We start from the raw sequence: 144,179 nt of genomic DNA, 5'->3' as shown, positions 1-144,179 counted from the left end.
CCGGACCATGGGTACAATACCGACGAGGCAGTCGTGCCGCGCCTCGCCGATACCAGTTCGGTCAAGACGTCCGCCACCCCACCTGCAAACCTGCCTCCAGGAGACCTGAGCTTGCTGCGCGAAGTGGAGACCATCGCGGCGCAGAACGTCCCCTTTTGCACCGAGGCGGGCAGAGGTTCCTTAAAGCCAGCGGCAGCCCTGTCTCAGTCGTCAGACTCGCTACCACCCTTGAGCGACAGCGAAGAACAAACGGATAGGGCGAAATGCCGGAAACGTCGAGGGGAGTGCGAGGACGGCATTAACGACGCGGCGCCTGGCAAGCCAACGTTCTTACAACATCAGTTTCAGAGCTCCGCTCGGCGAACTAGTGGCGCTGTGGTCGCGTCTTTTGTCACCTCTATCGCTTCTGGTTTCGTTTCTGCTTTCATTTCTGTTTTCATTTCGGTAGTGCTGCTTGGTCTGTCGCTACAGTGGTCATGTTGTTGGCGTCATGAGATGTCCGGTGGTTCCTTCCGGTGAAAAGTTTCGCGCAGGAGCGTGTCGGCGTCTCACAACAGGAAGAAGTTTCCAGTGCAGTTCTGCTTTGCCCAGGACTGCTCCAACGGTCACGTGTAACATGATGCTGGTGGTCACTATTTTCGCCGCCAGCAGAAACATTTATACACAGAATCACATGCTGCGCCGAAAGACGCAATGTCCCACAGATAAGTCTGACGTGCGTGAGCGTCATGTTGAGGACGACAATGTATATTTTAATTCTTGAGAACAAATATATATTAATTCCCCGCAAGAAACATACACGCTTGTTCACGGCGCGACTCCATGATTTAGTTATTCCTGGTCTTCTCGAACACATATCGAAGTCAACAAATGTGATGCAAAAACGAAGTTCAGCAACAGAAGCAGCTCGAGTGTTGGCAGCTACTTCGGCGGAAGATTGCAGGGATGCACTTCATGCACGTGGCAAACCAATTATACTTGGAATATTGTTGCGCGTGCCTTCAAAATATGAGCTACTGACTGTGACCAACAATCTCACGACCGTGATCTTGCCTTCTGTACTCTGAAAGCTTGAATTTACTGAAGATGACGCCCCGTAGCTGCGATATGTGAATCGTTTTACGTGGAGCAACTCGTAGGTGCAATCTTTTGAGTTATTGAAAGTGTTGTCGCTGAAGAGTATCGCACCTAATTTGCTCCACGAAATGCTACAACGAAAGCGGCTATACTACCCTGAAAAGCAGAATTGAAATCGTCCTCAGAGAAGCAGACTGCTTAACAATTAAGCACGACCAGGTGTGCATAACATCAAGTCAAAGTAAAACGGTGACATACAAGACCATATGTGCAGCACACACAGTGTAGTGCAGTACTTGAAAAAGCTTGTCAGCGTTATCTCTTGCTGTAGAAGGAACTTTGTTCGAGTGAGGCTCCGAACACAACCCCCAAGCGACTACAGAAATTTAATTATGGGCAATACGATGGAGAAAAATGCCCGTGGCTTCAAATGCACGTGATTCTCTACCCACAACCCTCTTTATCCGCAGAGAAATGAGGTCGTCCTATACAATCCTGGCATTTTCGCCATTATTGAACGCGTACAAAATGAAACATTATTTGATCGCACTTTAGTGAATCCTGCTTCCGGCCATTTATTCTCGAACACCTCAGTCACGCTGAAGAAACCATCTGTGAGTGCCTGCATTTGGATGTGAAGACTTGTAATCGTCGACATGACTAATCAGGTTTTATGTGATCCTGCGCATTCACTTGACAAAAAAGAAAAAAAGAACGATATAGAACGACCATTTACAGACCATGTGCACGTGACTCACCAGTAAAAGATTCAAGATCACATTGGAAAAGCTTGCTCAGGTAAATAAAAAACTTCGCAATGTGCGTTGCCAATTTTGTTCGCAGAGGAGCAGAGGAGTAGCATTTGGTGCACCTTACAATCTCCAGCTGCGCGCGATAGGTTCTTAATACCGCTGCAGATTATAAACGGGCGCTCGTCTTTATTTAGAAAAAAAGTACTCAGCAGACCAGTGTGACGCTTCTGAGTAGGAAAAGTTGGTTGGAAAACGAAATCGTCGCATCCGCCCGCCCATTTGCAACGTACTACATTCCGGATGCACCTTCCACAAGTGCATTCCGAGCTTGGCACAGAGAAATATCGTTTTTTCGCATTTACGTTGGCATAAAAATTTGAGCCCAATTCGCTATCGAGCAAGCGGTGCAGGTTAGGTGGGGCAACCGAAGCATCGCAGCAGTCATATTAGACGAAACACCGTGCGTGAAGAGAGACGTGACTCCAAGACGCATTGACGCAGGTACCCCTACAAAGTAAAGTCACTTTTTCTTAAGCGCGGCAGGTTTGTCCCAAAACTGAGAGCGCTTATCTAAACTACAATTACCCGCGGCACAGGCCAGTTCGCAGCAGGAGCAAACAACACACGGCGTGTGACGAAAGACGCGACTGCAACGCCGGTAGTTCCAGTGACAGCCGCTGCAGCCACGTCGGCCAGTGGCCTCGGGTAGGGAGCTGTGAAACTCAAGTATGTCTAAGACCGTTGCTGCAAGCAGCTTCCATGATAGAGTGTGTAAGCGTGACTTAATGAGGACACAGAAAGCAAAAGATACACAACGACAGCGCTACTTTAAACTATAGATTTTATTTTCGCACGCATGGATAAATATATAGTGTACGAGCGGAAACAAACGTGACAGCGAAAAAGAACATTCAGTGGTGCGTGTCGATGAACCGTACACGTGTGCGAGGCATGGTGACATCATATACTGCAATGGTTACGATGATAAACCGCGGAATTGTATCTCCTTTTCAGATAGCGACACCGATGAATTGCTCACGCATCTTTCCTCTAATTTTGCGATTTCATAGGCCTCCACAATCTCCCTTGATACCTGCTATGAGCCCTATACCAAATGTAAGTATTTCAAACATAGGTTTTTAGGAACAATCTCGGCAATGAATACCCAATTGACCCTGAAGGTTGACGAAATGGCTTCACGAGCCTCTCAATTATACATCGCCTTGTTCATCACCACGAATCCACCCTCCTTATCCGCTATTATAAGTGTGAGCGCATTGTCTTTCATGAACTTCACGGTCTTATTCAAGGAGAACCTTTCGCTAAGACGACGGGACCGCGTTAGCACATCGACACCCTCTGATACACACCTTTCCGACTCGGCTTCAGGTACACGCTTTGACACTTGTCGTACCATTGTCAACAAATCGGGAGCAGACTTCTTTGGCTGAGTCGCAAAGTTCGGCCCACATTTGAGTACTTGCTGTACCTTGTCCGGCAGCGCCACGTCACCGACAATGTGTACCTGGCTCGTTGATGCTGAAGGCTTCTACTGTAATCCCTGCCTCAGGCTTGGGAGAACGTGCTGCCATAGGAATTCCGTCGCGCGGTCCATGATCCGGTAAAATGGTCGCCACGAGTTCCCGCTTGTTCCAGGTTCCAGAAGTAGCCGCAAGTTTTCTCTATACATTCGCATTTGTCGCTGCCATTCCCAGCGCATCAGTTTGCAGATTCAAATCCCGTGGTTAGTTGAAAGGCGGCAGCACCCGAACAATGCGTGAATTTCGGGTGGCAGAATCCTGTGTACGATGTAGAAGCCAAGCAAGCGAGCTCTGGAAGCTCCTGCAGCACTCAGTGGGACGATGCGGCACGGTTCAACGAGATACCATGGTGCAATGCCCGAACCAGTTTCGGAGATCAGGCCAAGCGCCTGGCAGATTCTGGTTACCCGATGCATATTCTCACGTCTGTCGCGGAGGGCTTGAGCAGTAAGGGTAAAAACACATCGAAGGGAAGCAGTACCACTGCTAGAGCAAAGAAAATTGCTGTGGTACCATACATTCATTGCATTTCACATAATCTCAGAGGAATAGTGGCAAAGTAGGGGATGGACGTGGTTTTCTATGCCGCTGAGCGTCTACAGAAGCTACGCAAGAGATTAATTCAGAGAATAACAAAAGGCAAGCATGTTATACTTAACATCGCAAACAATTTGTAACCTGCACTCATAACGTTGTCTATGCTATTCCGCTTTCGTGCGGAAGAACGTGTGTTGGTCAAACCGGCAGAGGCCTCAATGAGAGACTAAAAGAGCATCGATATAACGTCACTAGGGTAATCTCGGATGATTTGGGTATTGATTGCCGAGATTCTTCCAGCAAAACCATGTTTGCAATATTTATGTTTTGTATAGGGCTCATAGCAGGATGACAAGGGAGATTGTGGAAGCCTATGAAATTGCAAAATGAGAGAAAAAGTGCGAGAGTGTCGCTATCAGTGTCGCTATCTGAAAAGGAGATACGATTCCTCAGTTTATCGTCGTAACCATTGCAGTATGTTATTTCTCCATGCCTTGCACGTGTACGGTTCATCGACATGCAGCCCTGAATGTTCTTTTTCGCTGTCACATTTGTTTCCGCTCGCACGGTATATATTTATGAATGTGTGCGAAAATAAAACCGATAGTTGAAAGTAGCACCATCTATGTGTATCTGTTTCTTTATACGTCCTCGTTCAGTCGCGCTTACAAGCTCTATCATGGATTCAAGCCAACTAGCGCGCCAATATGTTTTAATGCAAGCAGCTTCCTCCACCTGCTGTTGAGGTCACGACCAACCAGGCAGCTGTTCACGAGCCGCGGCAACGATGTGTCGACGTCGTTCCGTCGAGTGAGCAAGTCGCCGTGACTGCCCAGGTGATGGCGTTCCAATAGGAAAGACTGCAGTGACATTCGTTTGATATCCCTGTCGGCGTGGTTGGTAATTACCTATGGGTTGGCTATAGTTACGTGATGTCACGTGACTCTTTTAACGTGGTCTGTTTCACCTGATTTCACGTAGTATACGCGAGGTCACATGACAGCGTCTCCCACTTGGTTTGACGTTCGCTACGTGTGTGCGATCGCAAAGCTTTTGCGGTTAGTTTGACATCCATCTCACTGTTTTTGCGAGTCACATGTGGGCTCGCGAAAGTTACACAACCTCACTTGACATCATTTACCTCGTGGTCAGGCCCTTCATGGATACTATCACAGAGCTCCTTCGAAGCCCGATCGCTTGATATCCATGTCAATATGGTTGGGAATCAGAAATATGCTGGCGAATGTTCATTTGATATCCAGGTCAACGGGGCTTGTAGAAAACAAAATGATGAGAGGTAACGTCACGCTCTTTACAGCCTGTTTTGGTCAGCTTTAGGAACCAATGGTTTGTTGCTGGATGGCGGTTTGTTTCAATGCACGTCAGAAAAGCCACTAATGGCTACGTTTTGCATGACCAGTTCATGGCAATAATTATGATGTCCATAACAGAGCATTATTTTGATGATGTATTGCGCAGGAAAGATATTTTTGTTGTCACATGACAATTCTCTGCAATAAAGCTCCTCAGTTATTTATTTATTTATTTATTTATTTATTTATTTATTTATTTATTTAGAAAAGACCTCACAGGCCTATGAAGACGCATAGCATGTGGTGGACATATGGTACAGGTTCTCACAACATACAATCGGTAAAAAGATATCGAGGCATAAACATAGAAAGATAAGCATTGGCACAAAACGATGAAATTTACATATGTACAGAAAGACGTCAAAACAAAGAGAAAAAAGAAAAGGAATGAAGAGATAAGCATTGCATAAAGACAGCAAGAAGTATTACATAAAAGCAGCAAGGTACTTTGCGTTGACGCGTTATACACAGCGTAACGCTAAAGAAACAGAAAACAAACATTTGGCATAACGCGTGGCAATACATTGAAATCTAACCGTAATGGGATTGATAAGTACCCGTGCACTAAGTCAACCCTGCGCCCAGTCTGGAGAAAAATGTTTGACCAAATTACTGCAAGACGCATCATGATTTATGAGCGAAGCAATGCTATCCGGAAGGCTGTTCCAGAGACGGATAGCGCGAGGCAGTGGCGAAAAGTTAAATGTTTGTGTCGCTCCATATACGCGGACATAGCTGAAATTATTGTGCAATCTGCGCGATGTGAAGACATGATGCTTCAAGCATCGTAGGGATAATCCGTCAGAATGAATGAATTTATGAAATAATGACAGCAATGCAATATCACGGCGAGTACTTAACGACTGCAACGATAGTTCGGCTTTGATGTGTGTAATGCTGGACTGTATGCTTGGTCGGCGCAAATCTATAGCATTTCGTCGTTACTTTGAAATTCTTATAACACCTCCGCAAATGCATCTTTGGATTAAATTCACTGGCGTTAGGATTAAAATGCGTGGCGCCTAGAATCAATTAGTTGGCGCTGGGATTAAATAGACTGGCGCTTACACTAATATAGCTGGCGCTTGGATTAATTTGAGCAGGAAAACCTGTAGTACAATTTTAGAAGCACAGCAATTCCAACAAATAAATTTAAAAAGAATGAAAGGTGAAGAGTTTTAACAAATAAGATATCGAATTTGCATGAGCGGTTGCAAAAATAACTACAAATCAAATAACAAGAGAGAAAGAGGTAGTTTGGGCAGAAGTACAGATGAACAAATGTAAGGGTATCCGAATATCCGGCTATACGAATATCCGGATACTTTTAACCGAATAACCGATCACTCCGGTTATCCGGTTTTGAAATTCGAATAACCGGCGAATCGTATAACTCGGTAAACGGTTTTTCCGAAAGGACGGTTTGATGTTTTTGCACTAGTAGGCACCATGGCTAACCTCCGGCGGAGCTGTCGCCACCACCCGAAGGTGCTGCTGTGGAACACGCACTCATTGCAGCGGTGCAATGAGTGCGTGTTCTCGGACTGCTTCCTACGGGACGATTACGACGTACGCGCGCTGCTGGATTTTGGTGTGCCGGCTGAGGCATTCCTACTCCCCAGCTATACCGGGTACTCCAGTGTCACGACGTGCTCCCTAGCCTCCTGCTCTGTGGCCCCCTGCCTGGACGCCAACCATGCGTAAGCTGACCCCCGCTGTGTGGTCTACGTGCGCTGCTCCATCTCTCACGCCGAGATGCCCCTTGTTGACCAGACCGGTGGACCAATGGAGTGCTGTGCGGTGACCGTGCGGCTCGCATCTACGGACACTACTGTAGCGAGCGTCTATGTGCGACCCTGCCGGCCCTGGGACGCTCGCTGCCTGTTGCCGCTGTCTGCCCGTGTTGGACAAGAGAGCGTGCTCTGCGGCGACTTCAATGCAGATCTGGGCTAGCCGCAGCTGTAACACCCGAAACAAAGCTTTGGCATCTGCGACACTTCAGGCAGGCCTTGTCATCCTGAACACTGGGAAGGACACTCACATGCACAGGGCCACCCGCAGCTTAAGAACAACCATCGACCTCAGCATCACAACAGAGCGCTGTTATTCCACATGAGTCACGGCTCCTGACACTTAGAGGTCCGATCACTTTCCCATCAGGCTAACGCCCTCGTCCGTTAGATCGCCCAGGTCAAGGAACTGCACGTTGATCCACAGGGACACCTTCCCGAAGATCCTCGCCAACAATTTCAGCGGGAGCATCATGTGGGCTATTCAACACAGTGCAGCGGCGGCCACCGCGCGGGTGACCATACAGCCAGCCCAGCCTCGACCGGACCTGCGGGTGCCTAATCAATGGGCCGCACCACGCAAAGCAGAGCAGCGCGTCCTACGGACCAAGTGGCATGAGCACTGGACAGCCTTCCGGCGAATAGACGCTCGTATGCCGACGCCAGGCAAACCTGGGCGTCGAACAGTTGGCAGAATGTCTGCTCAGCCATCTCGGGTGCTCGTCACGGTTCGAAGGGGTGGAAGCTTCTACGATCGCTCCTGCATGGGCCAGGCACGTACCCAGGATTTTTTTTCGGGGGGGGGGCCCAACCCAAGGTAACTTTCCTGTGCAAATGAGGGGGGGGGTGTACCTTTACTAGTACAATATGAATAGCGTCCAGCATTTGCCATAAAAACGCGTAAACCCACAAAAGAGAAATGAAATAAGGTGTACTTTACAGGTACGCCTGTGCTATACGCCTCTCCCTTACTTGGCAAACAAAGAACCACGTCAAATGGACTCGCGCAGGAAAGAAGCGCAGGAATAACACTGCGAAGAACAAGTACAGAAGTGAACGTGTAACATAATTACTCCTTTAGTAGAATAAAACTTTAAGAAACAGTAGTTGACAACAAAGGCACACGGACTACGCGGAGTTGTGTTACTCCGCCAGCCAATCACAGAAGCAAACAACATCGTCGTCATGCGGCCTTTTCAAAATGGCGTCGTACTTGATACCTCCGGAGCGTCTGCTATTCTTCAAGAGTCTTTTCATCGGCGGAAGCAATGAGGTGTGCAACAAACATGGACAAAATGGATGCCGTTTACAGAACTGCGATATCTGTTCTTGATGCAGAGCTATGGATTTGTGGACTTCTTGCTTCTATTTTTTTCAAACTGTCGAATATTTGAAAATCTTTTTAACAAAATTCAGGCCCTAAATGGAAATTCCGCTTCTGACAGTCACTATAGTTTAGCTCTCTCTCTCAAATCCAACAAACTTTATTAAAATCGGTCCAGGGGCTATCTCAGAAAGACGTTTGAATATAAGCCACGTCGGAGTTGGGCTCGAGCTAAAGCTTCCTCTTAAGTTGTATCCGACTATAGTAGCGCTTTTTGAATTAGCTCTGGAAGAAATATACAAAAATATACATTTGCGGAACAATCACAGTTGTTTTGGATCCCTTGTTCACTGCTGTAACAAGTGCCACAACCGACTCGTATTGTTATTTGGGAAGCTACGTAACGATGCGTGCCAGCGAGCCGCGTACAACCGTGCATGGCGCAGGAAGCTGCGATTCTACACGTACTGCGCCCACCGCGGAAGGTTAGAAAAACATCTACATAAGCACAGGAGAGAAATGGCAACGTTAAGCGGCTCTAATGATAACTGTAGAAGCGTCATTCAGAACACACGGAATTGTCCTCCATTTCCGGCGGTGTTTTCTCTACTTCCTTCTTAAATAAAAAGATGTTGATCCATAAATGTTTTCATAAACAACGGTTACAATTGTTAATTTTCGCTTTTCCTTCCTGTTTGGCTGTTGCCTTGGCTATCTTTCTCTCTTAGGAGATCGCCTAATTTCTCAAATCCTTGCGACTATTGTTTTAACGGGTGACTGTCATATTGCCTAAGAGTTTGAGGGTTATTGCATGGATTGATGATGGATGCTGTCTCGCATCATTTTATTTTCCACCTTATCTAACCCATATCACGGGTATCGTTCCGAGGATCTGTCAGCGTCGCGGCGAGCCGTCACTCGAGGAAATAATGGAACAAAAAGAAAAGTTAAAGGCAATTGGTATTTTCTTTGGCCGCAACTCGCTCCACGTGCACACAGACCAGCTGACCACGAACTGAATCCCTTTCCTGGCCTCTGGATCAGTCTAAACGAGGAAGGTTGAATATACGAAGCAACAACAATGGGCTTGACCTTTGAATAGACGGTGACAACTAAATACATCTCGAGTTATTCGCGCGGGCACCGAATTGATGAGGAAACTGGTCATAACATCCCAGGAGACGCCGATAACTGCCGCCATCCAAAAGGAGTGTGAAAGGCAGCAAAATGTGGACCGCTGAATAGCTGTCAAGCCTCAACACTGATTTGGCGATGCTTTAAGAATGTGTATGAGCAATGGTGGCGTGGGGGGAGGAGGGAGGGGGGGTATGCGTCTTAATTTCGGGGGGGGCCCGGGCCCCCCCGGGCCCCTCCTTGGGTACGTGCCTGGCATGGGCCCAGAATACGCCAACCAATTCTGGCCGTCGCGATCACCTTGGGGATTAGCGAAATCGACCTGGCAGAGCGCCTAGCGGACCTCTTTTCATACCGGTCCCGTCCGACTCTTGTTCTACCAGTGTGCCGTAGCAGGCCCCAAACCTCCTACCTGCTGAGCCACCACTCTTCCTGGACAACGGCGCAGATTGCATCCCTGTGTGATCAACCGATCACGCGCCACGAGCTCTTGGCCAGTCGGGGCCGCACAAAGCGATGCGGTGCACCAAGGTTGGACGGTATCACATTCCAAATGCTACGCATGGCGGCTAGACTACTTCAATGACATCTGGTGGTCTGGCTGCCTTCCAGGGGCATGGTTGATGGTTGTCGTAGCGCCAGTCTTGAAACCGAGAAAGTCTTCCAAGGCACTCACCACTCACCTCCTATAGGCCCGTGTCCCTTACCTCAGCAGCGTACAGGTGAGTCTGCAGCGTTGGTGTGTCTCGAGTGGATCCCACGAACTCTCGACTTCTTCCCGGAACAGCAGACTGGGTTCTGTCGTTCCCGGTGTGCTGCTCACTCCATCGCGGACATCGTATTATCCCTGGCGGACGCAACAGGCTCGCGCTAAGTGGCACCACTTGTACTTCTTGATGTGGAAAGCGCTTTTGATGGCTTGCCTTACCCGGTCATTGAGCCCTCTCTGGACAATCTTGGGGTTACAGAATGTCTCGCGTGCTTTTCATGGCCTTTCTCGCAAGGCGCTCCCTTTGCGTAAGGGTGGGAAAGACTGTGAGCTCCCCACGGGCCACCTGTTCCAGAGTGCTGCAGGAATCCGTCGTAAGCCTCTTCCTTTTCAACTTGGCACTGACTTCTGTTCTGCCATCCCAGCACACATCCGACATCTGTAAAGCCTTGCAGTCGTTCGGTCCTGCTTGCAACGAGCCCTGGACGAATTTGTTTCCTACTTCCAGACAGTAGGCCTGTACGTATCGTCCTCAAGGTATCGTCCTATACGCCGCCACGGCTATGTAAAGGCTTCTTTATGCACTCCCTTTCGTGGCCCTCGCGCAGGTTCGCGTAAACTGCCTGGAGCTCCAGCACCGGAAAGTCATTCGGATGATTTTTATATCGCTGCCATCCTAGCCGAGGCAAAGACTTGGCCCCTGTCTCTGCTGCTCCGTCAGCTTGGCCTGCATCACGTAGAAAGGCTACATCGCGTCCCGGGTAGCGCGGCTCTGCTTTCAAGGTTGCGGAGCTGACCTCCCTCGTGCATGGGCAGCTTGCGTCAGCTGTACGAGGATGATGTCGGCCGTCCGCCCACCCCTATAGCCATCCCGCCGCCTCCTCCGCACCATCAGCCATTGGAGGCCTCTACTACGCTGGACGGCTTCACGAAAACGCGATCCCCGCCCTGCGCCTTGCACCAGGCGTCGGCGTTCCTGTTGAGGGACCGGCTGGACAGACATCTGCACATCTACACGGACGGCTCCATCAATGCAGCATCTGGATCTGTCACTGCCACTGTCACTGCCTTTCGGCTCTCGGGAGCGTGCCGGCTGCCCTTCGCCGCAAGCTCCACCACTGTCGAGAGGCTGGCCTCCATCCGGCTGCAGACATGCTGGCGGAGGACCGCCTGGATTCTCCGGTTGTGATCCTCTGCGTCTCGCGAGTGGTGCTCCTTGCTCTTCATCCACCGGAGACTGCCGGTGTTAACATTCTCCTGCTGGCGAAAAAACTTCGCGCCCTTGTTTAGGGTGGCTTGAAGTTGTCGCTACAGTGGCTCCCTCTCACATCGTTGTCCAGGTCAACGCGAAGGCTGACGCCCGGGCAAAGGCAGCACTCCATGTCACTGTACCAGTCAGCTCTGCTGTAACAGCTTTCGGCTATCCGGGTGGAGTACCTAAGGATGCTCCCCCGGATTGGCGCATCGCCAGCGATCGCCCTACCATTGAACTTTCTGATCGCGACTTTACAAGGTAGGAGCGGTCTCTCCTGCTGCGCCTCCGGATGGGCTACTCCTGGACGGAATCCCGGAGGTACAGCAAAGGCCTGACTTCATCCGCGGCCTGCTCAGCGTGCGGTAAGGTTCAAACAACCGACCATCTACTTTCTTCTTGCCTCGCCTTCTTTAAAAAGAGGGCCTTTCTCGGCGTCTCATTCCGACGCCTCGGACTCCCAGTGGCCTCGGCATCCCAACTGCTGTTTCACGGCCGGCACCAGGGCTCAGCCTTCAGGCACCTTCTTATGTTCCTGAGGACACGGGGTTGTCATGTATATTGCGGATGCACGCATGACTAGCGTGTACAGCAGTACATTATGGTACCGGGCTCTGCAATCGCCTCAACCTTCTCTCTTCTTTATATCCCCCTCTTTCCCCAAGACGCTAAGTCGTGCTCCTTAAAGGGCTGCAGGAAACAGCGCCCCTTCCTCTTTACAATCACACTCTCTATCTGCCTCAATCTCCTCCTCGCCCACCACTCCATACAGAGTGCAGACACCCACGGCGTCTCCTACGGCAGTGGGCACGGAAATGGCGAACGCCTTAGTCGATGCCTTTGGCGAACACCGTAGGGACGTGTTGCCGGCACTTGTGTGTCCTGAAGGCGATCTGCGACGTGGGAAAAGTGAGCACCTGTGCGGGCCTCATTTTCCCATTGATCTGCCATGCTTGCAGAGTGGGCGTATATTCTGGTAGCTTCGTATGCACTGTGCTTTAGACGTTTCGTACGCGTTGAAGCGAGAGGTTCACGAAGGTCAATTCGCTTGCTGCTGTCGCGATTCCTCACACCATTACTTTTACACCGAGTTTCCGCAATCATATAGCGAGATGTGTTCGTGTTTACCGGTGCGCGCATCACACCATGCATGTTCATTTATTTAAAACACGTTGGCGGGCTACTTGGTTGGAATCCATGATAGAATGTGAAAGCGCGAGTGAACAAGGGCGTAGAAAGAAGCAGACAGACCAGGACAGCGCAGTCTCTGTGGGTCTGTTTCTTTGTACGTCCTCGTTTATTGACGCTTACCTATCCTCTCCTTAATTTAGTTAGTAAGCGAATGTTTACAAGCTTATACGGCCAATAAAGCCATTGCTTTGAAAACCGCATGTAACGAAAATATATTTTGTTGTTATCCCTTCTATCTTTGCAACCGCACTAGCCACGCGCCTTAATTCGGTATCGCTGTGTTGAGAAAGTAAGCCATTCCTTTGTCATTCATGTGCTGCATGTACAGATGGTGCCGTTGTCGCGCCATGCATTATCAAATCGGTTGGCACGCTCGAAAAATCACACCAGTGCTCCCCGCGATGCCGCAGTGCAATGATGTTTAGATGAAACGTTTCACAAGGACGGCTCCAGTCGAGAATGCCGGGAGACCAATTCAGCCTCTCGTTCAACTCTCAGAGTATCATATATCTCGGCAGTACGTATGGCAATGCGAGCTGGGGCAGCTTCGTTTGAGAAAGCTCACTCGATCATAACACGTGTGCTACATCAAACTCAAACCTGTGCTCACCAGCGGGACAAGCGCTAGGAGTGAACCATTATTTTGCAGGTATTCCGTGCTTGCTGGGCTTCGGAGCCCCGCTTTTCGACCCGCAGGGTGCAGAATTGGCTTGAAGAAACTCGGGCAGCAAGCCAAAGTGATGCCGACTCGCGCCCACCATATTTGACCACGGTACGCTTACTACAAATAGAAAGTGAGCGAGATTGCAAGATTAGGCAACAGGAACCCCAGTAACTGCATCATAATGTTAGCCATGTAAGCTTTATAACGTGCTAATAAATCTCACTTGTGCATTTGGGTATTTCATTTCTATCCCCTAGTGCCTATGCACCCTAAACAGCACACACGAAACGCTTCATGTACCGCACTGGCTGCGTCACCGATGCCGCCAACCCGATCCTTTGACACCAGCTTTCTAGTGCGTAGAGTTGCACACTGCACGCTTTTCTGCCGATCATCTGTGCCTTCCATTTTTACGCATGGCTGTGGTTTGCAGCCATGCGGTGGTTTGCAGTGGTTTCTTAAGCGCCTTCATATATGCACAAATATTTCACATAGCTTCAGCGGCCATGATTATGCAAACGCCTCAGTACATGAACGTGGATTAATTAAAGCTTGCAAATGTTTAGAGTTTTCTACTGCTATCGACAGCTAATTGAACATCGAACCGCCTAATAGTTCAAAAAAAGATCAAAGGCCTGCGTGGCACACGCGGCCCAGTCACAGCGTAAGCTGGAGAACAGGCACCGCAGGAAGTACATTTTCTGGACTAAGCACTACACGGTCTTCGCGGCGAAGTTGCGTCGCCTCTGCGAGAGGGATTTGAACACCGCCCGACCGGCGTCCATGGCAAGTTGTGGCTTGCGCCGCGACTTTCTGCTCGAGGCACCTTGCGTGTACTTGCGGGCTTCTTTCACTTTCGGAAAAACACTAATGTAGCACCTATCGAGCAACAGAAAGCTGTATCGGGAGTTTCTCATGTTGCTCTATTATTTTAGCATTCACAATTTTCCTCTAATAATATATTTGAGAAATGCATTAATTATTTAAGACTAATTATCTAATTAGGCGGAATGCATATTTTCATTTGCTTCCCGTCGCATTCCTTCGCACGTCGCATTTGCATATCTTTAATGTTTGGCTCAAGTTACGTGGGACACCCTGTATGAACTATGGAAAGACTTTACACAAGCACCAACCAAGATAACCTGACAATAAAGGGCAAGCTCAATGGCAGCAATAAACGAACATAGAGCACTTCGAGCCACAACAATTATGAGATGGTGCGTGGGATCTGGAAAGGAGTACTGGTGCCAGCGCTAACTGGAAAGGAGTACTGGTGCCAGTTGGCTTTCGGGGCCCACGGTAAGACCACGAGTGATGTAGTACAGGGTGACGGGGCTGGGCCTCTTCTGTAGTCAAATAAGAGCTGAGCAAAATTTGTTTCGAAGAAATACACAGGAACATGGATGAAAATAAATGGGCCGCCTTAGTGCACAAGCGTCTGTACTTGGAAAGCGTGGACACAGAATGGAGCAATAGGTCAAGAAAATTGGCAAACGAGCACAGGGTAACTGAAAGTGTAAATAGACAATGAGCAGCCACCAGAAAGGAAGTGATACAAACAGACAGCGAATTGGATGCAAAGAATGGAAACAAGAAAGTCTATGGAGAATTACAAGATTGGGAACAATAAATTATAAGGGAAACAAAGGGCAGTCAGTGCCTTGTTACTCGAGGCTCAAGCTGGTTGCCTAAGGATAATATCATACCGGAGAAAATGTTCGTAACAAGATGAGGTGTGTGTATGCTGCAGCCAAAATGCCGAGACCACCCAGCATATCCTTATGGAATGCGAAGATATTCATCCAGTGAGACCAATATGTAACGTACACTTTCCAGAAGCGCTTGGTTTTAAATTGGACGGAAGCATCAAACGGTCAGCAGTCGAGATAAACAAAAGACGTTTGAGTATTGGTGGGGAAAAAAATCAGGGAGGACTTTGATACGAACAGAACCTTTACAGGCCTAGGTAGAGGTACGAGATAGAGAAGGAGTGAGAAATAAAAATTAAGGAGATGTGTACAAAAATGTTAAAATGAAAAAAAATGTATAGCATACCTGATTAAATCAAGCAGGCTATTTGACTATTTGTCACCACTCCGTTTCAAATGAGATTCCAAGAAATCATCATGATCAAGAAGCCCAAATTTAAATCATAAAGCGGTTTTTACAAAAGGATAGACAGCTGGGCGAGTTGGTACGGTAACCAACTTTGCCAAACCAACGGTTGCCAAACCACGCGGGAAATTATCGAGGCATTCCACATAAAAAGATTAGGAGACACTTGCGTCAGTCATGCTTCGTTGTCTCTGTTAGATTGCGAATTTCAGTACCTTCGCATTACGTGTACTAATCTGAAGTAATTTTTGTTCTTTGACTTCGATACCCCCTGATATGTTAAACTGATGCTTTTGCCTTGTCATCTTCTTTTGCTACGGTTTTTGCAATCACCCATATATATGTTCTTCGTTTTAATAAAAATTTAGTTGAGAGTTAGCGCTCGTCCTGTCTGCTCCTCTCTGTGTCCATGTTTCACTTCGCGCTGGAAGCCAAAATCAGGTTTTTACAACTGCTATTGGAACGGTAATGGTAAAGCGAATATCATTCAGACTGGAAGCGCAGGGTTTTTAAAGGAAGGTGGGAGAATAGAGAGCACATATGCGCGAGTACGCCTTGAGTGTGCGTGCATGTGCACCGGCGTTTGCGTGTGCGCGTCCGTTTGTGTCTCCACAATTCAAGCTGCCTGCGCAGGAGTGCATCTATTCCTGTGTGATCATACGCACGCTTGTATAATCATGCATTTCAGTGGGCGTGCACACAATTTTGTACGTGTTTGCATGCATGGACGTGTGTAAATGTGTATGGGGGTGAACAAATATCCTTGTTTGGCAGCGGCGGTGACAGGCACCGGACGCATCTTTTAAGCATCCGAACTTATTTTTCCATGATTCATCTGCTGGAACATTGCTGTGCCATCAACAGTGTGCATCGCGTGAGAGCTGCAAAGAGGCGTCACTCTCCAGCACGACAGTTTGGCAGCGGCGGTGACAGGCACCGGAGGCATCTTTTAAGCATCCAAACTTATTCTTCCATGATTCATCTCCTGGCACCTTGCTTTGCCATCAACCGTGTGAATCGCGTGAGAGCTGCAAAGACGCGTCACTCTCAAGCACGACAGTTTGGCAGCGGCGGTGACAGGCACCGGACGCATCTTTTAAGCATGCGAACTTATTTTTCCATGATTCATCTCCTGGAACCTTGTTGTGCCATCAACCGTGTGTATCGCGTGAGAGCTGCAAGGACGCGTCACTCTCAAGCACGACAGTTTGGCAGCGGCGGGGACAGGCACCGGGCGCATCTTTTAAGCATCCGAACTTATTTTTCCATGATTCATCTGCTGGAACATTGCTGTGCCATCAACAGTGTGCATCGCGTGGGAGCTGCAAAGACGCGTCACTCTCCAACACGACAGTTTGGCAGCGGCGGTGACAGGCACCGGACGCATCTTTTAAGCATCCGAACTTATTTTTCCATGATTCATCTCCTGGAACCTTGCTGTGCTATCAACCGTGTAAATCGCGTGAGAGCTGCAAGGACGCGTCACTCTCAAGCACGACAGTTTGGCAGCGGTGGTGACAGGCACCGGACGCATCTTTTAAGCATGCGAACTTATTTTTCCATGATTCATCTCCTGGAACCTTGTTGTGCCATCAACCGTGTGTATCGCGTGAGAGCTGCAAGGACGCGTCACTCTCAAGCACGACAGTTTGGCAGCGGCGGTGACAGGCACCGGACGCATCTTTTAAGCATGCGAACTTATTTTTCCATGATTCATCTCCTGGAACCTTGTTTTGCCATCAACCGTGTGTATCGCGTGAGAGCTGCAAGGACGCGTCACTCTCAAGCACGACAGTTTGGCAGCGGCGGGGACAGGCACCGGGCGCATCTTTTAAGCATCCGAACTTATTTTTCCATGATTCATCTGCTGGAACATTGCTGTGCCATCAACAGTGTGCATCGCGTGGGAGCTGCAAAGACGCGTCACTCTCCAACACGACAGTTTGGCAGCGGCGGTGACAGGCACCGGACGCATCTTTTAAGCATCCGAACTTATTTTTCCATGATTCATCTCCTGGAACCTTGCTGTGCTATCAACCGTGTAAATCGCGTGAGAGCTGCAAGGACGCGTCACTCTCAAGCACGACAGTTTGGCAGCGGTGGTGACAGGCACCGGACGCATCTTTTAAGCATGCGAACTTATTTTTCCATGATTCATCTCCTGGAACCTTGTTGTGCCATCAACCGTGTGCATCGCGTGAGAGCTGCAAAGACGCGTCACTCTCCAGCACGACAGTTTCAAGATTAATTCAAGTACACGAGATTCGTCACTGTGACGTTGAAGCATGTGACAGTTGGAATCCATTACCAGTTGGAATCCAGTAGACCCTGTGTGCTATACACATACCAGTGGTGAAGGTCCTGAAGAACCACGTGCTCCGCGTGAGGCTGGCGGAGAGGCGAAACCCGCTTTTTAAAGGGAATCTGAAAGGTTTTCCAGAAAAAATGAGTGAAGAGCAGTACGCCGTGGTTTTCAACCCTCTGAATTCGAATATCGCATCGAAATTGAGTGAAAGAAAGCGCAAACATATCTTATTTCGACGAAAAGTGCAGCAGCAGACACGCTCAGCTCGCGCGCCTCGTTTCCGCCTGTGATTGGTCGGGCGCCTCGTGACGTCAACAATGGTGTTCGTCCGGACCGACTGCTGCCGCTACACACGAAGCACGGTGCAAAGTAGTTTGGTGGTGTTTTGCTGAGACGGTCATGGAAATTTTCGAGAGCTTGCGTTTCCCTGAGGAGTTCGGCGTTAAGTCCAAACTCTACGAGAGCGATTTTGCGCGCGACGGTGACGGGCGACGGCTTCGAGCGACAAAACGGGCCGTCGCTTGAACAAATCGCTCGGTGTTGTCGCTCGATCACTCGTTTCTAGAAATCTAGAACTCGTTGCTCGTCGCCCGGAAATGCTATGAGCGACTAGCCAATTGTGCGAAGCCGAAATTGGATGTACATAACTCAAATACTGCTGTTTGTCGCACGGAACGAGCAAACTATTCAATTTTACACGTGCAAGAATAAGAACCTAGTGCAAGACCTTCAGAAATATTTTATACTCCTTCTTCAGTAAAATACATCAACTTAAATTGATAAAGCATGCGTCACGCTAGTTCCGGCGCGTATATTGCTGCCCTCATTCCGGGAAGTCGTCGCTCAAAGCCGTCGCTCGCGTGGAGTTCGGCTTGCAGACGACGAGTGAACGCGACAGCCATCGCCTCGCTTGTAGCGCTGTCGCTGTCGCGTGCAAGATCACTTGTAAGGGGTTTATACTTGTACATACTACACGTACGTACATACTTGTACATACTATATGTACGAGCCGATTGCGAAGAGCCGGCCTCTCCAAGAAGCAAAGAATGCTGGTGCAAGCACTGCTTTCCACGCGAACGAAGGCGAAGTGTTAGCATCTCCTTGTGTTGGAAGTGTTCTTTGGCGAGTATATTTTTTGCTAAGCTGCATTCAGCGTTCCAGTGAGTACGTTTCCGGGCAAACAACTGTAGTGTTATGTTCCTGCATGCCTCCTCGTAGAACGTAAGCGGTGATGCGATCTTCAGCATTTGCGCGCTGCCCCAAAGCTGTCGGCAATCTACACAGACGGTTTAAACGCGGTAAAAGTTTACCCGCTGTTGTAGCACATGTAGTATAGAACCTTCATCAGCGCGCCATCCGCACGCTACTCGTTACCGGCGAATTCCGTCGGCTACGTGAGATGGTCGGTTTCGTATGTGTGCGAGAGAAGGGGGAGTGCAGCGTCTTGGCGTGAGCAGGCTTTCCAACACATGCAAACTTTACGCTTGCACTGCGTTATGGTAGCTGCATGCAGGCTGTTTCATAACACACGTGCGAATAGAAAATTCGCGGCGCTTGGCGATGAAACCTGCGTCAAGGGTGGGCGATAAACATGCACCTTCCGTTCAGCGTGCTAATTATTTTTTTTAAGAGAACCCAAAGCACGCATTATTGATCAACTACGGTAGTAATCGCCACGGAAGTGGTTAGAGCAGAACACTTGTTCTTGAGCGCTTGAAGTTGTTTCGCCTCACAGCAGCCTCCCACTAAGCTGAAAGCTTCTTGTCTTGCAGGAACTAATGGAACATCAGAACATCGTCGCAGCCGCTGGTGTTCGTGCAAGCGTAGGCTGCACAGAACGCCGGCATGATCGGCCTTCAAGTTCAATTGATGCTGCGCACGTCAACTACCACTCCTATATACACACAAATAAAGGAATGTAGGGTCGAGCGAAGCAGATTATGACGGCACGCACGCAGAAATAAGCCCGGTCAGGCACGGTCGCCGAGGCTGCGAAGGAGCGGAACACCAGTGTTGACGTCACTACGCCGCCGTTTCCGGTCTCCGCTCGCATCGTCAGCGTCAGCAGCAGCGCGCGGCGCTCGACGGGGGGCGGAGCTACAGCGCAATTTTAACCGACGATTGCGTCGCTCCTAAGTGAAAAATCCCCCCCCCCCAAAATTTTACCTCCATGATTTATAAGGTTCCCGCATCCGTATATGAGCGTCTTATTGAATTCGACAGACTTTTCAGCTTCCCTTTAAGGGCTTCTAGCGGGTTTCCCTAGACTAGAAAGATCTTGGTCAGGACTCCAGGCGCCGTACTTCCGGTTCTGAAAAGTGGGAGGGGGATAAATGGCCTACTTTACTCCTTCCCCCGCCCTTCTGATAGTGTGTGTGGGGGGGGGGGGGGGGGGAGGGGCAGGTGCCCCTTGCTACTCTCCGGGCATATGCGCCTATGATTGCGGAGGTATATTTGTGCAGCATCTCTAACCCTAATTCTGTCTTTCTGTGGCGTGGACCCTTCACACCAAGAAAGCACTATGAGCAGTATACTCATTCTTCTTGTAAAGCCACAAAAGCTAATTTACCTCATCGAGCCGTTTCTGTCAGAACGCTTCTGCGATAGTTTAGTTAGGAAAATTCACAATTTAAAACAGACTCACACAACACAGGCGAGTTATTCTTTCATTCTCGCGCTGCGAGTGCGGAGTTTAACGACTAAATATTTTCGCACCACACGTAACTGCGAATTATATGTTTCATTCCGAAATCCTGATACCTCTATCTAGAACCTTTACAACTACTTCGCATAATTTCGCGTACAAGACCGTCGATCAGCACTTCTGACTTCTAGCACTTCTGCCAGTGGGCTTGTCGGCTGGTCCCCAGTCAACATGACCAACCCGTTGCTTTTATACATGCAGTTTTTTCTGTTCAGCACGACAGCCGTCAGCGCAGTGCAAGATTCAACGTCCTTGCTCATCACCACGGCAGCTTCCTACGGAGACTGCGCGTACGCACCGCCACACCATGACGATCGCTGGGCGTCAGCGCGTCCAGGCCTATCGACATAATCAAGAGTGCATATAAGAAGCCAGCCGCCACCAGAACCTTCCAGTGGGCTCGTCGGCTGGCCGCCAGTCAACATGGCCAACCCGTTGCTTTTTTACCTGCAGGTCAGTAACAAAGTTTCTACTGTTCAAACCAGCGATAGATGTTTCATCCAGCTGACGTGCCCGCGCAGCCTTTGTACGCTCTGGTTGGTTGTTCAGGATTTTGTCTTCTCTCTTCTAATGCTTTCTGGGGACGTAGAGCCCAATCCTGGACCTGGGCCTACGACTGATGAACTGTTAGTCGAACTACTTAATGGTCAGAAAAAAATAGAAAAACGGTTAGATGAAATTGAGATGAAACTAAAGGTGGTTGAGGAGTCGGCATTGGCTATTAAAGAAGTAAGCAAAAAAGTCTCTGGCCTCGAGAAAAGTGTTCAGAGGTTGCAGGACAAATTTGTCGACCTAGAAGATCGACAAATTCGACAAACAGCTACCGAAACTCATCATGATCTGAAGCAAGCTGTGTTAGGGGGCGTGTTTAAGAGCGTTTTCGGTGTGCAAGTTTCTTCGGCTGAACGACTTCATAGGATCGGGCGCAGACACGGGACTAGACCACGCCCAGTCATAATCAAGCTTTTCGACCACCGCGAAAAAATGGCCGTACTACAGAATTGTTTCAAACTGAAAAATATCTCGGTCTCGGAAAACTTCTCAGCGCCCACAAGACTTAAAAGAAACTCTGGGATAGCGCCTCCGAAATTAGAGCTGCTGGGGGGAAAGTCCAACTAGTGTACGACAAAATTAGGATTAATGGCGAGCTATTCCGATGGGATTGCACAAGTGACAGAAGGATTAACAGAGGCAGACAAACTGAAGAAGGACACCAGTCACAATGAATCCAAACAGATGCCCAAAAGCCCCTCCGTTTCATCAACCTTAATGCACGTAGCATCGTTAATAAATCTGATGATATTAAAAGCATCATTTTAACACACAAGCCACATATTCTTATAATCACGAAAACTTGGTTTCACCCCGATATCTCCGACGAGGAAGTAACACCACCAGGTTACGGAATTCATCGTAAAGATAGAAGTTCGCGCTGCGGTGGTGTTGCAATTATTTATCAACAGCCACTACTGGTGTCTAGGTTACCTGATATACCTTCAATTGAGTTTGTGCTCATTAAAGTATATTTCGATGGGCACACTGTAATTGTATGAGGCTTCTACCGTCCCCCTACTCAAGATAACTTCTTTCTCGAGCTTAATGAATTCCTTTGTTCTAGCAAAGGCTATTCTTGTAATGTCCTCTTGGGTGGCGACTTCAATATGCCTTCAATCGACTGGAGTACAGATTTTCCTGAGCCCCTTTCTAGTGCTACTGAACCTTTTGTTGACCTCGTAGTATTCCATGATTTAGGTCAGTTAGTAAAAGAACCCACGCGCATTCACAATGATACAGTTTCAATTTTAGATATATTCCTTGTAAGCAATGCAATGCTCAGTCGTGATCCCGAAGTACATATTTTTGACGGAATATCTGATCCCAAAATGATATCTTTAACAGTTCAACTTGGCCGTCCAACTGAAACCAAGAAAAAAAAGTGCCTCGTTCCAAACTTTTGCCGCGCTAAGGACGTTGACATATTGGACGCCATTGATAGGTCGCTGGATGATTTCATACTTCTTTCTGAATCGGGCACGTGCTACGTGAACGAGCTGTGGTGCTTCTCTAGGAACCTAGTCTTAAGATGTGTCGGGGACATTGTTGCGATGAGACTAAGCATTCAACAGGGAACACGCCCATGGATTACATAGGAAATAGTGCGGCTGGAACGGAAGGCTGAACGAATGAGAAAGCAGCACGGTCATGTGTAGCATAGAGGGCAATGCCAGTAAACTTTCTAACATACATCTGCAACTAAAGGCAAGCATTAAAAAAGCAAAGGAATACTATCAAAGTGTATCGTTGAAGAATTTTCTGCTGTCTTCCCCGGCAAAGTTCTTTCGTCATTTTTCTTCGAAAAAGCAACCCTTGTCCAGTTTCTGCATCGACGGGGATACCGTAATTGACAAAAGTTTGATAGCAAAATCCTTCGATCAATTTTTCTGTTCGGTATTTACGGATGACGACGGTCGTAAACCAAGCCACCTTCCAGTTGATTGCCCGCCAATTGCATATACCTCAGTGACCGAAGAAGGCATTTTATCTCTCTTGTTAAGTTTGAATACAAAGAAATCGCCTAGAATGGACGACATACCTACTGCTCTTCTCGTGAGATATGCCGAGTGGTGCTCAATATATCTGTGCATCATATTTAGCAAGTCTTTATCGTGTGCAGAAGTTCCGGATGACTGGAAGTACGCAAAGGTTACCCCGATACCCAAATAAAAAAACACATCGCTTATCACTTCGTACAGACCAATTTCATTGTTACCACCATGTGCAAAAACTATTGAGCATATTATATTTAACCACATTTCAGTCTTTCTCAATGACAACAATATCATTGATACCAGGCAGCATGGGTTTCGGAAGGGACTGTCTACAACAACACAGCTACTGGAAACTGTCCACGAACTCGCAGCAGTTCTAGATATACAGGGGCAAACGAATTTAATATTCATAGATTTCGAAAAAGCATTTGACCATGTGTCTCACACTAAACTGCTCTTAAAGCTAGAAACAATACTTACCAATGATTATTTGATTTCATGGATTTCTGCATATCTGTCGTTAAGGCGGCAAAGTGTGTTTATCGACGGCGCGCGATCTGGATCAGCACCGGTTCGGTCGGGCATTCCACAGGGGTCCGTGCTTGGGCCTCTTTTCTTTCTAATCTTTGTCAATGACTTAATAAAAGAAGTAAACGTTAAAATACGCTTATTTGCAGACGACTGTATACTATATCAATTAAAAAAATTATGCGGATTTACGTGCCAAAACCACTTTCTGGTTATGAGGCACGCTGTAGTGGATGACTCCGGAAATTTCGACCACCTGGGGTTCCTTAACGTGCACCTAAATCTAAGTACACGGGTGTTTTCGCATTTCGCCCCCATCATAATGCGGCCGCCGTGGCCGGAATTCGATCCCGCGACCTCGTGCTCAGCAGCCCAACACCATAGCCACTGAGTAACCACGGCGGGTTACTATATCAAGAAGTTAATAGCGTAAATGATCAGGTCCGCTTGAATTCTTCACTAGCCAAGGTAGAAGCGTGGTGTGCCACATGGCAAATGAATATTAATGCAAGGAAACCGGTTGCTATATCAGTAACACGAAAACTCCACCCCTTAAAATTTTCTTACAGTTTCAGTGGTAATAATATATCTACGGTTAGTAGCTACAAATACTTAGGCCTCGTAATTTCATCCGACCTTAGATGGAACGATCACATATCTCATATTTCAAAAAAGGCAATGCGCCAACTTGGTTACTTGAGAAGGTCGCTTCGACAGACCACACAAGAAATCCGTCTTTTAGCGTACAAATCGTATATTAGGCCAATTCTTGAGTACGCCTCGGTAGTATGGGACCCGTACACCTTGAAGAACATTACTCAATTGGAAAACATTCACAGAAAATCTGTTAGATTCGTATTTAACTGTTATAGCTGGCACGCATCTCCGAATTATCTTATTAACAAAACTAACCTGGAAACATTAAAATTAAGGCGATATAGGGACCGACTGAAATACATGTATTTACTTTACCATGATATGCTGGGGATAGATAAGGATATGTATATTACTTTAGTTACTAGGCGTGCAAAACGATCTAATCATCCGAAAAAAATAAAGCAATTTTCTTGCAGAACAAACGTATTTAAAAACACGTTTTTTCCTCGGACGATAAGTGAGTAGAATGCGCTCTCTGCCAGTACAGTGGAATGCCCGACCGTGCAGTCATTCTGCAGCCTGCTGAATAGCATTTAGACTTGATGTTATCTGTATATGTATGTATGTATAAATGTAATTATTTTTCTTTTTCCTTTTTGATTTACAATATACGCAAGTGCTATTTTCGCTTGCTTGTCATTACTATTTGTAGATTTTTTGTTGCTCAACCTACCGATCATGCGCGATGTCGTTCAGCATACCAGTATGAATGCGACTCCTTGTTATCACTATCGCGTTGTTATCAATATGCTCTGTACAGCTTTTGCGGTTCAGCGAATATCCGTATCCTAAAATATATTGAAATTTTGTGATGCTTTTTTTTTTTTTTTTGGAATGCTCTGTACGGCTCGTGCGGATCAGGGAATATCTCTATTGCAATGTATTGAATTCTTGTAATGATCTTTGCTGTTAATTTTTTTTTTGTTCATCTGTATATCGCACTGTCCACTCCTGCTCAAGGCCTAAGACTAAGGCAGGCAGTATCCTGTAAATAAATAAATAAGGAAAGAAAGAAGACAAAATAAGAAAACATTGCAAAAGAAACCGTTAAATGGGCAGCTTTGTTTTTATTGTAATCATTGTTCGCGCTACAGAACTATGATTGAAGGATAGTAAAGGAAATATCTACAGCGGAGACGGGGCAATGTACGAGCCAGGATAATAGGTGGAAAAATAGTGCCGGCAAACTTTCCTTTTGCAGCAGTCTGGGTAAGGCTTGTGTGGATTTTTGACTTCCAGTGTACAGCCTCGCTCAATGCCTCGGTCGTATTTCTCGCATCTGTGTCTCGTTAAAAGGTAGAAAGAGAAATTCGCATTGAAAGGTTAGTACGCCTGGGCTGAACTCTTACTTACTTCGGAACATCATGACTGGACATCGACAACACACGCCTAATCATGTCGCCATTATTCAGAAATTCGGCTGGCTGAATGATTGGCAGCAGCATCAGTGTCCTGGTAATTTTCATTTTCACGCTTTGAGCGCGTTTAAAAATTCTAGCCATTGTTAGTACAGCCACCGAGCCTTTATAGAATATGTATAGTTCAAAACGGAGTCTACATAGCTCACCAGAGCTGTGCACACGACCTTCTGTTACATCTTAAGTGATTTCAATATCTGGAGTTTGAAAAGCTTTGTTGCTTCCCACCACGTACATTTCAATCACCAGCTGTACCGCAGAGGCACCATTACACCTTGCGCAACCTCAGCACGCCTGCTTGCCTGAGTGCTGGCTACACGAATTTTGATGAAAAGTGTACATTGTGCACTTGAGAAACTGCACTCAAGAAGTAAAAATAAATGTATTTGCTACCGCCCTTCCACTACCGCTAATGTGTTGCGTGCCTCGAAAATCACGCGACACGCTTAGCACGCAGTGTCTCCATCCCTGTGGATTACATCAGCGGCGGATATTCAGGCTATGGTACGCTACATTGGATATTCTCTACAGATTGATAGTGTTTTTTTTATGATTAATAAAGCATTATCACCGAATGTCATCATCTGGACACTGAATACGCTGCAGAAATTGCAAGCCAAAGAGGCCCCTAGACTTCTCCGGAAAAGCATCTTTGAAAAACTTCTACACAGCTGTCATATTGGTCATCTCCTGTATCTTACGTAGGTTTCGTTTCCAAGAGGGCACGATTTGTGTATTTGCCTGCCGATGCCTTTTTCAGCGCCGCGGTAGCTCAATTGGTAGAGCATCGCGCGCGAAATGCGAAGGTTGTGGATTCGGTTCTCACCTGCGGCAAGTTGTTTTTTCATCCACTTTAATTTCCATAAATTTATCGTTTCTTTATTTCATTTATTAAGCACAAATAATTTCGCCTATGTTGTCCTTGGTGTCAGTGTTTGTTGGCTTCTTATGATATGACTAATAAAAATCGGGACCCTCGGTTAACCCCCTCTCTTCTCGTCTTTTGGTTTTAAGGTTTCTCAGTGCCACCCTTCACTTCGTTTATGCAGCTGTAACTAAAGTCTTCTTCATACAAGCTTCATACAATACGATCATACATGAGTAGTCATTGAGCTTTTATAACCCTTCAGGCCCATTTGTTGGCAATCTTTTGCTTATCCCATTGCTCTCAGACGCTGCTAAAATATTGCGAAGAGGACGAGGATTTACCAAGCAGCTCATCACCCTAGGGATGACCAGGAAGCATTATTGAAGCAGTGTTGTGTTTTGTCAGAATTCGAGGCGAACACTTTTCCTAGGCCATGTAACTCGGCCTTGCGTACCCTACCCCCACTTCCGGGCAGATTTTGGTCTCCATAAGCACTTGCAGAGCAACGCTAGCGAGAGCTCCTTTGAAAAAATTCTACACAGCCGTCATATTTGGCATCTCCGATATCTGGCGCAGGTTTGGTTTCTAACAGGGCAAGATAGTAAAGATAGTAAAGTATTTGCCGTGCAGGTATCTTTTTGTTTTTATTTTTAGGTTTCTCCGTGCCGCCCATCATTTCCTTTATGCAGGGGTAACTAAAACTCCTTCAGCTTAAGTCGCACTCACTCTGCGAGAAAAAGCTACGGTATAAACAAAAGAAAACGAAACAAGCGCTATGTTACACTGTACTGATAAACATAGTAGCACTTCTCGCCAGTACGAACGTAAAGAAATTCACGTATATAATTCTCAAAAGATCTGACTTTACCAACAGCGCCTGCACTTTAATTTGGTAAGTGGACGTCATACAAAGTAAAGTCATTGCAACTGTATACTACCTCGAACCTGATTGACTGTATTATAAGGAAAGTGTAAGGAAATGGAACAATAAGCAGTGATGTGCTTTTTGCACTGCTTCTGTGCCATTTGCAGTTCGCGCACTTCTTGATGGCGTCTGTATGCTTTGCCCACTCAGAGTGAGCTTACTTCACAGTCGTCACACATGCCCAGTGGACCCAACCGTTTATATAGCAATAATACAAAACAAACAAGGCAATGACTATTCTATCGGCGTGCTCTCAATACACTTGAGCGCTTTCTCGATCAGGCAGACGATAAGTGCATACTCATAAATACATTCCTTCCATCAGGAATCTCTTTTTGTACAAGATTGTCTCATGCATTACATTATGCGATGTGCGAACGCAATTACGCACTGATCATATCCGGGGAGCAACTGCAACCTTAGCCGTTTATAAGTTTATATCTGACGCGAAGCCAATGAAATGGCTTATAGCCCACTGTAGATTGCAGGTGTACTGTGCTAGATGTCACTCATAAATAGCACGTTTTCTGTGTTCTAGACATGAGCGTCGTCGTCTCGTGCGTGAGAAATTTGAAGCAATTAAGGTGAGCAGGTCGTGTTTGTCAGTAACGTCTTCCTTAGACCTCACAATAAAAGCACTAGAATTGCTTAGAACACCCCCACACATTTTAAAGCGAAAGCTTTACTGGCCGTGAACTTGCGATTTCGCCGTGGCGGTGCTCCGAGGAGCCACATGACGTCACAACGCGCACCTCACCGCGGATACTTCTCTCTCTCTCTCTCTCTCGCTCCCTAGTCACTACTGCGCATGCGCCACTAGTAGCACCGAGCCACAGGTGTCCCGCCGCTGTGCAGCGCCGTTTGGTATGACGTCACACCGCGTTCCTCGTCGTTGTGCTCGCCTCCGCTCGCTTCGCCACCTGCGTCGCATGCGTAATAACATGTCGGAGGATTGAAAAGGAGAGCTCGCGTGCGCCGCAACCACAGTTGAGGCGGCAGTATGGACGGCGACAATTCTGATAAGCAGAATGAGGCTTGGAATCGACATCGGAACGAGATGAAGAAAAACGAATCGCCCAGGAACCAGACGAACAGCGCACCGAAGGACTGGCTAAACGCCGCAACATAGCTAGACAACCAGACAAACCTGGACTTGTAATCAAGGTTAATCAAGGCTAACCATGTTATGCCTTAGCTTTCGCTAAGTATATCCTGGCATAGCCGAGCTAAGCCACTGACAATTTTTTTCCTAATTTATAATTTTAAAGAATATTTATTGCACTATTAGGCGTCTCCCCTGCGTATGTGTACGTTGTAGTCTGATAGCGAACTGTACCTCAAGTTCACGATGCCTTCATCTTTTTAACAAGGAGCCTCATTTGATCGTTTTGTCCTCAAGTAGTTGAAATTGTAGTTCGGGAGATTCAGTACCAACAAGACAAACCCGAACTTCCGCTATTGCAAAAACGTTCGTGTGGGTGTTAAGCTATGTCATATATGATATTTTATTACGACAAATACACGAATTCGTATCACAATAGAAGAACTAAACGGGACACATGAAATAGGTCTGCCGCATCGGAAATTGCGCAGAAAACCTAAAGCGCTGTACCGTAAAAAAGTCAGTGTGTTGAATTCACCTCTCTCTATAATTTCACGGGACCCACCGAGTGGCTGTGAACCTTGGTTCGCCGTTTCTATTCTTGTTTGAGCAGCTAAATTATTAACACCGGCCTTTCTCACGGTTTCGTTACTTCGCTCTGAAGTGTGCAGCCGTGCACATGGTACCAGAAACCACGGGTCTTTTAAAACCCACTTCTTCTACCCTTCCCTCCCCTCCAAAAAAATATTAGCACTATACTGGCTTTTACTCTGAGACCCGCTGAAACGTTGGTAAGCAAATGAGCTCGAGAATATATGCCGCCATTTTTGCTCACATAGAAGCAGCAGTTCCCACTTTACAGCGACATTTCCATCCATGTCCAAAGCTACGGCACAACCATTTCCGCAAACGTCGAAGCGCCCTTGCTGCATTGTAGACGTTTTCACGGTGAAGACCATGCCAGCGCGTTACAAAGCTATAGAGGGGTATCCGACAAAGTGTTTACTTACATGCGTGTTTACTTACCCGTACACTTTAACTTCAGCCTTCTTAACATTGCAAGTCCAAAGCTCGCATGAATCTGAAGTTGATAGGTTCGTCCTAAAATATCTTCCTCTAAATATGCAAACATCTGTGTTAAAAAAAATGCTTATTCAACTGAAGAATACGGTGAACACTCTCTTAACGAACCCATCTTTTATGTGCATTAGATTAACATGCTAAATACTAGATTACAAATTGCAGAGGAACACAATCAACAGTGCATTCGGGGCTTTTAGCCTTGACTAGAGGTTACTTTCACTTCTTGACGCTATCTTTTACGTTACCTCAAACGTGCTAGCGAGTCACTTTATGTCAGGGTGGTATTTTGCAATTATTATAATGCGAAAGTATCAAATGGTTCATTGAGAAAAAAAAGTTCCTGCGTGTGTAGCGTCGAAACGGCACCTAAATTCCAGTTGACTGTGACGCCAGGCCACGAGCGCTCCTCGACGGAGCAAAGCGTGCGTATCGGAACACCTGCTGCAGCGCTAGCGCTCCATGTGTTGCGTGAGGCCAGAGAGCGCTGCCGCCACGCCACATCACCAGTGGGCCTCGGCGATACGGCGACGCGACGCCATTGTTGGCATGCAGCATTTGTGCCACAGACTGCTGCTGTCTACTGTCTTGGGCAACATTTACCGCTATGGTAAATTACTCGCAGTGCAAAAATCGAGTGACCGCTCAGCGGCGTGTTATTGAACATTAATACTTCCGCATTCACAACTTATTATGAGTGCTTACGCGTCCTGGTATTTTTTTTTCGCATCCATGATTTAATTTGAATGAATCCTTTCAATTTGTTTTAAAGAAAAAAGACGTTTTCTCTTCCGCAATTTTCAACAGTGATGAAAAGATAGCGGTTTTTTAGGAAGGTTTGCACTTGAGATTTGTAATAAGCTTCCGTGCCATGTTCCCTTCGATGTGTCTGAATGATCTCTATTAAACTGCAGTTCAGCGTCCAATCTGAAGAGAATGCCCACCTTTCAGACAAGTTAACCATGCAAATTGGGACCTTGGCCAAAAGATTGCTGAACTGATATACCTGTATTTATGGCAGTTCCCTGTATTTCAATGTTTTCCGGCCTACTAGTTTGCAACACTCAATGTAGATCGTAAATGTTTACGCCTTGTTTCATGTAGAAGGCGCTTTCGAACTTGCCTTTCTGAGGCAAATGGACTATATAATGGTATACCCTGTTGAGCCACGAAAACGCGTTCGCCAATAATCAGCAATTGTAACGACCAACATGGCAGCTTGCTTTGAAACATGCTTCGCACTTAGGCTTTTTGTCGTATTAACATCACGTCACTGCTAGCAGTAGCGACGCAGTTTTACTTTTTTAGAAGAGCGCTTGGAATTTTTGTGTTGTTCTTTATGCATTATATGGTACGCCCAAAGGCACGTCATAGCATTTGTTCTTGTGTGCCTTAGCGCTATGCACAGTGAGTCAACTCTTGCCAACAAGGCAGTACTTTTCATCTGCTAACGTAGAATTTATAGCATAAAGTGTCGCAGAACTGAAATCACAGCAACATTTTGCGATAGCCAATCTGACTAGCTGCTTGTCAGTATGCGATCGAACCAAGGGCGAGCGATGTCCTATTTTTATTTTCCACAGCGGGACTGACTGCGCAGAGAAAGATATCTCGAAGACATGTGCACAGAGCAAAAGCGTCCCCCAATAGTTTTTAAGATGAACCGCAAACTCCCTTCTAAGCTTATTCAACACTCCCCACCAATATTTATGTCTGTATAAATATTTTAAGTAACGTAGTATATGTACAATTAGAGAAAATAGTGAATTCTGCTTTTGAAAACAGACCAAAAAGCCCAACAAATTATTTTAGTAAGGGCAGTCCTAGAGCTATTACAATGTTTGCAATCTACGCGTAAACCAAGAACTTCTTCTTCGTTACCCATCGAAGTTTCGAAAGATGAAGGAGTTCACTCAGAGACATAAGGAATAGCTTCGTTTTCATCTGGCCATGTTGTTGCACTCTTAATCGTCACAATGCGATGTCAATATTTTTAGTTCATAAACTAGGGCTCTCTTTGTTGAAACCATTCATGTACACGAATTTTTCATTCCGCTATCACGTTCAGCTTTGAAAGGAGGGACGGCCGAACCATGTTCGAAGCTTACCTAGTTTATAATCTGTTTTAAATGTCCTCGGCTGAGGCAGTCTATCGACTGGAAATAAAAAGGCAAGAAATAAATAAACATCTCTGCTTGAGGAGTAGCGTTGTTCGAGCTCGATCAGAAGTTTCTCTGTCAATCGATTTGCTTAGATGCGAAATACAGGCTGAATAAAGGACTTCACACGCTCCTTTTTATTGTTTGCTTTACACTGACTTTTTTCTCAATGAAATTGTTCAGCATCGTATCATAATAAACAGATATGAATGCAAAAGGGTACATTCTGAGTGCGACACACTCTTTAGTAGTTGTGAGTCACAGTTTTTCACCATAACAGAAGTCATACTTTTTCGAAAGCTAAGAGAGCAGCATTTTCTTTTTTAATCAAAATTTTTGTCAAACATACAGCTGTTCGTAAGAAAAGGTGCCGGCCGCTCGCAAAAGTGAAAAACGTTTGCGAAAGCTGTCACGCATTCACGAACAGCCCTTATGTACCAAAAGCTCTTTCGCATGCCTATCCCACAGTGATTCTACCCGCGCACGTCATGAATCCGCTCCCGGTATACGCACCCTATTGCGATGTTGGGTTAAGTTAATAAAGCACATTAGAAAATTGTTGAAGCCCGAAAGCAACACAGCACGCTACATAGTGTCACAGTATAACATTATTCTTCGGTTAATTTTGTAAGGTCATCATCGATAGTTTTTAGCCGAGCGTTTTCCCTTGGGATTGTTTTTGTGATTCTTTAACATAATTTTACAGCGCATCCTTGTGTCCAAGCGCACTTGGGCGACGCCGAGATACGCCCTATCACTTAAATTCAGTCGAGCGTTATTGAATCGAAGTTATTAATGTAGCTATCCACAACGTATGCGACTTTTCATTTGATAGGCATTGCAGAATAAAAAAAGACGCAAAACGTAATCAAGAACACTGCCCTTATCGTAGAAAAAATTATCGTGGCCGAAATTCCGTGCCGGGAATTTGGTACATTACGGGCACCGGACCTCGTCCAGCTGCTTCAAGGTAGCTTTTTGTCCCGGGCCTTCTTCTCTTGGAGAAATAAATGGATCTTAAGTCTTGAAAGTATTATAACATAAGCGCGAATCAGTAAGGAACTAGCGTGGGACTTCCCGGTCGCTTATTCGGTTCCAGTAGGTCATCTTATGAGCTTCGTTCTTCATAATAGTTTTTCGTGCGTGTTGGGTAATATGGTGGAATGCGAAACTATGCATCTATCCCTTGGATATCTGTGGTGAAAGTTTCTCTTCGGTGCACCGTACAGGCATATTGGACTCATGTTGCCACAAGCACCAGCCACGCCTCCGCATAGTCGCTGTATGCCGTGAACAAAAAAAAAGTAAGTAATACAATAAGCCTTGGATTCCTATCGCCTGAAGCTGAAGACAAAGTATCAGCGTTGTTTTGTCATTAATATTCAGATCAGTTTCTTTTAACCTTGTTAGGCCTCAGGCACCACTGATAGCCGCCATAGTTTTGCTCGACGGATGGCGGCCAGGGAATTTCATGCTGCAGTATGGAACGGATTCGCATTGGCGATTACAGCATAATAAAGCTAGATGTAACAAACCTTTATTAGAACATTGGCTTAGGGGTATGGTTGCGATTTCTTTAAGGCAGCATGGTTGTATTTATCTGTATAATAATGCGAATTTGTCGCTACCTTTTTTCTTTCGCGTTGTTCCGTCCATGTGATTGCCGCGACGCGACATCGTGAAAGGGCGTGTCTGTCACTTCGCTTGCCCCTGTCACCCAACTATCGCGTGCATGTGGCTGCCGCTTAACATAGCAGCTTCGTGCGCTTCAAAAACGAATTTGTTTGATTAGTGATTACTGCTCGAAGGCACACAGTTTCTTAATGCATAGTTCGTAATCTAATGCATCCTATCGAGCAGTATTTTCTATTGATAGAAGAGTTTCAGTTAGATTGGCTTTAATGCCAGCTATGTCCTCGGTTTGCCAGTTTACAGCGCTGTAAACGACTCCAAAGCAGGAAATATTTGGACTCTTTCATTTATAGCTATCCAAAGCACAGCAGCCCCTGAACGAATAGCCTCCTTTCGAAAAAGACATCACATTGCCTGATAAGCGAAGGATGTGCCACTCTACAATGTGTAACTCTACTACAAGACATAAGCTAACACGTTTGACTTTTTCTCGAGATTACCTTTCATATCTGGGCACATGTAGTCCGGGCAACATAGAGGATGGTTTCCATACCGCCGTTTCACTGGGCTCACTGCTTTGCACCTTGTCCACTTCAGGTCCTCATTGTCTAAGCACCTGCAATTTGAACCAATTAGCCCGAAGGGCAAAGCACTGACAGAAAGCAAGGTTTGGCGCTGTGCTCGAGTTCCTCGGATGATGTTCCCAGGATATCCAGGGTGGGAATATCAAAGAACTGAATACGAAAAAGTGTACTGGAGGCGTTAACATAGAACACGTTGCTCAATGTAGGAGAAAGATCTGTGGCTTCCGGGATAATGAGCAAGTAATCGCACTAGATGCCAGTCGAAGTAGCAACGAAGAGCACGCTGTGCGCAAGCAGTGGTTCACGGGAAAAGGGGGCACCGTGCCCAGAAAGTTGCTACATCAGCTTCTGCTACCAAGCACTGTAACATTGCCAACCATTTCTTTAGGTGAATTTCTTGAACTGCGTTTAGGAAAGCATGTCCGGTTTAGAAATTTGACTTGCAGATAGAAGGTAGTAGAAACTAGCACCGCAGCCTGTCGAAAAAAAATTTCTGGTATTTCTGCAGTGCGTTCCACTATCTCATTGATGATCTTCAGCATTAAAGGGGGTAGCTATTAGTGATCATCTGTCTTTCGAATTAAGTTAGGTAACTAACTACAACTGGTTTATTAGTGTCTCGCTTTATACGAGAGAGGTCTTGTTATATGCAATGTGTGTGTAGACTCTTGTGTGTTTTGTGAGCTTGGACAAATAACTTCGAAAGCTACCCCAAGGCTTTTTGTACAAAACACCGTCCGTATAGACTGCGGTTTCGTAGACATTCGTAACCACGATACTGAGCCTAGCGACGATGAAAGGGGTTGTGACATTCGGTGTTGTTTATTTTTCGTTATTTTTGCATTTTTCGTGCAGGTTTGGACTGTTGTGACAGTCTTTATTTTGCTTGAATCTTAGTGTGGAAACACTTAACCGTGCTGTGTACATCCGTTGCTCAGACTCTAAGTCGTGTCCAGCATCTGTTAGTTTTCGTCACTGTGGTGTGGTGTTTAGATAAAGCTGTTTTTTACCGGAACAACTTTCTTGTGTCTGTGTGTGTGGGGGGGGGGGGGGGGTTGATTTTGATGAGGGAACGAAAACGACTCCGACGACGACGAAGCATGCACGGGTTCTTCCCTCATTCCACCACGCATGTGCCACATCTCACCAAATCAGCGATGTTATCCCGAAGATGCGCCGTGCCACGATTGGGTCAAGTCAGGCGAACGCGTGGCGTAACGCTTCGTGGCAAGACCAGATGCTGAAGAGTCGGACGCCGGCGATTGACGCTCCACGGAACGTGGCCGTTCGTGGAGCTGACACCCGACCGTTTCCCTTGGCCAAGGCGTTGGCCAGCACGTGTACTGCAGCTCGCAGCGTGGCTTGGCCTGCTGTGCAACCCCTTGCCGCGAGCATTGTAGATCGCGGGCAAGGCGTCTCCCCAGTCAGCTCGTCAGCGGAGCCCCGTTCATGGCCTGGCTAAAGGCCGCACATGCGCCGAGCACGGCGGCTCGCGCGCAAGCTGTCCGCTAGGCTGGCTGTAAAGGATGTTGACAAACGGCATAGAGGCTGGGAGGTAATTTCGCCCGAGAATTGTGAGAGGTCGCCGTTTTCGGGCTTCGCCGAGAGTAAAACCAGCCGGGCACTTCGGTAATGAGTCGGAAGGCGCTCTTTGGCGGCAGATAGCCCACGCCGACACCTCGGGACATCTTAACCTGTCGCGCGTGCGGTCTTGATACGTAGGAAAGGGTGCGACGTTGGGGGCCCTTTGGCCCGGAGGCGCGGACGGAGGCGCCCTGCCTGGGACGGACCACGGGCAAAGCGTCGTTAGGGCGTCAATGGCCATGCCCGGGGTACAAAGGGGCAGCTTAAAGCCAGAGGGATCGGTGACCCGATGCGCGGTCTCTTGAAAGGTAGGCTGGCACCCGAGACAAATCCATCTGTGCACTTAGCTTTATAGGCCCGCCGGAGGAGATGAATCATGCACAAGACAGCATGGTGAATCGGTGGGTGCACTCCGGCAGGGGTGCCCTTTGCGGCACGCAGTGCGCGATGGTTTTAATTAAGGTGCGAGGATGGGGCGACGCAGATGGTCGTTTCCCGTAAGTGTTCGTCAAAGTGTCGGGAGGCTTTTCCATATATGTCGCGGAGACGAAACGGTTGGGATGTTATTTGTTTATTTGTTGTTTTGTGGTTCCTTTCTCTCCCTCTATCTCTCTGAATGTTCCGAGGAACGCAGAGAGAGGGTGAGAGAAAGAGAGTGTCCAATGAGTGACAGCCCAGTTGACCCAATCAGGTCATTGGGGTGTCGTGATTTGCCGTGAGGGGATTCGGGAGGAGCAACTGAAGGGTTAAAACATGGCTCCCGACCTCTCACGGTGGTTCCGGGCGCAGGAAAGGTGCTCTGCACTTTCGGCTCTGCCGAGTTAAGGCGCCGGTCCCAGTGTAACCCAAGGGTCTTGACGTACGAACGGTGCTATGCACTATCGGCTATGTCGAATCGATACGTCAGACCCACTGTAAATAGCTGTCAATGTAAATATTGTGTACATAAAGTCCATTCTCCAAGTGCAACGTCTATGGCGTCCCATCTCTGATGGAAGGGGAGAAACGACGACAGCTGAAGAAAAGTTTTCTACCAAGTAAGCTGGTTACGCCAGCTTGGAGCACTCGGTGCTCACGAGTGTAAGAAGGAAGAAGGTAGAAAATTTACTGGCGGATTCGGGAGGAGCAACTGAAGGGTTAAAACCTGGCTCCCGACCTCTCACGGTGGTTCCGGGCGCTGGAAAGGTGCTCTGCACTTTCGGCTCTGCAGAGTTAAGGCGCCGGTCCCAGTGTAACCCAAGGGTCTTGGCGTACGAACGGTGCTATGCACTATCGGCTATGTCGAATTGATACGTCAGACCCACTGTAAATAGCTGTCAATGTAAATATTGTCTACATAAAGTTCATTCTCCAAGTGCAACGTCTATGGCGTCGCATCTCTGATGGCAGGGGAGAAACGACGACAGCTGAAGAAAAGTTTTCTACCAAGTCAGCTGGTTACGCCAGCTTGGAGCACTCGGTGCTCACGTGTGTAAGAAGGAAGAAGGTATAAAATTCACTGGCGCAGTCGACAGGATCGAAACAGTCGACGACAAGGAACACTCTGCATTCCGATTGAGGCGTCGCAGATAGCGGGGAAGTTCGCCGAAGACTGCAAGAAGCAACTCGGCAACGACATCAAACTGCGGCGTGGGCAAGAATATCCGCAGCTGAGGCGAAGCAAGCCGTCAATTCAAAGGCATCGACGGTTCCTGGCCGTCTCCACTTCAAGCAAGGTCCCGTGAGCACGTTGGAACTTTGGTGCGACCGACGGTGCCGACCCTGCATCGGGCAAGGCGTAGCAGCTGCGACCAGCAGCATCTCAGCAAGTGGTGAGTCCTCTCGTTCTTACACCTCGGGGGTACCACTGCCTAGTCGTACAGTATTGTATGAATACGAGGTTTGCTCACTTGAACCCTGACAGGAGAAGTCATCCCACGATGAGTGAGCGGGGAGACGAGAATGTCGAGGACAACTCAGCTAGGGATGTAGCATCAGAGAGCCAGAGGGAAATGGACCTCAGAAGCCTCGCGGATCGGCGCCGATTGCTTGAGTTGGAGGTGGAGCTTGCGAGATTTAGGCAGAACGGAAGCGGGAGCTCACGGGAAAGCGGGCACGCGTTCGGTGTGCAGGATTGCTGCAGTGAGCTGAGACGTTATGCTAAGTGTCTCGCTGAGGTGCTTCCCAAATTTCCATCAGAGGCCGAGGCTCCAGTATGGTTTGAGTCGGTTGAGAGCGCCCTGCAAGCATATGAAGTGCCGAGGGAGTTTTGGGGACCGATTGTTTTCCCGTTGGTGGCGGAGAAGGTTCCGTTTTTGTCCACAAGACTTAGCCCGGCAGAACACAAGGAGTATTCGAAAGTCAAGGAAACAGTACTTGACGAGCTCAAACTTTCCGCAGGGGAGTACCTCAAAAGGTTCTTGGGGTCAGGAAAGCGCATGAACGAAGGATGGAGACCTTATGCAACTCGCCTTCAAAGCTACCTGCACTTCTACCTTGACTCGAGAGGCGTGTCGACGTTCGAGGAGCTGGTTAAACTATTGGTCGCGGACCAATTGAAGAAAAACCTGTCAGATGGCGCACTTCGGTACGTCACGCTGCAGGAAGGAAAAACGTGGCTAAAAGCACCAGAACTAGCCGCGCTACTGCGGACATTCGAGGAGGCGCAAGGCAAGAACAGTGCTGGGAAGCAGCTGAAACAAAAGACGGCAGAGTCACAAGGCCCGAGAGTTAAGCCTGGCGCACCGCAAAGTAGTCGCGGCGGTGGGAAAGGTCGAGGCGCGGAGACAGAACCCAAGTTTAGAGGCTGCTTCTCGTGCCGCTCTAGTGGGCATATGAAGTGGAATTGCCCCCTAGGCCCGGGGCAACAAACATCGAACGTTCCGAGTGCTAAGAGTGATAACTTGTCAGCGCACGTTGCGATAGGAGATCCAGCAGCTGGGCATAGCGACCTCATTCCCGTGGTTCTGGACTGTAAGGATAGGCATATCGACGCAATTTTAGGCACGGAAGCGCAAATTACAGTGTTGCGCGAGAGCGTAGTGCCGCCAGAGATTGTATAGTCGCATGGAACGATCAGCCTAACCTCCGCCTTCGGAGAAAAGGTGAGGGCGAAACTCGCCGTGGTTCCGCTGACCATGTCCCGCGATTGTGGCGTTTTCGCAAACGTAAAAGAGGCGGTGCCGGTGTTGTGTGCTTTAACGGACAAGCTCACAGAACGGACCGATTGCCTGCTGTCAGAGGAAGCATGGCAGTTGCTTAAGGACGAGCGCGTTTTCGAGGGGGGAGTGAAAATCAGAGAGCAAAAGGCAGACGGCGCCCAGCCAGAGCTCGAAGGCGTTCCACCGGACACAGGAGCTGTGAGGGCAAACGAGAAGTGTGCGTCCGACGTAGTCCACGAGAAACCAGTGGCGTGCCTTTCTGGGGAGTGCGGCGCTGCCGCACAGACCACCGTTTCAGCTTCGCTTGCGGAGACGCAGCGGCGACAGTCGGTTGCGGTGGATTTGGCTAAAGAGGGTGACGGGGTTAATCCTGAAGTGTCGCTAAGCGGCCCACCCGATGACAAGAAATCCGGTCAGCAGATCGTGGAGGGAAAGCCAGGTGGATCGAGTGTCTCCGAATGCGGGGCTGATGGCTGCGCTGATAGAGAGTGCGGCGGCACTGTGGTTGCTATACAATCATGCACTGAGGTTGCAGAAAAGCAGCAACCGGCAGCTACGGCGTCCGTTGGCTCATCGGTGGCCGATGAGAGTCAAGAAATGGCCGACGTCACTTTGGTGAAACTGCCAGATGTCCCGAAAGAAGGGAAGACCCCGGGTGACGTGGCTTTCGCTGATGGCGGCGTTCTGGAGCGTCGTTCTGAGGCGCTTGTTGGCCTCCAACGCGATGAGAGCATGGCGAGCTCTCGGGGAGTAGAGCTAAATGTAGTCCCGTTCAAAGTTCCTCAATTCATAACTGAAGCAAGCGAGGGTTGTGCTCCCAGTCACGAGACACAAGTGGCGGCCGTGCTGAAATCAAGCACCGACGTCAGTGTTCCCGGGGCGACAACTTCCGTGTTGAGAAAAGCAGACGAAGACGCCATGTGCGAACCAACCGAGGTCTGGGCTCGATTCTTGATGCCTCCGAACGGGCGAGCGTGCAGGGCTGGTCTTGCGGTTTCGATTGTAGCAATGAATCCATGGGCGCTCAGGCCGAAGGGGAGCATGAGTTTTTCGAAGCGGTCGTGGCGCGAAGGAAACGTCGCTTCTGAACAGACGGTTTATCCCAGAGAGCGCTGCGAGATCACCCGTACGTGCTGCGGGAAGCACCCATTCGACCCCGGCGGCTAAGTAGGAGCTATGGGGGGGTTTCCGCTCCACCGATGTTTCACCTTTGTGTGAGGTGTAGGATGCTTATGGCATAGTTGAAGGCATGCTTGGGTAAAGGCAGCGGTGTTTCCGAGGGAGATAAGATACGGGAGGACTTTGCGGTGAACACTGGCACGGAAAATAGTGACGTGCGGAACTATTGAACTATAGAACAGAACTGTGCGATGAAGTGTGTTCTTCAGTGAAATAAGCGTTTTCCTGTCGTATTATTGCATGCGTTCAAAAAGTTCTCGTTGTTATGTTGTGTTTTTTTTTTGTGCGGTCATTAATGTGACACTGTAACTCGCGATGCTGTTCATGAGCCCTGTTCGGTGTTTGATTGCTTTATTCTTTTTCAGTCGTCAGTGCTTGTGCATTGTATATGCATGTACGACATTTCGTTCGGGTAGTGTTTCTGTATCACCATTGTGTGTTTGCATTCAGTGTTAGCGCAGAGGGGCTTGGTTGTTAAGGAGCGATGCTAGTTCAGGCCGCCCCGGGCAAGGACACATAAATCCTAGTGCCGAAAGCGCGACATTGCTTAACTTTCTTTGCACCATCCTTTTTGTTTTGTTGGTATTCAGGTACTCGCATTTGAGCGCGTACATGAATCTTAGGGAGGGCGTGTAAAGGATGTTGACAAACGGCATGGAGGCTGGGAGGTAATTTCGCCCGAGAATTGTGAGAGGTCGCCGTTTTCGGGCTTCGCCGAGAGTAAAACTAGCCGGGCGCTTGGGTAATGAGTCGGAAGGCGCTCTTTGGTGGCAGATAGCCCACGCTGACACCTCGGGACATCTTAACCTGTCGCGCGTGCGGTCTTGAAACGTAGGAAAGGGTGCGACGTTGGGGGCCCTTTGGCCCGGAGGCGCGGACGGAGGCGCCCTGCCTGGGACGGACCACGGGCAAAGCGTCGTTAGGGCGTCAATGGCCATGCCCGGGGTACAAAGGGGCAGCTTAAAGCCAGAGGGATCGGTGACCCGATGCGCGGTCTCTTGAAAGGTAGGCTGGCACCCGAGACAAATCCATCTGTGCACTTAGCTTTATGGGCCCGCCGGAGGAGATGAACCATGCACAAGACAGCATGGTGAATCGGTGGGTGCACTCCGGCAGGGGTGCCCTTTGCGGCACGCAGTGCGCGATGGTTTTAATTAAGGTGCGAGGATGGGGTGACGCAGATGGTCGTTTCCCGTAAGTGTTCGTTAAAGTGTCGGGAGGCTTTTCCATATATGTCGCGGAGACGAAACGGTTGGGATGTTATTTGTTTATTTGTTGTTTTGTGGTTCCTTTCTCTCCTTCTATCTCTCTGAATGTTCCGAGGAACGCAGAGAGAGGGTGAGAGAAAGAGATTGCCCAATGAGTGACAGCCCAGTTAACCCAATCAGGTCATTGGGGTGTCGTGATTTGCCGTGAGGTGATTCGGGAGGAGCAACTGAAGGGTTAAAACCTGGCTCCCGACCTCTCACGGTGGTTCCGGGTGCAGGAAAGGTGCTCTGCACTTTCGGCTCTGCCGAGTTAAGGCGCCGGTCCCAGTGTAACCCAAGGGTCTTGACGTACGAACGGTGCTATGCACTATCGGCTATGTCGAATTGTTACGTCAGACCCACTGTAAATAGCTGTCAATGTAAATATTGTGTACATAAAGTCCATTCTCCAAGTGCAACGTCTATGGCGTCCCATCTCTGATGGAAGGGGAGAAACGACGACAGCTGAAGAAAAGTTTTCTACCAAGTAAGCTGGTTACGCCAGCTTGGAGCACTCGGTGCTCACGAGTGTAAGAAGGAAGAAGGTAGAAAATTTACTCTGGGTGACCATTCCTGCAACGTGCATTGCGACTCAGATGCAGGCTGACTGCTCAGCGGTCGTCCCTGGCCTGTGAAGAGCCATCTTCTTCTTCCTGTCCAACATCGAGGTGTCCTCTACGTTGTCACCTCGTCGCCCCTCGCTACGGAAAACTCACTCCGGCAACCTCTCGTCTCCTGTCTACCGTATTGCGAGCTGCTTTCAACGGTTTGTTTCGCGGACTCACTGCTGCCTTCGTACTTCTAGCTTATTCATGTCATGTGCCTTAACGTCCTGTGTGGTGGTGCTTTGGTCTTTGGAGTTTTCACATATGTCGTTTCTTCTTAGTTTTCATAAATGTAGCTAGTGTTTTCAACATGTGTTCAACTACTTTTCTTGCGTCCTTTCCTCATAGCGCGGCACGACAACCAAGTGTGACGAAAGTCCCGTAATTTCTTAAAGAGTGTCTATTGTGGTTTTATTTACCATAACGAATTTTTTTCCCAGTCCGTTTGGATACTTCTCAAGATTAAACGCAGCTGGAGCATACCCGGCGATACGCTTTTACTTTATGCTTTAGTTCTTTTAGCTCTGGGATGGCCGCCATCTTTTTTTGCCTGCGCACACAAACCGCCAGAACCTAGCGTATGACAGCTAGCTCCGCTGTAAAAAGTTCGTTTCGTCATTCACAGTGTTGCTACTGTGTTTTTCACTATCACTTAATGTGAGAATATTATAACGAATGCAAGACGATGACTTTATGGCGATGACGCAATGACAATATCATGACAACAGCGGCATCTTCACGATTGAATGACGACAGCGTGCATATGGGCGAGGTAATGACGACGGGATAGCCCAAGCGAGTTGACAGTTTGGCTCAATGAATCAGTCTAAGACAGACTCAAAGAGCTTAAATTAGGCAAGAAATGTTGATTGCACTAAAACGCAACCGATGACGGCTCATTAGATGAATTGATGAACTTAGTCAATTCGCGAGCTGAGTAAGCTTTTGTAGAGCCAGAGTGCCTGCATATCATTGTATGATACCATCCTCCTGCAGTGGACTTAAAATACACTGCTATTAAACAGGATCATTGTATAGGACATTAAAAAATTAAATTATGGGGTTTAACGTGCCAAAACCACTTTCTGACTATGAGGCACGCCGTAGTGGAGGACTCCGGAAATTTCGACCACCTGGGGTTCTTCAACGGGCACCTAAATCTAAGTACACGGGTGTTTTCGCATTTCGCCCCCATCGAAATGCGGCCGCCGTGGCCGGGATTCGATCCCGCGACCTCGTGCTTAGCAGCCCAACACCATAGCCACTGAGCAACCACGGCGGGTTAGGACATTGAAGCTATATTCTATAACAGACTGGTAGAAAACTTCCTCTAGCGACTGATCATCTGAACATAGAAACAGGAGGTGGCTGTCAATGGCGCAATTTATGCTGGTATGTTCAATTGGCTTGCGTTTCCTAAAACTCTTGCTTTTCCATTTTTTTTACACTTGTGTTGTGGCACAAGTGTCACGTCCAGAAAATATTTCCGCCAAAAGTAGTTGGTGTTAAATATTGTGACAAGAAACGTAGCCACAACTTAAACTGTACTATTTAGCTATTATTATTGCGAATAGTGACATTTCACACTCACTTTCCCATGAATATGTTACGCCAATAACTTTTTTCGCAGCCGCACTCTGACTTCTTGCATCACGTTTTCTATGCAACGGTAGATTTACTGCGAAGTTCAAGGAGCTCACGTTATTACTATCACCCAACGGCGCCGTAGGTCACATATTGCGGTGCGACAAGGTTCCACGGTAGAAAAATCGTATGTGAATGCACTGCCACCATATTTACACCTCCCTGAAAAAAATGAAAGCGTATGAATTTAAAAAAAATATATTATTGATCATTAAAAAGTACATCGACTGCTATACTCAAATCGACGACAAAAGGCCGGACAGAAGCGTGACAAGTAGCTCAAGTTTTTTCTTACACGCATTCGTGTTATTTTCCCAAGCATTTATGGTAAGCACATAAAGACTAATAGTGAAGCTTAAACCTGAATTGTTCCTCGACGATTTAGTATCACATAGGTATTCCAAGAAGAAGCAGGCAAAATTCAAGTATGACCTGATGACGTATATGGCCATTTATTTCTGGAGCAGAATATACATATCTGAGGAAAGCGTGGTTTTTCAGAAGACTATTGCTTGTCCGAATGATTAAAAACTTCGAGGTCACCTAAGCACTTCTTATGAATTTGATTGCGAAAACATTATTGTCTTATTCAACACCACTGAGCGGTCTTTTATGTTATGATCTCGTGGGCAAGCGAGCGCGTTGAGACGATTGGCGCATTTTGATTTAGCCTTACCGAGGCGCAGCTAGAACGCAGGCGAGAGCATGCGCGTACAAAACACGCTCGGATATCGCAGGCTTCCGAGAGCGAGAGCGAAGCTGGCGTGGCATGGCGGCGATATTCTATCCCCTCACGCAATAACGCGGCAGTAGCTGTACCCTTTCACCCGCGCTGCTCCGTCAAGGCCCGAGCCAGCAAGCGCGAGCCCACTCGAAGCGAGCTTGTGACGTGGCATTGCAACCATCAGGAATGCGCTTGGGACGTCGCGTCGCAGCCAATGGGAACTTTCGCTGCTACAGATGCCACCGTTTTTTTTTTTTCTCTCAATGGGCCGTTTGACGCTTTCGCATAAAAACACTATGTGAACCAACATTAAAGGGTAGTGCTTGTAGTAAACAAGGTTTAGTCATGCTCGATGCAAAAAAAAAAAAAAATATGGCTCTCTTGTAATCCAGAGTATACGTAAGCATGACATGGTTAGCGGCACAGCAAATTGGTTGGAGATGATACTAGCCACAATCATAAAATGGGTATAGTGCATGTTCACAAAGGAACACCCCACCACACCACATGAACCGGTTTTGAAATGAACCTCATTGCAAGCGTCGTCTCGACCAAACAACCATCCGCAGCTCGCCGGACGCTGCCGGCTTGATCCCGCATCGTGGCGCCATCACTCGAGCCGCGGAATTCACGAACCGCTGATGCTTAACAAGCAGCCTTGTCTCAGCGCCAAAAGATGACAATCAAGTGTATGGTTTTAAAACAGCAAGCTGGGTGAGTTTGTGATTGAACATATTCCTAGGGGTGGGTAGCGCAACCCGGACAAAGGACAAAAAGGAAGTGGACAGTACGAGCGCAGACTAACTGGTTTATTTTTTCAAACAAGTGATTATAGGCACAGAATGGGATCATCTGATGAAGTGATGCGTAGAACTGGTTAAAGGGTGTTAGCCTATCTTGCCGTTCAAAAACTTCGTTTGTTTACGAAAAAGTAGTTTCGGCAGACGGGACGCTGCCTTAACATCCGCCTTAGGGAGTACCAATCTGGCCAGGCATTGTCGAAATTGCCCATGCAAACCTTTGTTTGATAAAAACCAAAATATTGTGTAAAAATGGAAATCAAATCAACCGCGGGATTGTGGAAGCTTACTTCATGGATGTCATGCGTCAGCCAGACTTATCTCTGCATAATAAAGAAAGGAAGTTTTTGAATGGCGATATAGGCTGACACCCTCTCACCACTTGTGCGCGTCACTTCATCACATGATCCGATGCTCTGTATATTTAATTGCCACTTCGAAAAAATAAACCAGTTGTTAGTCTGCGCCCGCATCTTTCACTTGTATAACATTGTGTCAATGTGCCAACAAACAATGACACAATGGACAGCATGGGGGAAATTGTCTGTGCTGTCTGTGGAAATGAAAGTGCATGAAAAAGCAACTGAGCGCACGTGGGATATCAACCCGCGTCTTCGCATTATGCATGTGATGTACTGAATAACTGAGCTACCGTGGCGCCGTTTTTCCATGCACTTTCTGGTGTATTGATGCTTATGTAGTAGAAATGACCGAGGGAGTGTTAGCCAGCGCGACCATTCATGGCCTTGGCCCTTTCATCCACATAAGTTCACAGCATAATTAGCGGAATTGCGCTAGAGAAGAAAGCGTCTGTAAAATTTACTTTATTTAAAAATATGCAAGTTATAGTTTCATTTATGTTCCCAGAATAAACTACAAGTCGACGAACATCGACTTAAGCTGGTCCGCACGAACTGTCGTTTGTGAGGACGGTGTATAACTTTATTTAAACACTAAATAGGTGAGGAAAGTGGATATTAAAAAAACTGTCTACATTCTTACGAGTAATTAGCTTCTTAGATAAAGTGAAAAAAAATATCCAATTCCGTAGTCTGATAAGGTTAACAGCGTATACAGACGGGGACAGAGTGAGGAACAACAGTACAGCGCTCAATTGCAACTGGCGCTTTATTGGAAGAGGCAACAAATACGTAGGCTGAAACAGCTCTGTCACCGTCTGTGTAAGCTGTTAACCCTTTAAAATGCTTCATCAACTAGCCCACCAAGCCATCCTTGTGAAATGAGCAATCTGAACGCGACAGAATTCCATCAGTGTTGCAATCGCAGAGTTCCGTTATATTTTATCCTAGCTAACTCTGTACTGAACGAATTGTAGCCACTTGATTTTCGTTGGTCAATACCAAGTTTTATAGATGAGACAGCCACTGTATTTACACATAATAAATAACACCCTTTCAATTACTACTATATGCATATTTTTTTAGTTCTCTCGTATAGAGTAATTTTGTACTGTGATTGTGTCACAAATTTCATTTCACACAAGCAGCACACTGATTTTCAAGACATTTTGGATCTAGGCTTGGCGCAAGTGGGAATATGCAAGCTTAAGAATTTGCTAGCTGTTTTCAGTATCACACAGCCTGATAAACGTAGTGACGTACGTAGCGAGTACGATTGAGAGGTATGAAGGTTTCAAATGCTAAAAACGTAACAATTATCTTCTTTACGATATTTGCATCGCCGATTGGCGAGAACATTATCAATGGTTATCTTACCCTTGTACATCACCGCCTTTTCTATATGTGTCGTGTTCCTTTGCTCACCTAAGTGACAAATGAAAAAGAAGGTAGAATTAAAACTGAGAGTACGAAAACGTTAGGAATGATCTGATAATTTGTGATTTGGTCATGACAAAAGTAAGAAAAACAGGCAGATGCAACCCAATTTCAGAATCTAAATAACGTGGAGCTTGTTTGAGCTGCAGAGGTAGCAGCAGTAGCAGAAGATACGAGTGCAGCCTTGTCGATTGTAGCTGTAAGCTGCCTTCGTCACGAGGAAGAAGGCGATGTATGATGCTTATCGAGAAAAGAAGGTTGTAAGAGGTGTTTGTGCAGGAAGGTACCACATACATATAAAAAATATTACGGCAGAACTCATCTCATGGCGACCACTGATGTTAATGCGATAAGCATTCAAAGTTACGTTTATCTAACATCTGTAGTGGTCATTCTGAGGCTTTCATGCTTCGGCTATATGAGACATACTCCTGTATCGTCGCATTTTGCCATGAGGCTTGCTTGCCAAGGTCACCCATAGTGACAAAGCTTGAATGCCAAACATGGGACGACCATGACGGCATCATGACCGACTAGATATTCCATTCAGTTGACATAGTAGGCGTGACGACAACATGACGAGAGTCAGAAGACGAACACAAAATAACGACGACGCAACGACCCCGACGGCATACCTTCCACGAACCCATACCTAGTGCCTCAAATTGGCAGACAACTTGAACAGCAAGGTCGGATTAAGTGGTTAGACAGACAGACAGACAGACAGACAGACAGACAGACAGACAGACAGACAGACAGACAGACAGACAGACAGACAGACAGACAGACAGACAGACACAGACAGACACAGACACAGACAGACAGACAGACAGACAGACAGACAGACAGACAGACAGACAGACAGACAGACAGACAGACAGACAGACAGATAGACAGATAGACAGATAGATAGATAGATAGATAGATAGATAGATAGATAGATAGATAGATAGATAGATAGATAGATAGATAGATAGATAGATAGATAGATAGATAGATAGATAGATAGATAGAGAGATAGATAGATAGATAGATAGGAAATGGCCTGGAGATGGATGTGAAGCAGCCAAAGAATGCTAATCGCATTTACTTTTAGGGCTTCATATTCCTTGTGCCACAGTGGCCGTTGTGTTCTGGAGAATTATCCAAGCTTGGGCACATGCGCAGTGGCCCAAGTTGCCTACATATCTCGATAAAAATATCCGGAGAGATAACCAAGACGAGCGCCAATCCCTGGGGATGAGAAAATAAAGCTTTACTTCAAGAAAAGGAGTTGCCGAACCCATCTCACGACTATCGACGGTAATGCGTTTGGCACTGAATCAAAATAGCGGCACAAGGTATTGCCACCGTCGAAATGACTTATGCATAAGGCCATGTAAAGCAGTCGGATTCAAGCACGATCACCACGAAGCCTGCGCGTGAGCTCCTAAATGCGTGGCACGCGGGTGCGTGCAAACGCCGAGAAACAGGTCATACGACAACCAAGGCCCTATATGCCGCTTCTTTCTGGCCAAGCAGCGCCATCTGGCGGCACTGCCGAGAACTCCTCGCATGGTCTCCGAGAGGAGAAGCGTGGCGAGCCGGTGCCTAAAAAAGCTGAAAAGTGTTCCCTCGCTTGGCGCACGCTCACTCTCACATGCTCAGTTACCCATGTAATCAAGAGGTTCAATGAAGAGCGCGACATGCCCAGTGCATTCAAGGCGCAGCTCGCTAAAGCGTTGGCGTGAAAGGCGTCATTCATCGTCATCATCATCTTCTTCTTCCTCATCATCAGCCAGGTTATGCCCACTGCAGGGCAAAGGCCTCTCCCACACTTCTCCAACTACCCCGGTCATGTACTAATTGTGGCCATGTTGTCCCTGCAAACTTCTTAATCTCATCCGCCCACCTAACTTCCTGCCGCCCCTGCTACGCTTCCCTTCCCTTGGAATCCAGTCCGTAATCCTTAATGACCATCGGTTATCTTCCATCCTCATTACATGTCCTGCCCATGCCCATTTCTCTTTCTTGATTTCAACTAAGATGTCATTAACTCGCGTTTGTTCCCTCACCCAATCTGCTCTTTTCTTATCCCTTAACACACCCATCATTGTCCTTTCCATAGCTCGTTGCGTCGTCCTCAATTTAAGTAGAGCCCTTTTCGTAAGCCTCCAGGCTTCTGCCCCGTACGTGAGTACTAGTAATACACAGCTGTTATACACTTTTCTCTTGAGGGATAATGGCAACCTGCTGTTCATGATCTGAAAATGTCTGCTAAACGCACCCCAGCCCATTCTTATTCTTCTGATTATTTCAGTCTCATGACCCGGATCCGCGGTCACTACCTGCCCTAAGTAGATGAAATTCATTTACCACTTCCAGTGCCTCGCTACCTATTCTAAACTGCTGTTCTCTTGCGAGACTGCTAAACATTACTTTAGTTTTCCACAGATTGATTTTTAAACCCACCATTCTGCTTTGACTCTCCAGGTGAGTGAGCATGCATTGCAATTGGTCCCCTGAGTTACTAAGAAAGGTAATATCATCAGCGAATCGCAAGTTACTAAGGGGCCATTAAATGTAGCAAATTCCTGGTGCATTTGTGGAGTAGTCTGCCAATGCGTCGGGTTGCTCTCCTTGAGGAACCCTTGTGTCGTGGGCTTTAATGCCGCGTAACATCCAAGAAATTTAGGAACCGTTCTCTTTATTGTAGAGCGGTACATTATCAGCGGCTACCTAGTAGCACAACTTAGCATAAAGGACGTTCGTTAAAGACCAGCACAGCCCAAGTTAGCGTCAACGAGTTTCGTCGCGCAGCAGTACCTACACAATACGGCGTCTACAGTGACACATGTCGGCGAGAAAGAGCTTCATTGTACGTATTACCACATAGTGACCCAGGGCTGGCCCATGGTTGGCTTCGAGCCCTGTTCCTTTAGCACAGCTGCCCGATGTAGATTTTTGTCAAAAACGCGCCAGTGACCAGGCCGGTTGGTGACCCAGCCAACCGAGCCCCGTAATGCCAGCGTCAACCCACTGAATCTACCAAGCCGAGAATGACGTGGCCTCACACGCTCTGGCGAATGTCCCGTGGTGGTAAGGTGCCTGGAGTTCTACATCGACATGCCTGACGTCTGGTTCATCCAGCTGGACAGCAACTTCCGTAACAGCAAGGTTTCATGCTTTAGATGCGTTCCTGGCTCTGGCTGTGACCTTCCCGCCCCGACTTCTGCGAGGACTTGTGGGCAGCTATCCTTGCTCGCTAGGAGAAAGTGAGTGTGATTGTGAGGAGAAAGGGGCGCTATTTTCTGAACTCACTAGGCCACCTTGTGCTCTCAGTCACACCAGCCTTTCGCCATTTCAACCGTCACGTCATATCGCGTCTTGTCGTCCCTAATTGCCTGTGTCCAACCGTGGCGTTCGTCAGCGCGCGCCGGCCCCTGCTTCAAACCTCTACTCGGTCCGTGAGCCTCCTACCTTCGCAAAGGCAGCTGCGCCACGACTCCTCTCAAGATTTTCACTGGGCCCAACGCGAGCTTTTTCCGCTATGATATGTCTCGTCACTCATCTTTCTTGAACGTGCCCGCAAGCTGTCTGCTTACCATTCGGGGGCACCTCACTCATCAATGATGAGCGAGGTGCCGGTGGGAGAGACTCTGAATCGGGGATGAGTCATCACCGATTCAGAGGCTCTCCCACCGGCTCCACTAGGCGCAAATTTCATTCTCGCAGGCACGGCGACGTTACAAGCACAACCTTCGCGACGCCCTCAGCAACCATGTCTGCATGCCTGATGCTATCGGCATTCGAGATTTCACCGCAAGCAGCAGCAGCAGGCGAGCTATCCAACTTTTTCTGCGCTCACAGCTTCCGCGGATGCATGGCCTACTGAAGTTTTACAGGAGTAGCTCTGCTATAAGGTTTCTTCAGTTCGAGCATCACTTCTATGTCTGCATCGTGAGTGACTGAAACTTGCGCTATCTCCACGCAAGTCCCGGGCTGCCATACGGTGTACTTCTGGAGCTCCGACTTCTTCAGGCCTGGGCATCTATGAGAACCTGCAGTAGGTCACGAATCCGCACTACGGCTTCACTGTGGCTGCGCCTCGCTCACAACCTTCGCTACCGGTGTCGCCTGATACATCTCTCCCGGACTGCGTGAACCCTGCACTACCAACGATGACACCATCTGCACACTCTACCTGGACTCCTTTACCTGAACTTTATCATTAGACTTTATTTCAATCGTGTTTAACACTAGGAGCGCTGCGCTGTAGCGGTGTTACTGTCGACTACAGCGCCAGCGAAGAAGAAGCCGGCTCGCGTGCTGCGTGGTGAGGCTTCGCCACACAGTTTTATATATTTAAACATTCTCACTCGAATTTTTTGGATCATATTCTTTCTGCACGAGAAGTGAATGTCTGCCAATTTATCACTTCAGTAAGCTGACAGGAGACATCATTAATATTCCTTACTGTGTAGCAGAACATGTTCTCCGGCTATTTGTTTTATACCTAATGCTAAAACCAAAGCGTTAGAAGGATGGACGCAAAAAAAAAACATCAGTTTCGTCCGAAAGTCGAAGCACTGACAGCGATAGCCAGGTTGAGCGCTGCGTTTGAGCACATCGGACGGTGTTGTAAACTATACGCGCGTCTGACTAGAAAGGACTCGACTTTCGCGAGTGCGCTGAAATTCCTTGCACCCTGAAAGTTTTAACATGTCATGTAGGGCCTGTAATGGCATCGCACAGGCGCCCCTACGTAGTCCGTAAAAACAGGCACTCCGTATGTAATAGCAGGTAGTGACGACTGTCGGTTCTTTATTCAGCCCGGAAGTGCAGCCAACTCTCCTGTAAGCCTAGACGTGTCTCTAATATTCGATAGTTTCGTCAAACAACTTTTAAGTCAGATTGACAGCATCGAACTGTATTGGTTTTTTTACGAACTTGTTTGTACTTACGACCTCTTGGAGGACACATATACTCCGGGCAGCAATGCGGGTATCTATCCTTTGGGTTGCCATCATTCAATTTTACGCAATTACGATTCTCTTCAGGAAATGTCGGGCACCTGTAAAGTAGGTACATGAAAGAAGGTTCGCTGCTGTGTTATCGCGCTTTATGGCAGTGGAACTTAAGACATTAGAGCGTGTGTAGCCTGTGCTATGCCTCTTTAACCTAGGGCTCTTTTAGTTGCTACAGCATTAAGATAAAAAAAGCAAAAGAAATTCTGACACTCAACGGTCAAGCAAGATGCAAGACAGAAAAGCCAGATGTTTAGCAAGGGAGCTAAGATAATGTGACCACAATAATCAAATTGAATAATTTTAAGCTAGCTGACGGTTTATTACCGGAAATCATGTGTTTGTTTTACTAATGATCATCAGGTATATTTTGATTAGCTAAGAGCTGTTTTAGAAGGTGATTAGAAGTACAACTAGTAACTGCAAAATTTTTGCCCAGTCGCAGTGTAATTTCGTGGTACATTTCAAAAGTTTCTTGACGCAGCTTGTAATAGCCCATACTCTGTGTGTGTAATGAGCGTTAATAAAATAATTTGTATAACTGGTCTTTGCTTCTTTCCCTACTTGTTGAATAATGGATCAATGAGACTTACATGAATACATCAGCATACATGAATACGTCAGCATACATGAATACATCATTAAAAAAGATCATATAATATACATACAATATACATCATTGAAAATGATCCCTTCCAGACCACCTATCTCTCCTGATTAATTTGTAGACACTCGCGGCAGTTTCAGGGAAAATAAACGTTTCTTACTCTTCAACTCCTATGTAGTCTCTTCCTTTATAAGTTCTTGCCCTTACACACGGTGTGGTCAGCTTAGTATCATAAACAATTCTTTGCTTTTTGTACCTACACACCTCTGAAAATAAAAAAGTCGGCATTTTACAGTGAATGACGGAATCAATGCAAGAATTTTGTGAGCATTGTTCTGTATATATCGTGCGCAAGCTGGCCCAATCATTAGACAATACTGTAACAAACTTGGGAGCTTTCTTGAATCGTCAATAAGGACCAATAAGTATTTCACGACTTAAGTTATCTCTCTGTTTACCCATACGTTGAAATAACCAAAGTTTAATATTACTAAGACTTCAAATAATTCTTTGTTAGAAAATCGTTTACGCTTTCCGCAATAGTTTTCTTACTTCAATATATGTCTGTATTGAATGCTTTTGATGTGCATAGCAACACATTATTTTACACATTTCCCAACTCTGCTTTCCAATTTGCTTCCAATTTCCTAATTGCTTCCTACAACACCCCAAGGATGTCTATCACACGTACTTTGTACAATATCATTTTATGCAGTGTGGAAATGGATGCCTTCAGGTGGTCATATGTAACGCTTTCTTACTGTATTTTGTTTTGTTTGCCTTTACTGTGCGTTACAGGCTTAGCATGCATAAATATATGTGTTATGTATTTTATATAAAAAATGAATGGCCTTAATTGTAAACGGTGTCTTCCGCTAGGTCACATTAATACAGCACATCGTTACATTTGTCTACTGCTCTCAGCAAACAAACAACAATTTATGATGATCTAGTCACTTGAGTTCGGTTTAGTCCTGCAGTTGTCCTCATCTTTTAAGTTTGGCACAGTTAGAAGCGTTACTGTAACACTATTCAGCGCATTGCAATAGAATTCGAAAGCATATATCTCAAATGCGTGACTTATATATAAAATAATAGTCGCTGTGTCAACTACTCCCTAACGGATGTCACACGTGTGTTGTGACAAACATTAGAGGCATCGGGTGACATTATAGTTTAAATCCTAGGTTCATGCATGTCTTAGGTAATAAATTAACGACATAGGAGGACGCAGAGCAGCCACTGCTGTATGTGACCGCAGCTCCAACGCAACGTAACTGACACTAGCGCAAGCGCAAAAACTGGCTGCCGCTCCAGTTTTCACATGAACTCTAATGCGACACCTGGCGCACTCGAATTTTCGGACCGAGTGTTTAAAGCATTTGGGCAGGTGCAGACTTCATACCGGACGGCGAGTCATGGTTATGCAAGCCAAGTTGCAGGCTCGTGTCGTGCGACTGCATGCGCACATGACGTGCAGTTGGGAAAAAAGTTGAGCTGCGGTATTTATCGCGTGTTCGCGCACTATATCTGTCTGGCAGACAGCCAACTGTCCTTTGAGACATCGCAGTCCAGGTCGCAGATCATAATCATTATCAGCCTACTAATGCCTACTGAAGGATTATCCAACATTATCTAGTAACGCCTGTCTTGCAGCAGTGGAGCACTTAATATGACTGCGAATTTCCTAATTTAATCGCATCAACTAGTTCTGGCCTTCCGTAGCACCCAATCTTACAATAATATATACGCGGGGTTAGCGGCCTGCGCATAGCATGGTATGCCTATTTCCGTGTCAGTATGCTCGAGGTCAATATTAGCCGTAAAACTGGCAGAATTATATGGGCGAGAAGCATAGGCCGATGAAAGACGAAACTAAGTGAAAGTCTTGTAATATCATTTAATCGCCGGAACTTATAGGATGGCGAGATATCAACCACGAAGTTGGCGGTTATTGCTTCAAAATAGTGCAGCCAGTTTTGGAGTCTCTCGAGGCACGCCATTATTTTTCGGCAATCGCTGACCCAAACCCAAAGTAAGCACAATGAAGAGGCACTATTTGTTAAGTGTGCATACGCTTTTGTAACCTTATTTTAAATATTCATAATAGTTGACGCTGTATATTCGCTGCTGCGGTGAGTGTTGTTCAGCGCTCACCTCAACCAGCTTATATGGTGATGCGGCCTCCTGTTATTCTGATGATTGTTCTGAACCGTTTAAAGAAGGTGATCAATGCGCTGTAGTGTCGTTGGCCCGAGAGCTCACACGGTATGTTTTGATGCCAGATGCAAAATCTTGCGCATCAACCCCCCCCCCCCCCCCCAAGGTAATATCTTTATTGCGTAAGCGATTATGTGCGTATTTGTTACATTATGTACCTCGTTTTGTTTACATCATATCCTTCCTTGCATTAGATGTCTGAAAATAACTGGGATTACGCCAAAATATCACTTAAAAAGTTGTGCCATACATGTTGCGGTTGATTACTTCCTCATAAAAAATTTATTTAAATCTCCGTATATTTACTCAATTTTACAGCACATTCATTCCTCTAAATTCTTCAAGCTTCGCGCAGAATATACTCAAAAGGCCCGTTTGCTTACCATTTTTACAAGCGCCAAGCATATATTTTATAGGAGCAGTCCAACTCCCGGTTGGTTCCACATAACGAACATGATCTGAAAATGCTAAAGAAAGGTGAAAATTGTGACGACGGTGCTTGCGTATATTGTTTTTACACACGCGGAGCGATGTTGTTCACTAAAACTGGAGTCAGACGTTCAGGCTATCTTTAACAACCTTGTGAATATTTAAGTACGACTAGGTGACATGTTACAAATACCGGTTGAAATTGTGTGTCCCAGTCATGAGTTCTTTGTATAGAGTGTTGCAGGAAGTAAAAGCACCCCACCTTGTGGGAATCTAGAATCGCAGTACATGTGCAGAAGCAAACAGACATGCTCCAACACTAATTCGAATTACTTTGCAGCTAGCAGTGCTCAGCTAGATTAGGGTCTGCGTCCACGAAAAAGAACGGTCACGCTTACAACTTACGCAAGAACTCGCAATCATCTAGATGCAATGGCAGCGAAGCGTTTCTCGCGTGTAAAGCAGAGAAGTACTTCTTGTGGGGAAAGGAGGAAAGGCTAGCACTATCTTCTGCAACCCATGCGGGAGCACGGCCCAGCGCAAGCCGGGTGGCCGAGTTGGGAGTAAAGGAGGAAGAGGGTATAGGAGAGAGAAAGGTAGAGGTTCGCGGTGGGATGGCCGTTAGGCTATCCGTCTTTGTATAAATGTCCTATAGTCTCGCCGAGAGCCCCGACGAATCGAGGTACTCGTGTAAAGCATATGCAAGCGTCAAGTGTACGCACTATGGTGATTACCGCAAGTGCGGAATAACGCCTTAAAGGATTTTGTGCCGGAGTGCGTGTCTCCGCTGCAAAAAACGCAGCGATTAGTGCGCGAATGTGGCTGTTTTATTTTAAGCATCTTTACTCAAGAGCAACACTGCAATGCAAATACGCTTATAGCACACGCTAAAGAAATTTTTAATCGGCTTTGCGTTGAAAATGGTTCAAACATTGTGTTCACAGCCCTGTTTCAGATGTTCCCATGTCACGGCGCTCTCTCCACCGCAACTACCACTGCAGCGCACTCGGCACGGCAGAATTTGTAGCCCACGACGATCTACAGAGGTGCTCAAAGGAATACAATGACTTCGAAGATGCTATAGCAAACCGTTAAACTCTGTCTCACCATACGGCAGTTTAAAAGAGAGTTCTGCAATTGAAGTTACTTCTAACAGTCTCGACGAAATTTACGATGACTAATTATTATTTCATCATCGTCATCATCAGCCAACTGTATGTTCACTGAGGAACGAAGGCTTCTCGCTGCGGTCTTCAATTACCCCTCTCCTGCACCAGCCAATTCCAACTAGCGCCGGCGAATTTCCTAATTCCATTGCCCCGCCTAGTCTAACTGCCATCCTCGACTGCGCTTCCCTTTTCTTGGCACCCTCTCTGTAACACTGAAGGTCTACCGGTTATCTAACCTACGCATTATATGGCTTGCCCAGCTCGATTTTTTTCTCTTTATGTCAATTACCATATCGAGTATCCCCGTTTGCTCTCTGATCCGCACCACTCTATTTCTGTGTCTTAACCCTACACCTAAGACACTTCGTTTCGTGGCTCTTTGCGCAGTCAATAACTTCTTCTCAAGCTTCTTTTTTATTCTCGAAGTTTCTACCTCATATGTTAGCATCGGTAAAGTGCACTGATTGTATGCCTTTCTTTTCAATGATGATGGTAAGCTTCCCGTCAGGATCTCACAATGTCTGCCGTATGCGCTGAAACCCATTTTCATCCTTCCGTAAGTTTTGTTCTCAAGATCAGGCTCCTCTGTGGGTAATTCATCTGGGTAAAAGCCCTTCACCACAAACCACGTCTGTGGACTGCTGCTATTACCACCGAAGCTTGGTGGTGGCCTTCGTTGCCACCACGATCAATAAGCAAGGTCAAGTCACAAACGCTCTCACAGTCAAGACCCAGAAGTCCGAGATAGCAGAACAGGTCGCCATCGCACTCGCATTCACAGACCCGACCACCACCCACGTCTACAGCGATTCACGCTCGGCCGTTAAAGCCTTTCAGAAAGGAGCAGTTGCAAGCCCAGCACTACAAACACTCAATAGATCCGCACCGCTGCAGCATCACACCATCTGCTGGTTCCCGGCACACCTCGGAGAGATCGAGGACGCCCCTCGCAATCTGAATGAGATGGCTCACAGGAGCGCGCGAGACCTAACCCTCCGCGACGCCACCTACTCTGGTCGTGACCATCCCAGCGAGAATCGGGACCCTCCCTCCACATACAACGAGATCACAAAGCACTTCTATCTAGACCGCAGAATATACAGCACACCTCACAATAAGCTCACCAGGCCTCAAGCCCTAACGTTCAGAATGCTTCAAACAAACACGTACCCCACGCAGAACAGACTACATCACTACATGCCTGACCTATACAAAACATCATATCGCGAAAATTGCCATAGCACACTAGACGTACGTCACTTGCTCTACCCGCCGTGGTTGCTCAGTGGCTATGGTGTTAGGCTGCTGAGCGCGAGGTCGCGGGATCAAATCCCGGCCACGGCGGCCGCATTTCGATGGGGGCGAAATGCGAAAACACCCGTGTACTTAGATTTAGGTGCACGTTAAAGAACCCCAGGTGGTCAAAATTTTCGGAGTCCTCCACTACGGCGTGCCTCATAATCAGGAAGTGGTTTTGGCACGTAAAACCCAATAATCTAATCTAATCACTTGCTCTGGCCGTGTGGTCGGACCCACGCAAACAAGGATCAAGACTCCGCCAGGCTACAAGAAGAATTACGCAGCACGGACCAGGCGGAGCAGCTCTGGGCTGTCCAGCGAGCCCACGATGCGGCCAGGGAGTTACAACGTGGGAGTAGCCCGCTCTATGGGACCTTGCGCCCGTAGCTCGCAGGACCTTTCATTAAAGTTATTCCATCCATCCATCCAAAACCCTTCACAGACTCTGGAGGCTGACTGGCGATCGTTAACTTTTGTTCTCTTGGCCGGCTATTGATCATTATCTTTGTTTCCTGCATGTTAATCTTAAAACCCCACTCTTTCACTCTCTCTGGTAAGGTCCTCAGTCATTTGCTGTAACTCGCCTCCATGTTCCTGAAGAGGACAATGTCATCTGCAAACCGAAAGTTACTGACATATTCGCCGTTGCTCCTCACTCCTAAGCTTTCCCAGCTTAATACCTTGAATACTTCTTCCAAGCGCGCAGTGAAGAGCATTGGAAAGATTGTGTGTCCTTGTCTGACCCCTTTCTTTATGGGTGCCTTCCTACTTTGCTTGTGAAGAATTAAGGTAGCTTTGGAATCTCTGTAGATATTTTCCGAGATATCTACGTAAGCGTCCTGTAATCCTTGATTACGTAGTACCTCTATGACTGTTGGTATCTCTACGGAATCAAATCCCTTTTCGTAATCCATGAAAGCCACATAGAGACGCTGATTGTGCTGTACAGATTTATCGATAACCTGACCGATGACATGGATGTGATCCATTGTAGAGCATCCCTTTCTGAATCCAGCTTGTTCCCTCGGTTGACTGAAGTCCGGTGTTCTCCTTATTCTATTGAACATTGTCTTGCTGAAAATTTTATATATTTCTGGAAGTAAGCTAAGGGACCTATAATTTTTCAATTCTTTAATGTTTCTCTTCTTGTGGATTAGTATATTGCTGGCAATCTTCCAGTTCGCTGGGACCACTGAAGTCGTGAGGGATTGCGTATAAAGGGCCGCTAGTTTTTCAAGCATTATGTCTCCTCCATCTTTGATTAAATCGACTGCTAGTTTATCTTCTACTGCCGCTTTTCTCCCTTTCATGTCTTGCAAGACCCTTCTAACTTCGCTAGTTATAGGAGAAGCCTCTATAACCTGTTCATTACTACTTAAATTGGAAGTACCATCGCTGCTCTGGATACTCTACAGGTCAGTATAGAATTTTTCCGCTGCTTTTACTATATCTTCTAAATTACTAATGATATTACCCTGCTTAGCTTTCGTGCATGCATCTGGGTTTGTCCTATGTGATGTTTTCTTATCACTGATTTTATACTGCGTCAATTTCTTACTGCTTCCTTAGTCTTCCTCACGCTATAATTTCGAATATCCCTTACTTGCTCCTTGTTGATCAATTTCGACAGTTCCGCGAATTCTATTTGATCTCTTGAGTTGGACACTTCAATTCTTTGTCGTTTCTCTAATAGGTCCTTTGTTTATTGGGAGAGCTTACCTACTGGTAGCATTGGTGCCTTACCTCCCACTTCAATTCTTGCTTCCGAAACCAGACTAGTTAAACTTTCATTCATTAGCTCTATGTCATCATCATCTCTCTGCTCTAGCGCTGCATATTTTTTGGCAAATACTAGCCTGAATTGGTATGCTTTTAACTTTAGTGCGCCTAGGTGCTCTTTCTTCCTGACCAATTTTACTCTTTCTCTATTCAGATTGACGCAAATGCTAAAGCTTACTAACCTATAACCAGTGCACTTTGCCTAACACTTCTACATCCTGGACTATGCTGCGATCAGCAGAAAGTGTGAAGTGAATTTCATTTCTTGTTTCACCATCAGAGCTTTTCCAGGTCCACTTTCTGTTGCAGCGTTTCCTGAAAAAATGCGTTTATTATTCGCAGCATATTCCTTTCCATGAATTCTACCAGCATCTCTCTTCTAGCGTTCCTAGAATCGACGCCGTAGTTGTCAATTTCTTGTTCACCAGCCAGCTTTTTACCCTACTTTTGCATCGCAGGCGCCCATTACTACAGTATACTGAGTTCGCACTTTTCTCATCCCTATTTCAACATCTTCATAAAACTTATCTATTTCATCATCGTCGTGACTAGATGTTGGAGCGTAGGCATGGACTACCTTTGTTCTATATCTCTTATCAAGTTTTATTACGACTACTGCTACCCTCTCATCAATGCTGTAGACTTTGACAATGCTGCCCGCTATGTCCTTGTGGATTATGAATCATACCCCGCATTGCTTCTTATATGGAAGTCCTCCATAGCAGAGGACGTGGCCGTTAGTCGGCACTGTATAAGCGTCACCAGTTCTTCTAACTTCGCTAAGGCCAATGATATCCCAAACAATGCCTGATAGTTCCTCAAAGAGTCTTGCTAAGCTAGCTTCCCTCGACAGAGTTCCAGTGTTATATGTTGCCAGGGTCAATTTCCATTGGCGGCCTGCCGGGGTACAGATATTATTATTACACAAAGCTAGATGTTGAGTACTTAGCACTAGTGATGAATTTCCATAATATGTGCTTCGCTTTTGTTTTAATATAACGTGACGTTCAGTGTGTCAGAAAAAAACATTATTATTGAAAGTCATTATCAGGCATCCGATAATTACAGAAAGCTTAAGAAATTATCCATTACATCCACAGCCCACAATTTCACTTTCTTGAAGGCCTGTAAACGCGCCGACGCATTCAATTCCAGTCACTGTCGTATTTCGGTTTCGTTCAAGCTATTTCTTTTTACTCTGAATAGAATGTTAATTTTCTTTATTATTTTGTTATTTTGCAGCGGTAGCTTTTACATGCGTTTTCTCCTTGCCACTATCATTGACCATGCCACAAAGTTCGATAATATTTTAGCTCTTTGTGGTATGTATGTGGGCATGACCTCAATTTTGCTTCCTATCTCAGTGCAGTTGAAAAGTACTAGCACTTCCAATAAGTAATCGAGTACGAACTCATTACTGCAGCAACTGTATATGCGGCGTTGAGCCCTTGCTGTTTGGTGCTTGCCGATGACTGTTGCCCTACTGTTCATAAAGAACAAAAATGTGCTTCGATTGTAACTCACGTGTCACGTGTTGGTGCTTTACTGGACATTGGCGACTAATAAGAAGGAACTATAAACATGTACTGTCATCTTTTGTGTCAAGTGTAAATAGGTACAGATGAGCTATGACTCGCAAGTGCTTGATGCGGCATGTGAATCTTTTTTCTGGATTGTAAAGAATACCGTGTTAATAAGAGTGACCCGGAACGAGCACCAGTGCTATCAGCAGTGAGGAACAGTGTACACGTTCATCATATGGAAAATGGGGGTTTTATGGCCGTAGACTACAATGGGATGCTAACTACACCGCATAGCTGTGTATATACTACAGAACAATGGTATATTTAAGGGCACATCAAGAATGCTGGTGAAGCTCCACCCATAAAATTCTGCGACACTTCCTCTGCATACTTCCAAGCATCAAGAGAATTGTTTTCTTAGAAATTCTGCTGAAGTTCATGTTATCTTACTGAATCTTCCAGCAACAAAGAACCCGCCACTATCACACACCGCACGCATTAAAAGTCAACATAGCCAACTATGGGCCTAAATAGACTGATAACACAAACGCAAAGAAATTATTCCGACTAACTGAGGAAAATGAATAATTTGGGTGGCATACGCGTTTGACCTCGCCTTGCTTCTACCAGCGCTTGTGCACAGCTTCTGGGATGCACAGACAGGTGGAACTAATTATTTCATAGAGAGTCGTATTGTTTTCATCACACAAATACCATGATCACACGGAAGTTGCCTACTTAACAATCACTGAGCAAGGCGGAAGGACTGGGAGGGGACGTGAATACAAAGAAGTAGAAAATTAAATCAATTACTAGAAAAAAGAATCCGTCATTCCCTGTAAAGGCAGATGACCCTCAAAGCTGTTTGCACACGGCACAGAGGCGGTACAAAAAGTTGAACAATGGCACGAAATTGTAGCAACCATCCGTCACTTCGTTGTCCCTACTGCGGGGATCATTGCCCCTTGCTCTCGAAATCCAGTTTGCCTCGCCGTGGGGGTCATTGCCCCCTGATCGAACCGAAGCGGCTGCTCCAACACTGTCACTCAGTAAACCTGCTTTTACTTTGAAATAAAACTAGTCGACTCTCCGTTTTCAATCTGTCAAAACATGTATTCCTTGCCTCCACTAAACCGAGCTCCAACATGTGGTGACAATGGACATTTACGTTTTTTTTAACACTAGCCATGGACGATGCTACTCCTACTCGAGCTGACAGAGACGACGCCATGATTACGTTTCCTGTCATTGCCGCAGAGCTTCAGCTTCCCAGCTTTTGGCTCAAGAATCCCCGAGTTTGGTTTATGCAAGAAGAGGCCTGTTTTCAACACCAGGCGCGTCACTTCACAGACAGCAAAGTGCCTGCGCGTCGTCGCCGCGCTACCCTCCGGCATTGCCGGTGCCACAGACGACTTGTTAGCGGGTACACTTTCGACCACCGCATACGACAACCTGGAACGCACGGTCATGCAGCGCCTCCAGTCATGGCGGCAGAGTAGGCTCCAACAGCTCCTCTCCGAGGAATTTGGCGACCAACGACCGTCACAACTGCTGCCCCGGTTGCGTCAGTTACGGGGTGAGCACACCGCTAATGAGAGTCAGCTTCCAAATGCTATGTGAGCTGTTTTTCTGGTGCCTGCCACAGTCCGCACGCATGGTGCTGGCGGGTTCCGACGAGACAAGCCTCGATCGGCTAACTACACTCGATTATCGCCTATGCGACTGCTCGTCTGCGGCACAGCTACTTATCGCCGCTGCGAGATTCTCAGAGCGAAGAGACCGACACTCGCGCCTGGAGGAAACAGTCGACTGCCTTAACAGTGAACTGGAGAAGTTGACGACGGGTGGCAACATTGGCGAGTAAGGAGCTGTCGGGAAGCGTCATGGTGAATTATCACTGCATCGAAAATGAAGTCAGCGACGTCGGTTGCAGAACTAGTAGGGAGAGCCCGAGTGATCGCGTACCAGGTGGTGTAGTCCGCAGCAACTGCTATCCACTTGTTCCCACTAAGCGATAGAGGAAAAAGGCCAAGGAAATCAAGGCCAACCCGAAAGAATGGCGAAGATGGCATTTCAACGGGCTGAAGACGGCCAGCTGGCAGGGCTGCTCGTTTTTTGCGCTGCTGACAAGATTTACAGAAGGTGACGTAAAGGCAAACGGAACGGTAAATATAGGCGAAAAGAAACGACGCCGAACACGGCCATATGCCTTTTAGTTTCCCAGATGACCAGCGGTGGGACATTGTGCAACTGTGCAAGCGCAGTCTCCTGCATATGGTTGGGAACGATCAGGGGCAGTTCCGAGCCATCCTTGTGCATGTTGTAACGTTACAATATGCCAAACATACGCGAAGAAGCTGAAGTTGGCAGGTCCATCAGGCTGAGAATGATGTCTCTCAGGTAAGGGTCGAGTCGTTGCTCATCGGCGATGTCACCAAACGCGGTAAGTGCGAGGACGCAAGTTGACTCGCCGGTATCAGGCTGGTCTGTTTGGTCTACTGTATGATGCGACAAGCAATCAGCGTCCTCATGCTATCGGCCTGTCTTATACACCACTGTGTAAGAGTACTCTTGGAGCCGTAGAGTCTACCAACCGAGACGTCCAGCTGGATCTTTTAAAAATGAAAGCCAGCATAGGGCGTGGTGATCGGTGATAACCGTTAAAGACCATCCGTAGAGGTAGGGGCGAAATTTACCTACTGCCCAACGAGGGCGAGGCATTCACATTCGGTAACGGAGTAATTGCGTTCGGCTGGTGACAGAAGACGGCTAGCGTACGCGGTAACACAGTCGCAACCGTGCTGTCGTTATGCCGAAACAGCGCCGATACCGTGGCCGCTGGCGTCTGTGCGAACCTTCGTAGGGGTGGATGCGTCAAAGTGGCCGAGAAGCGGTGGCGACGTGAGTCGCGTCGTCAGCTCAGCAAATCCACTAGCGTGGTCGGGAACCCAGACAAAATTTGCGTCTTTCTTAAGAAATTTCGTTCGAGTGCGTGCGATGTAACCAAAATTTCGTACGAATCTGAAGAAGTAGGAGAGGAGGCCTATAAACCTTTGAATGTAGGTTGCGCAGGTGGGCACAGGGAAATCCTTGACAGCGCAAACATTCTTCGGATCGGAACGACGAGGTGTTCGGGCACACTAAGTTGCCGGCGGCCGAAGTGACATTTCGTGGAATTGAGCTGAAGTCTCGCCTTACGTAACACTGAAAGCACTGTCGAGAGGCAGTCGAGGTGTTTGTGAAAAGTCGGCAAGAAGACAACGACATCATCGAAGTACCATAAGCAGATTTACTTCTTTAAGCCGTGAAGGAGGGTGTCCATCATTTGTTCGAATATGGCGGGAGCATTGCATGGCCCGAATGGCATCACCCTGAAATGATAGAGTCCATCAAGTGTAATGAACGCCGTCTCTTCACCATCTATGTCGTCAACTGCATTCTGCCGATACCCGGAATGAAGGTCTATCTAAGAAATATACTTGGAACCACTGAGACAGTCAATGGCGTCATCCATCTGAGGTAAGGGGTACACGTCCTTTTTGGTTACTTGGTAAAATTCCCGTAGTCGATACAGAAGCGCCAGATGTTGCCCTTCTTTCTAATGAGCACTACAGGAGCTGCCCATGGGCTCGAATATGGTTCGATGGTATCACGGACAAGCATTTCGTCAACTTCCGTTTGTATAACTTGGCGCTTAGCGGAGGAGACACGAATGGGTTTGGCGTCGCCGGTGTGAATCCGATGCTTGAAAACTGTTGTTTGGGCCAATGGTTGGTCACTGAGATCAAAGTGTCCTGCTACGACATGAGCAGGCCCCAAAGGCCGTGCACGTGTCCAGCCGGAAGGTCAGTATCGATCATCTTCGTTATGTTATCTAACATCGTGGGGTTCGAATCAATAGCAGCAGCAGACGGTGCAGCAGGCTCAGGCAGGATCTAGGGTTGCAGGAGAGATACCCTGGCGTATCACTTGACGGCATATTCCAAAATTCACAATAGGGAGACATGCCGCATTGCCCTTTATAGTGATGGCCGAGTGCGGGAACATGACATTCTGCGAGCAGAAGACGGAAGCATTGGGCGACACGATGTAATCACCATCGCCTACAGGGGGATCAGGAGAGCCGTCGATGTACGTCATGGCTAGATGTGGTAGACAGCTGTAATCGGCGGAATACAGCCGATTAGGGGCAGGATGAGAAGGCTCAACGGCATGAGGTAAGACGAGCTGGATAACCCCTGCAGAGCAGTCAATACGAGCCCAATGTGCCGAGAGAAAGTCAAATCCTAAGATGATTGCATATGGGCACTGATCGAAAACGTAAAACAAAACTGAAGTGTGGCGTCCGGAAACAGTGACACGGGCGCTACACAACCTAGCAACAGCCAGAGCCGCACCAGCGGCTACGCGGACTACAGCGATCGGAGCAGGGGTAAGAATCTTCTTCAGATGAGTACGGAGGCTTGAGTTCATGACCGATATGTGGGCGCCGATGTCAATGATTGCGATGACAGGTGTAACGTCCAAGTCTACGTTGATGAGGTTGTGATGTTCAGGTAGAGTGAGCAGAGGAATTTCGTGTCGGGTCTTCGTGGCAGGCTCACCTCTTGGAGCTGCGCCAGTCAGTTTTCCGGTGAGCGGCGGGAGCATGAGGCAGAAGGAAAGCGACGACGCAGAGGTGAGAGGGGCAGGTGTCGGGATGGCGAAGCGGAGCAGTTTGATTATGCTGGCCATGATGACAGAGCGCTGTCGTTGTCATTGTGTACCGGCACTCGGGAACTAACAACTCGAGGTCTGATGTTTCCTAGCTCGGCCGAGGCTGCGAGTTGCAAGCACTGCGACGATGGCGGGAAATGTGTCCAACGCGTCCACAGCAGGAGCAGATGGGCCTGTCATCAGAAGTGCGCCAATCACAGGAAATCGACAGGACCCTTCGCCAAGGGAAGCGTAAGAAATATAAGAACCATCCTGCAATAGCGAAGTTTTCTTCTACTAAACCAAACAGCGGTGCTCTGAAGGCTCGTAAAACTTCAAGGCAGTTCCTTCAGTATCGGACAAGACTATTGCAAGCTGCTCATTCCAAGCAAAAAGAGTTGCTTTGGTTTGCTCGTACGCACCACACAGGGTTCAAACTTCGCTACAAACAACTTTCCATCACGAGCAATACCTACTTCTATGACAGTGCAAGTAGGCAGGTAAAGAAAATGAGCAAAATAGGTAGCTAAAAATGTTTCAAGACGGCATGCAAGGTCTATCTAAATAGGTCACGAAGCTTGGAACGAAAGGCGTGCCAAAAGTGGTGGCCCATGGTTGAAGCGCGACTAGGTGAAGTGGGGACAATCACTGAAACTAGAGAACCTACGTGAAAAAAAATTTTCGCAAATTGTTAATCAGAATACTGTCGCACAAGTAAATTTTCTGTTTCAAATGTGTTTGCTATATTAAAACAACAAATGTTAATCTTTACTATATCACGATTTATTAGTGCCATCTTGGTGACCCTTACCAAGCAGTGATTCTGGCGCAAGACTTGGCATGAGTGTGCAAACCAGCTATCATGTCGTGCGGAATGGCGTTGCTCAATAGAACGCGGCGGTTTCATAAATTTTTTTTTTTATTTGCTTGCGCGTTAGTTCGAAATGTGGCGTGCGCATCACTTCAAACTTTTCCTGACCTAGCGCACGGCATTCATTGGCGAAAGCTTTGAGTGCAGGTATTCACAGCGAAGCTGTTCATGCGGTCCCTCTGCCGTTGTAGTCGTCGTTCGCTAAAACTATCATCATCAGCAATGGCTCGAGCGTCGTCGTCTTCTTCTACAGCGCGAACGCGCTCGTACGACTGCTCCCGCTTTGTCGTCGTTGTCGTCTTCTTCCACAGCTGGCTACATTGCCGCTCGTCATTCCAGCGTTGAATTTCACTTCTGTTGTCGTAATAGGGAGGCCGGGTTTACGGGGGTATGAGCCCCGTAAACCCGGCCTCCCTATTGTCTTACGTGACAGACAGATTTAATTTTGACGCAATTTAATTTCGAAGTATCGCAAGCGGCAATGCCAGGCGAATGCTGCTAACCAGGCCGCCGAGCAAACTCGAGGCATCGAACGCAAGCGACAACGGCAGACAGCGGGCACGGAGCTGACGTCGTTCTCTACGTCGCAGCCGAATGTGCGTGTAACTTGAGAGACACAAAGACGTAAATCGTCAAACCAATCGAACCAATAGTCAAAACGATTGCAGCGCCTGCATCTCCTACGGTGGGCCTTGCGCCCAGTATATGGAGCTTTGGATTAGTGGTTCCGCATATTTCATTCCAGCTACAACTATGGGGAGGCTACGAGTAGTGTGTACTCCTGAGGAAGAAGTTGCCTATCGCGAGAGTGAGTGAAAGTTGGCTCGTGAATGGGCCCGTCGTCGTAGGCCCAACACGAGCTGCGCGCCACAGAAATCTCACACGCAAAAAAAAAAAAAAAGCACTGGGGAAACTGCAAAAAAAAGAAGCTTTCCTAAAGCATGCTTACCACACGAAGCACGCAAAAGCGAAAATGAGGTGAAAGAATGGTAAAAGAAAAGATTTACAATATAGACTGCTTGAAAAGTTTCACTTGCATGGTGTAACGCCCACTGTAAATAACACAAAGATGTAAATAAATTATGAGGTCTTACGTGCCAAAAGCACGATCTCATTATGACGCATGCCGTAGTGGGGGGACTCTAGAAATTTGAACCACCTGGGGCTCTTCAACATGCTCCTAAATGTAAGTACACGGGTGTTTTCGCCCCCATCGAAGTGCGACTTTCGTGGCCGAGATTTGATCCCGTGACCTCATGCTTAGCAACCCAACACCATCGACAATAAGCAACAGTGGCATGTGTAACTAAAGCTTCGCTGTTCGACCATCTTCATGGACTGGAAGGGGTGGTGATTATTTGTTATCGTGCGAGTTCACGCTGCGGCATCCGACGCGCTGTGTCTCGTCGTGACGATTAATGTGGGACGCTCAATAAACGTTACGCTATGTTCATTCAGTCTCCATAACACAGGCTCTGAGTATCCGACGGGCAGCAAAATTTTATGTCTTCTATTTCTCTCTCTCTCTCTCTCTCTCTCTCTCTCTCTCTCTCCCTCCCAACGGCAGCCAAATTTGTAAGTCTAATGTTTTGTAAATGATAATGTGGGACAAAGTTGCCTTCTCTGATAACTGTTTTATGATGTATACATGTTGCCCCAAGGAATTGCGAATGATTCTATGGTAATTTTTCGCATATGTTGCTGTACATTACGACTGTGTGCGGGCCATAGTACTTTTCATGCATTTGACCGTGTTTTGTTTGGTCAATTAGTTGCATTATTCTAGACGAACAAAAGTCAACTTGCTTTTAAAACGTATGTGTCACTTTCATTTATTTATATCCTATTCGCTCACCTTCCAAAGGAACCTACTGGAGCAGCTGCCGTTAATAACAGCCTAATTATGTTCACGTTAAGACATACGGCACTCTTATTGTTTGATGGTACGCTGGCGCTTCAACTTAGGCGAATCGCAAGCTCGCCTCAGCCTCAAAGGAAAAATAATTGCTGGAGTAGCGGTATAAATGTAAAGAATGTCAAACATTCGCGCAATGCACCATAAGATCTTGAAGTCACTGCCATTTCCTGTTGTGACGTCACTTTTTATTTTTTATTTTTTGCTTGCTCTTAGTTGTCCCCCCGGTATACATTGATGGCGACGGTTGCAACGAGCCGCCATCTTTCTTGACACATAGGCTTCTATGAGCGCATCGCTGCCAGTTTACATATACCATGCTGCATGTCCACCACTGCAACACCCACGTTATGCATCTTATAACAGCTCAGGCCAAGCGAGCCCGTTCTTATGTTCAATCCTTTACGTGAACATCAGCAGTATAATGCCAAAGCGTGACAAATTAGGCGCACTGGTACAATCATCTGAACATGGTGTTGTCCTTCCAGAACTAACGTCGTTTTCATTTCACCAGAAGTTGTGCCTCGCAAGTGACTCGGATATTGTACATAGTTTACCGCGCCGTCGACGAGACCGACTATTAGAAGAAAGCGGAGGCGTATTGTTCGACATAAACTATGCCATTCGCCATGCTAAAATAGAAATGAGCGACCGCCTAGATATATTGTGGATAGCGTGCGAACGTCAAAGCGGAGCATTCGTAATAGGAACATGTCTACCGGCTCCCGCACTGTGATTCCCATTTTCGTGCGCATTTCAACGACGTTCTAAACGATCTGCACGACATCCATCCGAAGGGGAGCTCCAGCCTGATTGGCGACTTCAATTATGCTACAATGGAATGGTCTTACCCGTCAGCGCCTTCTTCTGAGGAACACAGTGAGTTTGTAAACTGTCTGCTGAATTACCAGTTGACGCACGAAGTCACACAAGCCACTGTAGAAACGGAACCCTGAGCCAGCATCGTATTAGATGGTTCATGGGTCGAAAAACTGACCGTGCAGCCTTATGGCTCCACAAGTCAAGCGCATGCGCCAGTATTTCTTTACCAATAAAAAAAAAGAGATCGAATATCTCTGTTTGCGCTTAACGGGCGCCCTTCTACATAATCAGTGTGACCACAATAGTGTCTGCGTGTAGTTTTCCCAGTTCTTTGCCAAGCAATGTATACGTGTCTTATGACGTTTTTAGGAGTATAAGTACGCCTCCGAGAACTGGAAATAAATCTGTTGAAAGTTTTACGCGCTGTGTATTTGTCTAATTTGCCTTTCCATGTCCTTCTCATTCGGACTGTGCTACAAGAAATGCACCATATGTACAAGCTCATGTAGCTACCCTCGTCGATTAAAGCGTGAAAAGAAATCATTCAGTGAAGATGCGTTTGTGTCTGAATGACCTTCATAGACTTGTCACGACTGTTCTAACTTGTCGTTAACCACTCGAAGCCAGTGGCGATGTCTAGGGAAACGACAGAGAGCAAGTAAGAGAAAAACAAGTAAAGAGAAAATAAGCAATGGGAAATAACAACGCATTCGAATGATAACATCAAAGTAATTTAATGAATACCTCGTGAACACGCAATCTTTCGCCTTCATCGTCCTTGGCTTATGCTAAAGTGACCGTCAACTTTGTCTTCCCTCTTACCCCCGAAGCCAAGTACAATCTATTCAGTACTTGTGAGTATTAAGCAATCACAAAACAATACCAGCGTTCTGGACTCAACCTATTCGTTCTGACAAACCAAGCTGCAAGCAAATCAGCCCATATGATCAACGGGATTCAAGTGCTAACAATACTGAGCTTGCTGAATATTACACGAAAGACAAAGAAGGTTTTACCAGCAGCTTAGCTGGAGCACTTTGGCAGAGATTTCGCAATGAACTACAGCAATTAACAAAAGAATTTACCTTTAGGATTAGAAATATACATCTGCCCCGCAGTTTACTGATGCCACATAAAGCTGATTGAAAAAAAGATGGCTGCTTTTTAAGCCTGCTGAAGTACGAAACTTACAGACATTGTAGTAGGCTTATTCTAACTCGGCAAAGCTAGTCACTAGGACCATCCGTACAGTGAAGAACAACATTTTTTTTTATATCACCTTGTCTAATATATTTAAAAGACATGCAAAGATGCATTGAAAGATGGTAAACCTTGAAAACCGCTCCGGCTAGATTCTCTACTAAGGAATCATCGTAACTCACCAATCAGCGCTTAACACATCATTATCAGTCATGGCGCTCTTTGGCCACACCTGGCCCTTGCGCCATTAAACACACATACATACATACATACATACATACATACATACATACATACATACATACATACATACATACATACATACATACATACTCTACTAAGGACTCTGATGTCTTGCTAGTGATAATTACTGCGCTAGTGTGTTTAACAGATCATTTCGTTTACTTTATTTAGATGGAAGAACGCAGTATAGATTTCCCCATCAGACCAGATGCAATGATACCCGAAGCTGTGCCACACCTTGCAATTACTGCCGATGACATACTGAACATCATCAGCATCAATATGTAAAATAAATTACATGAAACTGTCTTCTGCACGAGTACCCAGCTGCATTAAGTATAAAGTACTTGAGAACACATGTTATGTATCTAGTGCTATTCTGGGATTATATTTTTACACTAGATCGCAACGTGCTGCGTGCCTTCAAATTGGAAACTTGGGTATGCCTATTCTCAAACACGCAACACGAACATAACCACCAAATAATCTGCTAATATCACCTACGAGCGCGCCATCAAAAATTATTGAACACATAATTTTAGCGAGCCTAATTAATCTCCTCGAAAATAATAACTTACACCATTGAATAGAAGGCTTAGCGTATAGCAATGGTTAATCAGGAAATTGAAGACCATTGTCGGGTACTGTGCAAGCAGCAATGGGATGAAGTATGCAATTCTATTGATGGTTGCATTAAGAGGGGAGGCGCCTGGAGTCTGCTCAGACATTTACTAGATGAGACAAACACTAAGTCTAATCAGAGGACTGCGATAGGTAAGCTGGTCCATCAGGCGTGTCGGGACTCCACGGAGCAGGAGTTGCTGAAGGATTTGGCTGAGAGATACCTTCCGTTGGAGACCTGGCACGATACACCTGACGTGATTTTGGAATATAGTGGGGACGAAAATGCAGCTATGGATGAGGAATTTACTGAAAGTGATATCAGGATGGCGCTGCAGAATCTTAATGGTCGATCGGCATCAGGGCCGGATGGCATTACGAATAAAATGTTACGGAATTTAGACGACGGGTCAATTGAGTTCCTTACGCGGGAGATCAATTGCCGATGGAAGGAAGGCGATTTCTCGGAAGAGTGGAAACTTGCAACTACTGTTCTGATACCCAAACAGGGGAAGGCCATGGGGTTTCGAAATCTCAGACCCATTTCCCTGACATCGTGTTTGGGGAAAGTCGCTGAGCATGTCATTTTAAATAGGCTAACGCGTTATGCTGAGGGCAATGGGGTCTTTCCCCACTCGATGATAGGATTTCGGCCCGGCCTCTCGACTCAGGATGCTATGATCAGGATTAAGCATCAGCTCCTTGACCGGCGGACTAGGGATACTAAGGCACTAATCGGACTTGATGTGGAAAAAGCTTTCGATAAAATCCGTCATTCTTTCCTTCTACAGGCGCTATCGGACTTGAATATGGGGCAGCGGTTTTCCATTTTGTCAAGGCTTTCCTCATGGATAGAAGGACATGTCTCAAGTTTGGGGAGATAAAGTCCGAAGTCTTTAAATTGGGTTGCTGTGGTGCTCCGCAGGGATCCGTACTCTCGCCTATGTTATTCAATCTGGCGATGTCGAAGTTGGCTAATACACTGGACACTGTCCAGGATATTGGCTATTCTATCTACGCGGATGACATTACTATATGGAGTGTCGGTGGTAGTGATGGAGAGCTTGAGGCTAGGCTGCAGAAGGTGGTAACGCTTGCGGAGGAGTATCTGTGTCTCGTGGGGCTCAAGTGCTCCACTAAAAAGTCGGAGTTGTTGATCTTAAAATCTAAGAAGCTAGGCCGTAGGCCGAAGGGTTGGGTACCGGAAGTTGAGCATTGCATTAGAATTCATACTAGGGCAGGGTCGGTGATACCCAAAGTTGACGTAATCAGGGTCCTGGGTTTTGTACTTGGAGCGAACGGATCGAACATTAGAACCATTCAGCGGATTACCAAGAAGACGGAGGAGGCGATAAGACTTATAAGAAGGATCTCTAATAGGCATAGGGGTTTAGGAGAAGAAGGTGCAATGCGCTTAGTTTACGCATTTATTATGTGTCATTTCTCGTATGTGCCAGCTATGCTAAATTGGAATAGGGGGGAGAAAAATAAACTGGAAGCATTAATCAGAAAAGCCGTCAAGGCTGCGCTTGGTCTGCCTATGACTACGTCAAACGATATGTTGTTACGACTCGGGTTGCATAATACTTTAGATGAAATTGCCGAGGCTCAGCGTACTGCACAGAGAGAGCGGTTGCTAGGTGCACCAGTGGGTAGGTATATTTTAGAGTCAATTGAAGAATCGGTGGCTGTGTCGCACAATAGGGCGCCCCTACACGAGTTGAACGTGAACCTTAGGGCAAATATCATGGTTCGTCCGTTTCCGTGGAATGTGCACCCCGTGCACAATGTAGGGAGGCGGGTCGCGAGAGCTAGGGCTTTGTAGCGAGAGGCAAAGGATCAGGAGGAGGAGTCTGCTTTTGTTGACGCCGTATGGATTAATGGCAAAAATGCTTATTCGGTGGTGGTGGTAGATGGCAAAGGGAGCGTTAGAAATGCTGCTTCCATTTATACCAAAGATCCGGGGGTTGCCGAACAGGTGGCTATTGCTCTAGCACTAATTGATTCGAGAAGAGTTTTGGTGTTTAGTGACTCGCGATCTGCGATTAAAGCCTTCTCGAGAGGACTTGTTGCGGAACCGGCTAACAGACTGCTGCAGGGTAGGGATATCACTTCGCATAGAGTTACTTGGTTCCCGGCACCCCGGGTAACCTCAACGAGGTGGCGCACAGGGAGGCACGAGGATTAGTGTGCCGTGTACTCCCTGAAGGGGCTGGATCTCCCGCTCCTGAGTACAGGGACCAGCTATTAACCTACAACGAAATCACCAAGCACTATTACCTAGGGCGCAAGGCATTCCCCCTGCCACATTCTAAATTAAATAGGCCACAGGCGGTTACATTAAGGCTTCTGCAGACACGTACGTACCTTAACCCGGTCATCATGAACAAAATTAATCCGGACTGCGGGGTTTCACTCTATTGTAGTAAGTGTGGGGGTTTGCTCGATTTAGAACGCATGCTTTGGCGCTGCTTGGCGTTGGCCGGTGATGGTTCTCGAGCTGAACAGTGGTGGCAGCGGATGCTGCACAGTGAAGTGCTGGCGGACCAACTCAGGGCTGTCCAGAGGACCCGTGTGACGGCAGAGGGGCTCGGCCTCTCTGTACCGACGTGGGTGCGGCCCGCATCAGTCCCAGACTGATCCCTCAGGACCTAAATAAAGTTATTCATACCATACCATACCATTCTTCCCAACCTGGCATCCGCAAAAGGACTCTCGTGCAAAACGCTATTTGTTGCTTCTGTTCACAAATTACAGAGCTCTGTCGATGTCAATATTCAAGCGGACGCAATTTTCCTCGAATTCGAAAAGGCGTTGAACAAAGTTCCTCACTCATCCATCATCCCTTAAACTTGACTTTTGTACACTGTCCTAGACAAACGATTTCCCTTAAGGCATACAACAATGCGTCGCTCTAAATGGCGCTTCCGCACATACCGGTGCCGTCCTCATTAGTGTTACAAAGGACACAGCGCTGGAAATGCATTCCTTCATAATATTTTTAATCAATTTCCAGATTAAGTAACAAATAGGATTCCCCTGTTTACCGACGACTGTGTCCTGTATTAAGAAATAACTGGCTTCCAATATCTAAGTAAACTGTAGGAAGGACTTTCCAGAATAAAAGTATGGTGTCACTGGTAGTTAGTGTTCCTCAGTGTATATTATTGCAAATGTGTTTCCTTTCTCAGATTCAGGAATTCTCTCAATTACAATTATTGTTAAGGCAGTGCCATATTGCAGTAAAGCAGTAAATGGAAATATTTAGGCATACAGATAAGAGAATACCTTCGTTGGACATCACACATTGATGGTGTCGTCTTTGCAGCAAGTTTACCTGCAGCGGACGCTAAGACAATGACTGCGATTTGCACCTACAAATCTAATGCTGCGCGCTTATACGACACTCATAATTACTAAATTGCGATGCCCTGGCGCCCTCTAGGCAGCTCATCAAAGAGAAGCTATTCACGCATTGATGTCGTAAAACATCGTCCCTTTTTATTAGCATATTTAGAGGAGTCATTACCTCATGATCTAAAAATTCGTGCTGCCATTGCTCCTTTGAGTCACCGCCGGAGGCCCACCAGGCTTTCACTTTTTCATAAGTGCGTAGAAACTTTAGCATCAAATCATTACGGAATACTGCGCTCTCACTCTTCTAGCCGCAGCAGCAATACAATACAGACTTCTTACCCTCACCCCAGGGCTGTCGCGCTTGCGGAATCTTTTTTATTTGCTTTGGCAAAGACTGGAATGCTTTCATCGACAGTATCGCACGCATACGTTTCCTTAAACGAGAAGAAAGCAGGTTAACCGCGGGGCCCGGTTTGGAGATACGCGTCCTTGCCTCTTTCAGACTTTTATCCGCTTCTGAAGATGTGTTGAGCAAATTTTACCACTGCTAGCTCTCGCCCCCCCCCCCCCTTTTCTTTTCTCTTTTTTTTTTCATTTTCATGGCACTGGTGCGCGGCCGATTTTTTCCTCATATACGGCCACACGGCACAAACGATGCTTTCTCTCCTGCTTGTGCATTTTCGACGCTGTTTCGCCATTCGACCGTGTGTCCATTTGGTGCGCATATAAGCCTCAATGGGTCAAGTAATTTTGAATGCTGGTTGTACACACGCATTCTGTCTTCCTGTACAATGAAATGTTCCTTCCATCAGAGTTATCTTTTCGTTTAGCACCCCCCCCCCTCACTGAGGCACAGCGTGTGGAAAGGGGCTCTGCTAGGACTGCTCAACTGAAACGAGTAAAAAATGACAATTTCATTGTCTCATGAATGCATAAGTAGTATTTACTTTGTCTGCCGGATCAAAATTTTGCTTCTACTTCTGCCAATAAAACCCAAATCGTTCCTAAATGGTTCCACCATGGTGTACTTAACTATCAGTGCATCTTCCTTTGGGTCACAAACACACCTACACATTCGGCGGTCTGCTCACAAATACTTTAGATAATTATTTTTTGTCGCCATTCATGATTCTACTTACACGCGACCTTTTCAACGAGACGAAATTACCGAGGGTGCACGGAAGACACTGTTCTTGAGTATCTTTAAGACAACTGATTTCCCATTTTTACAATGCTTTAAGATTAGGTTTAATACATTGGGGTATCATATAAGCGGCTATTACTTTTTCGAATCATTAGGTCAAAGTATCATGTTGACGCCACAACACACTAGATACGAATAAAAAAGGAGTTAAGAGCAGCTGTTTTATGTATTATGGCACTAAAACATGAAATTTAATGTTACATGCCAACTATCCCAGCAAGAAACTCTCCTAGGCTATATTTACGCTTAATAGGCGCTTTTATGGTACTGCAAGACTTCTACATAGCTACGCTTCTGAAAGAGAAAGAGAGCGAGAAATAAACTTTATTGCTAGACCAGGATTCTTGAGCCCAAAGGTGGGCGGCCTCCTCAGTCCAGGTAGCCATGGCTCGCTTCCATGGCTTCTGAAAGAAACTGTTTCATATTTGTAAATTGTCCAACGACGCTGTGTGCTGTCTTTTAACTTTCCCCTCCGTTATACACTTGCTGCTGTGAAATCAGTGTTTCAATGAACACATATTAGTAAACAAGAAAAGAGGCGCCAAATTACAATCATTGTTTGCGTGCCCTATTGCACCTGGTCATTGATTTCACGCATTAGTTCATTTATTCATTCTTACAAGTTAGGAGCTTTCTTGTAATTGAGTTATAAATATTATCTAACAAGTATTAACAGATAATTTATGGACGAAGCTTACCTGCAGCTCCTTCTGTGCCGTAGTGCGTAATAATTCCGTTGATGACAGCTGGAAATATATATGTAATTTTATTGCGAAAAACTCTACTTTCTTTAAGAAGGCAGCTTCGAAATGCTCACTTTTTAGGACGGTGTGTGGCGCACTTAGTTAAGCTGGCGTATTTAACTGCCCTTTCTACATTTGTCAAACCTGCCAGAATAAAACGGTTTTGTTGACTTCTTAATTCACAAGTATCAAATAGGCCTAAGATTAGTCTAAAAACACTTTCAATTAAGTTCTTAATAGCAGAATGTAAGAAATGCCGCTGGTTCGCTGGTTCAAGGACAAAAGGTTGAAAGTTTTTGTTTGGTGTCAGCGAATTCGATAATTTGTGTCTGCCTATTGATAAATGGCGCAGAAATTGGAAAACTATACAAATGCATTTAACCTTTGTCACTATTGTTTAAATCATTTTCGCTCTCTTAATGCCAAATGTAGCGATTTGTGAATGATGGAGGTTCGAGCTAGTTGTTGGATTCAGAGGAAACCTTAGCTCGGATGCTCCTATCTAAACACATGTAAAAGGAGAATTAGTTTTTCTGAGCAAGCACAGCACCAACTTTGGCAAGGTTTGTTGCATTTAAAAGAAAACCTTAAAATCTAGTGACTGTTTCGAATTTTTTATTTATGTCGTCAATATTTTATTAAAGATTTGCGAAAATCGAAAATGTCAGAAAACGAAGCTATCAAGTTTACAACTCTGTAACTCGGCAATGAAAAATGATATCACAGTTATGTGAATTGCATCTAATAGTAGATCTAAAGCGGACAAGATTCATATGTTACACATGAATCTAAAATATTCAGTAATATAGAAATACAGCTCTTGCAGAAACCTTGTACACAACGTAACGGGCATATCAAATTTGTCCGCTTTGAATGATCTAATGGATGCCGTTTACAGAACCGCGATATCTGTTCTTGATGCAGAGCTATTAATTTATAAACTTCGTGCGTCTATTGTTTCTTCGAACTTTTGAAGTTCTGAAAATTCTTTTTACAAAATTCAAGCCCTAAATAAAAATTCCGCTTCCAACAGTCACTATAATTTAGTTTTCTCTCCCAAATGCGACAAAGTTAATTAAAATCGGTCCAGGAGTTATCTCAGAAATGCGTTTTTTGCGTTTTACAGGTATCTGAATAGGCCGCGTCAGAGTTGGGCCCCAGCTAAAGCTTGCTCTTATACCAACAGCGGGAAAGTAATACTTGGGCACAAGGGGAGCAAAGGGACAAAGCACGGTACTGACTTCGAAATTGTTTAATGGTCTCTAAACCTACTTTTGTTTTTGTTTTAAATTTGAATTACCGTGTCGAGAGTGGACGATGTGTCAGTGATGAGTTGGGTGAGCATTGTCCTAATGTGAAGCCAGGCCTGGAAAGACATCTGGCCGCGCACTGCAATGAGTTTAGGTTTACACGGAAGTTTGAGTGGTGCACAGCTAGTAAGAACAGAGCACAAATAGGCGAAACTATCAATAAACAAGAAAAAAAGTCAGTGCCCTTCAACTCTGTGGAGACGGATGACCCGTGAAGTTGTGTATGTGGGCCCCTTAACCCTTCTGGCCCTGGTACCCTATAAAAAGGACACAAAGAGAAATTGTTCTAAATCGTAACGCAAATTGTTAGCAAACTCAAGATAAATTAGAGCCATTTTCCATACACTTCCGCCAGCATAGGCGACAGTTGCTTCGTCCTTGTCTTTCTCAGAAAGCCCTAATGGTGAAGGCAAAATGGCGGAAAGCAAGAAAGACGACTGCAACAGTATCCACTTCTTTTGATATTTGGCTGAATACCTACTGTCTCTAGAGCGATTGTAATTTTTTTCTGATATCCTTCGGGGTCTATTTATATCAGGAAGTTTTACCTCTCATTCGCACGTAGCCCACAGCTCGCCATGATCTACGTGTCCTAAATATAGAACACCAGTGCTCAGTGGTTGTCAAGGGCCCTGCATGTGTTAAATGTTTAGTGAGGGCACTGTTGCTTGTGACAGCTTCCCATTTCTTGTTTTATTATTCCAGAGGCGAAAAGTCAGCCTGAGCTGCTGTACTCAGGGGTAAGAGGGCTCCTACAGCGAAAAGATCGTTGATGAAGGACACAAATTTGTTTGCCGCACTACAGTATGCGTGCGCGTTGGAGGTAGGCGACGATGACGATGAAAAGAAACATACAGTTTGCTTTCACAGGCTTGGGGAGCAAGTAATTGCTGCACAGTAGACGAAGAATTTGCCATCTATGACGAAACTACACACGACAAAGCGACTATCAAGCAGATGGAGGTCATTCAAGGGTAATAATGAAGCAACTTGTGTGTTGGAGGTAAAAGACGATGACTATGAAGAGCTGAGTGTACAATTTGCGACTATAACCATCTATAACGAAAACAGATCCATCAATGCGACTATCAACTATCTGGAGGCTATTCGAGTGCAATAATGAGCCATATATAACGACCCCGAAGAATATTCTGAAGGCTTTTCGCACACGAGAACCACTGTCAAATTGACAGCATGCAAGTTTTTCTACATTTAAATATGTGACACTGTCGAGAATAACACACAATTTCGCAGTACTTCATATCGCTCTTTACAACCACTAAACCCTGGTGTACTATATGTAGGACATGATACCATATCTTGGATTTTTTGCAATATATCTCCAATTTTGCACCATCATCTCCAGCATGTTATCCTGACGCTTCCTATATTCGCCTTCAAGGTGGGAACTGCTTTTTCACCGCTTTATTGGACTATTTCCGCGGAGCCGCCAAGCTAAGCTTACTGGTAAGCTTAGTGCTAAGGCTGCTACGTGAGCCGCAGGTACGGCGGCGCGCCGACTTTCTTCAAGGCACCATGGAAGTTCAAGTTGGAGGAACTAATATCTCAACCACCGAGATTTTCGAAGGAGCAGGATGGTGCACTATTGGCCCGCGCGAACGACTTTCTCCTGGGGGCAAAAGCGCGAACCCTAACGTCGCATCAGCCTTCAAAGCCAGCGTTGGAGGCACGAACAAGGCGCAGCCAGGCCCACGCGCTCACAAGCAGCAAGTTTTGAAGGCAGGGGAAATGCCCATCCTTCCATGTGATCACGACAAAGTTGTTATCAGGCCACGGGGTGGCTTGAACGTTGCAACAGTCGGGATCGTCCGCCTCACTTCGGCCCTATATAGGGCAGCAAGCGTATCTCCACAAGACGCCACGGAAGACATTGTCTGCCCAAATATGCCGCAAAACATCATCCTTGTGAGTACCAATCACTCTCCTAATGCAGAACGGTACCGCCGGCTCGACAGCTTTGAGGTCGACGGGCACCAGTTCGAGATTCGGACTTATGAAACTGCACCCGACTTTACAGTCAAGGGAGTCGTCCGAGGCATTCCTCTCGAAGAAGACGACAAGGCCATTCACCTCAATATCGTCAACAAGAGGAACCCGAATGCATTAGCGGCCAAAAGACTCAGCAAGACCACGTCGGTCATCATCGCCTTCGGTGGTGGCCAGGTCCCAACGTGGGTATACTACGGGGGTGCGATGCTCAGGTGCACCTTGTACAGAAAGCAGATTGACGTATGCCACCAGTGCGGACGCGTCGGCCATCGCATAGACGTCTGTCCAAACCCCCCAGACCATGTGTGTGGAGGCTGCGGAGCCTCGAACCCAAACCCCAATCACACATGCACGCCAAGGTGTCACCTTTGTAGGGGAGCGCATCCCACTGCGGACAGGACTTGCAAGGCTCGATTCAAGATCCCCTATTTCGTTAAGAAACGACGCGGGGACCGACAGAGGGCAGCAGCGGAGGTCACCCTCGAGCTACAGCACCATAACTACGACGAACACTCCCCACCTGCCCCCCGCTCACGTTGTCGATGCCGGGCGCGGTCTCGCTCGGCAACGGGGCCTCCATCCCGCCAGCAGAGCAGGTCTCGGATCCGGGCGCGGAGCAAAACCCCCGGACCTAGCCGTGGCCGTTCGAGCTCGCGACGTCCGAAGCAAGCCGGCCGGCAAGACCCTGACCTGCCTGACAAGGTGAGCTGGGCCGATGCGGTTAAGGGCTTGCTGAGACGCGGGGCTCCGGGAGCTAGTGCCTCAGAACCCAGCAATAAGAGGGACCCTAGTGACGTGGCATTAGAAGCAGTACAGCGCCAAAACGCACAGTTACGCACGGTCGTTCTGCAGTTAACCAAGAAATTTGCGATATTAAACAGTCGATGGCGCAGCCATCTATACCTAAGCCTGCTTTAGTCCAGACTCACATCACGAACGGTAACGACATTGTGGCGCCGCCCGCAAGGAAACGCGCGGCAGCCATTTCCGAGTCTCAACACCTCGACAACCTCGACAAGCTCGAATCAGCAGTAAGTGATTGGCGCAAAGCACATGTGACGATAAATTACTGGTAGGAAAAAGCAAGAAGAAGTGAGGAAGCTGCTTTCTGAAATTCAAACTGGGATCCGCAACATCGGTGTTGCGATCAATAGCCTCACTGCTCGAACAGACAGCGTTGAAACTCATATGGACAAAATGGAGACTCACGTAGGCCTTCGCCCAGGCATGGAAAGGATGCCCACAATAGGCTCTACATTCATTCACACTAGCCCTAGCTCAGGTAACGCACAAGTACAGCACTACGATGGCCAGCCCCACTAACAAGCTCGTGGTGTGGCAGTGGAGCTGTCGGGGCTTCACTAAGAAGCAACCACTACTGCAACAATACGTCCGACACGCGCAACCCAAGCCCGACGTCATAATGATACAGGAAACAGTCTGTGCCATACCAAAGCTTCCAGGTGATACTGCGCATGCCTCGCCGATTCCCGTTGATCGCGGACTCGCAATTTTAATTCGGAAAGAGATAATAATGCAAGAACACGGCGTACGCGGCACACATGCAGAACACATGCTTGTAGAGCTCCTTCGAGCGAAGTGGCGGGGAGGGAGGGGAGCACCGAGACCCGCTGCTCACCTACAACGAAACAACAAAGCACTATCAGCTTTCGAGAAGGACCTTCCCGCTCCCCCAAGCTAAACTCACTAGACCACAGTCATCTATATTCAGAATGCTTCAGACAGGGTCGTTCCCCTCGAGAGGCAGACTGAGCCTTTATTCACCAAAAGTAGAGCCGCAATATCCGGATTGTTGCGAGTCGTACTGCTCGCTAGCCCACATGCTCTGGCAATGCTCCGCGTTAAGCGGCACCGTGTTCAGCAAAGAAGAAGACTGGGTGGACGCCCTGCGAAGCGACGGCCACCAGACCCAGCTCCGGGCCGTCCAGAGGGCTCACGGAAGGGCGGAGGCTCACGGGCTTCCCGTCCCAACGTGGGTGCGGCCCGTGACCCCTGCTGACCACTAAACCAAGAGTGGGTGGGGAGAGGTTCCTCAGGACTCAATAAAGTTATTTCCTCCTCCTCCTAATAGGACACGCAAACACAGTGCATTTTTCCTCAGCGTATATAGTAATCCGGCTCACTCGCGGGGTCGTTTCCTCTCTGTGTATCGAGGGGCGCTTGCCTTGGCGGGCGCAAGCCCGTTTCTGGTGGCGGAGACTTTAACGCCCCGAACCAGGCCTGGGCCTATGGCTACACTACAGCCAAAGGTCAACGCCTGTGGCAGGACCTTCATGATGCCGAATTAACTCTTATTACCGATCCCACGGCGCCGACCCACACGGCCACATCAACGACACGTGACACGACACCGTACCTGGCGGCGGTCCGAAACATCCCTCAAGCAACGTGGTGTAATACCTTTGAAGATCTCGGTAGTGACCACGTGATCATAGAAACACGAGTTCCTCAGGCGGGTACACCCCCTCATCCTAAGCTATTCAAATGGACGGAGTGGGACAAGTTCCGAAAGCAGCGAGTGGAACAGAGAGGTGAGGAGAACATCGACGTCATCGATGCATGGATGGAGACGCTCAATGACGATATGAACAAGGCGACACAGGCGGTCGCACCCGAAGTACAGGTTGACAAGATCGACAGCCGTATAGCCGACCTCTGGGAAGCCAAGACATCACTACACGCACGATGGAAGAAGTAAAGGCACAACCGAAAGCTTCGTAAGAAGATCGCACACGTCAATCGCCAGCTAGAAGAACATTGCCGAATCTTAAGCCGCCAACAGTGGTATGACATCTGCAACGCAGTCGATGGGCAGCTCCACAATGGCAGCACGTGGCGTCTCCTTCGTCACCTCTTGGGCGAAACGCAGAGCACGTCTGCTCAGCGAGCAAACCTGCAACGCCTTTTGCACAAGGAACGGGCTACCACGAGTCATCAACAGCTTGTGACCCGCCTGCTAGACAAGTACTTCCCTCAACGCCCCGATGTTCAACACGGAGATTACACTGTAGAGGCAAATGTGACACTCGATGAAGAATTTCACGAGTCAGAGATCCGCGCAGCTCTCCACGACCTTAATGGCAAATCAGCACCTGGTCCCGACAAGGTTACGAACAAGACTCTACGAAACCTTGATGAGGCATCGATAACCGCTCTTACGGCATACGTCAACAAATCCTGGCGAGCAGGTCGCATCCCAGAGGCGTGGAAACGCTCTAAGGCAGTCCAGATACCGAAGCCAGGCAAGTTGTCCAGCCTCGATCACTTGCGGCCAATTTCACTCACATCTTGTGTTGGCAAGGTGATGGAGCATGCGTTCCTCTCCCGCATCAACCGCTACCTCGAGGACACTGGAGCCTACCCACCCACTATGGTGGGCTTCCGGTCACACCTCTCCACTCAAGACGTCATGCTCCAGCTCTACCACCAGATTATCAACGACCCAACTAGTGGCAACCGGGCCATCCTCGGTCTAGATCTGGAAAACGCATTTGACAATGTAGCACATGCAGCAATCCTGAGCCGAATAAACAAGTTCAACATGGGCGAGCGAAGCTACAACTACATCAGAGACCCTGTCGCGCCGCAAAGTCACCCTCGCGGTCGACAGCATGACATCCGACGAACATGCACTAGGAAGCACCGGCACTCCTTAAGGGTCGGTCATATCCCCACTCCTTTTCAGCCTCGTGATGCTGGGTCTCCCGGCCTACCTCGACAAGATTGACGGCCTCCATCACGCCTTGTATGCATATGACATCACCCTGTGGGTCGACAAGGGCAGTGACGGTCATATCTGACCCACCGCGCAGAATTGGAGACCGCTTCTTCGACTTCGGAACACCTGGTTCAAAACAAGCGAAAACGCTTGGTCAGATACAGTGACATCACCAAGGACTACCAGTTAGGCAGGCGGTTATGGCCTCCCCCCCCCCCTCACTGAAACGTCGTCAGGCAGGCAGTCGTCTGGCGACAACTGCAGACACAAACCTTCCCCAGTGCGGTGCGATTGCGGCACATTTTCTCCGCGCAATACCCGAGTGCTCTTTGCAAATTATGTCTGCCAACTAGAGCGACGCTCTCACACATGTTGTCGGAGTGTCGTGTTATATCAGCTACAATGGCAGTAGCTCCGGAGGCTCTTGAGTCGAAGTGGGCCGCCGCTCTGCGCAGCTCCAACCTCAAGACGCAAGAGTGGGCTGTCCAGCAGGCCCGAGAGGCGGCGACGAGGCAAGGCCTCGTATTCCCCTCATGGGAGACCTGAGCCCGGGTCGGTAAACTTTGCCGAATTTAAAATAAAGTTGTTTCCATCATCCATCCATACCACATTTTGCACTAAGGAGGTAATCCTAATATAATAATTATTTTGGTGTTTCTTTGGCGATATAAAATCCATACAGAATGACGAAAAAAATAACGCACGTTTGAAAAATTCAGGACTGAAAAGGTTAATGGCGAACTGCACCTCCACCGTGGGTCGGCCCAACATTGTACTATTTTGGGATTTCTTTCTACACGCCCACACAATAGTGGGGAAAGTATCCTTTAACTTCTTCGCTGTAAAATCATAGAAGTATCACAAAGACACATTGCAACACCAAATTCGCCAGCGTACCTTCTCTGGCTATGAGAGAGAGAGAGAGTAAACTTTAATGAACACCAGCAGTTCTGTCGGCTGGGCCTAGGCCTCCCACGATGGGACGTCGAGGTCTTGCCTCTTCGCCGCTTCGTAGGCCTGCTGGGTCGCCCAGAGTTGGTCGTCGAGATGGGAGCTGCGCAGGGCGGCGTGCCATCTCGACGAGAGGGTCACGGGATTAAGCTCTTGGTATTGATCTTTGCACTCCCATAGCATGTGGGGGAGTGTTGCCGATTCAGTTTTACAGACCTTGCACGTCTGGCTCGGGTAGATGTCGGGGTATATAGTGTGATAGCGTGTGAGGGAGGGGTATGTATTCGTCTGTAGCAGGCGAAGGGTGGTTGCCTGTGCCCTGTTTAACTTGCGGTGAGGGGTGGGGAAGGTTCTTCTTGCGAGGTAAAACGACTTTACAAGGTCGTTGTATCTTGTAAGGCGGTCGCGCCCTGCGGGTGCACCTGCACCGTCTCCGGCACGGTTGACTAGTCCTCGTGCTACGGAGTGTGTAACCTCGTTGAGGTTGGTGAGGTGCGGGTGGACAACGCCGGCGTGTGCTGGGATCCAGACGAGGGTGATTTGATTTTCAGACGAATGCGGGGCTTGTCGTAAGATACGGAGTGATTGATGAGAAATACGACCTTTGATGTAGTTGTTGACTGCTGCGCGAGAATCGCTCAGTATGGTGTGACAGGATGGGTCAAGAGTGGCCAGGGCAATGGCCACTTCCTCGGCCGTCTCGGCATTTTTTGTAATGATGCTGGCAGCATGTCGGAGCAAGCCGCCTGCTGTGGTAACCGCCGCAAAGCGCCGTCCATCTTGGTACTCAGCTGCGTCGACGAAGGTGACACCCGCTGTGTTGGCGTAAGCTTTGATGAGGGAAGTAGCTCGTGCCTTCCTGCGTTCTTTGTTGTAGTCAGGGTGCATATTTTTCGGAATAGGGTCGGCGTGTATCCATTGCTGAATTTCGCGTGGTATTGGGTGTTTGTCTCCATGTTGACGGTGGTAGGTGATATTAAGCTTGTTTAGAATGCTGCGGCCCGTTTCCGTGAGAGTAAGCCGCTCTAGTTGAGATCGACGTTGGGCCTCGATTAACTCGTCTAGCGTGTTGTGGACACCTAATTGTAGTAGAAGATCAGTGCTGGTGCGGTTGGGTAGTCCTAAGGCCTGCTTATAGGCTCCTCTAATGATGATGTCCAGTTTAGTCTTTTCAGCTTTGTACCAGTTGAGAAAGGGCGCAACATAAGTGATGTGACAGACGATAAAAGATTGGACAAGGCGGATGAGGCTGTCTTCCTTCATACCCCCTCGCCGGTTGGTCACTCGTTTCAGCAGTCTGGATGTATTGGCGGTCTGTCGAATGATCTTTGAGATAGCCGTAGAGTTAGCTCCGTTGGCTTCTATGGTCATACCAAGAACGCGGATGCAAGGGACCACGGGTATAGGTCTGCCATCCCTCAGGTTGAGCTCTATTTCCTCGTATCGGCGTTTAGTCGTGGAGCCCCGCGGGGGGCGTCCACGGAGAAATAATTTTTTTAGGCTGAGAACGTGGAACCTTCATTACATCGCAGGCTATTGTACGGGCGTTGCTGTCGTGTTCATGCTTCTTGCATAAATTTCGCTCGTAAAGCTACCGTTCCTTTTAGTGTTTTCGTATGTTATATGTCATTCTGTAGTTGTCCGTGAGTTGTGTTCGTTTGTAAAAAGTCAGTGCTATGTTTAGTCCCTTCTCCTCTTTAGTGCCCACGTTTTGCTTATGTGCTCTTATTTAATTTGAAAGCAAAATACCAAAACACATTTTTAACAGACTGCTGTCACGCCGTGGCTCTTTTAGAAAACTTTAATGACTGAAATGCACAAAACATCTATGAAAAGAAATGAGCATCGGCAAACTTTTTACAGAAGTATTTACGTGGCATGAAACTGGTACGCACAGCAGTGTATAGTCAACCTGGAGGATTTGAAAATGCTTTCAAATACTTAAAGAAATGCGAATATTTTTATAGCCTTAAAATCATAACATGGCTCCACACCTATCTACGACATTTTCCGGAACATTCAGAATGTATTGTTCAAAGCTATCTAGCCAGTTGTAGATAGCAGCGTATATGGGTAGAATAAAAATTAGGAGGAGACATCAGAAACAACATTTTTTTAAAGCATCGAACACAAGAAAAAGCTGGATATGTTTAAGCTTAACATGTTCGCGAAGTGAACATAGATGTTTAAAGGGACATTAGAGGAAAATATTAGGCCGAGTTAGACTCATAGACTTTCTTGCTATACCATTGGTCTAGATGCCTGAAACCGTTTTCAATGTGCCGATATACGACTTTGTTGCGTAGAAGATTGCCACTCAGGATCTCGCTGCTGATCCTCAATTTGAATGGCCCCCACAAAATGGGACGAGTTCACTATGTGCCCATATGGCATTCCACTCTACCGCTCTCCGTGAATCAGTCAATGCTAATGTTACATGAAAGATTCCATAGTCTAAGATATGTTGCGCCACTTCAATTCTTCTTCTTCATTTTCTCGCTTTTAAAGTTCTGTTCTTGCTATGAATCAAGAATTTCTTGTCACAAAATTCTAATGTTTCAACCTAGCATGATGCGATCTTATCTTTAGTCTGCCTTTAACGATGCCCAACGAGTTGACCTTTCAAATTACAAGCCCAAAATATTCCCGCTAATATAGTCGTCACAAATGAGTAACAACATACGTGAAGGAAAATATCCTCTGTTGTTGCCGTCCGTAATGTTATGATATTGATATGCATTAGGAAGCCTGCGATTTAGGTTGTGTATATACATTGCAGTGTTACAGCCGATCGTTTTTCAGGTATGTAGCATTTTATTACCTTTTTAAGCAGAGCTGTTCCCTACTGTGAAATTTACGTGCATAAACACTTCGACCGGCTTGGAAGCCTTGTGTTGTTACTTTATATAAATTAGTTCTGTTTTCCGACCACCAAGCTTGGCTATCGAGTGTTGCACGGTGATTTACCAGGATGGCGTGCCTTCCATGATTACGTCCGATCGTGTATTTAGTAGAACGGTCTTGGCGTGCCTAGGCTACCTCACACAGCGCAAAGGCCACGAACAAGCGATCTATGTGGCCCCCAACATCCGGGAGCACATCAAGGTAGCCCCATGACCAGAAGCATGCACGCGGAACATCATGCCGGTCGTAGCCAAGCTCGCACAATGACCCTCCAGACAAGTTATGGCAGCCTCCCCACCACACTACACACAGATGCCACGCAGTACCCCCAAAAAGCAGCCATGACGGCGAACGTTGTCGACCATAACCTACAAGAGGTGGTATAGATGACGGTCCGCACTGCCAACGCCCTCGAAGCGGAGGAGACAGCCATCGCCTTGACCATGACCTCTAGTCTCACCAACGAGCACGTCACAATCATTACTGACTGCCAGGCAGCTTGCCGTAGCTACGCGAAAGGCAGAATATTTTCCGTCGCCTACCGACTCCTTAAACAAGCCTTCTACTTCCAGAATGTTGAAGTAGTATGGACTCCAGGACACGAGTCCCTCCGTGGAAATCAGCGTGCGCACGCTCTCCCGGGCGCCACGAGAGAGGGATACGGCCGCATCTATGGAGCCCGTACCTTTATAATACAACGTCATACTACAAAACCACAGATTTAACAGACGACAATACCCACCTCCACACAAGACCCTCTCACGCGAAGACACCGCACCATCGCGACAGTTACAAACCAAAACATGCCCTCATTTAAGCAGCCTGCACGCAATACACCCTACTCTATACTCGCGCAAATGTCCCCTCTATAACGACGACGCCTCCCTATATCACACCACATGGGCGTGTCCCAACATAAAGGAAGCCCCGAAAATACCCAAACCGACACCCGAGCAGTGGGCGGCCGTGCTCACTAGCTCGGACTCTCGTGACCAGCAGCAACTGGTACGGCGGGCCCGGGAGACAGCAATAGTGGCAGGAGCCCTGGACTGAGGGCGCATCCCCGCACAAGCAGAAGGACACGTGCTTGTTTTTGTTTTTAATCAATGTTATTCCTCCTTCTTCTCCTCCTCCTCCTCCTAGGTATATGTATTTATGCAGATGTTGCCTGTGAGAAGCAGGAGGTCGACACCAATCAAGCGCAATACTGCATAAAAAATCTGGCTGTCAGGCGCAGTCGACCGTGCTAATGGCAGAAGCTGGCATTACGGCTTAGCGGCTCAACCTGTTGAGCATCTTCCAAGTGCCTTTTCAGCGAGCCCAGCCTTAACGCCCTAGCTGTACAATCATAAAGACAGCTTTCGTAGGTGGCCCGTAGGACTGGGAATACGAGCAACAATCCGTAAAAACCTATTTTACGGCCAATAAACTATGTATCATTCTTTGGTGATCTTACAGTAGGTCATGGGATGTCGTATCGCACTACCGTGCAAAATTCGCGCAATTTAAAATCGTCAGGAATAAGGGCATCACCAACATACATGACAGTCTGTCAATATGGCTGTTCCAGTGGGTATGGCGACACGCTAAATTTCATAAAAACGGCAGAGCCGGCTATTGACCGATACCGGCGCTGGTAGCAGGCAAGGTGGGACACTAGAATGGCCACGAAGGGCAGAGACGGTCACCTACCTGTACTGGCACTGCCACTCGCTGGCCGAAATAGGCCCTTTGATCGCATGTCAGCACTGGGCCACTGCTGTCGCCAGTAGCAGCGCTGCCGGTTTCGATACAATACGTGTGTCGGTGTTTGCCGCGATATCTCCGCGCTGTGACCAGCCGGTTGTGACTGGGAACGCTTCCCAACCCAGTACCTTACTATTGCGCCAGGGCGAGTGCGGTTGTATAAGTGAATTTTGACTATGTCAAGAGTAAAAATCTGTCTACGCTGGTATTTACATTTATACGTTGATAGTCAAGATGCGCTTTCACTCCGCCACGTGAACGGGCACCATTCTAGAAAAGCGAAATTGTTACTAACGACGAGGACTCCGTGAAGTGCTACAACATTGATTTTGCTTTACGATGTCTATATCAGTTAAGAAATTCAGAAATGGACAATGGTGACCGGGGACATTTAAGGGGATGCGGCTAATTTCGACAGCTAGCTCTCGCTCTTTTCACTTCTGAGCACGTATATAACTTGTTTGTTCAGTGCAAACTAGCTGCATGAACATTGGTGGTTAAGTGCTCATTTAGGCAGCGTACCGGTTTCTCATGGTAGCGCTTGTGCCAGAATATTGGCACCCGACCCAGACAGATTCTCATGCAGCTTTGTGGAACAACTAAAAACTTCTTTACCGCTCGGCAAAAAGCTTGTGCAATATTTCTGGGAAATTAAATAAAGTATCCGCATAAGAATACGGGCGAGTCCACTGGCCGGCGTGTCACATCTTACAAAATAAAACAAAATATATACGCATTCGTTGCGCAGATGCGATGACTTCGACCAGCGGCCGATTTCGAGGAGTCCGCTACGGTGATTGTGTGCATCGTTTCGTCACGGCACCATTACGACAATTAGTCACGTCGACTTTAATACCGGTAACGGTGCTATCAGCATTGCCGGGTTCAGAGAGTGCACATTTTAATAGCACGTAAGAGAAATGTACAGCGTGTACCACCAATGCGAAAACAGAAATTTTAAAAGCGTCGCATAAGAAAGCGCTTTTGTCACGACGTCAGAACTTTCGTCGCTGAAACTGAGTCTCACATTTCGAACGCAGCGGCAAAAAGCATCTGTCGTCGCGACAGAGAGTTATATGACGTAACATCGGAATCGTTGTCGCGAAAGAAAGTTTTTCTTGTGACTTCAGAACTCTTGGTCGTCGAGACATGAATGTTTCTGTCGCGACGTCAGAAATAAATGTCTGTCGCAACTACAGAAACGTCAGAAACTCCTGTCATACAACAGAAATTTCTGTAGTTGCAATAGAAATTTCGATTGGCTTTTTCAACCAGGTCACGCTTCTCTGTTGTTGAATCTGACTGAGTCTAGACTACGCTTTCTTTCTTGTCGACATTATCTATAATAACATCACCCATATACCGCAGCGCATCGTTCCATTCGAAGAGGTTACAATCTTCATCCCTTTTAAACCTTTGCAAATCTTTGTTGCTCCTCCTTGTGCCTTTCTATGGTTCCAGAATCTCTTTGGTGCACCTATATCATTCTCGCGAATGATCCCCAGTCATCTGCTTACGCTCTTCTATAGCTTGCTTTACTTCCTTGTTCCACCACTTGCGTGGTATTCCCTTCCCACTCCAACAATATTTAGTTGTGTTTGTCTTATCTCCTGCTTATTGAGAACTACAAGTTTCTTGTAATCCCAGGCTGCCATAGGAAAGGCCTCCATTTCCTTCTCTACGCTCGTTACTATTTCGGCTATTTGCTGTTCCTTTAGTTTTAAGTAATCTCCTGCTGTTGTTTTCTTCCTTGCGTCGGTGTCTCTCCCAAGTCATAAGGTTACACGCTCATCATCGCTAGTCAGGCTATCTGTTCCTTGTTAAGCTATTGTCATTTAGTCTAACCATTCTCAAACTAAGACGTAGTTGATGCATGACTGTCTATTTCCGCATCGTCGTGGTAACTGCGGGTGGCATTTTCACTTTCAACTACTATTTTCGTTTTTTTTTATGTATGCGTACGCTAGCACTAATGCCTTAGGGTTGTTCCTGGGCACGATATGGCGAACCTCCTCGTCTTTCCGCCTATTCCTGCTTCCTTCTCCTGCGCACGGTTAGTACCAAATTCCTTTGATTATTATTGTTATTATTATTATTATTATTATTATTATTATTATTATTATTATTATTATTATTATTACCTTTTTACGACAAACATCACTTTCGTCGCTGTAATACATCCGGAAAACGGTCGACGAAGGCCCCGGCGCGATCTTCTGGAGTCCGGTGAGAGTACTTTCACGTGTAACCTGGGCGAGAACGCCGACATTCCAGCGGTCAGTCTTAGCGATGCCAACGCGTCCACTGCTTTCCCATCGGCAACCCCTTCACAGGACGTTCCTTTCGTCGGGACCGGTTACGAGGCGGTCGGGGACATGGCCGCACTCCGCGGCCTTCTCCTTCAGGAGCTCGAGGGAATGAATATCCTTTCTCAGCAATGAAGTGGCGCGGCCGCAAGGGTAACGCGCCTCCACGCGAACAGCAGGCTGAGGTTATACGTGCGCTACGCGTAAGGGTGTGCTCGCTCCGTGATGAGCTTGGCACTGAACAAAAGCCATTTTCGCTTACTTCGTCTATTTCTCCTGTTCTGCGGCTGGTCGACCCGTCCAAGGAAACGTATGCTGCGACCGCCCGTACTGCTTCGCCGAGGGCTGTTGCCGTTGACCAGCTCTAGGAGGCAACACGGAGAGAACGTCAAATATCTCTCTTTGCCAACTACATTGCTCATAAAGGAGCCATTCTCCTTGAACTTATTTCTTTTAACAGCATTTTACAGTTGAACCATGCACCGAACACGCATGGTAGCATGGTAAACTTATGCTTGTTGAACATGGAAAGCGTGCGTGTCTCCCGTGATGCAGGAAATTAGATCCAGCAAACTATTATCGCCCTTGTCTTTCCATTGTGGCAACACTCAGACGAGGCTTCAGAGAAAGCACAAAAAGGGTCGACTCTCTGCAGTATAGTTTCTCCGTCGGGGATTCCGTCAGTCCTTATCACCATCGTTCCAAGGCAGACTGGTCCGCTATATTGAAGTCAAATAACTCAAATTATCAAGTTCAACCGCTCACTGGCAGTCTATAGGGGAGAATGCGTATGTACGTCGCTCTAAACTGAAGTCCCTCTTTAGGCTCCCTGTTTTGGTTTTCGACTGAGCTTCGAAAATCACTGAAATGCAAAGAGCACACCCAGAAAAGTGTGAAGAGGGGATCTGAAAAATGGAAAGCCGAATTAAAGGACTAGCGATATCTCAGAAAGATATTGCTCAGGGCCCCAAATGAATGCAGCGTCTTTCTTGAGGAGCTGATTGAGAGGGCGCGCAACGTTCGCAAAATTTTGGGCACACCGACTAAAGTAGGAGCAAAGGCCCAAGAAGCTGTGAACATCCTTGGCACATGTTGGCACGGGAAACTCTTTGACTGCCCGTATTTTATCGTGATCAGGGCGTACACCAGAAGAATCGACGAGATGCCCGAGCTCAAACATCTCACGACGACCGAAGTGGCACTTGGACGAATATAGTTGTAGCCCCGCCTGGCGGAAAACGGATAGGACCGTGGACAGGCGTTCGAGGTGTGTCGCAAAAGACGGAGAAAAAACTATCACGTCGTCCAGGTAACAGAGGCAGATGGACCACTTGAAACCGTGTAGGAGGGCGTCCATCATTCGTTCAAATGTGGCCGGGGCATTACATAAACCGAAAGACATCACTTTGAACTGATACAGGCCATCGGGAGTAATAAAAGCTGTCTTCTCGCGGTCCATGTCATCGACGGCAATATGCCAATAGCCGGAGCGAACGTCGATGGACGAAAAATATCGTGCTCCATGCAGGCAATCCAGGGCATCGTCAATGCGTGATAGCGGATAGACGTCTTTATTTGTTACCTTATTGAGGTGTCCATAATCGACGCAAAATCGCCAACTGTTGTCCTTCTTTTTAACTAGTACAAGAGGGGATGCCCATGGGCTGCAAGAAGGTTCGATGATGTCTCGTGAAAGCATCTTGTCAACTTCGTGCTGGATGATATGTCGCTCAGTAGGCTGGACGCGGTATGGTCACCGATGGATCGGGCTCGCATCACCGGTGTTTATTCGATGTTTTACGAGAGATGTTCGCCCTAGAGGGCGTTCTCCCAGGTCGAACATGTCACAGTATGAGGCAAGGAGGCAACGTAGTTCTTGAGCACGCTGGAGAGGAAGGTCGGGAGCAATCATTTTTCTTAGGGCATTCAAATCTGAAGAGACAGGGGCGAAGCAAGCGTTGAACACGAGGAGCTGTCACAAGTTATAAAGGCGAAATAAAGCCTCTGGCTGGCGTTATTTGCGCCAGGGATATTCCGAGCGGGAGTACTTGTGTACAGAGTCCAAAGTTCACAAGCGAAAGGCAGGACGTGTTGTCCGAAATGGTAATGAGGGTGTAAGGGAAAGCGACGTTATGCGAGAGCAGGACATCCGGATTAGGAGATACGATGTAGTCACCGTCTGGGACTGGTGGAAAGGGGGAGACAGCTATGTAGGTAACGGCACGGTGAGGGAGGCGAATATGCTCTGTGGAACATAGCCGTATCGGAGCACTATCGGGAGGGTCAATAGCAGCAGGTAGAGCGAATTGCACAACACCAGCAGAACAGTCTATCAAAGCGGAATGTGTAGACAGAAAGTCAAGGCCCAGGATGAGGTCGTGGGGGCAGTGTTCTAGTGCATGAAATAAAACAGAAGTATGATGTCCGGCGACACTCACGCGAGCCAGACACATGCCAATAACGGCTGGTGTTCCACCGTCGGCGACTTGGACCACAGGCGAAAGGGCACAAGTGAGGACTTTCTTGAGACCATTCCGAAGCTGAGCATTCATCACAGATACGTGAGCGCCAGTGTCAATCAGAGCTGTAACAGGTACACCATCCACGTTAACGTTAATGAGGTTCCGATGTGTGGGCAAGGTCAAAAGAGGATTTTTGCGTCGGGTCGGTTTGGCAGCATCACCTCCACGTGCTGCACCCGTTAGTTTTCCGGAAAGGTGCGCCGGAAGGAATTAGGGGACGGTGATCGGCGAGATGGGGGCGATCGGGAGAAGCGGCGACGTGGCGAAGGAGAGCGGCTAGAGCGGGTAGGACGAGAACTGTCGGCAGAATTTGCTGGCAGCGTTTGCGGGGCGAACCGAGGAGCAGCATCAGGGCCGTGGGATGGGCGGTAGGACCACGGGGTCGAATTCCACGAAGACCGGCAGTGACGTGAAATATGGCCGATACGGCCACAAGTGAAGCATATAGGCTTGTCGTCTGGAGTGCGCCATTCGGCCGGGTTGCGATACCGCGTTGGGGCATTCAGGCTGCGAGTGCGTATGACAGTGCTGGACGGAGTGTAGTCAGGCCGATTAACTGAGCAGACGTTGATCAAGCCAATGTTGGCCAATTCTTGGCGCACGACGGACTGTATCAATGAGATGGTCGCCTGGCAATTGTCGGGGCCATGGGTTGGGGTCGTGACAGGAGATGCGGCTTCTATTTCACGTCGGATGACATAGAGGATGTCATCAGAGCGATTAGGTGTGGCCGGACTGCGGAGGTCTTCGCAGGTGGACGTAGCAGCCGTGTTGGGAAGGCGGGGAAATGGCTGGGCAATGCGGCGACTCTTGGCTTCTTCAAACCGCCGGCATTCGGTAATGATGGCTTGCACAGTGGAATAATTCTTGAACACAAGGAGATGGAAGGCATCATCTGCTATGCCCTTAATGACATGTGCAACCTTATCTGGTTCGGATATCTTCGGATCCATTTGGCGGCACAGAGCGAGCACGTCCTGGATGTAAGTGAGATAGGATTCTGTACACGTCTGTACACGCGAAGCGAGGTCTTTTTGGGTGGCGCGCTGACGTCCACCTGGCTTGCCAAACAAATCTTTGAGTTTCTGTTTACAGATGTCCCATCTGGTAAGTTCCTCCTCGTGGATCTGAAACCAGGCGCGTGGCGTGCCCACGAGGTAAAATATCAGATTCGCGAGCATGATGGTCTGGTCCCAGTGGTTGCTGGCGCTCACCCGCTCATATAGTTGAAGCCAGTCTTCAACATCAGTGTCGTCGGTGCCAGAAAAGGTTCCTGGGTCGCGGGGTTGTGCTATAATGACGGTGGGCTTGGGTGCCGACGGGCCCGAAGCATCCTCGCCTTGAGCTGGCATTGTAGATGCAGCTAAGGAGCGCCCGCTGCGTAAATTCGTCTTGAGAATGATCCCGCAACCTCCACCAAAAATGTCACAGGTTTAAAAACAGGTAGACGTGTATTTACAGAATATTTACAATAATTATATCAGCTGACAAGATGGTAGCGAGCGCACGAAACCCAGAACATCGTCTTCTTCCGACTATGATTAAAACATCTTCGTCAGCGTGTCACAATATTATGCCAACATGATCACAAGAACTATATTAGCTCAGTCGAAAATGATCTTTCTAAAAACCCAGAGGTTTCTGGATATATCTGCAACTCAGGTCGGCACCAAGTAAAGCAGACGCTTTCTATTAACAAGTATCATGAAACTATCGAGGACGTCTTAGGTGTTTTTGCATAGCACTTTCAATCAGGTTTCAGCAGGAGTGGTGGCTCCATTTCATTCTACCTTCCGCACAATGCTGATGCGGCTAGCACTGCGTCTAATAGCGCAGAACGTATCGCCTAAAGCATTCGCAACGCAAGGACGTCACTGTCTTGTGGCCCAGAATCATTACTGTGGTTTCAGTTAAATCATTATGTGATGTGCTTTGTCCAATCTTAACTCGCATATTCAACACTTGCCTGAAATACGAACATTTCCAATACCATCAGGCTCGAAAACAGACCCACAAAACTACAGGCCGATGACTCACCTACACACTGCGTCAAAGAATGTCTGAGTCGGTCCTGCACACATTATTCACACGCAGTGTACAAAACAGCCTAATGCCTAATCAACATGGGTTTATACCGGGTCATTCAGCAATGCTGGTGCCTAGTGTCCGCAAATTATATCTTAGCAGAGCCCGCTCATTCAGGCCGATTCCACCGATTCCACTGCTCGCGCACCGTCAGCGTGCCGGGCGCGTCGTCTTCGTCTTTTGTGTTCGAACCACTGCGGCGCGTAGTAGTGTGCTACGGGGCCCCCTCTTCTAGCGAGGAAGCCGTGAGCTGGACGAATGGCAAAGAGCGAAGGGTGGGTGGTGCGAAAAGCACGCGCCGGATATGACTGGCTTGGTCGGGAGGGAATGTGACAGCGGAAGTGGCTAAAGCATCAGAGTCCAAGTAGGCAGGTTCCGGGCGTCGACGGATCGGTCGTTGATGAGCAATAGAAAGTGTTTAGGTGCACGCTTGAGTACTTTCTATGGACCATCATACCGGGGGCCGTAAGGTAGGACGCACAGCCTCGTGGCGCACAAAGACGTGCGTGCGGTTGTCAAGGCCAGGGTTGATGTATACACGCCGGGAAGAACGTCGTTGTCAAGGGGAACGACAGTACGCATAGCGCTGCGTAGACGGTAGGCGTAGTCAAAAACGTCAGCAGGTACGGTGGGCGAGTCGTCGAAAAATTCGCCATGCGGTCGGCAACTGCTCCATTACTTGGATGGCGGCGCGAGAAAGTGCGTTGGCAACGGCGTTCCATTTTCCGCTGACGTGACAAACAAACTGCCAGGCACAGCTGCGCAGGGCCATGGAACACGTTATTGAAACACAGTTCATTCCGATTGGGTGGTATGAAAGCAGGATGAACCTTACCTATAAGGGCAAAGGCGATAAGATCAAGACGTGCTCATAGAGGCCAGTTACAGTAACGTGGGTGATCACGCATCAGAAGCGGTCGAGAACAGAAGTCAACGTGACACTGTTTACTGTGACCTAAGCAAGGCGCTCGATGTTGTCAGTCATTTCTTGTTGTTCCCATAACTCTAAGAAACCGGTGTTTCTGCACCTTCAATTACACGTCAGACCGACAATGCTCTATCACCTCCAACGGAGAGTCCTCAAAGACGTACGTAGCTACCAGTGGTGTGCTGCAGGGCTCTGTCCCTGGAACACTTTTGTTCTGTCTTTTTGTTAACGTTGTACCTTAAGTTATAGAGCACTCGCCTTTCTTGCTTTATGCGGATGCCATAAAGATAATCAAAGAACTTCATAGCCTTCGTGACTGCACTTTCCTTCAACAAGGCGTATCCAACCTTTGCCGATTGGTGCGTGCAAAACAAACTACTACTAAACGGCCGAAAGACGAAACTAATGTCATATACACGCAAGACAGATGAGTTTCGTCTCCCTTACCACCTGGTAAAAGCCACGCTCTCTCGGGAGTGCGAAGGTGCTGACCTTCGAATCATCTTTGATTCTAAGTTCCGATTCTAGCCGCGCATAGAATGCATCACAAAGCGCGACCTGCACACCTTGGGCACAACAAGTGGAATCTCGAGACAGTTCGGAAATGCAAGTGTATTAATCTGTGCACATCCCTCAGCTGACCTCTGCTGGAATATGCCGCTGTCGTTAGAAACAGCACTTGCCTGCGTAATAAATAACTAGTAGACGAGTACAGAAGAAATTTATCTCTATACATCTTTATCGGTGCTCCAGGCAGGTCGGTCGTGAACAACGTACTCGCTCTCTGTCCTCGCTCGGTCTAGAAGACTTGGGCTACGGACGCACGAAAGCTGAATGAACTTTCTTAATCAAGTTCTTAAAAGGTATCATTGATTGTACCAAAATATTGGATAACGTTAGTATAAAGATTTCGCAAAAAATAATAACTAGAGTGTCCAGGCTTTTATGTATCTACTTCTGGCTCCTCAAAGAATCCCTCGGCCAGGATTCTCCAGGCCTACAACGAACACTCACTAAGTTGACACCTTCTATGGACATTTGCCCACTTTCCGGGCATCACTCGAGTCCATCTGATCACTCGTTTACAGAAATGACGATGTTCATTTTGTATGTTGTATGGTGAACCGTTGGTGTACGGCATGTCTACTCTTTGTTGTTTGTTGGTGTGTATGTGCCTGCCTAGTTCAATGTGAAGGGTACCATGTGTCTAGCATGCAGATTTCCAGAAATTGCAGTCATTGCTTTTTCCTCTACGTTATGTTTTTGTTTTGTTGTTTTGATGCTATGTGGGCGTTTTGTTCTTGTTTGTTAATGTACATACATATATAGTATAAATACCACGAGGTTGTTTCTGGGCGCGTTAATAGAACTGATAGATTCATTCATTCATTCATTACTATTTACGAAATGGGAAAGAGAGACAGCTCGCTGAAGAGCATATAGGTAGCTAAAGGCATGGCAGCTAGAGTTGACATTTGTTTTGCGGTGGTCTCTGACTGCTGTGCACCACTATGAGCTAAGAAAGGGGCCCTTGGCAACACCGGCTAGCCTAGAGCTGTTTTTTTCCCAATAGTGAGAATAACAAAATGCGTGAATAAAAAGTTAATTTTCATAGGCACAGTCGCAGAACTGATAGTTGCGCGAGTTGGTACGAATTCATAGTGAAATATTTAGCGCGCACAATAGACAAGGACACAGTGAAGGGGGACACACGAGCGCTCGTGTGTCCCCCTTCACTGTGTTCTTTTCGATTGTGCGCGGTAAATATTTCACTATGCATAGCCATAGAGCCCACGCTATCAACGTTGCGCACCGGCTACCGTTGGGAGCTCCTAAATGTAGCATTTAACTTCCTATGTCGTTTTCCCGTGTATGTTTGCATGCTTTGAGGTGTACCTAGACTCTTCCTTCCCTCTCAAAAAAGCAAATCTTGCAGTAATACGTTTCACCTCGTTAGTTTCACTTCAATTTACGCTCAAAGGCAGAAGACGTTTTCGCACAAAGTAGTACTTGAGGAATGTTTTTTTGTCACTCCAAGACAGCGAGTGCCCTTTTATTTATATTTGTGTGTGTGTGTGTGTGTGTGTGTGTGTGTGTGTGTGTGTGTGTGTGTGTGTGTGTGTGTGTGTGTGTGTGTGTGTGTGTGTGTGTGTGTGTGCGTGTGCGTGTGTGTGTGTGTGTGTTTTGAAGCACTACTCTCTTAAAATCAACAACACAGTTTGAGATTTCTCTTGGTTTTTCAATAAAAATGACTATCTGCAATTTTTAAATCTTCGAAGCATATATATTAAAGGTGAAATAAAAACAAAACACGTCGCAACTTTCTCCGGCAGGTATTTGATTATATTTTAATTTGTTTATGTTTTTCAAGCCGGGTACATGCAAATAAGTATCTGGAAGAGAAGCGATGCTCAGAGACCCTCCATTTTCGGTTGTGACAAAGCACAGCCTGCTCTGACTCGTACACATCAAACGTTTACTATTGCAATTTATTCACTCACAGGATATAGCACCTCAGCAAAGTTCATCGAATGGAATTTTGCCCATCGCCTTTCCCGCTTGGTCACGCTGGTGTCAGTCGTAGCACTGCCTTGCGACAGTCGATAGGTAGAATTCACATTTGCGGGAAGTCTCTAGCTCGGAGTCCGTACAGCACGTAATTGCGGCCTGGCTGCACAAACGACGCATTTGTGTAGATGGTATTAGGCAAACAAGCAATAGCTTGCCTCGGCCTTCCTAGGCGCATATTTAAAGTTCACCAAATCAACCAGTAATGTTTATTACAAGCGCACCAAGCTTATAATCTTGCGCCGGCCACAATTACAGCGACTTCAAATCCGCTACGGAAGTAATGCCGAGGACTAAACAGCAGTGACGTGTACGCTGTTCTTGCTGACACTTTCCCAAGACATACACTGCAAGCATTTAACTTCTCCCTAAATTTAATTAAGCATTAGTTGTAAAGCAGCGAAATAATTTCCTAGAAAGCCCAGTCATGGGTTTCATTGTGGCACATCTAAGATTACACATAACCGGTAGTCCTGCACATAAAAGAGAAAATTGAGATGCGCTTACTCCTTTTCCCTTGACAAATGCGCGATTTGCAACAAAACGGGAATGGCAGTTTCTGGAAGTCACTGCTTGCACTGCATGAGCTGTTATCCGAGGCGGCAACCGCGCACCTGTGCAAGGGGGAATATGAAACAGCTATGTTACTTTCTCAGTGTGAGCATAAATTGAACTGCTTCCCAGAGCGACAAATAAACAATGCAATCGCAGTTACCACTAAAACACAATACAATTATTTGTTCTACGTGTAGCGTATGCATATATGCTCGTGATCGTTTGCCATGTGGCAGTCAATTGGCAATACCTAAAATGTGCGTGCGTTCCTCTTCCCTCTTCACTAAATCGCCTTCTCCACTTTCACTTACATGTGATCGGGGGCGGTCGTAACTATAGTGTGGTGCTGGGTGAGGGCCGTACCACGTACGACTCAGCAAGACCACCCCCGTGTGTCCGCATGCATGTTCGTATAACCTAGCGTTAATGACCCCGGCCGTATTATCCACTCTCCCGGTGCTTTTTTCAGTCATTCACTCGTTTAAGCTGCAAGTTTCCTTAGTGTAAGCGCGCCACAGGTTACAGCATTTCCCGGATGTGCGCGTTACCGTGGCTTTTTGGTTTTCGGCTCAGGAATTGCGAAGCCTTCTCTCAGTAGCGTCCTTTGTAAAACAAAGGATTGTTTTTATCCTCCACCCACTTTGCGGGTGTTGACTGCTGCAGTCTTGCAGATTATACAACTAAGGCCACTGCATATTTCCCGCTGGGTGTCTGCCCCAATAAAGAACTTGGGTAAGAGTTTGCACGTTATTGGGCATGATCCACTGGGTATATAGACAATTTGGTCCATTATTCATGTACTACAACTGGCTATCAGGCTCTGGCTATGTGAACATATTTACAATTAATTCCCCGAGAATGGATGAGTGCTACTTGGTAGCTAGCTGCATCGAGAGCGCACTGATCGACAGATTTAAGCTAAACGGAACTTTAAAAGAGGAGGCAACAAAAACTGAAGTTGGCAACAAAAGCATCTCAGTGTGGAGAAAACACCAGCAGAACCCATCTCGCGATGACTGTCGACCGTAATGCGATTAGTATTGAATGAATATGGCGAAACAACGTATCGACGCCGACGAAACGAGTTATACACGAGGCCTGCACTGCAGCTATCAAACATTTCTTAACGGACCGCTTGGCCTATATACGCCTACAAGAGACCGAGTACGGCCCATTTCTGATGGGAACACGGGGCACACCACAAGGCGCTGTGTTGTCCCCGCTTCTTTTTAATATTGCCATGGCACACCTCCCGGCACAGCTGGCGGGTGTCGATGGTGTTCAGCATGCGCTGTACGCCGACGACATCACCATCTGGGCCACTACGGGAAACATAGGAGAGATGGAAGAATGCCTGCAAGCAGCGGCGAGCATAGTAGACCACTATGCCTCGTACTGCGGCCTCCAATGCTCCCCGTCCAAGTCTTAATTTGTACATATTCGAACTTCCCCGAAATGCAAAATCTCAGTTCAGATTTCTCTCGCCAGTGGCCCCATCCGAGAAGTGGAGGAGATTAGAATAATCGGTCTCTTCATTAATCAACACCGCATGGCAGGCACAACTCTTGCCAAACTCCGCAAGATCGGCGACGAGGTGGGTCGGATGGTTCGCCGCGTTTCCAACAAGCGAGGAGGGTTGCGAAGTAAGGATGCGTTGCGGCTCGCACATGCCTTCGTAACTAGTAGAGTACTGTACTCGACCCCATACCTACGCTTACGGAAACATGACGAAGATTGCTTGAAGGTAGTACTCCGCAAAATGTTCAAGAGAGCCCTCGACCTCCCGATCTCCACTTCCAACGCGCGTCTTCTGGCGTTGGGGATGGTAAACACCTATCGGGAACTTCGCGAGGCGCATCTCGTTAACCAATACACGCGTCTCGCCCAGACCGTGTCCGGTCGCCGCCTCTTAGACCGGTTTCATATTAAACATGACCACCATATGATGGAAAGGGTTCGACTGCCCGATCTGTGGAGAAGCGCCCTCTACGTTCGACCTCTTCCAACTAAGATGGACAAGGAGGACCATAATGGCCGGCGCCAGGCGCGGGCGGATGCCCTGCACCGCCACTATGGCGCTAAGAAACGCGTCTTCTACATCGATATTGCAGGCCCCAACCACTCCAGGGGGGGATGGTACACGGCTGCAATCATACACGAGGGAAGACAAGTGGACGGCCTCTCGTTCAAAGCACCCAGCTCAACGCATGCGGAGGAGGTGGCGATCGCCCTCGATCGCACTCTAAATTCATCCTGACAGATTCCCGTGGAGCCTGTCGCAACTTTCAATTGGGATGGATCACTCCTCTCGCCGACAAAATTCTTCGCCGCTGTATTCGCGACTGCAATCCAACTCATCGCTCAATAATATGGGTACCCGGCCACCAAGGCATGCCAGGTAACGAAGCCGCCCATGAGGCAGCCCGCGCACTCACTTACCGGGCACCAGGCATCACTTGGGAGGACCTTGACCCAGATCACAGCCCTCTTCTTTCTTTTAAAGACATTACTGAGCACTATCGTGCCGAACACCGCCGTTACCCGGTTCTATGAAGGGACTGGGTAAAGCTGGCGAACGAACTCTCCTTAGGCTCTTTACAAACACCCTGCTGTGCCCGGCGGTTCTCAAGCACTTTGACCCTTCTTTTGACGGCCGCTGCTCTTTCTTTGGGGAGGTGGCCGACAACTTCCACATGGTTTGGGCATGCAGGCAAAATCCTTCTCTCCCCCCCATCACCCCTTCCCCTTCCCGAGAGGACTGGGAGGCGGCCCTACTCGGCTGCCAGGAACTATCGGCCCAACAAGCCCTAGTTCGGCGGACCTGCGTAGCGGTCAATACCAACGGGGTCCCGGAATGAGACTCCGCCCAGTATTGCAAGGGCCGCGACCAACTCGAGGTCTCTCCCCGAGCACCTCTCTGTATATATAGCCTAATAAATGCTTTTCACCACCACCACTGCAGCAACACTCCTGCTTTCGAGTTTCCCTAAGAACGCCTTGTGACGTCAAACGGCCCCGCCTCGAAGCCTGCACGTGGCCGCCGGAATACATGGCGTGGCAGTGCGGGCGAAACGCACTTTTTTTGACACGCTGCGCCATCTTGAGGCATTTCGAAGAAGTTCACACGTGGCCTCGGAGACGAAAAGAGCGGCGCGCCGGTGATTCAAAACGCTCACAAGTGTGACCACGCTTGCCGCACGCCCAACGTCACATGCCCAGTGGCCCAAGCTAGCGAGACACCCATGTAAGAGCGGCACATACCCAGTGCTTTCATCGTGGAGCTTTAAAGCGTTGGCCTGAAAGATCTTCACTGACAAACGGCCCATACGCAATGCATTTGTGGCGCAGGAATCCTTCGTCGGCTCTCGTGCGCGTCAGACGCTGGGATCATGTGCGCTCTCCGACCGGTGTGAGCGGCCGCAGCATAGAGTCGCAGGCCGTAGTTCTACTGTATCTGCTGAGGACCACAAGGTTATTCTGCCCTAACTGCCAACTGCCCACTGGAAACGCTTCCCTCAACACAGTTTTTTTTTTCATTGTGATGTGTCTTCCAGGCCATACCGAATCAACGATTTCGATGAAGAAATTGAGCGCCTACAAGTAAAGGATGTGGCGTCGATTGGTGCCTACCAGATGAATCATGTCTGGGCGCTAACGACATATTCCATGGCTGCAAAGCTAGTGCTCCTAGAAGCAAAAGAACTGCGCATCAAAGGTAAAAAATGCCTTGTCATCGATCCCAACGACAGCCAGGTAAGAGTCAAACTTCATTGGCTTCCTTACCATATCAGTGACGACGCCGTAGAGAAGCGTTGGAACCATATGGGAAAATTGAAAAAATGAGTAGGAAAACGTGGCTGACCGGAAAATTCACGGGAGTGCAAACCTCATCTAGGTCGGTAATTCTGAGACTGAAACACGGACTTACTGTCGAATCGCTCCCGCATCAGATTCGTATTCAGGGCAGCAATACTGTTGTAACTGTGCTTGGACGACCAACCCTGTGTCTGAGATGTAAGAAATCGGGCTATATAAGAAAGGACTGTCGTATCCCGCAGTGTTCTGCATGCCGCCAATTTGGTCACGAAGCTGACGACTGCAGGAAAACTTACGCTACCATGACACGCGAAGGTGGCGAGAAAGACGACACAGATGCGCTCATGGACGAGGATGAAGCTGTAGAAACGTTGCAGCCTCGCAACAATAATATTTCCTCGTCGGTGCCTGAGCCTGAAACACCAACCACGCAAAAAGAAACTAAGGAGGCCAACTCTCCAGTAAACGCTGTGGTAGTTGTATCGCCTGTTGTCTCTGTAACAACGGATGAAATCTTGGGGGAGCCGGAAGAAGATTGCAGTGTACTGTTTCATGTCCCGTGCCCTTTAGTGCCGGTGGAGTCGCCGACGGCGTCCGAAGTGATCTACTCAGGAGAACTGGAACGCCCGGAGACGGTGGTGGTGGTGGAGGTGAAAAGCATTTATTGGGCTATATATATACAGAGAGGTGCTCGGGGAGAGACCTCTAGTTGGTCGCGCCCCTTGCAATACTGGGCGGAGTCTCCCATTCCGGGACCCCGTTGGTCTTCACCGCTACGTAGGTCCGCCGAACTAGGGCTTGTTGGGCCGATAGTTCCTGGCAGCCGAGTAGGGCCGCCTCCCAGTCCTCTCGGGAAGGGGAAGGGGCGATGGGGGGGAGAGAAGGATTTTGCCTGCATGCCCAAACCCTGTGGAAGGTGTCGGCCACCTCCCCACAGAAAGAGCAGCGGCCGTCAAAGGAAGGGTCAAAGTGCTTGAGAACCGCCGGGCATAGCAGGGTGTTTGTAAAGAGCCTAAGGAGAGTTATTTCGCCAGCATTACCCAGTCCCTTCATAGGAACCAGGTAACGGTGGTGTTCGGCACGATAGTGCTCAGTAATGTCTTTAAAAGAAATAAGAGGGCTGTGATCTGGGTCAAGGTCCCCCCAAGTGATGCCTGGTGCCCGGTGAGTGCGCGGGCTGCCTCATGGGCGGCTTCGTTACCTGGCATGCCTTGGTGGCCGGGGACCCATATTATTGAGCGATGAGTTGAATCGCAGTCGTGAATACAGCGGCGAAGAATTTTGTCGGCGAGAGGAGTGATCCATCCCAATTGAAAGTTGCGACAGGCTCCACGGGAATCTGTGAGGATGAATTTAGAGTCGGGATTGGAGGCTGCGAGGGCGATCGTCACCTCCTCCGCATGCGTTGAGCTGGGTGCTTTGAACGAGAGGCCGTCCACTTGTCTTTCCTCGTGTATGATTGCAGCCGTGTACCATCCCCCCTGGAGTGGTTGGGGCCTGCAATATCGACGTAGAAGACGTGTTTCTTAGCGCCATAGTGGCGGTGCAGGGCATCCGCTCGCGCCTGGCGCCGGCCATTATGGTCCTCCTTGTTCATCTTAGTTGGAAGGGGTCGAACGTAGAGGGCGCTTCTCCACAGTTCGGGCACTCGAACCCTTTCCATCATATGGTGGTCATGTTTAATATGTAACCGGTCTAAGAGGCGGCGACCGGACACGGTCTGGGCGAGACGCGTGTATTGGTTAACGAGATGCGCCTCGCGAAGTTCCCGATAGGTGTTTACCATTCCCAACGCGAGAAGACACGCGTTGGAAGTGGAGATCGGGAGGTCGAGGGCTCTCTTGAACATTTTGCGGAGTACTACCTCCAAGCAATCTTCGTCATGTTTCCGTAAGCGTAGGTATGGGGTCGAGTACAGTACTCTACTAGTTACGAAGGCATGTGCGAGCCGCAACGCATCCTTACTTCGCAACCCTCCTCGCTTGTTGGAAACGCGGCGAACCATCCGGCCGACCTGGTCGCCGACCTTGTGGAGTTTGGCAAGAGTTGTGCCTGCCTTGCGGTGTTGATTAATGAAGAGACCGAGTATTCGAATCTCCTCCACTTCTCGGATGGGACCACTGGCGAGAGAAAGCTGAACTGAGATTTTGCATTTCGGGGAAGTTCGAATATGTACAAATTGAGACTTGGACGGGGAGCATTGGAGGCCGCAGTACGTGGCATAGTGGTCTACTATGCTCGCCGCTGCTTGCAGGTATTCCTCCATCTCTCCTATGTTTCCCGTAGTGGCCCAGATGGTGATGTCGTCGGCGTACAGCGCATGCTGAACACCATCGACACCCGCCAGCTGTGCTGGGAGGTGTGCCATGGCAATGTTAAAAAGAAGCGGGGACAACACAGCGCCTTGTGGTGTGCCCCGTGTTCCCATCACAAATGGGCCGTACTCGGTCTCTTGTAGGCGTATATAGGCCAAGCGGTCCGTTAAAAATGTTTGATATAATTGAATGTACGAGCGCCGCAGTTGGTCTCGCTAAGGTGCTTTAGTATGATGGCGTGCCTAACATTATCAAAGGCACCCTTGAGATCGAGTGCCAGGACTATCTTGTCGTTATGTGAGTGTTCTGTGGGTTCGACGATCTCGTGGTGAAGCTGTAAAAGGATGTCTTGTGCCGACTTATGAGGTCGGAAGCCGAACATGGTGTCGGCGAAGGTGTCCTTGCTCTCGAGATATTCCGAGAGGCGGTCACGGACCATCGTTTCCATGAGTTTCCCTACACATGAAGTGAGGGAGATGGGCCGGAGGTTGTCTATGTTTACCGATTTCCCCGCCTTCGGGATAAAGGTTACCAACGATGTCTTCCAATCGGCTGGCAACGAAGTGTCCCCCGTCCAAATGGCGTTGATGTATTCTAGTAGGGTTTCATATGCCCGATCTGGAAGGTTTGCCAATAGTTTGACGGTTACCTTATCCCTCCCGGGCGCCGTCCTTCTGCGCATTCGTGCAAGAGCCGCGCGCAGGTCGTGAAGCTGGAAAGGCTGATCCATTTCCGGATTATCGCAGCCTACATACGAATAATCCATCCCTCGCGGGTCTCGATCCTGATTGAGGTATTGTGAGCGCAAAGCGTTCGCTAGCTGCTCCGTGTTTCCTTGAAAGTGAGGTGTTTCTTGATTTCCGATCGTGTTTGTGTAAGGTCTATGAGACTCCTGAAGAGCCGCGAAGTGTTGCGGCTCGACATCTGTTTTGCTGCGCTGTTACATCTATCTACCCAGTTAGTGTCGGCGAGCTGGGCAGCGTACTCGGCTGCTTGCTGAGTAAGGTCAGAGATACGAGCGCGGAGTTTACGATTGCGTTTCTGCCGCCGCCATCGTTTGGTTAAGCTGCGGCGAGCTTCCCAGAGGTGCATCAGGTGGTTATCCACGTCCGGTGCACGTTCCGTAAGCTGTATCTGCTTTTCGTGTGAACGGAGTGTTTGCATGAGTCCTTGCGCCCAAGTGGAGTAGCCTTGTTCCAAGAGAGAAGTTACTGGGAGGGCCTGGCGGAAAGCATTCCAGTCGGGGAGTTTGGCTTGTGCAAGGGGGCGATGTAAGGGTCGAGTGTAAATAGTAGTGTTCAGTATGCAGTGGTCACTACCGAGGGTCTCCTCGGTGTTGATCCAGTCTGCGTGTCGGATTTGTTTCGTGAGGGTAAGGTCGGGGCAGGTGTCCCGAGTGACAGAATTCCCTACACGTGTTGGGTGGACCGGGTCGGTTAGAAGAGTGATGCCCAGCGTAGATATAAGTCCCGTGTTGGGGTCTCGGTGCTGACGCCCGTTATTGCAAATGGGTCGCAAGCCCCAAGGGTAGCGTTGGCCTGGCGGCCTGGGGCACTGGAAGCATCCGAAGGTCCCGGCGAAGCAAGAGTAGACTGGTAACAGAACAACTTGTTTATTCTAACATTGCAAAAGAGCGGCCGGTCAGGTCGACCGAAGTGGAGAGACGGGAGAGCACGTAACTCAACAGAAGAAATCGGAGCCTCTCTCTCGGCGTCCGGGGGCAGCTGCTCTTATACTCTCGGCGTCGCGGGCCAGAAGGAAGGTCACGGGATGAGCCCACGCGACGGCGGAGCACGGAGCCCACGCGACGGCGGAGCACGGAGGAGCTGAGAGACATGTTGAGACGAGTGTAGTGACGCATCGCCAACCCGCCGACGGACAGACCTCCTGGCTCCTCACTTGGGGAGCTCCGCTCCCCGGCTGCCGCGCTTTGACAAGCGTGGGCACACACACACACACGCACACACGAAGACACGTGGCACTGAAACACGCCTGGACACGCTTGGCGGGGAGGCGTTGCGGCGGCGTCGAACGGGCCAAAATGTCCGCCGCTTTGAACGAAGCCCCGGCGTCCGTTGCATCCGCGCCGGCATTACCGCGCGTTGTAGGCGAAACGTAACAGACCGCCCCGCCGGGGGAAGGAGATCCCGATGGTCAGGGGACTGCATCCGCTGTCCGGAGGGATGTCGCTCGATGATGCTCATAACCGAAGTCGGGCGTCCTTTGGCGTTTCTCGAGCGCAGCGCACAGAGAAGGCCTCGTTCTCACGTTCAGGTTCACACAGGACACTGCAAAGTGACTTCGGGAGAGTTGACATTTTTGTTCTCGTTTCCGGCAAGCGTTAGAACTACGCCGAAAGTCAACCGCTCAGTCAGCAAGCACGGCACAACCCTCACTAAGCCCTGCCAGGCTCTTTCCCCTTTTATACTGCTGCCTAGTTCCTTACAGTAGTTTAGCAGCACTCAGAACGCGTCCACAAATCGGAAAATTGCACTAGAAAGCACATCATCACTTTGAAACACTACACGAAAGCAAATAGGTTAAAAATCCTGCCTCAGGAAGAAAAACATCAGTAACAAGCAATTTTGAGGCTGATTCCCACGTTAGGGGCTTCGACTTAAGCCATCGGCGTTACCGTTGAGACTCCCCTTTTTGTAACGCACCTCAAAGGAATATTGTTGCAAAGCGAGGCTCCAGCGCAGGAGGCGGCCATTTTTGGGAGAGATGGTCTGCAGCCATTGGAGAGGGCAGTGATCCGTCTCAATGATAAACCTCGAGCCAGCTAGGTAACATGACAATTTCTGAACGGCCCACACGATACACGCACACTCTTTCTCGGTGGCGCTATACGCCTGCTCACGACTCGTCAGCTTACGACTAGCATACAGGACGGGGTGTTCTACTTCTCCATTTTCCCGTTGGCACAGTACAACGCCCATGCCTCGCTCACTAGCATCGCACTGAACAACTAACAATTTTGTGTAGTCGGGCGATCGTAGCACAGGCTGGCTTGTTAGGGCGCTCTTTAGGGCGCTAAAAGCTCTTTCCTTTGTCTCGTCCCAGACGACTGTTTGCGGCTCTGTCTTTCTTAGAGCATCCGTTAGGGGAGCCGCGATATCAGAGTACCTGGGGATGTACCTCTGATAGTAGCCGGCGACACCTAAGAACGACCGAATATCGGTCTTCGTGCGCGGTTGCGGGAAGTCTCGCACAGCGGCCACCTTTATTTCAGAGGGGCGGCGACGACCCCGACCAATCACGTGTCCGAGGTAGACAACCTCGGCCTGTGCTAACTGGCACTTGGGAGCCTTGACTGTCAAGCCCGCATCGCGCAGGCGGGTTAGCACTGCCCGCAAGTGCGCCATATGCTCAGGCCAGGATGCGGAGAATATCGCTACGTCGTCTAGATACGGTAAAGCGAATTCTTGCTGTCCCCGCAACACTTTATCCATGAGGCTTGAAAAGCAGTATGGCGCGTTCTTCAAACCAAAACTCAAAACTTTAGGACGGAATGTCCCCATTGGTGAAATGAACGCCGCATACCTACTAGCCTCTTCTGTAAGTGGAACCTGCCAATAACCCCTGACAAGATCTAGGGTGGAAATAAACTGAGCGCTACTCACTCTCTCAAGGCGCTCCTCGATGTTAGGGATCGGATAAATTTGATCCTTAGTGATGGAATTAAGCCTGCGGTAGTCGACGCAAGGACGAGGTTCCTTGCCCGGTACCTCAACTAAAATCAAAGGGGAGGTATAATCACTCTCACCCGCCTCAATAACACCGAGCTGTAGCATTTTCTTTACCTCAGCCTCCATAATATCGCTCTGGCGGGGTGACACCCGGTACGCCTTGGATCGTACTGGCTCTGGGGAGGTAAGTTCTATGTCATGAGTAAGGACAGAAGTCCTACCAGGCCTCTCAGAGAACAGACCTTGAAACTCTTGTAAGAGCTGGTGTAGTTCGGTTTTCTGCTCAGGCGACAGCGATGCTTTACTTATTAAGTCACTAATGACTTGATCGGTGTCTTTCCGGTTCGTCACGGAGCCTAGTCCCGGAAGCTCGACCGGAAGCTCTTCGGGAACGTTTACCATCATGCACACCACTGCTTCCCGTTGCTTATAGGGTTTGAGCAGATTACAGTGGTAAACTTGCTGTGCTTTCCGCTTTCCTGGCAGACTCACCACGTAGTTAACGTCCGACAGTTTTTGAACAATCCGTGCTGGGCCCTCCCACTGCACGTCGAGTTTGTTCTTTAGCGATGTGCGCAATATCATGACCTCATCGCCCACCTCAAAACGACGGGCCCTGGCTGTCCGATCATAATAAACCTTGGCCCTCTGTTGGGCCTTTGCCATTGCTTCACCTGACAACTCCTGTGCCCTTCTTAAGCGTTCGAGGAGCTTAAGCACGTACTCTACCACGACTGGGTCGTCGCCCCTGCCCTCCCATGATTCTCGAAGCATGCGAAGCGGAGATCGCAGCGAGCGACCGTACACCAGCTCAGCTGGCGAAAACCCCGTAGCCGCATGCGGCGCGGTCCTTAATGCAAACATCACTCCAGGCAGACACAGCTCCCAGTCAGTTTGATGTTCAAAACACAATGCTCTCAACACGCGCTTCATGACGGAGTGGAGCTTCTCAACGGAATTCGATTGGGGGTGGTGCACTGAGCTGTGTAACAGCCTTACCCCGCACCTTTCGAGAAAGGCTGTCGTCAAAGCGCTAGTAAACACTGTGCCCTGATCTGACTGGATTTCTGCAGGAAAACCAACTCGCGCAAATATGGACAGTAGTGCATTGACTATCTCAACTGAGCTGAGTTCTTTAAGCGGCACTGCTTCAGGGAACTTTGTCGCTGGGCAGATCACAGTCAAAATGTGTCGGTACCCCGTGGCTGTTACCGGCAGAGGTCCCACTGTATCAATAACGAGCCGTCTAAAAGGCTCCGTAATGATAGGTACCAACTTCAACGGCGCCCTCGATTTGTCCCCTGGCTTGCCCACCCGCTGACAGGTGTCGCATGTCTTCACAAAGTGGTCTGCGTCCCGAAAACACCCTGGCCAATAGTACTCTTGCAAGAGACGGTCCTTAGTTTTCTTAACTCCTAGGTGTCCGGACCACGAACCCCCATGCGACAAGCGCAACAGATCCTGACGATAGCATTGAGGCACGATCAGCTGATCGAACTCCACTCCCCTGCGGTCTAGATACTTCCGGTACAGGACCCCACCTCTTTCCACAAAGCGAGCATTTTTCTTGGCGATACCTTCCTTGATAACGCAGCGTATGTTTTCTAGGCTGCCATCCTTCTTTTGCTCGGCTATCAAAGCCGACCGGCTGACTTTTAGCAACCTGTTAAGTCCGTCTGACGTAGGCGCGATGAGCAAATCTGGAGACAGCTCTTCTAACTTTCCCGTGTCGGGATTTTCCTCTCCAGTATCTGGTGCCTTTAACGCTACAGGCTCAATTTTATTCAGTTCGGGCGTGCTCTGAATACCAGCTTGCTGCGCCTCTGACCCTTTCTCATCGTTCAACAACGTCGGTCCCGCAACTACCGCCTTTGCAGCGAGCTCCCGAACCTTCGATCTGGTTAAGGCCTGAACGCTAGCCTCACCAAACAAAAGCCCCTTCTCGCGCAGGAGGTGATCGGACCTGTTCGAAAATAGGTACGGGTACTGGGGGGGCAGCATAGATGACACTGCGGCCTCCGTCTCAAGTGCTCCGAAAGGTCCTTCAATAAGCACTTTTGCTACCGGCAGTCACACGCTATGAGCTTCCACTGCTTGCTTGATCCATGCGCACTCGCCCGTGAACATATCGGGTTCTACGTAAGAGGGGTGAACTACATCCATTGTAGCTGCGGAATCGCGAAGCACTCGGCACTCTTTCCCGTTCACGAGGAGGTCTCGCATGTAAGGCTCGAGAAGCTTCATGTTCTCGTCAGTGCTGCATAAAGACAAAAACACGACTTTTGTTTTTGTTTCTGGACACTACGCCGAAAAGTGACCCGGCTTCTGGCACGTATAACAAACGCGCGCTTGCCTCGTCTCGAACCGCTTTCTGCGTTCGGCTTCGGCTGCCGCCGTCTCCTTAGGTTCGGTCGGACAGCTTTCACTCGCATCCGAACTACGTGTGTCCCCCTTTGCTCTCATGGGCGTGAACTTCGGCCTCTCAAACTTGGAGCCAAATTCACCCTTTTGACCGTCCTTAGCTCCACGAGCCCGACGCGTCACAAACTCCTCGGCTAGCTCAGCGGCTCGAGCCACCGTACTAACGTCTGGCCTATCCAAGACCCAGTACCGCACGTTCTCAGGTAACCGACTATAAAACTGTTCTAGCCCGAAACACTGCAGAACTTTCTCGTGGTCACCAAACGCTTTCTCTTCTTTGAGCCACTCCTGCATGTTTGACATAAGCCTGTAGGCAAACTCTGTATATGACTCACTTTTGCCTTTCTCATTTTCCCGAAACTTCCGACGGAACGCCTCCGCTGACAGCCGGTACTTTTTTAGCAGACTCGATTTCACTTTGTCGAAATCCTCTGCCTCCTCTCTATTCAAGCGAGCGACTACGTCGGCCGCCTCGCCGGGTAGCAAAGTGAGCAAGCGCTGTGGCCACGTTTCCCGAGAGAACCCCTGCTTCTCGCACGTTCGCTCAAAGTTAACCAGGAACAAACCAATGTCCTCTCCAAGCTTAAACGGCCACATCAGGTCAGTCATTTTGAACAATACTCGTTCTCCTGCACCGTGTGCCTGACTTCCATTACGAGCGCGTTCCATCTCTAACTCGAGACGCTTCATTTCCAAAGCGTGTTGACGGTCGCGCTCTTCTTTTTCTTTCTCTTTTTGCTCTTTAAGTTCGCGCTCCTGTTTCTCTTTTTGCTCTTTAAGTTCGCGCTCCTGTCTTTTTGCCGTCTCCCTCTCCTCAATGGTCTCAAGGCATTCCGACAGCTCGTCATCCTCAGCTTCTAACTCAAGAATAGCCCTTAGCAGTTCTGGTTTTCTGAGTTTGTCTGAGACATCCAGACCCAACTCTCTTGCAAGCTCCAGCAATTTCGGTTTGCGCAACGACTTCAAATCCATGGCTGCTCTGAATGCTGCTTTCTCTACTGCCTACTATTGTCTTGCCGAAAACTAACCCGGCAGCAACGACAACCACAATTACCAGCTCTGTTTCTGACACTAACAAAAGCCTGGCAAAACTCAGAAGAAGAAAGTCCCGCACTCACCAATCCTCGCAGCCAAGAATTCAGCGCAGTCGTTCCGCTGCAGGCAACCAGTCATCACACAGGGCTCGTTGCACTGCTCCCGGATGGTCGTTGTGCTGCTCAGCATACATTCAACCGCATCTCTTCGCTGCTGGCCTCCGTTGTCGCGATCTCACCGCTGGCAACCAGCTGTTGGGGTCTCGGTGCTGACGCCCGTTATTGCAAATGGGTCGCAAGCCCCAAGGGTAGCGTTGGCCTGGCGGCCTGGGGCACTGGAAGCATCCGAAGGTCCCGGCGAAGCAAGAGTAGACTGGTAACAGAACAACTTGTTTATTCTAACATTGCAAAAGAGCGGCCGGTCAGGTCGACCGAAGTGGAGAGACGGGAGAGCACGTAACTCAACAGAAGAAATCGGAGCCTCTCTCTCGGCGTCCGGGGGCAGCTGCTCTTATACTCTCGGCGTCGCGGGCCAGATGGAAGGTCACGGGATGAGCCCACGCGACGGCGGAGCACGGAGCCCACGCGACGGCGGAGCACGGAGGAGCTGAGAGACATGTTGAGACGAGTGTAGTGACGCATCGCCAACCCGCCGACGGACAGACCTCCTGGCTCCTCACTTGGGGAGCTCCGCTCCCCGGCTGCCGCGCTTTGACAAGCGTGGGCACACACACACACACGCACACACGAAGACACGTGGCACTGAAACACGTCTGGACACGCTTGGCGGGGAGGCGTTGCGGCGGCGTCGAACGGGCCAAAATGTCCGCCGGTTTGAACGAAGCCCCGGCGTCCGTTGCATCCGCGCCGGCATTACCGCGCGTTGTAGGCGAAACGTAACACCCGCCAACTTACGACCACACGGCTCTTCCTTGCGATAGCCCCACATGGGACAGGGGGCGTTAAAATCGCCCACTATCATCAGGGGATCGCGACCCGTGATCCATAGCGCTGCGCTAAAGATGTTAAAAAAAGTAACGTTTTTTTAGTTTCGGGGGGCAGTATATATTAAGTATGTGTACGGGGCTATTTGTTTGCCGCAGGGGGAGGGCAGAAACCATCACGTACGAATATTCCAGATTTAGGTCGAGATCAACCTCCTGCGCTGTGTAGCCTTTATGGACTAGGAGACAGGTGGACGGGTCTAGCTGAAAAGCGTTATAGCCCGAGAGCTTAACCGCAGCCCCGGTTTCTTGCAGTGCAAGAACTGCGGCGGGGTATTCGAGATTTTCAATGTACGCCATTAAGTGGGCGCGTTTCGTCCTGTCTTTGAAACCCCGACAGTTCCACTGTACAAGAGAGATAGCTTGCTGTCTTTGTGGGGGGCGCCGCCCTCTAGGGAGTTGGTTGGGAGGGGACGCAGCCATGTTGATTTGAAGGGAGATCGCCTTGGAGAGCCGGCCTAGGCTCCGTCACCTGCAGCTGGAGCGATTCCGGCTCCTCCGAGAGTTCGGTTAGATTGATGGGTCGGGTGAATTTTGATGGGCGGTTCGCGTCTTTGAGGGGTCCCGTTCGGCGGAAAATGCGGGGGTTTGACTCTAGCCACGTCTTAATGTTGGCCGTCACGGCGGCCGTAACCGTAGCTGTGACCGCCTTGAGAAGGCTGTCTTGAATTTGGCCAAAATTTGATATCTGAGCCGTTAATTCGGCAAGGGCGTTTTCGAGGGCGGTGAAACGCACGTCAGAGCTAGAGGGTGTCAGGTCCGCCTGCACCACTTGCATCGGCTCCGGAGCTACATGGGCAGGGGGCGGGGAGGACGGAGCCGTTTCTAGCGCGTGAATTTTCGCGTTAAGTTGAGCATTTTGTGCCCGGAGAGTCTCGAGCTCGCGGCGGAGGTCCGCGACGTCAGAATTATGGGGGGGATGAGGAGGAATCTTTAGTGGGGGAGAAGGTAGGGGAGTGCGGGGAGGCGGAGGAGGCCCGTCTCGGCTGCCTACCTTGGGCTGAGACGTATTCTTTGGTGTGCCAGACAGAGGGCCTTCGAGAGCCGGAAAGTCCCCGTCTTGGAATGTAGGGGCGCCTGTATCCCATGACACTTTCGGGTTAGTTGACCGAGGTGACTTGGGTGCACGTCCAGGCAAGGTGCCCGCCGGTGGCACTGGTCCGGTTGTGCCTTTCGTGCTCTTGTTGCTAGTCGTGGGAGCTATTGAAGTGGTGTCAGAACCCGAGGGCACTGCAGTCCGAGGTTGGGTTCGTTGACTGGTCGGCTTGCCCGGTTGTTGCAGCCGTCGAAATTTGGCTTTGCAGTCTTGCGAGCCCGTAAGATGAGCCCCACCGCACACGATGCAGGAAGGAGTGCACTCGTGGGGCGCCATGTTGCCGTCTTCGAGGACTGCGACCATTTCGCCGCAGTGTCCACAGCGATTGTCTTGAGGATTCGGGCATAAGTCCGGACGGTGACCGATGGTGCCGCATCGGAAACACGCGGGAATAGTCGGCTTATATTCGCGCACCACAGTCACCACACTGTTATAGTGCACGTAACGCTGTACTCTGTGTCCCACGAAGGTGAGCAAGGCAATCGTCGACTTCCCCAGCTTGCGGATGAAGGCTATCTCTCCTCCGCGCCACTGGACTTTAGATTTCAGGGTGGTAGAAGTTTCCTGCTCATGGACTGTAATAATCCCCCTGCAGACTTCACCGTTGACTTTGGCGTGTCCGACCACCGGGATGGGGCCTTTCGAAGCATTGAGTGTAAATTCACGAGCGAGTGCGTTCGCCACATTGACGTCTTGAGTGGTGGCAATGACAATATTCTGGTCCCAGATGGGCCAGACACTAAGAGTGTCCACCGAAGATGGATTTACATAGGCAGAGAGCAAAGCACCAAGCTCACCGTTCTGCAGGGCTGTCTTCAGGGAGATCGTCACTCTGGGCTTGATGACAATCGTGAAATCTTCTTTGCGGAGTCGAGGCATAGCGGTGGGCCGCCATTTCTTCGATCCCGCTGCTTGCGAGAGCTGAGGGTTGGACTTTTCAGGATTCGTAGGCACAGAAAGGCTGGAACTCATGGAGCGTCCGTTGACCGCCGCAGTGTTCGAGCGTTGCTGGCGTTTACGAAGTGCCACCAACGAGAAAAGGCCTTCATCCACTATCTCCTCCGTCGGAGTGGAAGTTTCAAGCGAAGACGGGGCTTCTGCGACGATTTCTGACCATGTCATTGTCTCGGGATCGTACCCGCGCCAAGCAGAGGCCGCCATGGCAGTCGCGGAGAACGATGGAGATCGAGTCCGGGGCGTTAGGCTCAGCTGGGTGAAGTGGCGGAGACAAAAATGGGCCTAAAAGGCCTCAAAAGATGGCCCACCTGCTCCAGAGCGGTATCTTCGGGCGCCGGGTGATGTTATCCGTCTAGCAGAGGCAAAATTTCACGGGGTCCCTTGGAATTTTCGGTAAACCGGAGGAAAATTGCGGGAGCCGATGTGAGGCGCGTCCACTCGCTCCGCGCTCGCAGCGTTCCTCCCCCGGAGACGCCCGTGGACGTTCTGGACTTAGGAGCGCAACGTACCAATACGCCAGCGGCGTCTGAAGCCCCCCCCCCCCCCCCCCGAACCTTCCGATGGAAGCGGAGACCGTCAGGGAGTATTGCAGAGATTAGAAGCACGGTGCAAAAAGTAAAATCGAAAGCGGCCATGAAGAGGAACCGTGTTACCACGGCTCCTCGGATAGCGCCCGTGGAGAAACATCACAAGCGCTCCTTGTGACCTGTAAAGATCATTCCTCAGAGGTATAAATCATTGGCCGGAGTAACAGCAGTTTTATCACTATCGCTTACTTAAAGCTAGCAACCTCTAACTGCGTGAGTTTGGTCGCACGCAGGAGGAAGCAGTGGTTTCTAAGTCTGCTACTGCGACAAAACCTTTACATTGCGTTTATTCAGGAAACAAAACTTTCATCGAGTGTGCAGTTGGAAGAGATGGACCACTTTGTTCGCAACCATTACTCGTTTCATTTTTCGCCTGCTTGTAATTACAGTGGAGGGACGGCAGTTTTGGTAAAGAAACACTCAGCGGTACTAGTATACCCCGAGTGGACAAGGACCGAAACGGCCGTGTATGTAGTGTGGATTTATTATACCGGAATGAACCACACAAGCTTATTTCGATTCATGCTCCGAATGACCCATCGCTAGGAAAAGAATTATTTTCAGGCCTGAGGCAGTATCCTGACTCACCATGCCGTACCATATTTGCCGGAGACTTTAATTGTGTTTTACGTGCTTCTGATTGTTCAAAAAAGCGTTCTCCAGATACCAGCCTAGCAGAGCTCAGGAAGCTTTTGAGACTATGAGTTGCAGGATGTTACCGAACTTTCGCCACGAGTTAAATGACGGTTTTCCGCATTGGCAAGGGGAGTGTCATTCAAGGGTTGATCGGTTTTACGTGTCTAGCAACCTTTGATCGTACAACGTGCGTTATAAGGTACAACCTGTTGCATTCTCAGATCATGCATTTGTCACAACCATAGTTGAAGAAAAGAAAAGAACAAGAAAGAGGCACAAAGAGTGGCAGTTGTGGAAGCTGAATGAGAGTCTGCTGGGTGACAAAGAAATATTCGGCAGCATTAAGAATCTAATCAAGGAAAAAAACGAGCGGAGGAAAGGTAGACGCGATATTGTGGGAAGAGATAAAAGAAGAATGTAAGATGATTCTAGTTGCAAAAGGACAGGAAAAATCAGCACTAAAGAAGAGCGAAAAGCTGAGCTTGATACGAACTCTCAAAAATCTAATCGAAGCCGAAAACTGTCACCCGGTACCCTCACAGAAGATATCAAAGAGTGCAAAGGCCAGCTGCTGTCGATCTTGGAGAAGGAATATAAAGGCGCCATGAGCCGGTCTAGGACGAAATCACAGCAGAGAGATGAGGAACCGCTCAAGATTTTCAAGACGAAAGAAAGACAGCGTGGCAGGAAAAACACAATAGAAGCAATACAGAGCGGGGACAGCATTCTGAAATCACAAAACGACGTCGAGGCTGCTTTTGCTCAAGCATACGAGGACCTCTCCCAATGCGGAAGTAACACATGCGACCGTGAACTCTTGCAAAAGTATGCTGCAACGGTAAACTGCATGGATGATGAGACCAAACAGCATACGGATGAGTGTATATCAGAGAGCGAAACAGAATGCGCCATACAGAAGCTCAAACCAAGAAAGTCGCCAGGAGTAAACGGACTCAGCACTGCCTTGTACAAGAAATTTTCACCGGAATTACTACCAATATTACGCGACGTGTGCGATGACATTTTGAAACGAGAATTGCTGCCGCCATGTATGCGACGAGGTCTTACTGTCTTACTGCCAAAGAAGCAATCAAGGCAAGTGCCGACAGTAAGCGATTTCCGCCCCATTAGTCTTTTAACGACCGTATACAAAATTCTTGCTAAAATTATAGCTAGACGGCTGGACTTTTCCCTCGGATCAGTTATAGGGAACCACCAATCTTATGGAATCAAAGGACGTCGCATCAGTGATAACCTGCATGCCATGGGGATACTGTGCGAAGCTACCTCCGTTGATGGATTCAGGGCAGTGGTTTTACAAGTGGATCTGAGCAAGGATTTCGATAGAGTAACACAACTTTCTCTTCAATTTACTTAAGGCCTGTAACATTGGGGACCGGCTTCTAAAATATATGTGTCTGCTACAGACAAGTGACGACGCGACTGGTAATCAACGGGCAAACGACTCCGTCAATAGAGCTCAACAAGTCCGTTAGGCAAGGATGCCCCATGTCACCAGTTCTTTTTGCTCTGTACTTGGAACCCCTGCGCCGAACAATTCTGAACGACAGCGACATAACAGGCTTCAGTTTCGCAGATACTCCTCTGAAAATCCTCGCCTGCGCCGACGACCTTACGCTTATGGGTGCCTCTAGAGAGGAAATACGCCAAGGAGTGCAGCATGTCATGGACTTCTGTAAAGTTTCTGGTGCTAAAGTCAATCGAGAAAAGTGCGCGGGGGCATGTCTAGGTGCATGGGACTTCCACTTCCTAGAGGTGAAGTGGACGTCTGAAATCAGCCGCTACCTCGGTGTGTGTTTTGATACTGCCAACCTACAGAATGGAGAAAATGCCATTCGAAGTGCTACTGTCGCGGCAAAAGTGCAACAGTGGCACGGGAGAACGGTCCCGCTTATGAACAGAGCCTTTGTGTGTAACACTGTGTTCTTTCCAGCTATATGGTACTCAGCGCAGGTGATGCCCTGTTTGCCGGCTCAGGTGAATCGAGTACATAGATTTTGCGCAACATATATTTGGGAGTCACGGTTTGAGGGCATGAGGCACAGTAATTTATTCTTAAGTAAGGCAAAAGGAGACCTAGGGCTGGTAAACATAGAGGTAAAACTCAAAGTTCACAGGTACCATTTCTTCAAAAACCAAACCCATCATATTATACGTCATCGTTTCAAACAATTCGGAGGGGGGTACTTGGGCGAGTGGATCGATGGTGTCCAGGGAGTCCCACGAGCCCGCACCCTAAGATTCTACAGGGAGGTGGAGCAGGCAGCTCGCTTCTTCGAGCAGTATTTTTCTCAAGAGTACGTAAAAAATGTAAAACAGGAGAACCTCTACTGGAGCACTATAGATATGCTTTTCCCACCACCACTATATCGGTCTCGAGCCGGAAGCCAGTTGGAGTCTGACGTTTCTAAGCGTCTACCAAAATATCCTGTAGAAACAGCGACTAAGGATTTCTTTGTTGGGTTGCATGTCGATTAGATTAGATTGCATGTTAGGTTGCCTGTAAAACATGGCTACGTAACAAGGTTCTTTTCGTACCGTGGTGAACGGGTTGCCCCTCTGCCCTTATCCAGAATCGTTGCAGCACGTATTTTTGTTTTGTACAAACGTAGTACACTTTTGGCACAACATACGAATTGTGTTCGACGTGCACATATACCCAAATTGGGATAACGTAAAATTTCTGACACTGGAAGATGACAAAAATAACAGTATTGAAACCCTGTTGTTGCTAAGTTTGTATGCAATTTGGAGATCACGAAGTGACTACGTCCTAGCTCTTGAAAACGCGACACCTTAGTGGACGCACTTTTTTGATGCTTTTGCGTATACAAGTTCGCTGCTGGGCGGCGAAGATGAGTTTAGCAAGAGATGGCAGGTGTGGGAGAAGCGCCTGCAGCAAGCACGAGTACTTATATAGATGTGCGATTTTCTTTGTATGTGTGTGTTTGTTAGAAAACTGTAAAAGAAGAACGCTTCAGTGCATGGTACCTACCATGTTAAAAAAAAGAAAGCAAAAAAAGGAAGTCGCAGAATAAAAGGAAAGCATTTGTGGTGCAGCCTGCTAAAGCGTCGGGTTGCTGTCCTTGAGGAACCCGTGCCGTGTGGGTTCGATTCCGCCCAGCATCGGAGAAATTGTCATTGTAGAGCAGCCCATTTCTACTGGCATATACTTAGCTACCCAAGTTGGCATCAAAGACGTTCATTGAAGAGTGGCACAGGCCTACTAGTACATCAAATGGTTCCCAGTGATCCAAATTGGCATCATATTCACTGAAGACCAGCATAGAGCGAATGGCACATACTTTGAGGTTGTTTGATTCCATGTGAGCGTCGGAGAGTTTCATTGAAGAGTAGTACATACCCTGTCCGTCCTGTACAGGAACCCACGTCGGCGTAGAAGAGATTCGTGGAAGAGCGGCCCACATGTGTATACATTACCCGTAGTAAAACAGCGCCAGAAAATACAAGAGACCAAATGAAGCAGAGCGACACGTACACAGGGCGCACTAACAACTGAATGTTTATTCACTGGATGCGTAGAATAAGTACTGGCTGAACTTGAACAAACAGAAGACAGAAAAATATGAGAGACATAAAAGAGCATCACATCATCATGCCTACTATGCGTGGAGAACGGTTCCTATAAGGAATCTGACGTCTTTCTCCGAGAGCATGACGGACGGCTTGCTGACACATGAATCGCCCAGATTTTTTTTCGTTATTTTTTTTATGTCTAGGGCTTCGACGATCTGGGTGAAAGCATAGTAGGCTTGATTATGCGATGCTCTTTCATGTCTTATATTTTCCTATCCTCTGTTTATTCATCCTTAGCCAGTACTTATCTGTGCTTATTCTAGTACTTATCCAGTGAAGAAACCTTCAGCTGTTAGTGGCGCCCTGTGTACCTGTCGTTCTTCTTCGTCTGGTCCGTTGTGTTCTCTGGCGCTGTTTTACTAAGAATATGAACCAACTAGCACAAAATTACGTATTGACCAGTTACTCATTACCATATACTCAGTGACCCACGTTTGTTGGACGGTTGGTTTCGATTCCTGTTCCCTCAGTACAATAGCCCGTTGCAATACCCATTCAACTATGGACTACCCAGTGACCCAGGAGGGCGCGAAAACAGTTAGAGACAGACACACATGCAGTTATCCCCTGGAACGCATAAAAATTAAGTGACCAAAATGGAACTCGAGTGTTCATGGGAAGAGGAGCGTTCATCCACGTAGAAGTGAAGATATTTCACTTAACCACAAAGACAGTTTCGCTTATGACCAATCAAATTACATATGCGCGGAATCCGCCAATTTTTATAAGTTGGTAATACTGCTAACGTTTTTTCAGCGATGAGGTATGAAAAGCAGGCATCTCAGTCAGTTTCGTTGGAAGAGTTTATCTGGTATTCCTAACTTCACACTGTGTAATCCGTACAGGTGTAGACGTACGGCCGGACGGCCGGAAAAGCAACAGATAGACAGATGCTAATGAATGAGGTGATACTACTCTGTATATATATATATATATATATATATATTAGTACGGAAACATTTACATTTTCTTAATATTACACGGTAGTTTGCCCTCCATTCTTCTCTGCACTGCACGTTAGCGAACATGATGCATCTAAATTGCGCAATGTGGATTTATTATTAGTCGTTATGCACAGGAAGACACCCTCCTTCTAGGTCGCGACTTCTATTGTACGCTGACTCCCTTTGTCATTGACTAAGTGGGGAAGTGCACGCAGGAAACAGCGGCATTGCCCTATACTTTATCAGCGTCAAGCTCGAAAGTGAGCGCTGCCGTCCGGCAGGTGTATCGTCTAAGTCAGTGACGTATGCGGTTTATGCGAAGAGTTTCATGCCGTATACTTTGTCGAAGGTGAAAAAGCCTTATTATGGGCATTCTTCAGCAGGTAAACGCTTGATAACTACAGCTACCAGAGAATATTTCCATGGTGTTTTATGCATAAAAAATGAAAGAAAGCACCAGCAATAACATACACAAAATGAAGTTAAAAATCCGAGAACAAGAGGGATACGGAGCCCACTAGCAACCTTTACAAACGGCTATCCAATTGATCGAATCGAGCCGCTGACCGCACTTTGCAGCGGCTCGCGAGTCCTGAGGGGGTCATGTAGTGTACACGGCGGCAACTTAACGAGTACCAAAAAAAAAAAGTCGCAGCTTCGCCCGAAGAACTAGGCATTGATTGCGATAACAAATCAGTAGGCAACTATACGAAGGGTTGTAGTTTCAATGGTCACACAAACTTGTAAACAATCGCTTACTAAATAAATTAAGAAGCATGCACGCGCGCACAAGGAAACATGAACACATCTCACTTGTACATCGCGGAAATTCGCTGTCAAAACCCTGGAGTCAGCAGCGCGGCAGCAGTAGCGAGCGAACTGACCTTCGTGTTACCTCTCGCGTCTAGGCGAACTAAGCGGCCAGAATTTAGCGCCCACGAAGCCCGCGGCCCACCTGGAGTATGTACTCGTCGCAGATCATCTTCAAGAAAAGGCTCGCGTGGCCGCGGCATACTCAGCAGCCACCGGATTAGAATGTCTCCCTCCATTCTCTACACCCCCCCCACTGTCTCGCGCGCGACAGAAGACGCCACACTTCCTCCCCGCTTTGCTCCCTTCGGCGCACGAGAATGAGCTGCCATCCTTGGCTCACCCTAGCACGCTTTCTCTCACACGCACAGCGTACGGCGCGCGGGGACGATTTCATCGCCCTTGGAATTTGTACAGAACACCACTGTCGCGACGGCGGCGGAAATGCGCCTGGAGTGTCCGTATAATCTCTATTGGAATAAAACATTTAATTACAGCGCTATGGAGCGGTCAGCTCTTCAAGCTCCCTGACGGAGAGCGACTGTGTACACACTCTAGCTTGTGCTAAAGGCTGCACTCTCCACATTTGCAGCCGCCGCTTGGTACACGGAAGCCAGTACAACGAATCTTCTAACCGCCACCGTTCCAGCAGGGGTAAAGGCACTGGCGCGTGCACCCGCACACACGGACACCGCCGGCGTCTTCCTTGCGGAGAGGAGGAGAAGAATGCACACGCGAAGCTCCGCTCGCTAGCTGAATGGAGACAGCACCGGCGAGCCCACGCAGACATCAGGGCGTCGCGCGCGCCCTAGAGAAGGAGGGGAGCAGGTGCACATGAAATCCAGCGTCCTTTCGCCGGTGCGGCCTCCTATAGGCGTCGGTTGCGGGCGGCTCGGCTTATTACCGCAAAGCTGTTTATGGCTAGCCGATTCGCCTGTCCATCCTATTGTCGCCTGAGCGCCGAAAACTCCCCCGCTGCAACTTCAGGATCTCGACCAACCGGGAAAACCGGTAAAACCGGGAATTCCCAGGAATCTTGAATAGTCTGGAAATACTCAGGGAAAACTCAGGGAATTTGTGCTTCTATCAGGGAAAATTAGCTGCAATTTTATTGAAAGTGAACGGAAGTCGCGGTAATGCTGGCTCGCGTAACAGAGAGGGATCGTAACGAATCTTCTTTTAACGCCGTGTCGTCGGAGGAGTTGCCAGTGTACAGTCGATGGGCGACTTTCCGGACGCCCGATAATTCAGACGGCCAGACCACCACGCACCTCACAGTCAGTGTATCAGAACGTCTGAAATTTCGTACGCAAGAGCCCTTCGCCGTCCAACTTTCCAGACTTCTTGCCGTGACCGCAGGTCCGAAACGGCATTAATGCCACCACTGCCGCCGTTTTGATTACCTCACCGCCGTGGTAAACGCTAGGCCTAGCTGCGTTCGCTATTAACGCTATTAACGTTCGCTATTAAGCTTCTTGCCGTTCGGCGACGTGTTTTTCAGTGAAAGAATTCGCCGCTCTCAGCAATGGCACCGATTCCGCCTTTGTGGTCCTCGCGACTGGCTTCGAAGCTCGGAAAGCACGACGCGTTGAGTCATGCCGGATCCCGAAAGTCAGCTACACCTCGATACAGCAATGTTATGCGGCGAAGCATAAGCGTAGGACGGGGCAATTGTCACGGGACACAATATGTATTCCTTAATTATACACGCGTCTACCCACCATCTCATGTCACAATACGAGCACCGATATGCTTAATAAGTGCACTGGCAGGCTTTTTCGCATGTGCCTGTTGCGATTGCAGCCCTTAATGGCAGTAAAACACATGCATCAATTGTTCGAACTGCCCGATTTTACGGACGTTATCGCGGCCCCTAGGGAGTCCGAAAAATAAGACGTTGACTGTGCAAGTGACAAAGAGCACGCTTCAATTGGTCCGTGGAGCGAACGCGTGGTGGAAGAAGAACAGAAAAGACCTACGCATTGAGGAATGAACGGGAAAGAAAGTCTGCCGCTGCTTCTTTCAAGGAGCTTGAGGTGAAAAAGCAAATTGTTGGATGACGCCAAGATGCAGGTGTCCCGCATCCAAACCAAAATAAACTCTGTAAAGCAGTGAAACGCAACAAGGAGGTGTCGTGCACAGGTTGTCAGTGTGTCAGGAGTGTTGAGGTTGACACCCCAGCTGTTGAGAGAGAACCTCACTTGTGACAAAGTTCGGGACGCATACCAATGAGCTTACTATCAGTTGATAAAAATAGCAGATATCCCCTTCAGTCACGGCGTCCACATTTGTTGACGCGACCTATTTTTGGCCGTTTCTGTGCAGTGGTAGCAAGAAATAGACCACAAACGTTAAGCTTAGTGTAAATTGAATATTCTGATAACTTAAATTACTTTCATTTTGCTTCTGATTGATATGTATTGTTACAGAGTATCGCTGTGGTGAAGGCACTACCATGTTTTACGTGATGCTTGGCGAGGGGCATGTCGGTAGCAACCTTGAAATATTTTTTTATGTACTTGAGGCCAATTAATAACTTGTGTATGTAATTAGAGCAGGAGATTTAATTCTTTTTATGAAGAAACGTAGCATGACTGACTTTGCAATATTCAAATATTAAGTTAATAATTATGATGACTCTTCATAAAATGCTCAAAGAGGAATTCTACCGCCCTGATTTGCTTTCAGTGGAGTCTCAAGCACCAGCTGTGTTTCACACATGTATCGACAGTCGATCATAATTCGTGACTGAAGGGGATATTCGAAAACATTTGTTTCAGTGTGTATCTCCTTTTTATTCATATTTGAGAATGTTCGCAAGCAGCAACTGCGTACCGAGGATCCGGCAGCCTACCAAGCCGTCATTTAATGAACCGTCGGGATGAACCAAGTGATAAACACCGGGGCCGCACGTTTCAGCATCGCTGGTTAACCATCTGCACGGAGTGTTTGAGCAGTGAATTTTTTAAAACGTCCGGGCTTTTGCCATGGCTTTGACTGCGCGACACAAATTGTTCACCCTACATGCCAGTCGTAAGAGAGGTTCCGTGTACGTTCACGTCTTAAGCGCAGCGGCGGCGGGGACTTGTGTACGCATCGGGACAACTGCGGCAAGTACCCTGTGCCTGATTGTAAATTTATACCACGTCTGGCGTGTCCAAGAGATAAAACGCACCAGCCTAGGATAGTAACGTGAAAACGTACAGGCCGGGAACCAGCCATGGCCGTGCACGGTGCCGGTAAATGCTATGTTACACAGAGGAGCTAGGTCGTCCTCTCGAATCTCGCTGGCAAGCACTCGTCCTACAGGCCTCGCAGACAGCTGCTTGTATTTCTTTCGTTTGAACAAGCGGCACCGACTGACCATAGGATATCGACTAACAATCGGGCTATTTGCAGAAAATGCGTTACAAAATTAAATCTTTCATAGCATAAAAAATTGTCCGGTGGCTTAACCCCAATATTGAAGCTCAAAAAGAAAGCCGAAAAGAAACAATACGCCATGCTTACGTTACGCTCGTTTATAGGTACCTTGATCAGCTTCTTTCTAAAGAAGACCATTGCCAGCAACCATGTAAAAAGTCCTCTGCTTACAGCTCTACAGAAAGGAAATGCGGACAAAGCCTACGTGCGCAAACATAAATTTCTTGTCGGAACTTGGTAGTGTAGTTTGAAGATAGTTACTTCTAGTTTGTGTGCTAAGCGAATTATCTACCCTTTCGGAAAGTAGGTGCCGATGGTCAGAATATGAGGCCACACTGGATTTAGAAAACTTACTCAGCATTGTTAGTCTCCAAAATCTACCTACAGTAATATAGGCGGTCGGGAGAAAGACACAATATACAATAAAACACGGACTCAAACGTGGCCATATTTCCTAAGGCACCCAAATACAGAAAAAAAATCGGCGAATAAGAAGGGGAGAACAGACGCTTTGTAACATCTTCCCTGTATTTGGATGATTTAACAGATGAACAGATAGATAGTGGGACGGCAATATGTACTGATGAACAAAGGGAGTTGAATTTGCAGAGCGCAGAATTCTACATAGATTGGAGTAAATTCAAGTAGTGAAAAAGGCGTTCATCCAACAAGTGCTTCATAAAGAATTTAATATGAAAAAATGTTAGCGTTGTTTGCATAGATAACAAATATATTACCGACAATGTCCACTACGTAAGGTTCTAGGATTACATCATAATTTTTTTAGCTACCTTCCTCGAACGGTACCCACGCAGACAAACTGTGGCGCATAAATATAGAGCCAATGATCTTTACAAAAATGGAGCCGGTTGCGACACTGCCTGGTGTCGTCTGAAACGATATTCACGCAGCTGCAAAAAAAAAAACGTTTCGGCTATTACAATCCGAAATATCACAGCTAACGCAGACAACAGCGCTTGCAGAGAAAGTTCAGCGTTTGGAGCTTTGGAAAGCTTGGAGAGTAGAAGACAGCGTCAGGGCGTTTCGCTATCTAGAGAAAACACAGGGACGAATCTCAGAAGCGGCAGCTGCAGAGGAAAGGTCACACCCACGTTTTAATACCGGGCTGACATACATGCGATAGGTCATTAGCAGTGCGCATCTCCGTTTCCTGAGTGATTCATTCTTTGTTGTATTCCGAGAGCATGACAGCACTCCGGGACGACGTGTTCAATGAAAGACACTCAGTTTTCGACTTCGGGGATGACATTTCGCTACATGTATACACTGGATTTCGTAGCGGAACAACAAGAACAGCGCTGTTAACGTTGAGAGATGCGTCGATATCTTCTCATCTCCTTGGCTTCATTGTTCTTTTTCATGTATTTGTCAGTCACCGCCACGCGCTCTTCCTGTACACGTATCACACCGTAATTAATGACGTCTTCGTCATGTTCCACGGCACACATAGTACTTTTGCCCGCTAGCTAAATCTGCTAAAAGGTGCTATAAAAGGTGCTAAAAGGTGGCATCAACTGTTCCAAACTAACGAGAACAATTCGTGTACCAATGGGGCCGTCCGGAGTATTGGAAAACTAGTGAAGCTTGCACTGACACAACACGGGAGGTCATGAGTTGCTATGAAAGAAACGCTTACTGTTCAATGGTAAGCTTCCTATCAGATATATAGCATGTCGCTCGTTTGCACTCATCTTGTAATATATACTGCGTTTGAATGAAATACTGTCCGTACTGACAGGTATCTGGAAAACAGAAGCAACAGGAAAGTCAATTATTTCCTTTATATAGCGTGGTCTCGCGTTGCACTTAACACGAGATGTTCTGAAGAAGCAAAGAAAAAATGCTTTTAGATTAGGAACAGAAAGTCAACGTTTTAACACTAATTCATAGTAACATTTGTTTTAGAGTTCAAATGGAAAGTTATAGAATTCTAGGGTTTTACATTCCAAATTCATTAAATATTTAGAAACATTTCTAGGGCACAGGGGAACTCAGTATTACCTTTGACCTCCTTGTGTTCCTTAACATGCAACTGAGTGTTTCGCTACTAGTTGTTGTTGTTACTACATAGACTTCGAATGCTATGTCTCTACTCACTGTTTGTATTTTCCTTTATTTGCTGCTTTTAAAATGTACCATACCATTTTTTTTAATTTTTTTTACGGACAAGCTTTACGCTTTACCATCTCCTCCTGCTAATTTCAAACTGAAATCGAAAGCACGGTACACGGTGTTACCGGACACGGTGCTACCGGACATATTCGTTGATGAGCTTGGCGCATCCCTGGCCCAAACGCCAATTCGAGTCGCGAAAACCTGCATCGATGTTCCGCTCGTATAAAGCCGCATCGTCCAGACATGTAGCTGGTCGTACTTTGGGAACGCGGCGTATAGACCACTTCCCGAGTTCAATATCAGCTTTCAATTTTGGAATATCGCCGACAACGGTGTATATCAAATTCACTGACGGGAAAGAACACAATATAGGCGGAAACCGATGAATTATAGCGACAACCAGGACATGAACAAGTTGTGCCCGCAATGACTCAATGTATAGGAGAATGCACTACCTCCGCCCCAAAGCACCATGCTGTACCAACTACTCATGAAAATTTTGAAAGTTTACTTTGCGGCTTCAAGGCATACTGGACAAAAAATTCAGTGCCCTTCCGCTCTGTGAAGAAAGATGACCATCGAAGCTGTGAATGCGGCCCTCTTAATGGCAAACCACACCTCCACCGCGGGTCGACCCGGCATCGCACTATCTTCAGGTTCGGCCGACGTATCGGCAGCGCTTTACACCTGCTTCCCTTCGGCCGCGGCGGGTCGGCCAGGCATTGCGCTATCTTCAGGATCGACCAGGTATAGGGAGTGCATAACGCCTCCTTCGCCTCTGCCGCGGCGGGTCGGCCTGGCATCGCGCTATCTTCAGGATCGGCCAGGTATGGGGAGTGCATAATGCCTGTTTCACCTCCCCCGCGGCAGGTCGGCCAGGCATTGCGCTATCTTCAGGATCGACCAGGTATAGGGAGTGCATAACGCCTCCTTCGCCTCCGCCGCGGGGGGTCGGCCAGGCATCGCGCTATCTTCAGGATCGGCCAGGTATAGGGAGTGCATAATGCCTGTTTCACCTCCCCCGCGGCAGGTCGGCCAGGCATTGCGCTATCTTCAGGATCGGCCAGGTATAGGGAGTGCATAATGCCTGCATCACCTCCGCCGCGGGGGGTCGGCCAGGCATTGCACTAGCTTCAGGATCGGCCAGGTATAGGGAGTGCATAATGCCTGCTTCACCTCGGCCGCGGCGGGTCGGCCAGGCATCGCGCTAGCTTCAGTATCGGCCACGTATAGGGAGTGCATAACGCCTGCTTTACCTCCGCCGCGGCGGGTCGGCCAGGCATCGCGCTTCCTTCAGGATCGGCCAGGTATAGGGAGTGCATAATGCCTCCTTCGCCTCCGCCGCGGCGGGTCGGCCAGGCATCGCGCTATCTTCAGGATCGGCCAGGTATAGGGAGTGCATAATGCCTGTTTCACATCCGCCGCGGCAGGTCGGCCAGGCATTGCGCTATCTTCAGGATCGGCCAGGTATAGGGAGTGCATAATGCCTGCATCACCTCCACCGCGGGGGGTCGGCCAGGCATTGCACTATCTTCAGCATCGGCCAGGTATAGGGAGTGCATAATGCCTGCTTCACCTCGGCCGCGGCGGGTCGGCCAGGCATTGCGCTATCTTCAGGATCGACCAGGTATAGGGAGTGCATAATGCCTGCATCACCTCCACCGCGGGGGGTCGGCCAGGCATTGCACTATCTTCAGCATCGGCCAGGTATAGGGAGTGCATAATGCCTGCTTCACCTCGGCCGCGGCGGGTCGGCCAGGCATTGCGCTATCTTCAGGATCGACCAGGTATAGGGAGTGCATAATGCCTGCATCACCTCCACCGCGGGGGGTCGGCCAGGCATTGCACTATCTTCAGCATCGGCCAGGTATAGGGAGTGCATAATGCCTGCTTCACCTCGGCCGCGGCGGGTCGGCCAGGCATTGCGCTATCTTCAGGATCGACCAGGTATAGGGAGTGCATAATGCCTGCATCACCTCCACCGCGGGGGGTCGGCCAGGCATTGCACTATCTTCAGCATCGGCCAGGTATAGGGAGTGCATAATGCCTGCTTCACCTCGGCCGCGGCGGGTCGGCCAGCCATTGCGCTATCTTCAGGATCGACCAGGTATAGGGAGTGCATAATGCCTGCATCACCTCCACCGCGGGGGGTCGGCCAGGCATTGCGCTGCCTTAAGGGTCGGCCCATGTATGGGGAGTGATTGACGCCTGCTTCACCTCCGCCGTGGGTCAGCCCGGCATTGTGCTACCTTCGGTATCGGCCCACGTATGAGGAGCGCTTGGCGCCTGCTTCACCTCCACCGCTGGTCGGCCCGGTATTGCACGATCTTCGGGATCAGCCCACGTATCGGTAGTGCTTAACGCCGCTTCACCACCGCCGCGGGTAGGCCCAGCATTGCACTATCTTCGGGATCGACCCATGTATCGGGAGCGCTTAACGCCTGCTTGACCTCCGACGCGGCGGGTCAGCCAAGCATTGCGCTGCCTTAAGGATCGGCCCATGTGTGGGGAGTGTTTGACGCCTGCTTCACCTCCGCCGCGGGTCGGCCCAGCATTGTGCTATCTTCGGGATCGGCCCACGTATGAGGAGCGCTTGACGCCTGCTTCACCTCCACCGCGGGTTGGCTCAGCATTGCACTATCTTCGGTATCGGCCCACATATGAAGAATTGGAGGTCTATGTCCACGGAGACGAGATCCGCCAGAACCTAGCCATAAATAACTTCGCTGTAAAAGCCTGGCGCACAAAGAAGACGGAAGGCCTCAGGGCCTGTCGGTGGGCCCAAAGTAGATACCAATGAACACCCAGACTAAACAGACAACGGTTCATAGGCCTCTTCGTCCAAACGTCGGTAACGAAGATCTGCCATGTTATAGAGGCCTCTACACACAGCCGCAGTAGCTTTATTCATTCATTGCACTATGAAAGTATGAACGCACGGCACTTGATGAAGTTGCCGGGAAATATTGTCTACTTCTCTCTAAAAGAGGACCTTTTGCACTAAATACCAGTCTAATCTATCCCACCGCAAGGGACTATTGGATACTTCTTTGAATCTGCCTTTCTTTTTAGAGGAGCTGGCGGTAGCTATTCCTGGTGTAAACGAGGACTGAATACCAAGTTAAGGTGAAATCGGCTTAATCGGCTATCAGGCGATTGCGCCACTATCACGATATGCTCGACTCCGTTCCATAGATATCTACAACTCTTTGTGGACGAGCGATGGAGAAAATTAATCGAATACTCCAGCCTAGCCTGGGAAGCTACAAAGTAGCTATAGGTCCTTCAGTCATTTAGCCTTCCTCAGTGGCGTGGGGAATTTTATGGTTGAAATCGCTCGTAAGAAAATACAATGGTGCCTTGAAACTAGGTGCACATATCCATAAGAAATGAACAGGTTCGAACAGTTCCACACTCGACAATGTCATTGATCTTGCAACATCTGTCAAAGAGGAACACAATCTTAAACAGGCTCCAATCGTCATTTCCTGGATATAGATGCTCCGTTTGACTCTGTCCTTTACAGCGAAAATCTCTAAGCTCTAGGTAGTTTAGTTCTTGGAGTGTGACTCAGCAGTTTGATCGCTAATTATTTCCACGGGCGACAGCTATTTCTGAGCAGTCTGAGAGGCTCTACTTCATATTACGCTGTCGATAAAGGAGTGGCCTAGGGCACAGCATTGAGACACTGATTGTTTACCAACACCCTTATTCACCTGACGATAAGCCTGCCACGTGGTGCCCATGTGAAGTTGTATGTGGACGACATCTGCATTTGGAATGCGTGAAGCTCGCATTAAAACATCCAACAGGGACTTCTACGCAAAAAGAAAATTGTTGCAAAAGTCTTGACACAGAGGCACGTGGATCGGTTCCCTGGTACTAAGTGGCTGCACACTTCCATATGTGAAAACTCGAATGCTACTAGGTGTAGTGGTTCGCAGAAGGTTGACTTGGTCACAGTTGGTAAATAAATTGTTCTAGATCTCCGCAGTTTGCCAAATATTCAGACACATGGCTGGATTGCCATTGAGCAGCTACGGGTGAATTATGCTCATTCACAAACATATGTGAATGGCACATTCTGCCATAGCCTGCCGATTCATCGAATCTCTATCTCAAGTAACAGTAAACATTAAGCAGCTCGTAATAGATGTCTGTGAATGCACCTTGGTCTTCGAAAAGGGTCATCATGCCTGGGAGCCGTGGCAGTGGCGGAATACTTAGTACTTGGCAGTGTTAAAGCCGCAAGAAACACTTAGTATTCTTCTGAGCCACGTTCTACATGCCAAATGCATTTTATACATCACATTGTTACAAGACCAACCACCTCCAGCTTTGCACATGTTGTTGAAGACATCTCGGTTTGTCCTTCTAGCCAGGTACCGCACCTCATACCGTCGTATTTCCCCCTTTTACACTCTCAACTCATCATGTCGAATTAACTATACTGAGTTCTATGCGAAAAATAACAGACCTCAAGTTGATAATCTCCAAAACTGCCTGTGCTATATCATCCAGCATTACTCTGATATGACTCACATCTTTAGTAATCTTTCCTCAACCAAACAGAGCTATTCTTGTGATGTTTTTGCCCCGTCAACAAGTCAATAGCACTCGTGCCACCTTGACAAGGCTGCCTAATGTACGGCAGCAGAACTGTATGGCATCAAGAAAACTGTTCATTGCATGTTGCGCCAGCGATCACTTCGGTATATTTACAGATTCAGCAGCAGCTCTACAAAATGTTCGCAACTTGTACAGGACTGAGAACTATCATCATGTAACTATAAATATCGGCTACTTTTACTGCCTAGTTTACGCCGCTAGCCATTCCATTACATTCGAGTGGGTTCCAGAAAACTGTGGTCCTCACAGAAATAAGACAGCGGATGACGTAGCCCCCAGGGCTATTCAGTACAGGAAATTCGTAAAGATAAACTTTATAAAAAGTGATGCATTGGCGACGGCGAAAATTTATGCTCGTGCAGAAAGGAACCACGTCTGGGCCAAGCCTATACATCAGCGGACTTTCCTTCGCATGGTAAACCCAGACTTCAGATAGAAACATCCGCGTCAACTTATACAGTGACAAGAAAATGTCCATCCTCGTCTTCGTATGAATGCCACATTTACAAACATTTACATTTTTGACCACTTGAGAAATCTACCGATCCCTACTGCGGCAGTTGTGGTCCTACAGAAAGTTAGAGCATACTCTGTAAGAATACCCAGCCTATATAACTGAAATAACATTTTGTAAGAATGAAATAAGCTCAGTTAGTCATGCACCACTAATGCTATGAAGCACATTAGGCTCTATGCTTCGTTCTTCTAAGCAGAGGTAAGTTTTAAGATTGTTCTCTGCTTCTCGTCGGGATATTGGCTTGCTTTGCTATGTTTCGAAAATTCTGTGCATACACATCAGAATTACCAAATTTAATTTTACCACAGCATTCATTTCGTATGCAACAAAACGAACATAATTTCACAGGCAACTACGAATCCCAGCTTTCTCATACCTTCTTTTTTTTTCTCCATCGTATCTCTTTCTCTCTCTCTTGCCAATGTTTTCTTATACAATGCCCTACGCTATCAGGTTGTTATTGTTAGCTAGACTCGTGTTTGTGACCTAAGCTATGCGAGACCTTCGAACTCTGCAAACGTCATCCTCTCTGGTACTGCAGAGCTGGTGGAAGGGCAGATGACGCCAATGAACCGTAAATGCCGCAAATGCAGACGTTAATGACAGCGCTGGAACAATCCTGTTGACGTTGCCTTAACTACAGGTGTAAAGTTATGGAACTAATCATACGCATCAGTGAAATGATAGGGAAAAACGGTTATCGAAATCCTATCAAGGGAGAACAGGTTAAGGCCTGAACAAAGGCCATTTATAATGCGTGCATAGATTCCATAGTGGCAATGTTCATAGCTCGTATGCCGCTAGTAAGCATTGCACAGGAGATGCGTTTCAATTATGTATACGATTCATACAGGCAGGAGGGTGGAGGGGGGCATTCCTATCTTTGCATTATTTACACCACCTTAATGTCTAGGAGCTCACAGAATTTTTTTAGCTTGAATATACATGTATTTAATATTGCATGGAGGACCGGGCGATGGAAAAATTATTGGCATGAAAAATATCGTTGCCCATTTAAGTAAATAAAAAATTGACTAGCTCTTATCTTTCTCTTCTATTTGTCATCGTGCGCCGCTTGTTGCATTTGCGGAATTGAAGATGAACAATACTGGAATCACATCTGCTTAGCCGAAATTTGTGGCCTCTAATACCACTTTTGCTATATCCGCCCCAAAAATTTGATACGAAAACGCATTAGTGTCCCAGTTAGGATTGTCCTGAGCAATTCACGGGGACGCTTTCGGGAAACTGTGGAATGAAGCCCTTGCATATTTCGTAGCCGACAGTAGGGATGGATATGCAAAAAATAACAATGTGAAGCTTCTGCAGAGAATGTATTAATTTCCTACTTCTTAACTTCTTCTTCGCAATTCCAACTGGTGGCCATGAGTGTGTCAATAACATAAAGGTAATTATCGAATATTCTAGTTAGCCATATTTACATGGAGATTTTTTCATACAGGTAACTTTTGCCACTTCCACACGTACACGTGACAATCAGGAATAGCGCTATCTCTAACAGGCGACCTCTGAAACGACTCAGTATTGAACAGAAACATACGTGCTATAAGAATTGATAAACATTTTACTTACACCTTAAAAAGGCCACTTTGCCGGCTTCAAATGCGTGTACTTGCATACAGCACAGCACAGTCCAGATAAGACAGCACGTGTGAAACGACGTCGACGCCATATATGTAGTTCCCGCCGCTTCAAGCCCTGCAAGATGTACTAAAAACATTTCGTGGAACGGACTGTAATTAATTTACAAACTTTCTGTATTCTTTAAGGTAGAAAAAACATGGACGAAAATAATGATGTGACGAGATCATTCAGGTTATATTAGGATAAGCTCCCAAGTAGCTCATGGCAACAGCGTTCGGCTGCTGAGCCATTGTTGAGGGATCGATTCCTGATCGAGCTGACATATTTATACGGGTAGAATGCGTAAACACCCGTGTACTTAGATTTCATTCCCGCTAAAGAAGCCCAGATTAGTGAAATCACCCATTAAAGGGGCCCCTCACCAGGTCTGGCCATTTTGGGCTGACAAGCGCAGAGTATACATTGCACGATAACGATCGTATGTGCAAAGTATTACACCACTACGCGTCGCAGAAAGATCTGAAATTTCAAACCGAACGCCGTTTTTCCTTCTCCTCGCAGCCGCCGCGCTCCAAGCCGGATGGTGACGTAGTCGTGCCTCTGCGCCTACGTAGTCGTGTCCGCAGTGTGACGTTGGTCGTGGTCACACGTGACTTTGAGAATTATTCAAGACATCTGTTATCTGTGCGATCGGTTGCTTGAATTGACGAATTGAAGTTTAGAGAAATAATAAAACACACAAATGGAATGTTTGCGTGTTTTTTTTTTTTTTTACTTCGCACAGAAGCAAGAGAGGTGTACTTCCGCTTCGTCTGCTTGTTCCCACGGTCGTGCGGTCCCGTGCGCAGGTACCGAAACTATGCCATTTTCTACCGTGTTCCAGCGCGTGATCATGCTCTGCGATTCGCTTGTTCTGCATCAATAATCATGTAGCACTGTATTATACCATTAGTCATGTTTCCTTGTGCACAGCGCGCAAAATCGTACGCTGCGCGAACGAGACAACAGCTTGCGCGCGACGCTGTCGGCGGAAGTGCGTAGCGCCGAAAAAGAAAAGCGAGGCGCAAAAAAAAATGAAGGCGGGGCCCGTGACGTATGCATCAGGTGATCTTCGAGGTACAGTATGGGAGAACGCAAGAAAGGAATTTCGCTTGCGTAGGCTAGACGAGGTGAGCGGAGAGAGCGTCTTGCTTGGCAGTGGAGCCCGCCTGCAGAAATCATGGGTTCGCGGTACTCAAATATTTCGATCTCGGCTAGTGATGAGCCGATTTCAAAACTTTTTGTGGCAGAACGCTTCCAGAGGACACGGAACTTCCAGTGTATAACCAAAATTTGCTGTGAGGCCTGGTGAGGGGCCCTTTAAACAAACAATTACAGCGTCCTTCAAAACCCACTGCACTGTGTTGTGTCGTTTAGCCATGGAGCTAAATTTCAATTCGGATACCGGAAACGAGTTCTGCGGAAATCCGCAAAGTACTGAAAGTTTCATGAAGTGGAATAATTGTCTTTCGCCAGACAGTAGCAGCGAGCTAAAAACTAGACCCGTAGGCGTTCCTCCGGAACAAACCTTCGTTGTTGAAGCAAAACTCGGCCTGGCCCATGGAGCGAATTTCCGGGGCTGCCGCTTTGTTATGCGAGTTCAACAGAAGGCTGGCAGAACATTTTCATCTTCTTTTTTTTCTTTAATGTGTAGCCTACGAGATCTCAGGGCGAGGCCGAAATAATTTACGACATCAAGTACAGGGGCCATAAATATGGTAAATTGCTTTTCAGAAACCGCTAGGCGGAGGAAATATAGTGAAACAAAAAACTGGCATCTACCAAATAGCATTGCACCTCGCTACAAAAGAAACCGATGGAGTTATCTCCAAATAGAAGTTTTACCGTTGAAAAAAAATTTGCCCATGGTTTCGAGTCGAAGACAGAACGAGAGCATTTCCAGGCCATCAACTCTAGATACCATCTGCGCGAACAATGAGGCTAGCATATCCAACCTTAGGACGATATATGGAAAAGCAAAGACATTGACTACAGCAAAATAGTTCTGCGGAGGTCCGCAAGCTGGACGATGATTAATAAAAAAAATTCATGCCCCGGATGTTGGCAGAACGCTGATAACCTTTTCGAAGTTCACTATGTCAATGTGTAAACTACAAAACACTAATGCACATGGATTGGGACGTGTCTCACATTACAGGGACTGGTAATTTTAAAAGCGAGATTCAGCAGCACCAGAAAGGTGCCGTAAAGGGCAACGCAAACTCGTCCACCTTGATGGAGAATTCTGAATCATCTAACCATAATGACTCAGAAGCTTCTTTCAATCTTCTTTTCTGCTCTTAGTGCCATTACGCATACAATTCAGAACGTAAACTATTGCAATGCAATAACCATTATAGGGTCCTATTATTCCTATAATATCCATCCACCACCACTACTGCTGTCACGTGTCTCTGTACAAAATTAAATTCCGCGTTTTACGTGCCAAAACCACAATTACATTATGACCCACACCATACAGTTTGGTCTCGAGATTAACTTCACCACCTGGGGTTCTTTAACGTGCGCCCAAATTGTAGTAGTAGCTATCAGCGCAGTAATTCGCAAGAGGACAAAAACCGACTACAGGGGAGACAGAGCGACAACGTGTCCAAATAATACAGCGCTCTCTGTATGTTTTCGTCGTTTTTTTTTTCCTCGTGCCCGTTTGTGAATTTCTGCCCTGATCTGCACGCTCTGCACGCACTCAGAGCGGCACTTCATTCAATCTATGTACACGAGCGTTTCTTTGCATTTCGCCCCCATAAAAATGCGACTGCCGCGGCCGGAATCGATCCGCCACTTCAAGCTCAGTTTCCCAACGCCATCGCCGCAGCTACCGCTGTAGGGGCGGACACTTGTCTCACGCCAGTGTAAGGATGTTTCGATGCCTTCGGGATAAGCCTGTATCATAATGCGTTGACGACTTCAGTTTTCGGACCCCTTCGAGCAATCTGCACTTTGCTAACGCTTATTAAAACAGCGATGATGGAAAGTGAATTTTATTGCCCTTTCAAATCACTCAACGCATAGCATTCGTGCAATTTGCGCTGCTGCGATAAACTGAGCAGATAAAGTGAACTTACTTGATGGCACGACTGCGGATGAGACGGCTTTCTTTGTGAAGCGGGCACGGCAGGCGACACGCGTATGCGCTTTAGAGGAAAAGGCAGTGAGTGTCACGGAGCTCTTTAAAAAAATTTGCACTTTCACATAGCCGAGAAAAATATAAGCATTGATATACAGAGGTGATTTATGTGTCACGTCTCTCCTGAAGCTTTCGGAAGTAACAAATGCTAATCGAGTAACTCTAGATTACGATGGGACATGAATATAACGATCTTTTTATCGTTGACTTGCGGCGCCGTAGAGGACTGGTGTATCGTAGAAAGCGTCAGAGAAGCTTCTAAAGCAATATGTTTTACTTGCCTTCTTTAGCGACATTAGCAAAAGGTCGTGTGCTTTCTGATTGCCCTGAGTACGTGCAAGAGCGTCATAAGTTAAGGAATGACCTTACGCAACTCGACAGCCCTCCGCCTTCGGAGGTTGTTAGCTTAGGCCGTTGGCCTGACGTTAAACCGAATTTCAGGGCTATCCAAACTTGCTCAACAAAAAAGAACTTGCTGAATTGTAGGCATTGAGTAGTCGAAATTGTTTGCTGTGTGTTTTACATCCTCCTCTCGTCGTCGTCAGCTATCATGTGCCTCTCTCTTCCTTCTTTCTTTCCCTCTTCCCCTTTCGACAGTGCAGAGTAGCTGGCTAGAGGAATGTACCTCAGGCCGACCTCTCTGCACTGCGCATAATTAAATCTTTCTCTCTCTCTCTCTTTCTCATGAACTCAGTTTTTCCCTGGCACCCTTATTCGGTAAATCTACCAACGTGTTCGCGCGCAGCATGCATGATTGTCAAGAATTTATTCATTTATTTATTTATTTATTTACTTACCTACCTTACCTACTTTCCCTAGCTTACCTACTTTACCTACCTTACCTACTTTACCTACTTTACCTACCTTACCTACTTTACCTACCTTACCTACCTTACCTACTTTACCTACCTTAGCTACCTTACCTACTTTACCTACCTTATCTACTTTACCTACCTTACCTACCTTACCTACTTTACCTACCTTACCTACCTTACCTACTTTACCTACCTTACCTACCTTACTACTTTACCTACTTACCTACCTTACCTACTTTACCTACTTACTTACCTTACCTACCTTACCTACTTACCTACCTTACCTACTTACCTACTTTACCTACTTACTTACCTTACCTACTTTACCTACTTACTCACCTTACCTACCTTACCTACTTACCTACCTTACCTACTTACTTACCTTACCTACTTTACCTACTTACTTACATTATCTACTTTACCTACTTACTTACCTTACCTACCTTTCTACTTACCTAGCTTACCTACCTTAACTACTTTACCTACCTTACCTACCTTACGTACTTTACCTACCTTACCTACCTTACTACTTTACCTACCTTACCTACTTTACCTACTTACTTACCTTACCTACTTTACCTACTTTACCTACCTTACCTACCTTACCTACTTTACCTACTTACTTACCTACCTTACCTACTTACTTACCTACCTTACCTACCTTACCTACTTAGCTACCTTACCTACTTTACCTACTTACCTACCTTACCTACTTTACCTACTTACCTACTTACCTACCTTACCTACTTTACCTACTTACTTACCTTACCTACTTTACCTACTTACTTACCTTACCTACCTTACCTATTTTACCTACCTTACCTACTTACCTACCTTACCTACTTTACCTACCTTACCTACCTTACCTACCTTACCTACTTACCTACCTTACCTACTTACCTACCTTACCTACTTACCTACCTTACCTACCTTACCTACCTTACCTACCTTACCTACTTACCTACTTACCTACCTTACCTACCTTACCTACTTACCTACCTTACCTACTTACCTACTTACCTACCTTACCTACCTTACCTACCTTACTTACTTACTTACTTACTTACTTTACTTACTTTACTTACTTATACCCCTGTCAAGCGGGCAAGTTAAGTGCACTTACGGGGAGTGCACTTCGGTACCTTGAGTCACACTTTAGGCAACGCGCTTCTTAACGGGAAAACAGAGTGCACTCGCAGTAAAAACAAAATGGTGACAGACTAAGAGCGCGTTTTTAAATATGTAAGTTAACAAGAGAAAGCTGCTAAAAAGCGATTGTTTTAAGAAGAATTATTTATAAAAACAAACTTCATCTATTTGTCTCAACAAAAAACGAAGAAGTTTTTATTATAAGTGTGTTGCAAGTCAATGCTGGCCAAGACGAATGCCTAGCCAATCCAAAACAACAAGGCGGTGTGCGGCAGTTGATCCTGCTCATAATCCTGCTAGAACAGAATATGAGCGAGTATATATGAGCAAAGACGGCAAGTTCGATATTTAGCTACACTGCAAAATGCCACGCACACGGTTCAAAGCACGACCCGCGTGGTCAGCACGCTTTCGCACCAAAATAAACACGAACTGAATGAGCATGGGCGCTGTTCTGGACATTCCGCCATTTTCTTCGGTGCGTGACGTAGGCGCGACGCAAACAAAATGGCGCTGGTGGCCCAGTTTTGCTTATGTAACGTGACGCCAACTTGACGTTTCGCCTAAGAAACTGAAAAGATGGCACTGAATGTAGCGTTACCAAAAGCAAAACAGTTTTCCTCCGCAGTAAAAATAAAGCAGCTATCTCAAAGCATATGATTATTCCGTCGAAAACGCTTCTCGCTTCCGTCGTCTGCTTCAATAGCTGGGATGCGTGTCCCCGGAAAATGGAATGAGTCATCGCATGGTTGGCGCCAACGCGCTTGTTTTCTTGCTTGAGACAACATACGCGACCTACCAGTGGTGATGCGCGCCCGTTCTAGGCCCCATCATCGCTATCTCGTGAAACGCAAGTGACTCAGCCCGACTCGGCTGGCTGAGAAACGGCCGAGTATCACCGATAGCGTTGCGCGCGCCAGAGATATCCACTAGCGCGACGCAAGCGCCGGCGCTGCCATCTCTTGTTCATTTCGCTGGTTACTCGCACCGAGGGAGGAAACTTCAAGGCGCCGCCTTGCGTACATTTCTTTTTATAAATTAGAAAGAGGCCGTTGTCATAACTTTTGATTGTGCAAAAAGGCATTCATCTTGATTACAATACAAATGCAGCAGTGAAAAGTGGACAACATTGCCGAAAGTTTGCTATGTTCAACCAATATTATTTCGTATAAACGCGTTCTTTTAAAAAATGATGGCCCCAAACACAAATGTCAACACCACCCGAGAGCGATGCAAATACTATGAGCACGCGTTATGAACAAAAGATTTTCGTGGTGCCAAACGACGGGGAAAATGTGGCGATACGCATTCACTCTAAGAACAGTTTACACCCTTTGGCTTGCCCCTTCTGCCACACAACGATAATCGTCATCTGCCTTGGTGCGTTTCCTTTCTTTATCGCTGCAAGCCCGGAACTTTCCAGTGACGAACGGCACGCGCGTTATCAGAAGGGGCACTCCAAAGGCTGTAAACTGTTCTATGCTGATAACGCGCGTGCCGTTCGTTACTGGAAAGTTCCGGGCTCGCAGCGATAAAGAAAGGAAACGCATCAAGGCAGATGACGATTATTTTTGTGTGGCAGAAGGGGCAAGCCAAAGGGTGTAAACTGTTCTTAGAGTGTTCCTCTAGGCTGCCATTGCACATGGCTGCTCATTAGCATAATTCGCGCGGCTCGTCGCAGCAAAAATTACGGCGGAAAATCTCAGCAATGGCGGCCCAGCGCAACGTCACGCATCGTCAAAATTACGTTTACGAAACAGCCCTTCCTGTGACGCTCCTCACGAGATATTCCTTCAGCCAATCAGCAAGCTGGCATGGCGCACATATTGGATCGCCACCACATATTCGCGCAATTGCAGATGCATTGCACTGGCTTCTGCGCGCTACCGCTCACATTCTTTTTGAAGCGCTAACATCGCAATATAGCTGCCAAGGACCAAAAAAATGTATTAGTCCATAAAATTTGCAGCTCCAGGTCACGTTTCGTCATCTTGATGAAAACGCAAAATTGCATTTTGCAATACTTCCGCTTCCCGGCCCAAATTTTAAAACACGTGACCTCTCGACAGCCAATCAGAGAGTAAACATGGCGGATAATGGCGGCCGTGCAGCCGCCATGCGTATAGTGTACTAGAATAATGTCCTAGTGACGCGACCGGGAAGGAGCACGCGTGCCCCTTTTCGTTGACGCCACCAGGTGTCGCCGCTGCGACCTTTTCTAGCAGACCGGCTGCTCTCATAATCGCTACTTTTGAGTCGCTCCGTGTTTCTAAGCGTTTCTTACGGACATGATTCTTTCATCATGACAGACAAGGATTGTATTTAACAAAGTATTCTGCAAAGGAAGTTTTTGAAGGCCACATCGATACTGTAGAATTGACAACTTCGTCTGCTAGCGAAGTCCGGCGCTTTGATTACGCTCGTGGCATCGCCTGTGCCAGCTTATTTTTGCTCATCTACTGCTTGAAAGCCAGTATATCTGAGCCTGCTTTCCTTCTATGCAGCCATATTTACTCCATTTAAGTCGCGTGCTTATCACGAATGACACGAAAGTGCGTAGCGACTTCGGCCTTGCGCTGCTAAGCACGAGGGCGTTGAATGAAATACGGTCTCGTTGGCTGCATTTTCATGGTGGCAAAATGCAAAAATATCCGTGTTGTTGCCGGTTATAAAACCCCACGTGGTCAGAATTATTCAAGTCTCCCTCCCCCCTTTACTGCATGCTTAATATTTAGATGGTAGTGTGCTTTGCGCATTAAACCCAGGAATTTATTTTTGACTGTACAATTGCGGCAGATACAAACTTAAAGTGTACCCCGAAATTTGAGCTCCTAAGAAATGCGCCATCCGCCGCACCTTCGGCACATGCTGTCAGAGCAACTCTTGAAGAAAGCCAGGTTAGTGCTTTCTTGTTTATTCACAATGAAAATGGCACAGCTATAAATGAACCCTTAAGTGCACCTCCCCTAGACACCGAGCATCTAATCACAGTATCATCATCATCAGCAGCAGCAGCAGCAGCAGCAGCAGCCTAGTTACGCCCACTGCAGGGCAAAGGCCTCTCCCATACTTCTCCAACTACTCCGGTCATGTACTAATTGTGGCCATGTTGTCCCTGCAAACGTCTTAATGTCATCCGCCCACCGAACTTTCTGCCGCCCCCTGCTACGCTTCCCTTCCCTTGGAATCCAGTCCGTAACCCTTAATGACCATCGGTTATCTTCCCTCCTCATTACATGTCCGGCCCATGCCCATTTCTTTTTCTTGATTTCAACTAAGATGTCATTTACCCGCGTTTGTTGCCTCACCCAATCTGCTCTTTTCTTATCCCTTAACGTTACACCCATCATTCTTCTTTCCATAGCTCATTGCGTCGTCCTCAATTTCAGCAGAACCCTTTTCGTAAGCCTCCAGGTTTCTGCCCCATATGTGAGTACTGGTAACACACAGCTGTTATACACTTTCCTTTTGAGGGATAGTGGCAACCTGCTGTTCATGATTTGAGAATGCCTGCCAAACGCACCCCAGCCCATTCTTATTCTGGTTATTTCAGTCTCATGATCCGGATCCGTGGTCACTACCTGCCCTAAGTAGATGTATTCCCTTACCACTTCCAGTGCCTCGCTACCTATCGTAAACTGCTGTTCTCTTCCGAGACTGTTAAACATTACTTTAGTTTTCTGCAGATTAATTTTCAGACCCACCCTTCTGCTTTGCCTCTCCAGGTCCGTGAGCATGCATTGCAATTGGTCTCCTCAGTTACTAAGCAAGG

General features: G+C 47.9%; 1 protein-coding gene across 1 annotated transcript; it reads right to left on the bottom strand.

Moving 5' to 3' along the window:
- Positions 1–25,260: 25,260 nt before the first annotated feature.
- LOC126524665 (uncharacterized) lies at positions 25,261–138,446 on the bottom strand. Its single transcript, XM_055067416.2, has 14 exons — positions 138,382–138,446; positions 135,245–135,382; positions 128,027–128,132; positions 99,972–100,078; positions 76,351–76,398; positions 54,909–54,992; positions 52,466–52,571; positions 51,636–51,745; positions 46,633–46,680; positions 43,429–43,534; positions 33,890–34,005; positions 31,707–31,754; positions 29,545–29,650; positions 25,261–25,484 (listed from the first exon to the last, which is right to left on the bottom strand). Exons 2-14 carry the CDS (start codon positions 135,342–135,344, stop codon positions 25,331–25,333), a joined length of 1,239 nt encoding a protein of 412 aa, XP_054923391.1. The 5' UTR covers positions 135,345–135,382; positions 138,382–138,446; the 3' UTR covers positions 25,261–25,330.
- Positions 138,447–144,179: the final 5,733 nt, after the last annotated feature.

Source organism: Dermacentor andersoni, chromosome 3 (genome assembly GCF_023375885.2).
Source record: "Dermacentor andersoni chromosome 3, qqDerAnde1_hic_scaffold, whole genome shotgun sequence".
Taxonomy (NCBI): Eukaryota; Metazoa; Arthropoda; class Arachnida; order Ixodida; family Ixodidae; genus Dermacentor; species Dermacentor andersoni.
The sequence above is the reverse complement of the archived record's forward strand: the minus strand, read 5'-3'. Positions and strand labels throughout refer to the sequence as shown.

Excerpts from the sequence above, each read along its gene's own strand:
- LOC126524665 (XM_055067416.2), bottom strand. The coding sequence starts at position 135,344 with ATGGCGTCGACGTCGTTTCACACGTGCTGTCTTATCTGGACTGTGCTG. Across the intron at positions 52,572-54,908 it reads GCTTGGCGCTTGTAAAAATG|AGGTGTGTAGGTACAAAAAG; the intron begins GTAAGCAAACGG and ends TTTTATTTTCAG. Across the intron at positions 51,746-52,465 it reads GACTACATAGGAGTTGAAGA|GTGCCCGACATTTCCTGAAG; the intron begins GTAAGAAACGTT and ends CCTACTTTACAG.